The sequence below is a fragment of the Phallusia mammillata genome, chromosome 3 (genome assembly GCF_965637545.1).
Source record: "Phallusia mammillata chromosome 3, kaPhaMamm4.hap1.1, whole genome shotgun sequence".
Lineage (NCBI taxonomy): Eukaryota > Metazoa > Chordata > Ascidiacea > Phlebobranchia > Ascidiidae > Phallusia > Phallusia mammillata.
This window is the reverse complement of record NC_137254.1, coordinates 22,377,407-22,489,248: the sequence shown is the minus strand read 5'-3', so window position 1 is coordinate 22,489,248 and position 111,842 is coordinate 22,377,407. Positions and strand designations below refer to the sequence as shown.

General features: G+C 39.4%; 3 protein-coding genes across 7 annotated transcripts; 2 read left to right on the top strand and 1 right to left on the bottom strand.

Moving 5' to 3' along the window:
* Window positions 1-14,440: 14,440 nt before the first annotated feature.
* LOC145220531 (uncharacterized) lies at window positions 14,441-79,227 on the bottom strand. 4 transcript variants are annotated; one of them, XM_080087742.1, is made up of 143 exons: window positions 79,084-79,227; window positions 78,788-78,913; window positions 77,433-77,534; window positions 76,493-76,606; window positions 75,688-75,804; window positions 75,266-75,373; window positions 74,733-74,840; window positions 74,168-74,272; window positions 74,017-74,100; window positions 73,810-73,944; window positions 73,328-73,429; window positions 72,863-72,982; window positions 72,371-72,478; window positions 72,128-72,235; window positions 71,804-71,963; window positions 71,401-71,564; window positions 70,529-70,633; window positions 70,077-70,196; window positions 69,902-70,009; window positions 69,243-69,350; window positions 68,716-68,875; window positions 68,150-68,313; window positions 67,784-67,888; window positions 67,505-67,624; window positions 66,697-66,804; window positions 66,518-66,625; window positions 65,938-66,097; window positions 65,470-65,633; window positions 64,809-64,913; window positions 64,569-64,688; window positions 64,266-64,373; window positions 64,083-64,190; window positions 63,816-63,978; window positions 63,265-63,428; window positions 63,075-63,179; window positions 62,592-62,711; window positions 62,245-62,352; window positions 62,071-62,178; window positions 61,333-61,495; window positions 61,051-61,214; window positions 60,822-60,926; window positions 60,465-60,584; window positions 60,257-60,364; window positions 60,077-60,184; window positions 59,799-59,964; window positions 59,195-59,358; window positions 58,671-58,775; window positions 58,387-58,506; window positions 58,083-58,190; window positions 57,908-58,015; window positions 57,264-57,426; window positions 56,893-57,056; window positions 56,414-56,518; window positions 56,023-56,142; window positions 55,610-55,717; window positions 55,445-55,552; window positions 54,945-55,107; window positions 54,473-54,636; window positions 54,223-54,327; window positions 53,606-53,725; window positions 52,778-52,885; window positions 52,485-52,589; window positions 52,034-52,219; window positions 51,535-51,660; window positions 51,190-51,294; window positions 50,738-50,857; window positions 50,320-50,427; window positions 49,881-49,988; window positions 49,357-49,524; window positions 48,750-48,905; window positions 48,361-48,465; window positions 48,145-48,264; window positions 47,480-47,587; window positions 47,300-47,407; window positions 47,041-47,145; window positions 46,168-46,389; window positions 45,756-45,860; window positions 45,526-45,645; window positions 45,112-45,219; window positions 44,897-45,001; window positions 43,168-43,359; window positions 42,498-42,623; window positions 42,034-42,138; window positions 41,848-41,967; window positions 41,391-41,498; window positions 40,901-41,011; window positions 40,625-40,834; window positions 40,320-40,430; window positions 40,112-40,216; window positions 39,563-39,682; window positions 39,131-39,238; window positions 38,938-39,045; window positions 38,564-38,671; window positions 38,204-38,308; window positions 37,806-37,913; window positions 37,578-37,682; window positions 37,007-37,194; window positions 36,443-36,590; window positions 36,057-36,161; window positions 35,758-35,862; window positions 35,469-35,576; window positions 34,978-35,082; window positions 34,437-34,550; window positions 33,858-33,962; window positions 33,507-33,614; window positions 32,869-32,976; window positions 32,665-32,754; window positions 32,425-32,550; window positions 31,037-31,144; window positions 30,839-30,934; window positions 30,649-30,777; window positions 30,350-30,454; window positions 30,007-30,216; window positions 29,356-29,463; window positions 29,140-29,244; window positions 28,510-28,613; window positions 28,272-28,374; window positions 27,801-28,010; window positions 26,758-26,887; window positions 25,539-25,633; window positions 25,332-25,436; window positions 24,999-25,082; window positions 24,431-24,556; window positions 24,023-24,127; window positions 23,526-23,618; window positions 23,051-23,155; window positions 22,230-22,337; window positions 21,776-21,883; window positions 21,281-21,376; window positions 20,989-21,099; window positions 20,722-20,829; window positions 20,249-20,356; window positions 19,758-19,859; window positions 19,034-19,255; window positions 18,779-18,886; window positions 18,335-18,439; window positions 17,943-18,050; window positions 17,624-17,722; window positions 17,121-17,307; window positions 16,596-16,808; window positions 15,853-15,966; window positions 15,478-15,581; window positions 14,441-15,020 (listed from the first exon to the last, which is right to left on the bottom strand). In XM_080087742.1, exons 2-143 carry the CDS (start codon window positions 78,818-78,820, stop codon window positions 14,850-14,852), a joined length of 17,415 nt encoding a protein of 5,804 aa, XP_079943868.1. In that variant the 5' UTR covers window positions 78,821-78,913; window positions 79,084-79,227; the 3' UTR covers window positions 14,441-14,849. The 4 variants fall into 4 exon arrangements, with proteins under 4 accessions (XP_079943868.1, XP_079943869.1, XP_079943870.1 ...); XM_080087743.1 differs by lacking the exon at window positions 78,788-78,913; XM_080087744.1 differs by lacking the exons at window positions 15,853-15,966; window positions 16,596-16,808.
* A 4,910-nt stretch (window positions 79,228-84,137) lies between these two features.
* Window positions 84,138-90,450, top strand: LOC145218776 (carbohydrate sulfotransferase 1-like). Its single transcript, XM_080086179.1, has 7 exons — window positions 84,138-84,208; window positions 85,249-85,638; window positions 87,521-87,791; window positions 88,191-88,383; window positions 88,897-89,066; window positions 89,208-89,316; window positions 89,702-90,450. Exons 2-7 carry the CDS (start codon window positions 85,371-85,373, stop codon window positions 90,050-90,052), a joined length of 1,362 nt encoding a protein of 453 aa, XP_079942305.1. The 5' UTR covers window positions 84,138-84,208; window positions 85,249-85,370; the 3' UTR covers window positions 90,053-90,450.
* Window positions 90,451-96,685: 6,235 nt separating this feature from the next.
* LOC145218890 (uncharacterized) lies at window positions 96,686-109,236 on the top strand. 2 transcript variants are annotated; one of them, XM_080086288.1, is made up of 6 exons: window positions 96,686-97,157; window positions 98,345-98,805; window positions 103,314-103,465; window positions 105,767-106,104; window positions 106,728-106,879; window positions 107,773-109,236. In XM_080086288.1, exons 2-6 carry the CDS (start codon window positions 98,388-98,390, stop codon window positions 107,943-107,945), a joined length of 1,233 nt encoding a protein of 410 aa, XP_079942414.1. In that variant the 5' UTR covers window positions 96,686-97,157; window positions 98,345-98,387; the 3' UTR covers window positions 107,946-109,236. The 2 variants fall into 2 exon arrangements, with proteins under 2 accessions (XP_079942414.1, XP_079942413.1); XM_080086287.1 differs by having other exon boundaries at window positions 96,689-97,157; window positions 107,770-109,236.
* Window positions 109,237-111,842: the final 2,606 nt, after the last annotated feature.

Below are 111,842 nucleotides of genomic sequence, written 5' to 3'. Positions count from 1 at the left end.
AAACGGAAGTTGGGTGCATCTATTGAAATAGCCCAAATTTTAGGGCTCAAGTGAAGCTCGTTCTGGGTGTTTCGACACACGGAACGTCTGCTAGTCCCCAGCTCCGTCACAGTTGACGTCAGAGCTCGGGAATCGGCTTCACCGCCGGTTTCCCGTGCAACGGCGGCATTCTGTTTCGGCAGCAATGGGGGGACAAGTCGAGTTGGCTTCTGTTTGCAGCGCCGGCCTCTCGGCTTGCTCGAGAGGATCGGTGCTGGGCCTTGCGCTCGGCACCGCTCCTCTCTTGTAGCAAGTCGAGGTGTTGGTGTTGCCTGTGCCCACGTGGGCGTGGAGATTAAGGAGGGAGAATACGGGCGATTTTTGTGTTCACTTGCTACTGCGCTGCTGTGCTGCTGGGACGACCCGAAAATATTTTTCCACTGCCAGCAGCAGCGATGGTGGTAATAAATGGATGAAACAAATGCAAAAAGGGCACAAGGCTCTTTTTTACCAAGCCCGCTCAAAGTAGCCAACCATCGCGGGAGCAAAAGCATTCCGCTAGGCGGCTTCTTGAGCAAGAGAGAAGAGCAACGCTGGAGCAAAAAAGCCCCAGCACTGCGCCCTCCCTTGTCCAAGAGAAGCGGAGCTGGTCCGTAGCTTGTCAGGAGGAGATGGTACTTGCGCAACGAAAGCCTTCTTACGTCACCACTAAGCAAAGTGCAAAGCAGTGACGCGGCCAGGCATCTTGCAGCAAGACCTCACGTCCTAAAGCTAACCAGAAACGAAAATGTGCCCCCTTTCAATCCTTCAAACCAACTTCTGTTTGTGGTTTCTCACAGTGTGCTGCAAATGGTCGTACACAAAACGTCTTTTCACATCAGCAAATGAATGGAAATGCAGCGACGTGACATTAAGTGGTTGATACGTGACATTAAAATTGCGCAGGCGCGCTCTCTCGTACGCCCAACGCAAAACCGTCGCCCACAACTAGACATCGTCCCCACACGACCTTCTAGCGGGCATTGGTCATTTCGTTTGCGGCGTCCCTTGACACCGAAGCACAAGTCGCGACCAAGGACGCCCAACAAACGGGAGAGTTCCTCGACGTCCGGCCTTGGTTTGAGCGCTGAACATCGGTGGAAGCATCGGCTGGACGTCGAAGACCACCCGCTTGCGCGACACTTTGTGTTTGTGGGCGGTGTAGGCTCACCACAAACACTCGAAAATGCGATTTGGCCTGGCAAGGGCATCGACTTCCAGCAACCACGCGCTCACCTTGTCCCGGAAGAGGAGTGGCAGGAGCGAGAGGAGTAAGACGTGTGACGTAGCGGGTCGAATCGAGCGACTAAGTATCGTCCAGCAGGTCTTGTGGTGCGCGAACTGCTGATCGATTGTGGGTTTCGACTGGCAGCTTCCCACCTCGAAACAGGCACCAGGCCCATCCTTTGCCACGCCCCGTGGTCGCTTACGTGACTGCCGTGTCAAACGTTGCGATCACGTGATTGCATTGCAATGTACCCGCACCCACGAAACCCACAAACGGAAGTTGGGTGCATCTATTGAAATAGCCCAAATTTTAGGGCTTAAGTGAAGCTCGTTCTGGGTGTTTCGACACACGGAACGTCTGCTAGTCCCCAGCTCCGTCACAGTTGACGTCAGAGCTCGGGAATCGGCTTCACCGCCGGTTTCCCGTGCAACGGCGGCATTCTGTTTCGGCAGCAAGGGGGGGACGAGTCGAGTTGGCTTCTGTTTGCAGCGCCGGCCTCTCGGCTTGCTCGAGAGGATCGGTGCTGGGCCTTGCGCTCGGCACCGCTCCTCTCTTGTAGCAAGTCGAGGTGTTGGTGTTGCCTGTCCCCACTTGGGCGTGGAGATTAAGGAAAATACGGGCGATTTTTGTGACGTCTGATTCACTTGCTGCTGCTGGGACGACCCGAAAATATTTTTCCACTGCCAGCAGCAGCGATGGTGGTAATAAATGGATGAGACAAATGCAAAAAGGGCACAAGGCTCTTTTTTACCAAGCCCGCTCAAAGTAGCCAACCATCGCGGGAGCAAAAGCATCCCGCTAGGCGGCTTCTTGAGCAAGAGAGGAGAGCAACGCTGGAGCAAAAATGCCCCAGCACTGCGCCCTCCCTTGTCCAAAAGAAGCGGAGCTGGTCCGTAGCTTGTCAGGAGGAGATGGTACTTGCGCAACGAAAGCCTTCTTACGTCACCACTAAGCAAAGTGCAAAGCAGTGACACGGCCAGGCATCGTGCAGCAAGACCTCACGCCCTAAAGCTAACAAGAAACGAAAATTTCCCCCGTTTCAATCCTTCAAACCAACTTCTGTTTGTGGTTTCTCACAGTGTGCTGCAAATGGTCGTACACAAAACGTCTTTTCACGTCAGCAAATGAATGGAAATGCAGCGACGTGACATTAAGTGGTTGATACGTGACATTAAAATTGCGCAGGCGCGCTCTCTCGTACGCCCAACGCAAAACCGTCGCCCACAACTAGACATCGTCCCCACACGACCTTCTAGCGGGCATTGGTCATTTCGTTTGCGGCGTCCCTTGACACCGAAGCACAAGTCGCGACCAAGGACGCCCAACAAACGGGAGAGTTCCTCGACGTCCGGCCTTGGTTTGAGCGCTGAACATCGGTGGAAGCGTCGGCTGGACGTCGAAGACCACCCGCTTGCGCGACACTTTGTGTTTGTGGGCGGTGTAGGCTCACCACAAACACTCGAAAATGCGATTTGGCCTGGCAAGGGCATCGACTTCCAGCAACCACGCGCTCACCTTGCCCCGGAAGAGGAGTGGCAGGAGCGAGAGGAGTAAGACGTGTGACGTAGCGGGTCGAATCGAGCGACTAAGTATCGTCCAGCAGGTCTTGTGGTGCGCGAACTGCTGATCGATTGTGGGTTTCGACTGGCAGCTTCCCACCTCGAAACAGGCACCAGGCCCATCCTTTGCCACGCCCCGTGGTCGCTTACGTGACTGCCGTGTCAAACGTTGCGATCACGTGATTGCATTGCAATGTACCCGCACCCACGAAACCCACAAACGGAAGTTGGGTGCATCTATTGAAATAGCCCAAATTTTAGGGCTTAAGTGAAGCTCGTTCTGGGTGTTTCGACACACGGAACGTCTGCTAGTCCCCAGCTCCGTCACAGTTGACGTCAGAGCTCGGGAATCGGCTTCACCGCCGGTTTCCCGTGCAACGGCGGCATTCTGTTTCGGCAGCAAGGGGGGGACGAGTCGAGTTGGCTTCTGTTTGCAGCGCCGGCCTCTCGGCTTGCTCGAGAGGATCGGTGCTGGGCCTTGCGCTCGGCACCGCTCCTCTCTTGTAGCAAGTCGAGGTGTTGGTGTTGCCTGTCCCCACTTGGGCGTGGAGATTAAGGAAAATACGGGCGATTTTTGTGACGTCTGATTCACTTGCTGCTGCTGGGACGACCCGAAAATATTTTTCCACTGCCAGCAGCAGCGATGGTGGTAATAAATGGATGAGACAAATGCAAAAAGGGCACAAGGCTCTTTTTTACCAAGCCCGCTCAAAGTAGCCAACCATCGCGGGAGCAAAAGCATCCCGCTAGGCGGCTTCTTGAGCAAGAGAGGAGAGCAACGCTGGAGCAAAAATGCCCCAGCACTGCGCCCTCCCTTGTCCAAAAGAAGCGGAGCTGGTCCGTAGCTTGTCAGGAGGAGATGGTACTTGCGCAACGAAAGCCTTCTTACGTCACCACTAAGCAAAGTGCAAAGCAGTGACACGGCCAGGCATCGTGCAGCAAGACCTCACGCCCTAAAGCTAACAAGAAACGAAAATTTCCCCCGTTTCAATCCTTCAAACCAACTTCTGTTTGTGGTTTCTTACAGTGTGCTGCAAATGGTCGTACACAAAACGTCTTTTCACGTCAGCAAATGAATGGAAATGCAGCGACGTGACATTAAGTGGTTGATACGTGACATTAAAATTGCGCAGGCGCGCTCTCTCGTACGCCCAACGCAAAACCGTCGCCCACAACTAGACATCGTCCCCACACGACCTTCTAGCGGGCATTGGTCATTTCGTTTGCGGCGTCCCTTGACACCGAAGCACAAGTCGCGACCAAGGACGCCCAACAAACGGGAGAGTTCCTCGACGTCCGGCCTTGGTTTGAGCGCTGAACATCGGTGGAAGCATCGGCTGGACGTCGAAGACCACCCGCTTGCGCGACACTTTGTGTTTGTGGGCGGTGTAGGCTCACCACAAACACTCGAAAATGCGATTTGGCCTGGCAAGGGCATCGACTTCCAGCAACCACGCGCTCACCTTGCCCCGGAAGAGGAGTGGCAGGAGCGAGAGGAGTAAGACGTGTGACGTAGCGGGTCGAATCGAGCGACTAAGTATCGTCCAGCAGGTCTTGTGGTGCGCGAACTGCTGATCGATTGTGGGTTTCGACTGGCAGCTTCCCACCTCGAAACAGGCACCAGGCCCATCCTTTGCCACGCCCCGTGGTCGCTTACGTGACTGCCGTGTCAAACGTTGCGATCACGTGATTGCATTGCAATGTACCCGCACCCACGAAACCCACAAACGGAAGTTGGGTGCATCTATTGAAATAGCCCAAATTTTAGGGCTTAAGTGAAGCTCGTTCTGGGTGTTTCGACACACGGAACGTCTGCTAGTCCCCAGCTCCGTCACAGTTGACGTCAGAGCTCGGGAATCGGCTTCACCGCCGGTTTCCCGTGCAACGGCGGCATTCTGTTTCGGCAGCAAGGGGGGGACGAGTCGAGTTGGCTTCTGTTTGCAGCGCCGGCCTCTCGGCTTGCTCGAGAGGATCGGTGCTGGGCCTTGCGCTCGGCACCGCTCCTCTCTTGTAGCAAGTCGAGGTGTTGGTGTTGCCTGTCCCCACTTGGGCGTGGAGATTAAGGAAAATACGGGCGATTTTTGTGACGTCTGATTCACTTGCTGCTGCTGGGACGACCCGAAAATATTTTTCCACTGCCAGCAGCAGCGATGGTGGTAATAAATGGATGAGACAAATGCAAAAAGGGCACAAGGCTCTTTTTTACCAAGCCCGCTCAAAGTAGCCAACCATCGCGGGAGCAAAAGCATCCCGCTAGGCGGCTTCTTGAGCAAGAGAGGAGAGCAACGCTGGAGCAAAAATGCCCCAGCACTGCGCCCTCCCTTGTCCAAAAGAAGCGGAGCTGGCCCGTAGCTTGCCAGGAGGAGATGGTACTTGCGCAACGAAAGCCTTCTTACGTCACCACTAAGCAAAGTGCAAAGCAGTGACGCGGCCAGGCATCTTGCAGCAAGACCTCACGTCCTAAAGCTAACCAGAAACGAAAATGTGCCCCCTTTCAATCCTTCAAACCAACTTCTGTTTGTGGTTTCTCACAATGTGCTGCAAATGGTCGTACACAAAACGTCTTTTCACGTCAGCAAATGAATGGAAATGCAGCGACGTGACATTAAGTGGTTGATACGTGACATTAAAATTGCGCAGGCGAGCTCTCTCGTACGCCCAACGCAAAACCGTCGCCCACAACTAGACATCGTCCCCACACGACCTTCTAGCGGGCATTGGTCATTTCGTTTGCGGCGTCCCTTGACACCGAAGCACAAGTCGCGACCAAGGACGCCCAACAAACGGGAGAGTTCCTCGACGTCCGGCCTTGGTTTGAGCGCTGAATATCGGTGGAAGCATCGGCTGGACGTCGAAGACCACCTGCTTGCGCGACACTTTGTGTTTGTGGGTGGTGTAGGCTCACCACAAACACTCGAAAATGCGATTTGGCCTGGCAAGGGCATCGACTTCCAGCAACCACGCGCTCACCTTGCCCCGGAAGAGGAGTGGCAGGAGCGAGAGGAGTAAGACGTGTGACGTAGCGGGTCGAATCGAGCGACTAAGTATCGTCCAGCAGGTCTTGTGGTGCGCGAAATGCTGATCGATTGTGGGTTTCGACTGGCAGCTTCCCACCTCGAAACAGGCACCAGGCCCATCCTTTGCCACGCCCCCGTGGTCGCTTACGTGACTGCCGTGTCAAACGTTGCGATCACGTGATTGCATTGCAATGTACCCGCACCCACGAAACCCACAAACGGAAGTTGGGTGCATCTATTGAAATAGCCCAAATTTTAGGGCTTAAGTGAAGCTCGTTCTGGGTGTTTCGACACACGGAACGTCTGCTAGTCCCCAGCTCCGTCACAGTTGACGTCAGAGCTCGGGAATCGGCTTCACCGCCGGTTTCCCGTGCAACGGCGGCAATCTGTTTCGGCAGCAACGGGGGGACAAGTCGAGTTGGCTTCTGTTTGCAGCGCCGGCCTCTCGGCTTGCTCGAGAGGATCGGTGCTGGGCCTTGCGCTCGGCACCGCTCCTCTATTGTAGCAAGTCGAGGTGTTGGTGTTGCCTGTGCCCACGTGGGCTTGGAGATTAAGGAGAGAGAATACGGGCGATTTTTGTGTTCACTTGCTACTGCGCTGCTGTGCTGCTGGGACGACCCGAAAATATTTTTCCACTGCTAGCCAGCAGCAGCGATGGTGGTAATAAATAGATGAAACAAATGCAAAAAGGGCACAAGGCTCTTTTTTACCAAGCCCGCTCAAAGTAGCCAACCATCGCGGGAGCAAAAGCATTCCGCTAGGCGGCTTCTTGAGCAAGAGAGAAGAGCAACGCTGGAGCAAAAATGCCCCAGCACTGCGCCCTCCCTTGTCCAAGAGAAGCGGAGCTGGTCCGTAGCTTGTCAGGAGGAGATGGTACTTGCGCAACGAAAGCCTTCTTACGTCACCACTAAGCAAAGTGCAAAGCAGTGACGCGGCCAGGCATCTTGCAGCAAGACCTCACGTCCTAAAGCTAACCAGAAACGAAAATGTGCCCCCTTTCAATCCTTCAAACCAACTTCTGTTTGTGGTTTCTCACCGTGTGCTGCAAATGGTCGTACACAAAACGTCTTTTCACGTCAGCAAATGAATGGAAATGCAGCGACGTGACATTAAGTGGTTGATACGTGACATTAAAATTGCGCAGGCGCGCTCTCTCGTACGCCCAACGCAAAACCGTCGCCCACAACTAGACATCGTCCCCACACGACCTTCTAGCGGGCATTGGTCATTTCGTTTGCGGCGTCCCTTGACACCGAAGCACAAGTCGCGACCAAGGACGCCCAACAAACGGGAGAGTTCCTCGACGTCCGGCCTTGGTTTGAGCGCTGAACATCGGTGGAAGCATCGGCTGGACGTCGAAGACCACCTGCTTGCGCGACACTTTGTGTTTGTGGGCGGTGTAGGCTCACCACAAACACTCGAAAATGCGATTTGGCCTGGCAAGGGCATCGACTTCCAGCAACCACGCGCTCACCTTGCCCCGGAAGAGGAGTGGCAGGAGCGAGAGGAGTAAGACGTGTGACGTAGCGGGTCGAATCGAGCGACTAAGTATCGTCCAGCAGGTCTTGTGGTGCGCGAAATGCTGATCGATTGTGGGTTTCGACTGGCAGCTTCCCACCTCGAAACAGGCACCAGGCCCATCCTTTGCCACGCCCCGTGGTCGCTTACGTGACTGCCGTGTCAAACGTTGCGATCACGTGATTGCATTGCAATGTACCCGCACCCACGAAACCCACAAACGGAAGTTGGGTGCATCTATTGAAATAGCCCAAATTTTAGGGCTTAAGTGAAGCTCGTTCTGGGTGTTTCGACACACGGAACGTCTGCTAGTCCCCAGCTCCGTCACAGTTGACGTCAGAGCTCGGGAATCGGCTTCACCGCCTGATTCCCGTGCAACGGCGCCATTCTGTTTCGGCAGCAACAGTGGGAACGAGTCGAGTTGGCTTCTGTTTGCAGCGCCGGCCTCTCGGCTTGCTCGAGAGGATCGGTGCTGGGCCTTGCGCTCGGCACCGCTCCTCTCTTGTAGCAAGTCGAGGTGTTGCCTGTGCCCACGTGGGCGTGGAGATTAAGGAGAGAGAATACGGGCGATTTTTGTGACGTCTGATGCTGTCCCAACCCGAAAATATGTTTCCACTGCCAGCAGCAGCGATGGTGGTAATAAATGGATGAGACAAATGCAAAAAGGGCACAAGGCTCTTTTTTACCAAGCCCGCTCAAAGTAGCCAACCATCGCGGGAGCAAAAGCATCCCGCTAGGCGGCTTCTTGAGCAAGAGAGAAGAGCAACGCTGGAGCAAAAATGCCCCAGCACTGCGCCCTCCCTTGTCCAAGAGAAGCGGAGCTGGTCCGTTGCTTGTCAGGAGGAGATGGTACTTGCGCAACGAAAGCCTTCTTACGTCACCACTAAGCAAAGTGCAAAGCAGTGACGCGGCCAGGCATCTTGCAGCAAGACCTCACGTCCTAAAGCTAACCAGAAACGAAAATGTGCCCCCTTTCAATCCTTCAAACCAACTTCTGTTTGTGGTTTCTCACAATGTGCTGCAAATGGTCGTACACAAAACGTCTTGTCACGTCAGCAAATGAATGGAAATGCAGCGACGTGACATTAAGTGGTTGTGCAGCGACAACGGGGTGTCGCAATTGCGCAGGCGCGCTCTCTCGTACGCCCAACGCAAAACCGTCGCCCACAACTAGACATCGTCCCCACACGACCTTCTAGCGGGCATTGGTCATTTCGTTTGCGGCGTCCTCGATCAAGACGACTTGACACCGAAGCACAAGTCGCGACCAAGGACGCCCAACAAACGGGAGAGTTCCTCAACGTCCGGCCTTGGTTTGAGCGCTGAACATCGGTGGAAGCTTTGGCTGGACGTCGAAGACCACCTACTTGCGCGACACTTTGTGTTTGTGGGCGGTGTGGGCTCACCACAAACACTCGAAAATGCGATTTGGCCTGGCAAGGGCATCGGCTTCCAGCAACCACGCGCTCACCTTGCCCCGGAAGAGGAGTGGCAGGAGCGAGAGGAATAAGACGTGTGACGTAGCGGGTCGAATCGAGCGACTAAGTATCGTCCAGCAGGTCTTGTGGTGCGCGAAATGCTGATCGATTGTGGGTTTCGACTGGCAGCTTCCCACCTCGAAACAGGCACCAGGCCCATCCTTTGCCACGCCCCCGTGGTCGCCTACGTGACTGCCGTGTCAAACGTTGCGATCACGTGATTGCATTGCAATGTACCCGCACCCACGAAACCCACAAACGGAAGTTGGGTGCATCTATTGAAATAGCCCAAATTTTAGGGCTCAAGTGAAGCTCGTTCTGGGTGTTTCGACACACGGAACGTCTGCTAGTGCCCAGCTCCGTCACAGTTGACGTCAGAGCTCGGGAATCGGCTTCACCGCCGGTTTCCCGTGCAACGGCGGCATTCTGTTTCGGCAGCAACGGGGGGACAAGTCGAGTTGGCTTCTGTTTGCAGCGCCGGCCTCTCGGCTTGCTCGAGAGGATCGGTGCTGGGCCTTGCGCTCGGCACCGCTCCTCTCTTGCAGCAAGTCGAGGTGTTGGTGTTGCCTATACCCACGTGGGCGTGGAGATTAAGGAGAATACGGGCGATTTTTGTGTCGTCTGCTGTTCACTTGCTGCTGCTGGGACGACCCGAAAATATGTTTCCACTGCCAGCAGCAGCGATGGTGGTAATAAATGGATGAGACAAACGCAAAAAGGGCACAAGGCTCTTTTTTACCAAGCCCGCTCAAAGTAGCCAACCATCGCGGGAGCAAAAGCATCCCGCTAGGCGGCTTCTTGAGCAAGAGAGGAGAGCAACGCTGGAGCAAAAAAGCCCCAGCACTGCGCCCTCCCTTGTCCAAGAGAAGCGGAGCTGGTCCGTAGCTTGTCAGGAGGAGATGGTACTTGCGCAACGAAAGCCTTCTTACGTCACCACTAAGCAAAGTGCAAAGCAGTGACGCGGCCAGGCATCGTGCAGCAAGACCTCACGTCCTAAAGCTAACAAGAAACGAAAAATTGCCCCGTTTGAATCCTTCCAACCAACTTCTGTTTGTGGTTTCTCACAATGTGCTGCAAATGGTCGTACACAAAACGTTTTTTCATATCAGCAAATGAATAGAAATGCATCGACGTGACATAAAGTGGTTGTGCAGCGACAACGGGGTGTCGCAATTGCGCAGGCGCGCTCTCTCCCACGCCCAACGCAAAACCGTCGCCACACTTAGACTTCGTTCCAACACGACCTTCTAGCGGGCATTGGTCATTTCGTTTGTGGCGTCCTCGATCAAGACGACTTGACACCGAAGCACAAGTCGCGACCAAGGACGCCAAACAAACGGGAGAGTTCCTCGACGTCCGGCCTTGGTTTGAGCGCTGAACATCGGTGGAAGCATCGGCTGGACGTCGAAGACCACCTGCTTACGCGACACTTTGTGTTTGTGGGTGGTGTGGGCTCACCACAAACACTCGAAAATGCGATTTGGCCTGGCAAGGGCATCGACTTCCAGCAACCACGCGCTCACCTTGCCCCGGAAGAGGAGTGGCAGGAGCGAGAGGAGTAAGACGTGTGACGTAGCGGGTCGAATCGAGCGACTAAGTATCGTCCAGCAGGTCTTGTGATGCGCGAACTGCTTATCGATTGTGGGTTTCTACCTCTATGTCGCTCACGTGACTGCCAACTATTCGATCACTTCAAACGTTGTGACCACGTGATTGCATTGCAATTTACCCCCACACACGAAACCCACAAACGGAAGTTGGGTGCAACTGTTGAAATAGCCCAAATTTTAGGGCTTGAGTGAAGCTCGTTCCGGGTGTTTCGACACACGGAACGTCTGCTAGTCCCCAGCTCCGTCACAGTTGACGTCAGAGCTCGGGAATCGGCTTCACCGCCTGATTCCCGTGCAACGGCGCCATTCTGTTTCGGCAGCAACAGTGGGAACGAGTCGAGTTGGCTTCTGTTTGCAGCGCCGGCCTCTCGGCTTGCTCGAGAGGATCGGTGCTGGGCCTTGCGCTCGGCACCGCTCCTCTCTTGTAGCAAGTCGAGGTGTTGCCTGTGCCCACGTGGGCGTGGAGATTAAGGAGCTCAAAGTAGCCAACCATCGCGGGAGCAAAAGCATCCCGCTAGGCGGCTTCTTGAGCAAGAGAGAAGAGCAACGCTGGAGCAAAAATGCCCCAGCACTGCGCCCTCCCTTGTCCAAGAGAAGCGGAGCTGGTCCGTTGCTTGTCAGGAGGAGATGGTACTTGCGCAACGAAAGCCTTCTTACGTCACCACTAAGCAAAGTGCAAAGCAGTGACGCGGCCAGGCATCTTGCAGCAAGACCTCACGTCCTAAAGCTAACCAGAAACGAAAATGTGCCCCCTTTCAATCCTTCAAACCAACTTCTGTTTGTGGTTTCTCACAATGTGCTGCAAATGGTCGTACACAAAACGTCTTGTCACGTCAGCAAATGAATGGAAATGCAGCGACGTGACATTAAGTGGTTGTGCAGCGACAACGGGGTGTCGCAATTGCGCAGGCGCGCTCTCTCGTACGCCCAACGCAAAACCGTCGCCCACAACTAGACATCGTCCCCACACGACCTTCTAGCGGGCATTGGTCATTTCGTTTGCGGCGTCCTCGATCAAGACGACTTGACACCGAAGCACAAGTCGCGACCAAGGACGCCCAACAAACGGGAGAGTTCCTCAACGTCCGGCCTTGGATTGAGCGCTGAACATCGGTGGAAGCTTTGGCTGGACGTCGAAGACCACCTACTTGCGCGACACTTTGTGTTTGTGGGCGGTGTGGGCTCACCACAAACACTCGAAAATGCGATTTGGCCTGGCAAGGGCATCGGCTTCCAGCAACCACGCGCTCACCTTGCCCCGGAAGAGGAGTGGCAGGAGCGAGAGGAATAAGACGTGTGACGTAGCGGGTCGAATCGAGCGACTAAGTATCGTCCAGCAGGTCTTGTGGTGCGCGAAATGCTGATCGATTGTGGGTTTCGACTGGCAGCTTCCCACCTCGAAACAGGCACCAGGCCCATCCTTTGCCACGCCCCCGTGGTCGCTTACGTGACTGCCGTGTCAAACGTTGCGATCACGTGATTGCATTGCAATGTACCCGCACCCACGAAACCCACAAACGGAAGTTGGGTGCATCTATTGAAATAGCCCAAATTTTAGGGCTCAAGTGAAGCTCGTTCTGGGTGTTTCGACACACGGAACGTCTGCTAGTGCCCAGCTCCGTCACAGTTGACGTCAGAGCTCGGGAATCGGCTTCACCGCCGGTTTCCCGTGCAACGGCGGCATTCTGTTTCGGCAGCAACGGGGGGACAAGTCGAGTTGGCTTCTGTTTGCAGCGCCGGCCTCTCGGCTTGCTCGAGAGGATCGGTGCTGGGCCTTGCGCTCGGCACCGCTCCTCTCTTGCAGCAAGTCGAGGTGTTGGTGTTGCCTATACCCACGTGGGCGTGGAGATTAAGGAGAATACGGGCGATTTTTGTGTCGTCTGCTGTTCACTTGCTGCTGCTGGGACGACCCGAAAATATGTTTCCACTGCCAGCAGCAGCGATGGTGGTAATAAATGGATGAGACAAACGCAAAAAGGGCACAAGGCTCTTTTTTACCAAGCCCGCTCAAAGTAGCCAACCATCGCGGGAGCAAAAGCATCCCGCTAGGCGGCTTCTTGAGCAAGAGAGGAGAGCAACGCTGGAGCAAAAAAGCCCCAGCACTGCGCCCTCCCTTGTCCAAGAGAAGCGGAGCTGGTCCGTAGCTTGTCAGGAGGAGATGGTACTTGCGCAACGAAAGCCTTCTTACGTCACCACTAAGCAAAGTGCAAAGCAGTGACGCGGCCAGGCATCGTGCAGCAAGACCTCACGTCCTAAAGCTAACAAGAAACGAAAAATTGCCCCGTTTGAATCCTTCCAACCAACTTCTGTTTGTGGTTTCTCACAATGTGCTGCAAATGGTCGTACACAAAACGTTTTTTCATATCAGCAAATGAATGGAAATGCATCGACGTGACATAAAGTGGTTGTGCAGCGACAACGGGGTGTCGCAATTGCGCAGGCGCGCTCTCTCCCACGCCCAACGCAAAACCGTCGCCACACTTAGACTTCGTTCCAACACGACCTTCTAGCGGGCATTGGTCATTTCGTTTGTGGCGTCCTCGATCAAGACGACTTGACACCGAAGCACAAGTCGCGACCAAGGACGCCAAACAAACGGGAGAGTTCCTCGACGTCCGGCCTTGGTTTGAGCGCTGAACATCGGTGGAAGCATCGGCTGGACGTCGAAGACCACCTGCTTACGCGACACTTTGTGTTTGTGGGTGGTGTGGGCTCACCACAAACACTCGAAAATGCGATTTGGCCTGGCAAGGGCATCGACTTCCAGCAACCACGCGCTCACCTTGCCCCGGAAGAGGAGTGGCAGGAGCGAGAGGAGTAAGACGTGTGACGTAGCGGGTCGAATCGAGCGACTAAGTATCGTCCAGCAGGTCTTGTGATGCGCGAACTGCTTATCGATTGTGGGTTTCTACCTCTATGTCGCTCACGTGACTGCCAACTATTCGATCACTTCAAACGTTGTGACCACGTGATTGCATTGCAATTTACCCCCACACACGAAACCCACAAACGGAAGTTGGGTGCAACTGTTGAAATAGCCCAAATTTTAGGGCTTGAGTGAAGCTCGTTCCGGGTGTTTCGACACACGGAACGTCCGGCTCGTCCCCAGCTCCGTCAGAGCTCGGGATCGGCTTCACCGCCGGTTTCCCGAGCAACGGCGAGTCTGGCACTCCTGACCCACATACAGACATAAAAAAAACTTGACCGGGATTCGAACCCGGGGTATCTTGGGTTCGAACCCCGTGAAAAAAAACGGAAGTCGAGTTGCGTCTTCTTCTGTTTGCAGCGTCGTCCTCTCGGCTTGCTCGAGAGGATCGGTGCTGGGCCTTAGCTGATCAGGATCGATGGTACTTGCGCATAGAAACACCCGATCAGCATTGACGCGTCGAGCCCGCCCGAAGCAGCAAGACTTCACCTCCTTAAGCTAGCAGAAAACGAAAAACTGCCCCTTTTCAATTCGTTTACTCAACTTCTGTTTGTGTTTTTTCAGAACCTACTGCCATTAGTCGTACATAAAACGTTTTATTGCATTTGAAATAAATGGAAACGAGACATGCATCTGCGTGGTACTGTCACCACGACGAGCGCTCTTGCACGCCCAACGCAAAGTCGTCGCCACTGCCAGACATCGTCCCCGCGCGACTGCTATAGCAGGCATTGGCACGTTCGTTTCAACCGTAGCGAATTACCTTCACTGACAGAAAGCTTACAGTCCAAGCTTACAAAAACCGCAGCAGATGGCGGAAATGACTGCTATTGATCTGTTTCTATTTGTTGGTTTGTCACAAATCCACACAAACAACTTCCGATTCTGTCCCTTCTACATTTCCTTCCTCTATGATTTATTTGTTCTAGATTAGTTTAGTCGAATTTCTCTGAAAGAAGCGATTTGAGTGTTAGTTAGGTCCTTGATTTTGCGCTAAAATTCCTTTGAATTACTAAAGTAAAACTTATCGGAAGCAAAATACTGATGGGTCGACGAATGCATGTCTGGCTTAACACAATTACAGCGTTTCTGAAGAAAACCATTGTTTATTATTTTGGCGACAGGCAAGCGACATACAACAATCACAAGCCTCGACAATGACAAAGCATAGCAGCAAGCTTCATATACCACCCCTAACACTCCGTGGCAAGAAAACAAATGAAATACAATGGATTATTAAACGCTTTTGGTTTTAAGCAACAAGTTTTCAAAATTGCAAAATGCTAGCCTACAAATTGGACTACCGTCTGTACAGCAAATGTTGTGAACTATATGTACATTAAATATCATTTGACCAGGATACCGATCTTAATTAGTACCTTTTTTTCAAAATACGAAACACACATACTATACTACATATAGGACACTTGGTATCTGTTGTGGTATGTACATTTGTGTAGACGGCTGTGTAAGTTATATACATAATTGTGAACTTCTATTGGACTGTCTGCACGTAGTTGGCGGGAAGCATCCCAGTTTGTCCGGTTCGCAAACAAGTACCAAACATCCAGCCTTCATCGATTGACTGGGCGTTAATGATGATGTCTCCATCTTGGAAAGTTATTTCATCATCATCGGCTGCTGAGTAGTCGTAAATGGCCTTGAACTACAAACAACAAGTACAGAATGTGTTACATTCCACAGGTACTATTTTTTGCATCAAATCACTGCAACAATACGATGATGGAAGCAATGGTGTTTTCCGATGTGGACAATTCGTTTACGATACACACGAAATGGATAGCCTATGACTATAAACATTTTCAATAAATTGGCGCTTAAGAGTTGTAAGCGTGTCCAAAACTAGGACCTAAACCTGAAAATACAGGTCTATACGCCTGACCCTAACCCAAGTTCTTTCTTTAGTTTGAAGCAATTTGCTACGTAAATGCCGAGTGCGAAGTCAGGTCCGTATGAAACCCGTTTTGTTTAAACTGTACAAACCATACCAGAAAAGCCCGGACCGACTTACAACTCTGTAATGTATACCAGTCATTGAAATTGTTATGATACAAACCAACTCGTCGATTTTAAACGTTCTACAGTATGAAAAAGTTTCATACCCGTGGTTGCGCCTGTGGAACGTTGTTGTAATACATTGGCCGAGATTGCATTTGACTGTAATCAGGAACAACTGACGGCGCAGGGACGTGCTTGTATTCCTTGGCTGTAAAATGTAAGTCAAATGACGGTGAAACAAAACAAAAGACCAAACAAATTAAAAGGGTTTATAATATGTGATAACATATAACTGTGTAAACTAGGTAAGGCCACAATGGATGCATTTTATTTTATTTTAGCAATGAAATTTGTTTAACAAACCCAATCAACAACCAAATACTAACAACCAGATACAAATCCGACAATTCAAGCAATATTGTCTGCTATTTTTTAGCACAACCACACATTGACTTCTTGCTAGTTTTCACACACCGCACCTATTACAAAATTTTGCCAAGAAGTCGGCTGTCGCTGGAAGCCCTTTGGTTCGAGACTTATCATGCGTTTGTAATCATCGTCCATGTCAGACTGAGCTTCAGTGATCAGTTTGCCTTTGAAAGGGAAATAAAGAGAAAAAAAGATAAAGGAGAATTGTAAGCAAAGAAGAAGAGAAACATAACAAGCAGCTGTAGCTGGTTTTGAGTCAGAAGAATTTTTTTCTGCGTTATTAACTTTTAGACCGTAATTTTAAATATTGATCATTCAGTGTGCGTCTTATCTGAAAGACAGATTCTATAAAAATTACAACTAGATCGAGCAGGAATTATTCTACACAATGTCTTATAAAGGCGCCATCCCGGCTTCGGGTTCGAATCCCACCGTAAACTGAATTTTTCTGGCTACCCCCTTGATTCGGTAATAATTCATATATTATCCCAGTTAGGAAATTATTTGCATCAACGCTTAAGGGCTGATAAATTTATGTTCATCTTAATAGTTGGAGTAAGTAATAATAATCAAAAATTTGGAAGCTTTTTAGTTTTAACAAAGATCAAGCTTCAATCAGAGCTGAGCTAAAAAGCAATCAAAGCACACATTTTCTAAAAGATGGAGCTACAAAGATTGCACTACAGAAAAGAAACTTGGGTCAACAGATGACCACTCAAACGCAACACCACGAGGGCGAGAAAAGGCACAGGTATAGACAAATTGACAGCACAGGAAGAGAAATAAGAAATACCCTTGTAGGTCGGCTTTCCTTCTTCATATTCAGCGTCCGTTTCGTATTCAGAAGGATCGTAGTTAAAAATCGAGCCTGGATTTCGACGCCACCTTTTCACGGGTTGTGACCGAACCATTTCGCTATCTGACATTGTTCCGTTGCGCAGTTGTTGCTGCTTGGCCTTGTAACTCGCCAATGTAGGCAAAGGTTTATGAGACTGGGACTTGGGCCCTGAATGTCAAGCAAAGTGATGAAGATGTTAAAACAAGAAGAAGAATGGAACAAACAGTTTTAGATAAAACCAAAGTTAGCTACATAAGATATGACTTCCATAAATGTCTAGATTAGTACAATAGAAGCAAAAACCAGATAAAGAAGGAGTGAAAGTAATAGAATAAAGTAAAAATCACAGCACAAATAAGATTTGGTTTAAATAATGCCATGTTTTACCACTTCTGCTGCTGGAAAATAAACAGAAAAAGAGCCAAAATGTTAACACAAAGACCTTGTTGTTCTTATCAACAACAACAGATCTATACATACTCTGTATTCCGTCTTGTTGTATCGCATTGGACCGCATCATTTCCATTTCTTGTACTTTGCCCTTTGCTCCTTTGTAAGCAAGGTCACTCGATATCAGAGTTGCCTGTTTCACACGACGCATATTGACGTCATCAACCACTGGCGTCACTTTACCGCGCATATTGGCCCGATCTTCTTGGTACTTGATCTGCAGAAAACGAAATTAAAATACAAGTTAAGTTTAAACGAAAAAGGCGGTATGGCAATTATGATTTTGGTTTTTCTTTTGGAGGAAAAGTACAGAAAAAATACATTCCGCCAAAGGTATGTTTTAAGGAAGCACAAAACACAAGAAGATAGACAGATACAATAAACAAGGTTTTAAAAAGCAACGAAACGTATAAAACAACGGTATCAAAAGATCACTGAGTACTGAACAAGATTTCCCGAAATGTTTCAACTGTTTTCAAAAGGCGCGTTGGAAGGCAGTGTGACAAAATTCACACTGGAAATGTGGCACATACCTGACTGAAGTTCATTGAGTTTTGCTTAACAGTACGGAATTCGGGGGTGTCTAACACAGAGACAGACGATCGCTGTTTAGTGCCGTCTTTGTAAGCAATCTACAAGCATAGAAGAAGAACAAAATAAGAAAAAGAGAAGTAAGTAGAGAAAAGAAAGCTAGGAAAAAAGGAGAAAACGATAATAAGATTAAATGCACTTTGAGAAGAAAACATTTTAAAATCATTTTGTCTGATTCTTGCGTGGTTGGATAAATTTCCAAGACCATTTTTGCAGCTTTTATGCGGAAAATTGTTTTGTCCCAAATAAATGTTCACTGACGTTGCTGAAGTTCAAAGTGTTTTGACGGACTCTGCGGAGTTCTGGCGTATCCATAACAACGCCAGTTTGTTTTCCTCTCATCTCCTCCATTCCAGACTTGTAGTGGACCTACACAAGCAATAACAATAACAGGTTAGACCCAAGAACAGTATACATTATTATTTTCAAGCATTAACTGTTACTTTTGGACACCGGTTTAAGGCATTGTATTTGGCAGTGGGAAAAAAATACATTTAATTCAAATTTTTAAAGCAACGTAATGAAAACTTTCTATGCTTTGTGCACAGTGTATGAGAAAAAAAATACTATTATAAAGTTTGTTACATAACAATATAGACACTGACATTACAATAAAATGTACCCACAATCTACAAGCTATCGGGCAAAAGTACCTGTGACAATGCTTTCTGGTTTTCCCTTACTCGTCTCATTTCAGGAGTGTCCACCATAGAAAGCATCTGTCCTTTGCTCTCGTTGTAGTTTTGTTTGTATTTCACCTTGAAATTACATCAGAGACCGATTAGAGCCTAGACATGCTAACTTCTAAAAAAATATGTTCACTACACGTAACGGAAAAAACAAGGATGTGCTTAATAATGTAGGAATGTTATTTTGGACAAACGACAACAGAACTCTCAGAACGTATAAATTTGAACCAAATAACCAGTAATAACATGACCGCAACTGACCATTGTTGTGTACCACATAAGTTTAGTCATGAACTGTGGAAAAAAACGTGCTTGAATGAACAACAGCCAACTCTAAATATATTTTGCATTTAACAAAATTTTAACATATGCTTTAACATCAACAAAAAAATAATGCATGGTACTTACATCACTTATCAATTCTGTCGCTTTCTGAGCGTTAAGTAACTGAGGAGCGTCCATGACCACTGTGGGGCGCCCTTTCACGTTAGTTTCATAGTTTTCCTTGTACAGTTTCTGTTAATAGAAAGTTAATTATTTTTGGATTACCCAAGTTTTGTTAAACAAAGACAGGTGATGTACAAAAATTTTCAAATATTTACCACAAAGTTCGCTTTGCCCAACATGATAGTTTGCAAGCCTGCTTTGCTTTCAGACCCTTACCTGACTCTTTATGTCTTCAGCATATTTGATGTGATCCATCGCCGGTGTTCCGTGGAGGTCGAAGGTCATGCCGCGACCCTTCACAGATTTTTCGAAGTCAGCCTTGTATTTACGATCGTCGAGAATAGCTTGTGCGTTCTTGTAGTGTAAAGATGCTGGAGTGTCTTCCATTGCACCACTTCCCCGTGAGTTTATCTCCTTGGCACTCTTGCGGTAATCGATCTATGACAAAGAAATCATAAATTGGATTTGCGACATATCGGCTAACCAATCAAAGCAAAGGAAATTTTTGTTTAAAGCAGTTTCTTAACCTGTGGGTAATTTTTAGTGAAGGGGTAATTACATCATTATTTTTTAGTTGTGTGACGTCACGCTTCTGTAACGTCACAGTTTTTTTGTCATTCGAAACCCGGGTAAATGATCTGGCTTTTCTAAAGAGTAACGATATATTAGAAAGGTTAAGAACCGATCGTTTAGAATTACATTATACCTGCAAGAATTTAAAAAATTTATAGGGCAGTAACAATTAAGGTTCTTCCGATTTTTTTGATCGGTTGACAGGCAAATTTACCAAAACAATAGAACTAAGTGCAAAAAACAACAGAGATAATAACTTCATATTAATATACTAAATAGTTACCCATCCACCCATTAAATATAAGTTCGTATTTATTTTTACAGCAAAGTTATTTTAAGTGAGAAAACAACATATGTTGGGACTTACGTTGTCCACAAGTTTCTGTGCTTCCTTATAATGACCAAGGAATGGAGATTCGTCGGCTTGCCACGCTTTGCCGGTGTTTCCGTATTTGCGACGGTATTGCAGCTGGAAAACGAATATATGAAGGTTAAATAGGCGTTGTTGATTAAACACTGTTTTGTTTTGCTTACAGACACCTGTTAAGTAAGCTTGATTACATTGATTAAACATTGTTCGATCAGTGCAGACAGTGCGCACTGTTTCGACTTATGTAGTCTCATCAGTGCAGCAGGTGCTCTATAGAGGTCGAAACAGTGTGCACTGTCTACAGCTTATCATTTATTGGCTCGATGCTTTTACGTTGTCGGATCATATTTAACACAGTTTTCTCGATCATATTTAACAAAATTTGTCTCTAAAATCGAAATTTGAATGACTACACAGTGTTGCAATACAATCACGTGTGATCTCGACATGACTTTTTCGAGTCGTTTTATAAATTATGTTTTCCATACCTCGCTCTGGAACTGTGAAGCCTCCTCAGCATGCATTTGCGAAGGATTATCAGGAGTGAATGTGTAACCTTTGCCAGTCATATCACGGTGACGACGCTTGTACTCATACTACAACAACAAAATATATGTCAAGATCTAAGATTCAAACCAACAGCGTAATGTTGACACAAAGACTTATAATTTGACCCAGGAATAATGTGGTATAGTACCAATTTTGTTTTTCCTGCTATTTTGCTAATACGTATCCGACGTTCGACATCCCGTTTGGGACGTGCTTCAGTTAAACAAGCAAAACATTTCTCAACACAATCTTACTTACAAGCCAGACAAAAATGGAGATAACCTGAGCACATTGGTAAAAGCCTAATTCTGGGTTGTTAAGGTAACGAATAACTGATCAGTATACTAAAGCATATTCATAGATGTCCGATTTTAGGAGTTCTATTTACATTATGAGAATCCGCTGTACTTACATCGCTGAGTACATCTTTGCATGAAGTTGCATGAACAATGTCAGGTCTGTCAGTGATTGCTGTGTATCCCTTGCCGATGTTGTCCCGATGCTTTTTCGTGTATTTAAACTAAACACAAATACGAAATTTAAATACTAGCAAACGCACAGGCAGAACAGCGTACATCTAACTAGGGAATTCAACGCATAGTTTATTATTATTGAATATGTTTGCATTTTGTCAGGCATAGAAGTGTTATGCATTTTATGTTTATTTTCAAACACTTACTTGACTTTGTACTTTTCCAATTTCTTCGGCATGTTTTTGAGCTGGAGTGTCCTTGATAAACTTCCAGCCTTTGCCCTTGATCTCCTTGTCGAACTCTTTTCGGTATTCAAGCTGAGCAAAAATTCATGTAATTTATTTTTAAACCACAACACAAGTTAGATCACAAATCATGCATGTTCAAAGATGGTTAAAGTAAGCTTTTGCAGTTGAATTTCAGTTTATCCGATAAACGATCAGAATTATTTCGGATAATTTATAAAAGAAAAAAAGCCCAAAACCAATATATACTTACGTCGCTTTGAAGTTTATTTGCTCCGAGTGCGTGCTTCATGCCAGGTGTTTTTAACATTTCGATGTCCTTGGCCTCAGTCTTTTGCTTGTAATGAATCTAAATACAGTTCAACAACTAGTTACGACCAGGTATCAAAATTTTAACATGAAGCGGAAACCATTACTAACATCTCTGTATTCTTAGGGTTATGATCAAAAACAGATAGGATTCTTGGAAAAAGTGAATGTTTCTAGGGCAAAGGGCATTTTCGACAAATGATTTCTTTTTACTTTTACTTTACGTTTTCCCAAATGAAGACGATGTCAATAAAGGCAAACATTTTTACAGTATAGTAGATTCAGGCCTAAATATGAATTTGTTTTCCCCAAAATGTCGACAATCTTTCCAAAAACATTTCGTTGGCGAAGTTAATGACGTAAATATAGTATGGAACAATTTTCAACAAGATGCTGAATATTTGCTTAGACATTAAACTCACGAATTATCGAGTCTCACCGTGCTTTGCATTTTAGCTGTAGACATTGCATGCTCAACGTCAGGGCGCTTGTCGATGACAGTGAAGTCTTTGTCCACATTTTCGCGAGCTTCTTTACGATACTCGATCTGATTGGATGTACAGGTTGTAAATAAATGTGATATGCAAAATTGTTAACATCACACGAATGCTAAAATGAAGCTGGTTATGCAGTTAAACACGATGAAATGTTAAAACATGAAAAATGAACGAAACATATCACAAATTATACAAAGCACACCTGGTTTGAAACATGCCATCACACCATGCACAAACGAAACAATAGAATACAAAGAACACAAAACAACACAGAGAATATATATGAAAACAAGAAAAAGTTGAAAAAGTCCATCTTTTTGAGTAAGGCAAGACAGCATGCTAAAAAAGAAGGAAGTAGAATTGGAAGCACACTCATCAGGTCACACCATAACATACGTTGCTGATGTTTCGTTGGACTTTTTGCTGGTGATCAGTGTCTGGCCTTTTAGCAAGCACTGTGTAACCTTCCTTGCGCAAATTCTTAGCCTTTTTCTTGTAGTTGTTCTGCAACGGGCAAAGGTTTTACAAATATGAAATTGTTGGATCGAAAAAACGTAATTATGTTTTGAGTCTAGTACGAAAGCTCATCCAAAGTAAAATGAGATCTTTGTATTGTTAGGATTAGGTTATTAAGTTACAGTCAAACGTTTGCAGCAAAATTTCAAATATCGGTCCAGTCAAAAAAAATACGCGTAGCCTAAGATTTGGTCCTTTATAGACAGGGTTGCCATCGACTTGAAGCCAAAAATAAGGACAAACGAAAAATTATATTTTTAGATGAAACGATTTAAACGTTTTTGAACAAATCTTTGCATTTACACGAGCTATGATACATCATATGCAATGTTTTGCCCAGAAACAATCCATTGCAGTAACTTCTAATTATTCGAAGAAAATACTTTTTGCATCTTACAACAGCACAGGTCTAGGTTTACTATTAATTGTAGCAGGGATTTGACTTGTAGTTGTATAAAATAAGACAAAAGAAGGACTCAAGTCAAAAACAAGGACATTTCTTAGAAATAAGGACAACGAACTTTTCTAAAGACATAGCCCTTCAAAATAAGGACAAATCTTAGAAATAAGGACGGTATGGCAACCCTGTTTATAGACCATCTGTACGACAATATTTTATCCACAGCTGGTTTAGTGTTTTCAAATATTACACACAAATATTTTACCAGACAACCAACGCTTAAAATATTCAAGGTGCTTACCTGGCTAACCATGTTGTTGACCTGAACTGCATGGTTAATGGCTGAATCTTTTTCAGTTACAGTGTAACTTCCCTTGCTCTTCTCAAACTTCGCTTTGTACTTGTTCTGTACAAAACACAATGATGTTACCAATGACGTTCAAAAAAACTCGGTAAAACATAGAAAATTGCTATAAACGTAGTTAGGATGGTAAAAACGCATTACAAACATGATTAAAATGGTTTAAAAATCGTTATAAACGTAGTAAAAATGTTTAAAAAATATTTGGCTATTAGCCGAGTTCAAATAGTTTAGTGTGGTAAAAACATGGCAGAAATCGTTATAAACACAAATAAAATGATTAAAAACGGTTATTACAGCAATTCAAGAAGTTTTATAAAATGCTTAAAAATACAGGAAATCTGGTTAATGAATAGTCACAAATGTAGTTAAAATGGTTAAAAATTTACGATGTTAGTCATATCAAAAAATTTACCTTGCTGACAAGCGACGAAACATCGGTGGCATGTTTGATATCGGGTGTGATTTCCAGGACCGTGAAATCTTTGACACCTTCTTTGTATTTGTTCTGTAAGGAATAAATTGCCAGTTAGTTCACTTTATTCACTTGCATTAGCCCAAGAAAGAAAATTTGCGACTGAGTTTATCACAATGCATTGTGTCACAATATAGCCAACGTAATTAGAGTTCGCAAAATACGGTATGCGGTCATTTGAATGCAATGCTAGCAAGAAACAAACAGTTATTTTCTGGAAAGATCAATGCGCCTGGTGTTATTTGTTCTGAGGCCCAACAATACGTCTAGAATCGCTTTCAAAATTTACTCTAGCTGTGAACAGTTAACAGCTAGAGTACATTTTGAAAGCGATTCTAGACGTATTGTTAACAGTTAACTCAATCAGCATGTTATAAACATCACTCTTTATATTTCAAACAAAGACCAACCCAAACAATCACATTAGCAGAATGTACCTCACTAATATCTTCCTGCACTTTTCTCAGTCTCTCGAACTCCGGAGTATCAGTTGTGATGTGATATTTGCCCTTTAGTTTTTTCGCCTCAAATTTGTACTTGTTCTAAAAACGTATCGTCAAATGAAAGTGTAAGTTATTTTCAAAACGGCATTGAGTAGACGTTTTTTTTTACAAAAACTCCATTAGAACGACTGAAAGCAACTCTAAAAGATGCCAATGTAAGCCATCAGGGCTAAAAAACATAAATACATTTGATTATACTATTGGTTTAACTTATTGTCAAAGTGTGCAATAAAATATATTTACCACATAGCAGTTATTTAGCTGCAACGTTTCATTTAAAAAACAATAGCATTTGAATCAAATACGTAGTTTTAAAGATTATTGTTTCTTTTAATTCCTTACATCACTGGAGAGATCGGCCACTTTTCTTGCATGCTGAAACACTCTTTCGTCCGGAAGACACCAGCAAAGACCAACGTTGTCCAAGTAGTTTTCTTTGTACTTGACATCGCTAATGTTATCACGGACCTGAGATCGTATAAAGGTTAGTGATTGGTCCGCTTCATGTCGTTTAGATAAGAGGTTATTTTCAAGCATCAAAAAGTCACATCAAATGCACCGGCAACTGTTTTTTTTGTAGCAATTATTTCTGTAATCTTTGATCAAGATAAAACGTTTGACACGCCAGAAGCCCAACTGCAATAATTAGGTATTGGTTACTTGGAAATGTTGCTAACGTTTGCTAAACATGGTACAAAGTGGTATGTTCTCAGGGCTTGATGTTAACATTTAAAAAAGTTATGTCTCAACACGACCATGAATTAATTCAACCTTTTTTCGGGTTTTGCTCTAGTACCATGTTGAAGCAAAAACTTATAATTACTGATTCAAGTATCTATATCTTGGTTTTCGTGGTTCAGCTAATGTCAATGCCGTAAAAGCTGCAGTTTTGTAAAGATTAATTATCTACCTTAAGAGCGTGTTTCATAAAGTTGTCGGTCCCCTTGAGTTTATACTTGTGAGCCAAATCCTTGTCCTTTGCTTTGTACTTGACCTAAGAAACCAAATTACAAGTTTAATTTTCAAAAGCAACAACGAAACTAAGGTCACATTCTGTATAATGAAATATTTGACCATCGCAAAATTAGACCTGGCTTTCAAAACTAAACTTAACCAACACGAGAAACCCGGTAGCATCATTCTGATTGAAAAAGACATTGAAGATGGTTTTACTTATATATACACATGTATCTAGTCAATAAAGTAAATGACTTTAGACTTATTGCAGATTACAGTCACTTACATCACTAATGTTGTCATTGGTTTCCATTGCCTTCTTCGTCCATGGATCTTCAGCGGAAGGGTGTATTTTTTGGAGGCCTTTCTTGGCTTTTTCCTTGTACTTCAGCTACAAAGGGCAAAATAATGTTAAGTTAAAATTGTTTGGATATATGGGTATTACGATTTGCATACACTCTAATCCTTATCAGCAAATATTTGATATATCTACCTCGTTGAGTGGTTTAATGACATCCTTGGCGTGTTTTGTTTCCCTTGTTTCTTTCATGTTCTTGAATCCGGTTGGGTCGTGCTTCACGTCTTCACCTGTTTAAACAAATACAAAAGAAGTTTTTTACCTGATTAGGAGAAACACAAAACTCCAAGGGGATTGTTTTTGTCCCAACTGATGTCAAGTTATAAAAACAATTCGTTTGATTGGTTGTATTGCTAAACAGAAGAGTTTTGGTTTTGGCATAACTTTACGGCAGTTGGACGAAACATTTGTTTAGTACTTTAGACCAGAGGTGTCAAACTCGTGGGGTTCGGGGGCCACATTGCAGTTTGGAAATTATGCCGAGGGCCGCATGTGATTTTTAATCTAGTTTTGTACACTTAAACAACCTTTTCGCTACTATGGCCGCATCGCAGATCCTTATTTCACCAACAGCCGCCAATTACCTGCTGGTTTTTTTTAAAATTACAGATGTAAAGAAATAGGTTAAAATCACATATATACCAACTATATTGACGCGCCAAAAGCCCTGCTTGATGCACAGATTGAGCTGCACAGTGTTAACATCAGTTTTAATTGTTTATTACGTCATACTCTATGTTGTGACGCTAGTGGTTCCTGTTTTTCCGCATTGTTTGCACACAAAAGGCGTACAAATCTGACGCATATGGCTACTAGGCTAGTCATGCTGCTTTCAGCATCACAAAATCTATTTAGAGTGGTTATAATTTAAAATATTTGGCAAAAGAGTTTTAATTGCGTCACGACCGCCAGTACAAATATTTTAATGAACATGTTTACGGCCGCACATATATCTGACAAAATAATACAATTGTTGTTGAGAGTTCGTGGGCCGCATTGGAGGGCTTTGTGGGCCGCAAGTTTGACACCCCTGCTTTAGACAGCTTTATTAAATTCTATTGCAGAGCTTTTAACAATCGCATTGTCAGCGTGTATGAGTACGGAGCACAGTTATAGAAGGTATTCACTTTAAAAGTTCTCAGAAAGTTTTCTAATAAATCATGTCACTTTAAAAGTTCGTTATTATAAATATTTCTAATTTCCTGTCAACTCTAAAAACAGCAAAAACGTTTTGTCAACAAAAAGGCTACTAGTTTTCAAATCATTAACTGTTACAAATGGTGGTGGTAACAACATCGCAGATCTATAGAAAAACAAAATAGAACACAATACATTTGATGTTTGTAGTAATAACCTCGCGTTTTGTATTGCTTGTCACTTGTCAATGTGCTGGCAAAGCGCTGTTGTTGCATGGTTGCTGTTCCCTCCTCTGGAAGTTGGTATTCGGTAGCAAGCTTCTTCTTCGCTGCACCTTTGTATGCGTTCTACAGACAAATAAGGAACATAAATACGTTTTTTACAAATTATCACAGTTTTTGAGCGCTCTACAACTGTAGTTTAAAGCAGGGCTTCTCAAACTGTGGGTCGCGAAATATAGTTTTGGAGTAGCGAAACATCATGTGTTGTTATATCATTGTCACAATAAATGGAATACGTGCATAAATTTAGTGTTTAAACATCATTTACGTGTATATGCTATACCCATCAGTGGGCACGTAGAATTTTCGTTTCCACAATGGGGTCGCAGAGCAAAAAACTTGCCCTGGTTTAGGACATAAAAATCAACGCTACTGAACCCTGCTTTACAAGGAACAGTTAGTAAGTCTCATATTAGGTACGTTGGCCCAAATCTGGTGTATCTGATGTAGCCACAATATATCAGTGATAATGACACGAGCTTAGGCATGCGGCTTTTTTCTCTCAATTTTCATTTTGAACTGATTTATAAAAAGACTTGTTCAAAATGAAGGTAAAAAGTTAAGCAACAGTTTTGTCACAGCAAATGTGGCGAAATTAGTTCTAAGAAAATGCCTGTGGAAAAGTTTTTCACTTCCGAGGCTGTATGAAGTTATTTACAAACGTTTAATAAATATAAGTCTGCTTCAAGCCATTATATTCACCGTACCGACAATTATATGTACTTTCAAATCAAAGCCTCTCCTATGTTTAATGGTGAAAATAACGGCCCAAATAGACGTAAAAAGCGACATGCTTTATTGTTCAAACGTTTCGGCAAATGCTCATGCCATCTACGTCTACGTCTATTGGGCCGTTATTTTCACCATTAAACTTATGAACAGATCCGTATATAGTGTTCCAAAGCCTCTCCTGTACACCAAAAAGGCAGTTTGAAAGCAGACAAACAATTTTTAACGATATGTTTAATGACAATCTTACGTCGCTTTGTAGTGCTTGCGATTCCTTAGCTTTCAAAATGTCCGGAGTGTCAGGCACAGTTGTGTACTTGGACTTCTGCTTGGCGGCCTCATCCTTGTATACGATGTCACTGTAATACTGGGCAGCCTCACGCAATCTCTTGTACTCTGGATCGTCAGGGATCACAAGGTAAGTCTTCATTCCTTCTTTCGCCTTTTGCTGGTATTCAGTCTGAAAGCGCAAAATGTACCCATTTAATAAGTTTATCGCATGGTAAGTTGACAGCAGCAAATGCATCATATTCAGTAATGTAATAACTAGGGGTATCTGAATGAAAATGATTCACAACATAACGCATGCGTTCAAGTCATTAAGATTGCCAAATAAAATCCTAACAGCATGTGAAAAGGTGTAAAATTTGGCCCAAAAAATGGAAGTAAAAGTACGTGTACAAAGATCATTTTGGTGTATTTTTGATTGGGATTCTTTTACCTGACTAAGAAGTTTTGAATTCTTGAGCACATTCCTTGTTTCTGGTGTTTCGGGAAGTGGAATCAAGTTGCCTTTGAAGAAGGTTTCATAATCGTCGTGGTATCTGAAAAAAATGCCACATATAAAGTAATATTATATACAGCTTGGAAACATAATGTATGGCATTTTCGCAAAATGATGATGCATGTGGAGAAATAGTAACTGCAGTTTAAATACACATTTGGTGAGATTTTCGTACTTTGAATCACTGATGTTGTCTGTTACTCCCTTCACATGTTTGTTAATCTTGTCGGGTTGGTATCTACATTTTAACTTTCTACCGCTCTCTTTGCCGTATTTGATCTGAAATAGAAAAGTGAATGGTTTACACCAGTGCACCAAGCATATTGAAAGCGAAGTCCTTCCTCCGTTTGCTGCATGAAGGCGTCAGGACTGATCTCAGTTATGATTGTTCACAGTTTACGGCCGAATACAAAGTGGCAACAGTATTAATACAAGTTATTTTTTAGGGCAAAAGATACAGTCAACCTTATTCCACTGTGCAAGTTATATATATATATATATATATATCTGTATATTTATATAAATAGATATTTCAACACGCCACTTTCCTCCGACGAAAAATCAAAACATAGTATACGCCAACCCTATTGAAGGCGTTGTAGCGAATCAGCCGGTCACCAAGCATTTCCATATATGGTAACTGGTTGATTAGGTATATCACCTTCAATATACCTGACGTATTATGATTTATGCGTGTGTGTGTGCCGTGATTGCTGGTCTACACAGACTCTTTAGGTCTGATCCCAGTATTGAATTTTTGTACGTAACGAAAAATCAAAGGTTCATCTACAAAAAGTTAACTTACGTGGCTAATGAACTGCTGAGCACGTTTGTGACTTGCTAACCACGGTGTGTCATCCACTTGGATCACTTTACCTCTGGATAGGATCAAATCTTGCTTGTACTTGTTCTTTAAAACACAAATAAAATATTGGTCAAATAAATCGTCTACTTAGGTTTAGGTGTTACAAAGAAAATAATGGAAATCTAAGTCGACTCATCATTGCACTTCAGGACTTACATCACTGTACTGGGCCGGCAATGTTCGTAGATGTTTCATCTGTAACGAGTCTTTGTAGCTGTTGAAACCCTGACCCTTTTCCTTGTTGTGTTTCTCTTTGTAGGTGTTCTGTTACAAACGTTGTAAGTAAATGATAAGTCATACAAACACACGGAATAATTATAGCTTTTGTCCTCGCCAATCCACAACAAGGAACTATAGCTTACATCACGGGTCGGCAACCTTTTTTGTACTGAGGACCGTTTTTAAACTGAAATTTTATCGAGGACTGGCCTTTAAAAAACTACAAATATTTAGAAATGAAAACGCCAAAATTAGTTCATCATCCCCGGTATACATGGGCAAAATGTTTTAAAGCATTTAACTTGAAAAATTATACGGTCCGGTACCGGGCCGCGGCCCGGCGGTTGCCCACCACTAGTTTACATAATCAGCACGTGCGACATATGGGCTACATTTGAGATAATGCACAATTATGATTGAATCCTAATCAATTGTAAAATTGGCAATGTTAGAGTGTTTATCGTGGTGAAAAATTAGACACATCTGTGTTTTGTAATTTAACAAAAGTATATCAGGTTTACAATGCTACTCGGTAGTACACAAACGACCAGCGCTCTTTTAAGTATTTGGGTAAAACAGAGTTCCTACATCACTTAGAACTTGTCCCGCCCTCTTGGCATTTTCAATGTGAGGAGTTGTGACGTCCAAGTGATATCGGTCCTTGATCTGTTCGTAGTTGCTACGGTAACGAGTGGCACTAAAGAGGTCCTGCATTTTCTTGGAGTGAATGATTGAAGGAACATCCTTGACATCCCGAAATTTGGCGCCTTTGCCTTGATGTGGTTGACGGTATTTAAGCTACAAAGGAACAAATACATTGTTACATTTTTACTTTCTTGGTCTTTATGTTTTTTCGTCTCAGTATGTTGTTTAATAGTATTCTGTATCAAATCTTTTATAAGAATTTGTTGCTGATGTTAGGAGTACTTACATCTGATATCAATTCAGTTGCAGCCTTTGCCTGCTTAAAGTTTGGTTGATCTGGGCTTAGATGGAAGTTATGGCGTTCCTTGTCAGCCTTTTTGCTGTAATGCATCTGAAACAAAGAAAAATACAAAAATTAAAAGTAACCAACCATAGAAACAATGATGAGCAAGACAACCGCTATTCTGGCATTATATTTCGGTTTATAACAAACGCCAATTTAAGCATCAAAATAAACCCACTTCGAATACTTACTAATATTGAATATTAAGGTAAATGTTACATAAAAAATCAATTTCAATGTACCTTGCTTAAAAGTTTTCCAGCTTTGACTTGTGTCTCATATTGTGGAGTGAGGAAGTAAGGGAAAAAGAAAATTCCCTTTTCATTCTCATAAGCTTCCTTGTATTTGTAGTCGCTTAAAATTTCTCGGACCTAAAAAGCATGAAAGAGGTAACAAATGCTACAATGTATTTGGTTGACAATAAATTCTTACCTTCTTTGCATGAAGCGCCTGTGGTGTTTCGTTCAAGCATTTCAGATATGCTTTAAGTGTTTCGGCTTCTGCTTCGGCTTGCTTCTTGTATTCAATCTATATTATACATGAAACAACATTTAGCCCCGGTACAGGATAATTGCAGAATAAAGTTTTTCATGTACTTCGGCGTGTTACAAAGTCCAGTTGAAAACTTACGTTGCTTTGAAGCTCAGTTGTTTTCTTGTTCTGCAACATCATGACGGAATCTTTGAGCTCGCTGGGGCAACCGAAGTCCTCCTTATTATGCTCTTCCTTGTACTTGATCTATTACCGAAAGTAAAATAATTACAACGAGCTACTGCACGATTGACAGTATTCCATTTTAAACATAGGCCTTACATCAGGGGTGGGGAACCTGCGGCCCGCTTGCCTTTTTAATGTGGCCCGCGTCACAATTTTGTTAAAGTACAGCATAAAACATAGCATCAAAAAACAACAACAATAAAATGTTTATGTACAAATATTTACTTGAAAAAACTTCGACATTTCCACATTTGACGCCAAACTTATTAAAATTCCCACACATTCAACCACTTGCTGTATTTGTGACGTAACAGTCACTCGATTGTTTCTCCTTGCAGTAACAAATCGTTTGCCATGTGGTGTTAGTTTTAAATTGCTTTTAGAGCTATTAGCGTGGATCCTTATATTGTTACATAAAATATATTCGGTATAATGGAGCTAGGGTGTTCCAGAAAGAATGGACAGTTTTTATTTGAATTAGGTGATAAACCTGTATGCATTGTTTGTTGCAAACAAGTAACAGCAAGAAAAAAATCAAATTTTGGAGCGATGAAATATAAAATCACTTGTGTGCTTAGGGTATTTTTACACGGAATTTGAAAATAAAAAAAATATTTGGCCCGCCCGAAAATGTTGTGCAGTTCATGCGGCCCGCAGTACTAAGTAGGTTCCCCACCCCTGCCTTACATATATCTGAAGTAATCACACAATATTGTGTTTTAAACAGTGCGTTTACTTAGCCCACGTTATCCCGATCCAGAGTTGTAAGCGGGCCCGAAGCCAGAACCCGAATTGTGTTTGAGAAGTCCGTTTAGGCCCGAAAGTTTGATTGACAGTTTTGTAGTTAAAGAAGCCATACAAAATGGACAATAACAGACAAAGGCTAAAATAGGACGTTTTAGGGCTGTTGGACATTAATTAATTTTAGCAACTTGGTATTTCTTTGATTACGCACGCAGGATTTAAAGTAGCCTAATGGCCCGAATCAAGCCTGACTGTTTAAAAATCCCAAGACTAAACCCGGCGCGATCAGTCTGCTTAGCCACTGCGGGTTAATTCATTCTATTTTTCAGACTATTTTAAAAAATGAAAACGGTTCGCTATTGGGGTCGGGTGTTGGTTTTTAACAAAACAATAAAATTAAATTTGGATCTCAGACACCCAGTTTAGTTGGCGTAGCGCAGGCTAAGAATGGTGTAGTTTCGTGAAGGCATCAATGTTTTGTCGTATGCAAGATACAAGCGAATTTTGCCAACGAGCCACCTCAGCAAATGCTATATGTGTATGCTTTAGAAACTTACATCACTGATCAGAGCACCAGCCTCTTGTACATGTTTTATCTGTGGCGTGGAAGGAAGAACAGTGAAGGCCGCTGGTATGGCCGAGTCCTCCTTATGCTTCTCCTTGTATGCATTCTCGCTAACAATCTTTCAAAAAGTGGAAAAAAGTAAGCACGGTTTACTTGCTTGAATTCAGCTCAAAAATAAACGGATATAAACAAGCAAATTTACATAGGTTTGGGAAGAACAAAAAAAATATACCTTTCCAACGTCCTGGGCATGAGAAATTGCTGGAGTGATGACATTGCATCCCTGTCCCTTCTCCTTCTCATGCTTTTCCTTGTACTTGTACTAAAAAGGCAAGAAGGGTGTAAAATTTGGTGTTTTTAGGCTGAAACCACCTTTGTACAGCTAGCACTGCAAATACAAATATTTATTTTCTTCTGGAACTATGGGTAAACTCACATCGCTGATTAGTTCGGTGGTTTCCTTAGCTTTAACTGCGGTAGGAGTGTTAATGGCTTCACCACTCTTCCATTCGTGTTGATCTTTTGTTCCTTCTTTGTACTTTTGCTGTCACAGAAGATTCAAGTTATAAACTCATCTATTAGCGAGTGCTTAATGTGCTTCATAAAAAATTTAGTGTGAACGAGGTTATTTTATGTTAAACGAAAAAAAGATGAATTAAAAATGTGCTTGACTTGTTTATAATAATAAGTAACTGGACGATATATTTTCCTTTAGAAAGGTAACTGCCAAACTACAAACTAAAGTCAAATGAAACCAACCTCAAATGATGACGGGTGTCAGAAAACTTCAGTAAACCCAACAAAACGTCATGCTTGCAAACCACTGCATGTTGAGTAAAAAAAGTACCAATGCACACGTATATAAATTGACACTTCAAAATGGATATGGCAAAAAAGCTATACCCAAACAAAGTTTAGACATCACATAACATCTACAGTTTAGAATAGTCGACAATGCAAAGGAAAACCAAAAAGCAAATCACCACGCAAGGAAATCAAACTGAATGAAAAATCAAGGCAGAAATGGATTTGAAACTCAAGAAATAGCAACCGATGCAAGGTATATTAACAAACCTCGCTAAGTAGGGACACCATGTCTTTAGCATGACGAAGCTGAGGAGTTTCGTCTGTCGTCAGGCCATGGCCTTTGACAAACTTTTCCAAATCCTTCTTATAGTTGCTCTAATTCACGGGAAAATTAATAGTCAACAATTGGAAAACCAGCGATCAAAACCACATAATTACGAAGCGATACAGCAATAGAAAAGAAAATTCGCAAATAAAGGATAGAAAAAGGTGCTATAAATAAGCGATGGAAAATAGGAAAAAGCACTGCCTTTGGTAAACGTATTTAATGAATCGTGTGTACTATGTTACTACTTACAGTGCAGTCAAGTATTGTTGAACAAACCATTTTATACTTACGTCGCTTTGGAACTTTTGCTGCTTTTGAAGTCTCACATTTTCCGGTGTGTCCACCACTGGGATGGACTGACCCTTTTGGTCGTATAGATCCCGCTTGTAATGTACCTGTATATTCACAGTAAGTAAATAATAAGTCAGAATATTACTAAATAGTAACACACCATTGAAAATTTAAGTTACCACTTACATCAATATATTAATTTTAAGCCAAGTTTTATGGGGTAAAAACTGTAAACAACATATCAAAAAAGAAAGAAAAGCAAATGCAAAAGAGAGTAGTGCATGTAAAGAAGAAAAATCAATGATAAAATCTAACTGTAGTGCAGTTTGAAACAAAAATTGTAAATGTTCAGCGAAAAGCAAAACTAACTTATATGGTTTTAAAATAAACGTCGAATTCAAACGGAGCATGCATCAATCTACCGGTGCAAAAATCAATAACTGAATCACACTAATATAATATGAAAACAACAAAAGAAAAAACTCATGAACGAATTTAAAACCGTCACATGCAAGGTATGCAAGTCAAACAAACAACAGTTTCAAGTTCTCTTCTTCACACAATGCTTTAATCCGGACCTCTGAGGGCAAGTCTTTGATTTTATCCAATCGGTTCAGGGTGTAGTTGTCTTTCATGCTGATCTTCTTGTAACCTTGAAGCGAGTTTTCTTTTGCATCTTTCCTGTACGTGATCTACGAAACAAATATGATAATTAATTTTGCCAACTGCAGTTTCGGCAAGCCATGTAATTGGCTTTCAAAATCTGCTATACTTAGGACCACTATACACGGACTGGAAAAAAATCTGCTATAGTTCTGTACTTCGGAAATACTGAAACAGACGTAAAAATTAGCCTAAACGAAAACAAATGAAAATGTTTGAAGCACTTTTTTAAAAACCAAATGGGTGAAACAAATCAACGGAAGATAGAAAAAAAAAATCAGAAAGAAAAAACAGGCACAAAAACAATGCTTCCCTTTAGGAAAGGAAACCCGTAATTACCTGACCTTGTGTACATGTAATACACAGTACTGGAAATGTCATTGTTACATACAAGCTCTCTGGCAGTTTTGGAACTGCAGTACTGGAATTCTGTTTTCTCTATGGTTGAATCATTACCTCACTAACAAGCTTTCCAGCCTCCTGGGCATGCTTTATCACAGTTGCGTCTTCAGGAATATGAACCTTTGGCAAGTCTTTCAATGCGGCCTCCTTATATGGTACCTGTGGCGAACAAGAACAGCTTCAATACTCAACGAAGACATACATGTAAAAATGAGAAAGCAAAATGAGGAAAATTGAAATAATAGGAGGTATTTTTTAAGGTACCTGTCATACACGCTATCGATTATATTCAAACGTGTTGTGGGACGCAATACAAGTGCTTTGTGTTTTATGACATGCCATTTTACTGATGAATGCGTCTCGTATAGACTTCGAAACGTTGGTTATTTTACAACTAAAAGCTGCTGTAAGAGCAATGATTGTTAATACAGTATGTCTGGCAGCAACAGCTTATTAACACTGCAGATAGAATAATTTTGTGAGGAAGTCGTACACCAACTTTGAGGCTGTATGTTTTCAAGTCTGGGTAAATATATGTTTTTTACCTCGCTTGTAAGTTTGGTAGAAATCAATGCCTGCTTCATCTGTGGCGTTTCAAGCAAATTGCTAACACCTTTTCCTTTTTCCTGTTCATACTTTTCCTTGTATTTGTTCTGAAAAGCACAAATGCAAAAAAACCTTTTTACTTTAATGTCCGGCTCTCCATTGATCAGATTAGTTGGTTTGATATATGCATAAAGTTATTTGCACAAGCACATGTACAGTAACCTAAGAAGGGTTTAATTCAGTATGAATCCGGGTCTGAAAAACACCAAAACAACGTGTTACACTCACATCGCTGATCAGTTTCATTGTGTCCAGAGCATTCACCATTCTTGGTTCGTCAGTGATCAAATGGTATTTGTCCATAATCTCATGTGCATTCTGGCGGTAACGTTTCTGAAAAAAAAATCGAAATTTTTAAGTTGATTAACACATTCGTCGGGGCAAATTAAAAAGTGCCCAAAATGTTGTACAAAATGTGTTTAATATCAAATTTTGTTGACATGCAATTTTACGTAGATCTAACCAAATTATTTGGCTTCATTATAGAACGACTGACTACGTGTATTTACACGCTAAGAAATATTTACATCACTAGTGAGTAGTTTCATGTCACGGTGGTGAGCTCGTTCCATCGTTTCGGTGACGTACGGGCATTTGCCAAGATTCTTTCGGTATTCAGCTTTGTAACCAATCTGTATGAAAAAATAGTTAACGCTAAATACACTTTATAGCCTAATGTGGTGGATAAAATTTGAAAAAAGTTTGGTCAAAAATAACATTGGCAAAAGAGTTGTATTAAGTGATAACTGATAACATTTTATTGCAAACATTTGATTATCATCGACTACTTGGCTACTTTATAAGCAAGTGTTAAGTGTTGCAAACATTGCTTAATCAAACTAATTGTAGGAATTAGGTAAAGCAATTTTAAACGAAAAAAATACTTTTTTGTGGAAATGTTTAAACTACTTACGTGACTAATTTTCTTCTGAATCTCCCTGTCGAGTTGGTATCCTTCAGTTTCATGGACCTTGTAGTTGTTTCTATATCGATTCTTGAACCAGTTTTTCTTGTAGTTGTAAGGTGAGGCGTGTTTTGTTGCTTTGAGAGCTGACTCATACCTGCAATAAAAAAGCTTTTTATTTCAAAGCTAAACATGCTATTTGTATGTTCCAAATACTATCACATATACATGTAACTTAGTACCAAAAAGCCAAAAGCATATAGAATCTAGATAAACAAGTCTTACCAAACAACTCTACATATGGAATTGTTCAGTAACATAATGATTTTTAAACCGGCCCATATTGAATTAAAAACCGATCTTTTTCGACAAACAATTTTTTCTATCGTCGTAACTTATAAACAATAGAACAAAAATCATTTCCTTTTTTGAGCGAAATGGACAAGTCTAAGTACCATCTAACTCAAAAACATGATTATTTTTTTGATTCGTTCGCGCAGCCATGAATAATAGAAACAAAATAAAAAGGCAACTGTTGTAATTAAATGAAAACATCAAAAACTCAAGACTTGCCCCTGAGTAAGATGAACGGGAAAGTAGATAATGTTTCGAATCTCATTGTATTCCTCACGATACTTGGCAGGTGAAATGATATCGTTGACTTTTCGAGCATGGGCCACATCACGCTGCTCTTCAGCGCGTAGAACTTGATAAGCGCGACATTTACCAGTTTCTTCCTTGCCCTTACGTTTGTACACAACCTTTAGAAAAAACACATAAAAATTAATCCGATGAAATTAATGGTTTAAGAAAATTTTTTTTATGGTATACCCTTGCATCTACGCAATAGCTATATGTAAGGAAATTATTACAGAAACTTTAACATTTGCATAAAGCTTTTCGACGTTTTTGGGTCTTGGACTATTCTTGTCGGGACATCACCATTTGCGTACTTAATATAATGTAGAAAAAAATCATGGAGTCTACAATGTATCTTATTATGACTCATTGTGGAGTCCGAAAGCATATCTTCCAATAAAGTTTAAACGATTTAAAAATTGTATGAAAAATGCAGCAAATGTATTGTTTGAACAGTAAAACGTTTAGTGCCGATGTGTTAAAAATAGTACAGCAATTTACATACGTCGCTTTGTTGTTGCGAGACAGCTTTAGCATGGGTGAGATGTGGAGTATCCTCAATAACCACATACTGGTGTAGAGCCTGGTTGGCGTCGTCCTTGTACAGTTTCTAAACGAAAATGTCACATAAATTTTAAATGGTCCACGGCACTATTAATAATGCTATTCCAAAGCCAATGAGTAAACATATTCAACCAATTTTTCTTTAATTGGTTGCATTTAATAGACTTACATCACTGGTAAGGGATTTAACATCCCGAGCAAGTTTAAAAGCAGGAATATCTGGTGAATATTTCATTCCTGTTCCCTTCTCATGCAAGTGTTCTTCCTTGTATGTATTCTGTAAACAAAAGCATAATGCAAATAAAAGCCCAGTACCACAGGTCTGCAAAAGCTGTTATACTTGATAGGCATTTCTGTATACTCATCAGCCTTCTGTGGGATTCGAACCCATCACAAAATATTAGGAAAACGTTTTTAGGTGAATATAAAGATAATTTTGGCCAACCGGCTATCACACGTTTTTTGTGATACACATGCAAGCATTTTGTAAACACGAAACGTTTTATGGTAGTTTTTCAGAAACAAGAATGTACTGACCTACAATACAAAGTTAGACATGACACTTACGTCGCTAACAAGTTTACTGGTCATCAGAGCTTGTTTGATCTCAGGAAGTTCCGCCGTAATGTTGTATTTGTCCATGACTTGACGAGCGGCAGCTTTGTACACGTTCTGAAATTTTTATAACGCTTGTTAATAGAAAACACACATAACGAAAATGAACCAAATTTAACGCATGATTTTAGGAGCAAGTGATTTTGAGCAAACTATTAACATTACTGGCATAATCTTAAACGAAAATACTCCTTAACAACAAAAAACTATTCTTTGTAAAAAAATAAATGTAAAAAATGATTGCAAGAAGTTGTTGCAAGTTTCAAATAACCAGACTAGTGCCTGTCAAAGATATATTTTTTTGCTACTTACGTTGCTGACACGTTTTTGAACTTCCTTCACATGCTCGTTGTGGAAGTCATTTGGAGACAAGTGATAACCACGACGTTGTAATTCTTCCTTGTCTTTCTGCAACTTATGCTGAAAAACGAATGGACAATCGTTATTGAATGTAAGTTTAGTATAACAAAAAGTTTACATATTGCATATGCTAAGCCAGAAATAGCCAGCTTCTATATTAATGCAAAGCGGACATATGGGTAATAGCTAATCTTATGACATTGCTACTCCAGCAGCTCTACTTTTATTTCTTCAACCTAAACAGGATGGCAACCACAGTGAAAGGGAATCTTTTCCCCAAAGGGAAGCAGTTTACTAATATTCATACGGAAAACAAGATAGCTTACCACACTCATAAGTTCCTGAAGCTCCTTGTTCATCAGATAACCCGGCATTTCGTGGTATTTGAAGTTTTGCTTGTTCATGTTGTCCCGTCCAGTTTTCGTATAGAACGGCTAAAAAACGTAAAGTACATTACAAAAATAAACTAGCCCAAACATGTGAGTCACAACTCACAACTAGTTTTTAAATTTAACTTACCGCACTGAGGACTTTGCTTGAATCTGACTTGCTTTCATATTCTGGTGTGATATGATATGGGAAGTAAATGTACTTTTTCATGTCGTTGTATTCTTCCTTGTATTTCACCTGGTAAAGCAAAACAATTGTTCTGTACATGCAGTCAGAGTAATCAAATTTATTTTGGAAAATAACTGTCTCAGGGTGAAAAGCAAAAGATTGAAAAAGAGTATATTTCACATGTTGTTATCTGTATCAAATAATGACATCTAAACGTTGGTAGTTCCAAACAAAATTTACAGTTACTTGCTTAAATCATTATTTTTTGTCTGTAGATATTACATTTACATTCAGTGAAAGAGTTAATCTTGCAAAACAACGGTAAAAAGACTACTTATTAAAAAAATAAAATCTTGACGATTTGTGACAACACAGATGACAATACGTAATTACATCGCTGTTGTTAGCTGCGATATCCTTCAGTTTCTTGTAGCGGGGAATCTCGTCGCAATTAAGCTTGTAATAAGCTTGACAAGATGCCAGAGCCTCGCGACCTCCTTTCTTGTATTCCACCTGACAAAGTAACATACCATAAGTTAATACCGATATGCAATATCATTCCTTCGACATTTTACATGCCAGAGACGTGACAGTATTGTAACATTGTTAATACTATCCAATTTGAACTTTTTTGTCTATTGACGAATACGACGGCGCAAATAGACGTAAAAGCGACACGCTTTATGGTTCAGGCGTTTTGGCAAATTGACAAATATGCCTTTGTGAGTGATATGAGGCTATACCAGTCAACCTCTTTTGAAATATTAAAAAACGAACAATTCTATTTCAATAAAAAAATGAAGATGACAGTTAGGCGAAATACACATATTCCATGATATTTCATCGACTAATGCTTTTTGTTCTTAGGCACAATTGTCCGCAGGTTGCAAATTCGAGAGTCGCAAAGACCTTGTCAGCAAATCTACTTCTTGGTAAACTTACATCGCTTGCCAGTTTGTCAGCAAGCAAAGCTTGTTGAATATCCGTTGTTTCAATTCCCAGAGTGTAGAGTTGTTTGTCACCAGCAGCTTTCTTAGTGTATTCAGCCTGAATTATATGACAACATTCAGAATAATTCTTTTTACAGATTTCACATATAATTTGGTAACTGTTTTTTTTTAAAAAAAGGTGGTTACTTCAAACATTTTACCTGACTTAAGATCTTGGTTGCTTTTAGTGGTTGTTCAATGTACGGTGACTTTTCCAGATTTTTCACACCCACTCCTTTCATGTCTTTTTCAAATGCCTTCTTGTATTGAGCCTGAAAACAAAGCAAAAGCGTTCCTTTTTAAATCAGTACTGGTCACATAAATATGATCGTATTTTAACCAAACCTGCTTCATAGGAACTCACGTAAGTTACTTATCATATAAAGCAAATCTTGTCCAGTGTTTATAACCTTACGTTACCAATGAAGTATTTGACCCAATCGCAGTATTGTGTATTGTTACTTACCGTTGAAAGCATATTTGAAGCAAACAGAGCATGAGCAATCTCTGGCACTTCGACATCCAAATGGTATTTTCCCATCAATTCCTTTGCCTGTTTCTTGTACTTGCTCTGACTCAGCCAGGGCTGAACGATTTTGAGATGTTGCATTTCGTTTGCGTCCGCAACTGGAGTGAATTCCTTCATTGTTTTTCCCAAGCCTTTCTTGTACGCATTCTGTGTAGTAATATGTGTATTTTACATCCTTGCTACTAAGGTGGCTTTATAGGTCAAGGTTCTTACGTCACTTAGGAAAGGTGCCACTTGTTGAGATTGTTCATATCCCGGAGTGACGTTGACAGGGAAATTCCCGCGACCGCGAATGTTCTTGTTGTACCATTTCTTGTAATCAGCCTGTAAACCCAAACATTAAAAGTATGAACAAAAGAAATATTTAGACAAGAAAATAAAGTAAATAGCATAAAAAATTAAATATTTGGAATAAAAATAAAATAAAAAACACATGAAATAGTAAGAAATAATAATACATATATATATTTATACATAAAAATAAAATAAAAAACATGAACAAATTAAATATTTAGAAATGAAAAAGTAAAACTAAAAAGCATAAACAAAAGAAGTATTTAACACTAAATAAAACGTTTATTGATTACTTTGGGCAGCTAAAAAACGACGATTATAGCTAAATTTAATAGAATTAAAAGCATGAATACGACCTTAAAATATTTTGTGTAGTAAAGGAGTACTTTGCAATACAAACTAAACTTACGTCGCTGGCATATTTGCTAGACTTGACAGCAATCTCGTAACCAGCAGTAAGATGGACGGGATAGTAGATGACATTTCTGTCCTCCATGTACTCCGCCTTGTACTTGCGCTACAAAATACACATTAATTTTTACCTGTAACTCAACGTTTTAATAATATCTAATCACTAAATCACTGATATTAGTACCAAGTCCATGTGTAATGGCGTTCATACCAGTAAGCAACAAACAGTGGAGAAACGCAATGCAATGTAGCAAAACAAAGGTTAGTAACAATTACATGTAATGGTATTCATACTATTAGACCACAAAGTAATCACAAATGCCTAAACGTTGCTTTACATCGAAAAGTACAATGTTTTGTAGCACTAAAACCGTGTAACCCAAACTGAGTCAATGCTTTTATTTAACTATCGTATCATTTCAGGTAAGACAAATGTAACATAAAATTAGCCGAACCTCTGATATAAGATCAGCTGCTTTAATACCACGTTGAACCACCGGGTGACATTTACTGTCCATAGTCTGAAAACCTCGGAAGTTGTCGATAGTTTCCTTGCGTTGTTTTGTGTATTCGTTCTGTATCACAAAATACATAAGTTTTTATCATAAGGTATTGTATAATGTAACTAAATTGACACTTACATTGCTGACCATTTCATCAACCTCTTTAGCATGTTTAATTGAAGGCAGATCGGCAGGAATGGTATATTCGTTCATGCGCTCGCTTGCTTCTTTAGAGTATTGGTTCTTGAAGTAAAAAAAGGAACCATTACACGGCAATATTATTTGATTAATAAACAGTAACGATTTTCTTATGTTGAAAACAAGGAAATCTGAAAAACGGTGTCTGGTGACTTCATCGCATCAATGTTCATATTTGTAACAGCACAGTTCGGTTACTTTACAGAATTGCAGTAGTATATATTATAATAGCATACGGCCGTGACTAGCGCTGAGAGCTAGGGTACAACGCGATGGAAATGTATGAGATATAACATTTATGCGATAAAATTTACTGGATAATATTACCCGGGCCATAGTGCGATAAAATTTAAAAATCCCTTTAAAGTATCAAGAACCTGTATCTAGTCCGAATGGCAAAATACCTGGCTAATGTTCTTGCCGACTTTAATAGCGTGCTGATAACCAGGGTAACTCTTTAGATTTTCGTTCGCAGATTTTCCCTTGATTTTCTTTATCCAATCCTGGCGGTACTTTATGTCCGAGGACAGCTGTATTAAAAAAAGAAAAATGTAAAAATATTAGCTTTCAATCTCAGAATATAGGTAACACCCAAATTCTAATTAAAAACAGGTGTAGAAAAATGCTGTACGTAGTTACAAATCCGTACCAGTACGATTAATCTTTTGATTGTTTCATGAATGGCAGATTTACTTATCGTTGGAAAGCTAAAAGTGAAAGTAAGGCAAGATAAAAAGATTCTTTGATAAATTTAAATATTTTACCAAGCCATCTGTATAAGGTGAAACCAAGCGCTGCATAACTTGTAACTTGGCCAAGAACACAATGTATTACTTATAGCCAGGGATTCCATACCGTCCTTATTTCTTTGTCCTTAATTTAAACGGCAATCTATTAGAAAAGTTTATTGTCCTTATTTCTAAGAAATGTCCTTGTTTTTGAATTGAGTCCTAATTTTGTCTTATTTTCAACAATAACAAGTCAAATCTCCTCTACAAGTAAAAGTAAACCTAGACCTGAGCTGCCGTCAACGCATTTTCTATAGCTATAAGCCTAAGAACACAATATTGTTACCTGATTGCTGTGTAGCACATGTACGAGGTGCTGGTCGGCCGCATCAAGGTGATATTTGTCGAGCATCTTCTTGGCTTGATCTTTGTAAAACCAGTAACTGACTAGTGGCTTCACCTTTCGTGCTCGTTCCATATCTTGACCGTCAGATACTTGTGTAAACTTGTGTTCTGACGGATCGGTCTTATATTCATGCTGCAAAAAATGTTTTACAATAATGCAATTGAAGACCAAGTATAAAAATCATTCCTTTGTTCAACTAAAACAGAGGTGGGCAACCTGCGGCCCGCCTGCCAAATGCGGCCCTTCTTTAAAGGTTGTGCGGCCCGCAGAGACGCTTGGATTTCAATAGTACTGGCAAACTAGTTCAACCATTATATATTTTTGAGCAGAATAATGCACCCGGTGCTATTTTCTGCCACTTAGCAATATGTGGCTAGAATCAAATGCAAATTTTGCTTGTATTTAAGCATATTTGGCAAGAAACAAAGCAAAATCACTTTGTGCTATACACAGGTGCGGCCCGCGATCTAATTTTGACAATTGTAATTGGCCACACAGTAAATAAGGTTGCCCAACCCTGAACTAAATCAATATAACGAATAAACTGTTGCTGCCAGGTATAATGTATCAACTAATTTTAGCTCTTCCAGCAGTCTTCATTATAAGGAACGCACTGCGTTTTTTTACCTCCGTTTTTATGTGTGTTTCACTGCCCTTTTTGCCTTTTAGCAACTTTGTGTTTTCAGTTTGTGTCATTACCCAGGGAATGGTGTCTCGTATGGGACATCGAAACGTCGGCTTTTTATAATAAAGACTGCTGGAAGAGCTAAAAATTTGTTGATAAAACAACATAAGATTTTATCTGTATTCCAGTTGAAGTTTTCATTGGGACAAAAAGAATATTTTTTAGGCGTTGCAAGATATGGATAGTTTCAGTTGGCGCTTGGAAAATAAAAAATCGCTTCTCTTTGCCAAACTCCACAATCTTGTGATACGCTCACGGAAGTAAAGGAAGCCTGCATGCGGCTTGAGTCTCTACAACTACTTTATATTCAAACGCTCAAAACAATTAGACGACTTAAGCTTCCGTTTTTTCTAGTATAACATTGATCAAACACAAAGAAGGTCTTATTGGTTAGACTAGGACAGTGCTCTTCAACCGGTGTGCACGGTGCACCCTAGGGTGCACCAAAATATGCATGGGGTGCACCAGTGCCAAAAGGTATACTAGGGTGCATCACAAACCTTTAATGAACCATTAATATTTGACTTTCAGGATATTAGAAAAAGAGGTCGGTTTTAACTGGGTAACTTTTTCAATGTTTTATCCCCGTGTCAAGTTTGATAGTGTCTGTGTTACATTCGGATTATGTTAGGATATTGAGTGTTTTTCGGCGATGTTTCATAGAAAATTCTCGAACATATGCTTGGAGTTAATTGACATGATGATATGTATAATGATTTTTCATATCACTTTTTACCTCAGTGTACATTTTAAATAAACAGGGTGCATGAGTTCGTCACAACAACTTTGGTTCACCAAACCAAAAAAGGTTGAAGAGCACTGGACTAGGATATTTGTCAAGGTTTTAATGCAAATTATAGAAAGATTGTCAGTTTTAACAGAAAAAAAGATAATTAAACAAAGTTACAAGAGTAAGAGCCAAAGGAACAAAAAAGTAATCATATCAAAGAAAACAAAAAAGGCTAAAATGACGTCAAAACTTACGTCAACCAATTTCGCAACATCCTGTTGTGTTTTGTATCCTTCCGTTTTTGTTACGTCATACCGGAAGTCGTTCCTGTCGCGCTTGTATGCTTTTTGGTAACTCGGCTGTCATAGAACAAAAAATAAATAAATAAATTTTAAAAAATGAAATAAAAAATTTAAATGTTTAATAAAAATTTACGGCACTTGCATAATTTCAATGCTATTTGACTTACCCCATTAATATACTGACTCGCTTTTACCGCGGCTTCATAACCCGGAGTCAAATGCACTGGATAGTAGATTAGGTTTCGATCTTCCATGTAATCTTCTTTGTATTTTCGCTGTAACAATTGTGTTAGTTTGATGTGTATGGTTACCATAAGAAAAAAATATTTAAGCCTTAGTATACTATTTAAATAAATATAGAGTTGTTGCTAGACATATTTTATATACCAACCGTATTGGATTATTATCTATGATTGCGATCAGAACAACTATATTTGAGCCCAAGTATACTAGTGTTGTTAGGTATATTGAATCAAATTTCCACTTGCTCAACAAGCAATTGAAATAACTTAACAGAATGAGGGGTCGAAAGGTCGGATGAGTTGTTTAATTTCTGTGGAATTCGTTTCAAAAAAACTTACCTCTGAAATGAGATCAGCTGCTTTGATTCCGCGTTGAACAACAGGGTGGTCTTTGCTGTCCATGGTCTGAAATCCTCGGTAATTGTCGATCACCTCTTTACGTTGTTTGGTGTATTCCAACTAAACACATACAAACGCGTTTTATACCTCAGTTAGTCACATACAAAAGGATTAGGCTTTTCCTATGATCATAATACAGCACCACGACGATATCGTAACATTTAACTTACATCACTGGCATTGATGGCTGACTCTTTTGCTCTGTTCAGTTCTGGTGTGTCCACAGGCATCGTGTATTTGTGGATGACCTTCTCGTTGTCTTTTGTGTAAGCCGTCTAAAAAAACGTTTCACAGGTATATGTATCATATGGATCTGCAAGTGTATTTAAACGGTTTATCATTCAATGCTGGTAAAGTGTTTAAATCCCGCGCAATTTTGTTTTAATTGCTTGTCAGGGTATGAAGTTTAGCACATGCTAGCTGAACATCAAGAGCCACTTTCATTTTAAACAAAATGATATTTTATTTAGTTAGCCTCAAAAGAAATTGTTTTTTGTACAAAGTATGTTGTTTTGTTCGTTTTCCATGAGGCACAGTAGGCAGTACATTCAGATATCTGTTTATGAGAAAGTTTTTACTAACCTTACTAGACAACTTGGAGTTGTCCATAGCCTTTACATGGTCAGGGTAGTTCTCAATTCCACTGCCCGAAACCCCTTTACCCTTGACTTCTTTGTTAAAGTGTTTGCGGTATGCAACACCCGACAAAAGAGGTGTGGTCATCAAAGCATGTGCAATGTCGATAACATCAGCATTGATGTTGTACTTGTCCAGGGTCTTCTTGGCGTCCTCGGTGTAAGCTTTCTGTGGAAAATAAAGTATACGTTGAAGTAAAATCAACCCTACATGCCAAACAACTTAGGTGAAATAGGCTTATATATTCTGTGCAAATGTTGTGTAAACCGGTTAATTCTGTTGGACCTAGGGTTTGATACACTGGATTTTGGACGGTCTTTCTGTGAAAACATCATTTTGCTTTTCGGTGTATTACATGTACATGCATTAATCATTGTTTCTTATGCAGTAAAATTGATTTTTGTACATAGGAAAACCAAAGAAGCTAGATGTTGATTAAAGCAAGCTCATGTATACAGTTAGAATTTTTTGCGGACCTTTTAACAATCGCTGTTAATGCTATTGCCACACTCGCTGTTAATGCTATTGCCCTATTTGCCACATATGCTATTGGAAGTTTTGTTTTGTCTAAGCTACTTAATTATTAAAACGATAGTCTTGGTGCAAAAGCAGCCTAAAAGCACGAATCTACCTTCTTTCTAATCACTGTTCAAATCAGCTCACACAAACCGCTATAGCATACAACGATGTTGGCACGTGAAACCATTTTGTCTTGGCATGAGTAAATTTACACGAGGCGTTCTAAGGCTTGGTGACCCCTAGGTTGGAGTAATTTCAAACATATAAGCAAGTGCAATAAATAGGAATCCTTAAACTTACGTTGCTCATCAATCCTTTCATTGCCTTCAGATGTTGGTGCTCAATGGAGTCGTCCACTGCGGTAAAGTTTTCAGGTAATTCATCCAATGCCTTCTTATAGTTTTTCTGCAAACCAAAAGCAAATGTACCAAATCCCTCGTAACACACGTTCAACAATAAATCTTACGAACAAAATAGATTTCAGCATAAACTTTCAGCATGAAAACAAGTAACGAAAAATATCAAAGTCAGTTATCAAGCGCTATAAAAAAATACATACGTCGGAAACAGTGTCAGCCCGTTGCTTTGCAGCCTCGTAGCCTTCAGTTTGAACCGGATTAAACCTGTTTGCTTGTTTCTCCTTCTCATGCTTGGCCTTGTACACAGTCTGGAGAAAAAACAACAATACGTCTAAATCTCACAACAACAAAAAATGTGTCGTTAAACAACAGACACTTACGTCGCTTTGAGTTTTTCCTGCCTTTACTGCAGCATCATATCCCGCGGTGAGATGGACAGGGAAATAGATGAGATCTCTGTCTTCCATGTAGTCTTCTTTGTACTTGCGCTAAAATCGTAAAATGTTATTGCTTACGAGTTACGACATGTTAATACACAAATTAGTTTAATGTACAAATTAGTTATTGCTTACGACATGTTAAAATACAAATTGTGAAGTCAGAACCGAATCCAGTCCGCTTTATTGAAATTCCAGCCTCAAACTGGCCACAACCCTGCCCAAACCCGAACCTGACCCCAAAGACCAGATCGACTTGCCGTTATCATTATCAACCAAAACAGGTTTGATGATTAATCTTAACGACAACTTCAGTGAAAAACGTCAATGAAACTTAAACAAATCGACAGGGATAATATAAGGGCTTGTATGATAAATGCCTTAACTTACACACGTACAATTTACAGCAAATTCATTGGCATAACAACTGTTGAATACTGGAGCTGGAAAACTGGTGTCATGGGCTGTATTAAGGCGGCCAGAACCAAAAAATCTCAAAACTAACCCCTTAACACGACATTTTAGTTTAATGGATACATGTTTCATATCCCTTTACTGTATCACTAATGGGTGTATTTAACATATGTATGTATTCAAGCTATTCTTACCTCTGAGAACAAGTCGGCAGCTTTGATTCCTTGTTGGACAATGGGATGATCTTTACTGTCCATGTTTTGGAATCCTTTATAACTGTCAATCACCTCCTTGCGTTGTTTCTTGTAAATAAGCTGTAAAGGAAGAATTAATTTAAGCCGTCCTAAGCTCCACGTTCTGTAACGCATGGTTTCAAACAGACTTCATTCATAAAAAAAAACTCAACTTACATCACTGGCATTCTTGCTTGATTCCTTTGCTCTGGTCAACTCAGGTGTATCCACTGGCATTGTAAAGTGATGGCGAATTTCGTCACCAGTTTTCGTGTATTCTTTCTGTAAGGTTAAATACTTTTGTAAAAAAAACTTTACCACATGCGGCGACCAAAACGATCCCTTACAAACAAAACTTATTTCATAAATATTAATCTGTCAAAAAAGCTTTATTATTAAATAAACAAAAACTGAACTAATTCATAAAATAAATGGATGAAATGACAGTCTGCTATGCACTTTTACATATAGCAGCATTTGGGTACCGAAAATGTCTTGTTTTAAGTGAACATAGTTCGTTTAGAATGGTCAGTGTTTTGATTTTTTAACAATCATCCAAAATATACCTTGCTGGTTTGTTTGGTGACATTCCGTGCATGAAGATACTCAGGGTACGAGTTCGCGAGGTCGGATGGAGCCGCGCCCTTGATCTTGGTATTGTAGTCACTCGTGTATTTGTTTTTGGACACGAGTTGTGATAAACACACTGCATGTGTGATTTCCTGAAGCAGCAACATATTATGTAAGATAAAGGGTAAGCAAATAAATAATTAAAGTTCACGAATTCAACACATCCAAAAATGGGATTAACAACAAACTATCGATAAATAACGAAATCCAAAAACGAATTAGTCATAAGACTTCAAATTTATGAACGCATTTGGTCATTCATGCTTATGAATTTAAAAAGTATATATTTCGCCTTTACAGCATCATCGGTATCTATAAACAAGCACAAAGATATCACAGTCACACGAGTTTTTCGATCTGTGCTGAAAAATACGTAAAAGGCCGAGAGGCAATTTCATAGAGCAATAGCAAGGTGTCATTTACATAAAAACATTTGATTGAGACAAAAAAATGCAGAAAGAGAAATAAAAGTTATGTCACAGGTAAAGCTGATACCAATTAAGCACATAAACGGTCACATAAATTTTCATAAAGAAATTTTACCGGCAGCTCGACGTTAAGATGATATTTGTGAAGAAGATCCTTGGCGCGTTTCTGATACTCGCTCGGTGCAAGAGGTTTCAGCTTGTTGGATATTTCCATCTCTTGAGTTTGAGCTGAAGGCGTGAAACCTGTTTCCAAGGTCTTCTTGCTGTCTTCCTTGTAAGCTTTCTGTAAAATAAACACAAAGCCTATGATAGCTAAAAAATACATTTATTAATTCCAATGATATTAACAGTTCGAAGTCTGTATTGTGACATTGATGTATCGAACTATGTTGTGAGAATAATAGAAACACATATTTAAACCCAGAATGAGAGGACATGGATGCATCACGGGAATGTATTCAAAAAGACTTGGAACATAGGTAAATATAGGGTTAATTAATCGCATGTTCCTTTTATTGGCATGGAATTGGGAATTTCAAGCTTATGAAAAACAGTGCTGGTTAATTGCATAAAAAGCTTGGCAAAATGGATATGCGATTAACCAGATTTGTCCGTCTTGATTTATTCCAAGCCACTTACATCGTTCAAAGCGTTTTGGTTATCCTTCACAGTTTTGTACATGTCAGTTTGTGTTGGATCAAAGCGGAAATCGGTCTGGCCTTTCTTGTAACCTTCCTTGTACTTCAGCTAAAGAAAAACAAGGTTTCACATCAACCAATACCAAGGTCCACAATAAAATATGAAAGATAAACATACTGAGCTCAAAATATTTGACAAACCATAGGCCCCAAAATTTAGAAGCGCTATTTAAAGGGGCGCTTTTAGTACTCGATCAGGCAATAAGAAAAACTTAAGAAAATAACACATTCAAACAGAATTACAAACTTGAATGTTTGAAGTTTTTTTCTAATACTCCCATTGACAGGGATTAGAAGATTCAATAAATACTATACTTCCCACACTCGTCAATTTTTAAACGGCCCTCGGCGAAATAAAGGTAATAATTTCAGTCACGCACCTCGCTTTGGAATTGACTAGCTTTCGTTGCGGCTTCGTATCCTGGTGTCAAATGTACTGGATAATATACAATGTTGCGGTCGATCATATAATCTTCAATGTATTTGCTCTGTAATAAATGACAAGTGATAATGTTAGTTCCTATTAATGGAAAAATAATAGTATATAAAATTTAAAAAATTTATCATGTGTTAAAGCAACAATTGAATCACAAAAGAATAGGTAAGGCATGACTTTTAGCCTGTTATTCCCAAAAACTGGAGTGCCGTTAGGTGGCTACACTGGCCAATACAGCTTATGTCTTGTCTACAGCTTGCTCAACAACTGCACTGAAACAGCTTCCACAGTTAAATTTCTACTATCTAAAATTAAATCCCAAATGAAATTATGTGGAAAGCATCAAAACTGGCAACACATACGTGAGAAATGAGATCGGCAACTCGGATTCCGTGTTGTACAACGGGATGGTCTTTGCTATCCATTGTCTGAAAGCCGCGGTATTTTTCGATCGTCTGCTTCTTTTGCTTTTGGTATTCCGCCTAAATAAACACCATTGTTGTAAAACGCCCGTCGTACACATACACCTGTTGTTGTAAGTAAGAGAAAGTTAGCAGTTTAAGATATTTAGTGTGTCTGGTAACGACTAGATTAGTGGTTCTTAGCCCTTGTTATTTTTAACCTTGAAAAAAACAGATAAATTTCTAAACCACCCTACAAAAATAACTATGACGTCAGAGAAAGATTACGTGAGTAACATTACAAAAAAATAATGTAATCGCGGGTTTACGAACCACTGGGCTAGTCTGAACCAAAAACCTAAATGGAGACTTGATACCAATGTTGAATAAGGCTTATTATTTTAAGTACGTACATCGCTGGCGTTTTTAGCGCATTCTCGAGCCCTGACAAACTCCGGGTAATCAACAGGAAGATTATGACGATGCTTTATCTTCTCTGCATCTTTCACGTACTCGCTCTGCACAAAACAGTAGTAAAATAGAAAAAAGTGCATGGTTCTATTTTAACTAAGGCCTTTATTATGCATTTGATTTACTCTTTTATAGTTTTAAACAAACCAAAACGATGTGAAATTTGGCCTGAAAAAGTCAAGTTTTCAGTTTTATAACTCTCTCATTAGCTTAAAAAACTTCAATTTTCCTATAAAGTTAAATTTATTCTTATTGGGATCACTTTATGTCGAAGGATTAGGACTTACCTTGCTTGCCATACGGGAGACTTTTTTCGCCAGATCATACTCGGGATGTGAAATTGTGACGTCATTCGGAGCTTTGCCAACCATTTCTTTGTTGAACTTGTGTTTGTACTTGTTCTCGGAGCCAATCTATAGGGGTTACAGAACAAGTTTGCAAACGTTTATTTTCAAATACGGAAACATTTGGTAAAGGTAAACTCTTTTACGGAGAGATACTGACTTGCAAACTCGATCAGCTAACAAAACATGAAAAAAATGATTCTTTTCTACTTTAACTGACAAAAGTATGTGTAAAAGTGTGATATGAAGCAAATCGAGAGTTTTAGGCCTGTTGGGCATTAGGTTAAGTCCAGCAATTAGCTACTTAGGTAATTTTATCTAAAAAATACGGACACAGAACTTGTAGTAAGGCCCGAATCAAGCCTGTTCGTCAAAAAAACCAAGCCCGAACTGGGTCTGCTTCCGCAATGCTGAAATGTGTTGTACGTAATGCATTAGTTACCTTGGACGCATGCAAGGCGTGTGACAGACGCTGGTCCTGGAGGTCAACGTTGTAAATGTCCATTCGCTTCTTTGCATCCTTGGTATAAGCCGCATCGCTGAGCAAAAAACGAACCATGTCGGACGCTTGCATCTCTGGTGTGCGTTTCAAGGCTTGGAACTCCCTCGGATAATCTTCTTTGTAACGCTACAAACAATTAATGTTATTGTTAATAAAATGGCGTTAGAATTTAAATTGAAAGGTCTGTAAAGCACTAATATAATAAAACAGTATCATTTTCTCGTGATTTGTTAAATATCCATACATGACCCTGCAGACCAACTACGTTGCGTTTGTTAGCCAAGGCTAATTAAAAAAATTTAAATATAATTTCAATGATTACGATAGGCCACATTGCACTAACAAACGACATGGTTGTTTGTAGTATTGAAATAATAAAAAATGTACTTACTTCCAGAGATTCCGCCAAACCCTTTTGACTTTTATACTCGTCAGTTTCGGTGAAAAGATAATTGTTTTTGGCTGCTTCCTTCAAATACTGACTCTTGTAGGCCACCTTAAGTTGAGATGACAAAAAAAATTGTTTTCCTATTTTGTACAAGTCCAGTAAACACTCTTCACAAGTTGGTACTAGTAGCAAAACCTACTACTATTTTGCAGTTTAGAAAATAATGACTGCGGAATCATATTTACTTATTTGGTGAACATTTTCATTACACTTCAACATAGAGTAGAGGTACTTACGTCGCTTTGATTTTCACTGGATTTGACTGCAGTCTCGTAACCAGGTGTCAAATGAACTGGATAGTAAATCACATCCCTGTCTTCCATGTAATCCTCTTTGTACTTGCGCTGAGAGCCATTACGCCAGTTAAAAACAAATGTTTTGTTGTGCAAAGAGCCACACGTATACAATACAGGCGAATCTTTGCTTATCCCTTCATTCAACTGAGCAATTAAAATAAACTTTTACGATTAAATATTGAGTTTTGTATGCCTAATTTTTGTGATAAATGTCATGCCAAAAGCTATAATGCAGTGATTCTCTACTTGAGGCCATGGACTACAGCTCTAAAATAAGCAATACCATTGACTAAATTTAGGTGGGGGTAAATAAGCAAACCATATACGTATATTAAAAAAAACTGAATTTTAAGAAGTGACACAAAGTTACTGACAGCTAACAATTGGACCCTCTTTTTATATAGAATATGCATCTCTCTTCAGTTTATTATCAAATATGGTGGACGTCCTGAAGGTCATCCAAAACGGACCAAAAGTCACCATGGACCACCAACTGATAACTACTGCTGTAATACTTTACAATAAATCGCTGTTCACCACGTTTTTCAAACCTAAATTTATCTCAAACAATCATTTTCACAGACTATTTGTTCATATGTTAGTAGCTGACTTCTTAAATCTAGAACAAACTTTAGCACCGCAATGCTGCAATAACTCGGAACACATGCGCAATCGCCTGGCACTTATCTATTTTAAACAATGCCCGCACGTCATAATATGGCCCGACTTCTTCAATGCAAAAAAGCTTATTCCCTTGACGCCACTTACGTCGGAAATAAGATCAGCGACTCTGATGCCGTGTTGTACCACGGGATGGTCTCTACTGTCCATGGTCTGGAAGCCTCTGTAGTTTGTAATCACTTCTTTGCGTTGCTTCTGGTACTCGGCCTAAAGGCAAAGTAGAAAGCAGTTTTGTAAAGAGGCAACATTTACCGCAAATACTTCAAGCAAACAAATTGACGACTTCGAGTACTTTAACATTACAATGTATATGGGGCAAATGGTTTGGCTGACGGGCTGTTTAGGTTCAAAATACCATACCCTTAAAGACACTTTTACCGGGATTGTAATCATTTACTTCAAATGAAGCCAAATCTACAACTTCAAAAATTTTAACACTGAAATAACGAGCAAAAAGATATTGGATTGGCTGACGAACTGTTTAAGCTCAAAATATATTACACTTAAAGACACTTTTAACTGACATTGTAATCATTTACTTCAAATAAAGGCAAATCTACAACGTCAAAAACTTAGGGGCAAAAAGAGATTGGTTTGGCTGAGGACCTTTTAGTTCAGAATACAATATATTTAAAGACAATTTTAACAGGTATTGTAAAGATTTCATTTTGTCAGCTTTATGACTCTTATGTGCTTTAACTCACATCGCTGGCATTCTTGGCGTTCTGTTTGGCGCGAACAAACTCTGGATAATCTAATGGCAAGTTATGGGTGTGCATGAGTTTCTCGGCATCCTTCCAATACAAAGCCTGAAAAGCAAAAAAAAAAAAAAACAATTACAAAAATACCACTAACCTTTGTAAGACAGAAACTTCGTATAACGTAATCTCACGAAAGTTGCAACACTAGCACAAATTAAAATACATAACAAGCTATTGCAATGTACAATGTTACCTTGCTTGTGTATTTGGAAACTTTTCTAGCGTGATCATATTCGGGGTAAGATTTTGCGATATCAGCCGGTGCCTTGCCCACCATTTCCTTTTTAAAGTGGTCCACATATTTGCTGGTAGACGCAACCTTCTGTACAGCTAATGCCTGAGAGATTGCCTGCATCGCTAGAAGGTACGATGAATAATGTAGTTTATAAATATATACATAACGATTGCATGTACCATTTCTGTAATGTTAATGCGAAATCTTAACAAACAACTTAAAATATACAGACTTAACTTTACGTTAGTTTGAAGCTTAATCTAATATACATAGAATATCCCGGTCTGTGGATTTGTATTATTATATGAGTAACCTCAATTCATGTCAGCATGAGCATGATTAGCAAAGAAATCGTAACGGTAACAGAAACGTTTTGCTTGTAACACAAAAAGATTTCGGGTATTTAGAAAGTCCAAACTAACAAACTTACAAGTATCCAAGTTGTATTCCTTCATCTTACGACGGGCGTCATCGCCATACAGCTTGTTACTAAGAAGTGGAGCAATTGACTTCGAAATTCTCATTTCAGGAGTTTCTTTTACCTGAGTTCGGTTTGTTCCCTTCTCAGCTTCATAAGCTTCTTTGTACTTTTTCTACAAAAGAATGTCTCTAATCAGGTTCTACCAATGTAAGAACAAACGTTTAAACACAAGGCAATGGAAAACCTGGAATTGAGGCCAGAAACAAAAGTATAAGTCCTAAACCAGGTCAGAACCTGATTTTTTACATAAAAAAAAGCCAGATTGAGGCCGGAAAATTGTAGCGGCACAAATGAGGCCAAGTTAGGGACGACTTATGTCTGTTATTTAAGCTCAAGCCCGAAATCGACCAAAACCCGAAACAGATAAGGCTTACAATGGTTGACAGTCAGTATACACTTAAAAAAAAACAGCAACTGATCAAGTTTGTTCCACAGTAAGTCTAACTTACATCTGAAAGTAGGTCACCAAGCTCTTTAGTTGTTTTATATTGATCGGTGTCGGTAACTTTGAAGTTGTTTGCAGCTTTGTTTTCGTTGTGTCCTTTTTTGTAGATGGCCTAAAGCAGCAAAAATAGTCAAAAAAGAACAATGTTTTTATAATTAAAGACACTTACATCACTTTGAACTTTGCTAGCCTGCATTGCTGATTCGTAACCGGGTGTAATATGAGCTGGGAAGTAAATCATTTGTTTGTCGTACTCCCAATCTTCCTTGTACAGTGCCTGAAAGAAAATATAATTTTTCGTTTTATCAAAGATTACCCCGTTGAGAAATAATTATGAAGCAAACTATTCAGAAAACGTACTAACTGGTAACTGTATTGTTTTGTTAAATGTGAAATTTTTGGGTAATAGTTGTTTTTAGAATGTACCCAGACGGACATTCGGTCTTGATAAGCTTTAAGGTAGAGATTGTGAAAGGGCTAATGGTAAAAGCACGAAAAACGGTTTGGAGAAATTTACTATTTATCACAGCCCTAGCCTTACTTCTTCCATAAAATCACATAATTGGCATAAAATAATCTTACATTTGAAACAAGTTCAGCAGCCTTAATTCCTTGTTGTACAATTGGATGCTCTTTGCTGTCCATGGTTTGGAATCCACGGTATTGGTTGATCACCTCAGCTCGTTGCTTCTGGTACTCCGCCTAAAAATAAAAAAACTTTATCATAAGAATTGAAAAATATCCATGTGGGTACAAATAAAAGTGACAGTCATAGAATTGGTTGATTTTGATACCTTAACCTAAAAAGAAGTAAAGTGTAGATTTTTTGTGAAAGGGGTTAAAACAGTGGTTCTCGTCCAAGATGTTAGAGCCCCCCTCAGTATTCAGACAATATAGGTTAAAAGCAATGAACACACTGTCTGCAGCGTACTGTGGTACCCTGTTCAATTAACCATATACACATGTAACTTACGTCGCTTGCATTCTTAGCGTTTTGTTTTGCTCTGACGAATTCCGGATAGTCAAGTGGGAGATTGTGAGTGTGCATTATCTTGTCAGCTTCTTTTCCGTATCCAGACTGCAAATGGAAATGTTAAAACCTGAATCATTTATGCAAAGGTGTCGGTCAGAGAGTTAAAGCGGTAGCAAATTAAACAATCCTTGAGTTAAATAAATGTTGGCATTCTTTCAAAAGTGAAAAATCAATTATTCAACTTCGTTAGAGGTTCTCTAGGATTACACTTATAGAAATGTTATAAAATTTTGTAGAAATGTTAAAATGTTATATTATTAATTAATTAAATTTTTGCAACAATTTTTCGAAATTAATTTGTAAACATAGGGACTGGGGGAGAAAATAATATTTCTAAAACTGACAATGGGCAAACATGCAAACAATTTTTGAAATCTTGTAATGTTAGGAAATAAGCATTTGTGTAGCTTTATTTGTACCTTGCTTGTCATTTTTGTCACGTTTCGTGCCACGGCATATTCTGGGTACGAATTAACCAAATCCGAAGGGGCTTTTCCTATGATATTTTTCTTAAAATCGACCATGTAGCCATGTGGAGAGAATGACTTCTGTGTTCCAAGCGCATGGGCAATGCTTTGTGTTGCTGAAAACCACACAATAGAATACATTTAAACTTCCACCAAATACACTTTACAAATCACGGTTTAAGCAAAAAAAAATATTTTAGCAAAATACGTAAAGGTTTTAATAATTCTTTAATACATTGAAATATGGTGACCTAAATTAAACTTTTTTCGGACAATAAAATCAATTTATAATAAAAGAGGATTGAAGTCAAGGAAAGACTTACAGGAGTCCAGATTGTACTTCTGCATAATGCTCTTCGCCTTGTCCGTGTATGTCTTGTCGCTTAGCAACGGTGCAACTGATTTGGAGATTGCCATCTCAGGGGTCTCAGCTATCGAATGTAAAGCCTTGCCACGGTTTTCCATGTATTCGGCAGAGTATTTGTTCTAATAAATTCAGATAAAATTATATTGTATCGCAAATAAAATAATCGTGTAGAGTTTGTTTCGCTTAGTGAAAGAAACATTTCAAGACAAATACCCCAGAACGGGGGTAGGAAACCCATGACTTGTAAGTCAGATGTAGTTTTTCTGATAACTGCGTGTCGCTCTTAGACAAATCTTAACATCATTTCTTAACACAATGTTTTTTTGTTGGTCAAGATTTTAAAAATTCGTTTTATTTAAAGTAAAAGTACATGGCTCACACGGTGTACATCTGGAAACATAATACACACTTTACTGTATCTGAGCGAAAAAGGTTGCCGACCCCTCCACTACCACAATCAAGCAGGACAAAGTTACGTAAAGTTTAAGCGTTATGAGCGCGAAGTAGCAGAAAGCACAGGTGAACCTGGCTGTAGCTGCACTGTCATTGAAAAGCATTATGTGACTGGGACTTACAAATACAACCATCTGGACATTTTACCTCTGACACAAGATTAAGAAGGTTTTGTGCAGCTTGATATTGTTCCGTATCAGTCACACGGAAGTTATTTTTCATCTTCGATTTCTCAGCATCCTTCTTGTATGCAGCCTAAAGAAATATGTGCTTAAGCTTGTTTGTGGTTTATTAGAAAGATAAAACGTGTAGACAGTTTTACCATGCTTTGGAACTTGCTTGCTTCCAAAGCCTGCTCGTAACCAGGTGTTACATGGACTGGGTAAAAGATAAGATTCTTCTCATATTCCCAATCTTCCTTGTAAAGTCTCTGCAAGACGCCAAGCACAAACGTAGTTCAAACTTTAGCTATGAGTTACGTAAACAACTTCTTTGAAAATAACAAAATTTTAGCATAGTATGTAAAGTATGTACAACAAAGTTGGCGTACGATATACATCAATTGTATTTACATGTCTTTGGGTATTCAATGTTTAGAATTTAAATAAACTTTACAATTAACTCACATCGGATATGAGATCGGCAGCCTTAATTCCGTGTTGAACAATGGGATGGTCTTTGCTGTCCATTGTTTGGAATCCACGATATTTATCGATAGTTTCCTTGCGCTGCTTTTGATATTCAATCTAATAATAAAAATTAAATTAAACACAAAATAAATACTTAACCTAAAACTATTTACTTCTACAAAAACATGGACAACCATTTCCAAAAAAAAAACAATATAAAAGCTTAGAACAGATACAGTTTCTATTGACCTTTGTTACTTTATATTCATAATGTTACTCACGTCACTGGCGTTCTTGGCGGATTCTTTTGCGCGAACGAATTCGGGATAGTCAAGCGGCAGGTTGTGGTGATGCATAATTTTCTCCGCATCTTTCTGATACAAAGCCTAAAACCACCAAAGATTTATATGTATTTTGTGCATTTATTTAGAAAGTGCAGTGGTTCCCAAAAACTTTTGCCACAACCTGAATATTTGGTCAAAATTAGTGGTTTTGGGCTGATTGCATGCAGTCAAACTTTGAAAATATGTACAGATAAACGGTCATGAGCGATTATAACAGCTTATTTGATAATAAAATACTAAGTTAAAGCAGCTCTGTAGGCCACTAAAAATATTCTTGACAACCCATTGCTGGACGATGCTGAAAACCAGCATAATACAACAAGAAGCTCAAATTCAAACTACCACATCATTTAATATCAGTTAAGGAAATATCATGAATAAGATCATCAATTAGTATTCAAAAACGATGCAATGGTTGAATGCTATAACTATTATCCATTTGTGAATATCGCATTTCCAACCTTGCTGGTGAGTTTGGACACATCACGCAGTCTATCATATTCTGGGTAGGATTTCGCCAAATCTTGTGGCGCTTTTCCCACCATTTCCTTCTCGTACTCGGAATGATAAGTACGATCTGATGCGAGTTTTTGTGATGACACGGCTCGCGTAATTTCCTGAATATCTGCAAGTGGAAACAATGTTGGGATGTACTCAACAGGCACAACGATTCATGTGCAAAGAAGTAACGTCACTACGCAATAAAATGTTTTAGCTCAACTGAAAACGTGTCATGCTAATTGCTTACAGATACTGACAATGTCGTAAAGGCGATAACATACAAGAACGAATTACGTAATGTTTTTGTGAACTGGAATCAATAGACATAAGGTTCTTTATAGTTTTTATCCACCAAGCAACGAGCTGGGTGAATCGAAGTTTAAACTACAAGCCTCGACTCTATAAAAATGATGTGGCAAGTTCAAAATCAAACAAAAGAGACAGATTTTTGACAAAACTTTTTGAATGGCTTAAAACCTCTAACAGCAAATTAAGTTCGACAGAACGTGAACCCTAGACCAGTTCAAGTTATTTCAATTTTCCAACTATTTTCCGTTTTCTTACCTGATCCTACTTGAACCTTCGGGAGCAATTTTTTTGACCCTTCTTCGTACATCTTCTTGCTCTGGACTGGCTTCAGTTCTTTAGCAAGCACCATCTCGTGTGTTTCAGCAACCTGCATTCCTTTGCCGTTCTCTTTTTCCTTCTCATAGTCCTCCCTGTACTTGACCTAAATTTTCCAGCAAAAATAAATAAAGCTTTTCAGAAAATGCTTTTTGCCAAAATCACATAAAATTGTTTGAAAACTAACTAGAAATAAATGAACAAAAAATGTTACTTACTTCAGAGGCTGATTTGTCGCTCTCTTTCATGGCCTTGTACCGATCTGTTTCAGTCATCAAGAAGTGATTCTTGTCTTTAGTTTTCTCGTAGTTTTCTTTGTATATCACCTAAAAAGGATAACTTTAAATTGGATTGTACTCTTCACTTGTGGAGAGACTGCCATTTTCAAAAGCACTTACGTCACTCTGGACTTTCTTGACGTCAGCATTTGCTTCGTAACCGGGTGTAATATGAGCTGGGAAGTAAATCATTTGTTTGTCGTACTCCCAATCTTCTTTATACAGTGCCTGTTTACAATAAAGTGTTTTACAACTTTCACTCCAATATCAAAAACTGAGGTAAAATGCGTTGTTCAAATATAACGTTTGAGATAATGTTTTTGCTTACATTCGAGATCAGTTCTGCAGCTTTGATCCCGTGTTGGACAATGGGATGGTCTTTGCTGTCCATATTTTGAAATCCTTTGTAAGTATCAATCACCTCTTTGCGCTGCTTTCTATATTCAGTCTAAAAAGAAACACAAGAACACCAATTGTTTTCAACCTTTTATTATTTTGCATTACTTTTATGGAAAATGAAAAACAAAAATTATCGTTTCTTCTCAAATTGATCTATTGATTATTTACGATAAAGTCCTCAGCGCTTAATTTTGCAAAACGCTCAAAGTCTACAGAAATCCACAGGATATCTATTGTAGACAAAGTTTAATGAAGCAATGTACGAAAATTTTAAATGTACACTTACGTCACTGGCGTTTTTAGCTGTAATCTTCGCTCTAACGAACTCCGGATAGTCCAAAGGTAGGTTGTGATGATGCATAATCTTTTCAGCATCTTTGTGATATTCAGCCTGAATAAAAACAGAAAAAATGAGATAAGAGATTGCATTTGACAAAAAAATTAATCCATGTTCGTTCAAACTAAACGTATGTTAAGTAATTTTCATTAACACATGAAAAAGGTATTTAGCTTACCGCACTGGATTGTTTGCTGACTTGGCGAAGATGATCGTATTCAGGATAAGACTTCGCAGCATCTGCTGGTCCTTTGCCAACCATGTTCTTTTCATAATCGGCCTTGTAGTTTTGACCAGAAGACAATTTCTGAGTCGAGAGTGCATGGGCAATTTCCTGAACATCTGTTAATCAAAAACGATTTTAAAGCAGATAATCTAAAGAAGTTCATATTTACATTTATATGGCCAGATTGAGGATTACACCATAGCCATGCGAAACAATAAAGCTCAATCTGTTTACCTTGTCCAACTGTCACATTTTTGTGCATCTCCTTGGACTTTTCCTCGTAAAGCTTCTTGCTTACAACAGGACGAAGATCTTTGGACAGCACCATCTCGTGAGTTTCGGCAAGTTGCGAAAATCCAGTTCCCTTGTTTTTCTCGTATTCCTCCTTGTACTTAACCTGTGTAGTGTCACATGTAACGTTTGTCCTTATATTATAAGGCGAAACAGACAAAATAGAAAATCGTCCTCGAACATGTACGTATGCAGACATTACCCTAGCAATTTTTTTCATTTATTGTGTGATTTACTCTGCTAACAGCACAGCTTCGTACATTAAAGAAAACATAATTTCACCTAAACGAAGCAACACCATAAACTTGAAGAATAAGATAATTTTCCCAAGATGACTTTGTAGCTTGTTTATTTACATAGCAAAGGCGAAAGTGTTTGCATCGTAATTTTAATATTACTCTTGTTTTGTGGCCTCGGAAAGTGGTAGTTTGAAATAAATAAATCACCTTAAAACAGTACCGAAGTCTGTCAAAAAATCTTAAGATAAGGAAACCTTGAAATATTATTAATATAGTGGGCCAGGACATTTTTGCAAAATATTTTCTGCTGGGCCAAATTCACTGTCCTGGCCTTTGATTTATCACCTCAGAATTATTTCCTGAAAGGGGTTATTTTAGTGAGCTTCATACAATTAACCCATTGCCGAACCGCAACTTAAGTTTGTTTTTCAACAAATCTTACATCAGAAGAAGTTTTATCAGTTTCCTTCATTGCCTTGTAGTGCTCGGTGTCGGTTAACTTAAAGTTGTTCTTGTCCTTGTTTTTCTCGAAATCTCCTTTGTAAGTGACCTGCAAAAAACATTGGTGAGCATATTCGCTTGCACGATGCATTTTCACCCATTCTGGTGCACTTACGTCACTTTGAACCTTTTTGACGTCAGCGGCCGACTCGTAACCAGGTGTAATATGAGCAGGAAAGTAAATCATTTGTTTGTCGTACTCCCAATCTTCCTTGTACAAAGCCTAAAAACAAAGTATGTTTACGTCAAAATACGTCAAGTACGTCAAATGACGTCACCCCGATGTGACCTACAAGGTATAGGGCCAATATTAAAGTACGGCATATGTTTTCCCCTGGGAAGCTATGTCTTAAACTGTAAAGTGTTTTGTTATGAAATTTTTGTTACAAAGTACAGTATATGTTAACTCTGGAATGCTATTCCTATATCCTAACCTGTACATAGTTTTGTATTGAAACTTACATTGGAAACTAGTTCAGCTGCTTTGATTCCGTGTTGGACAATGGGATGATCTTTGCTGTCCATATTTTGGAATCCTTTGTAAGTATCAATCACCTCCTTGCGTTGCTTCTGGTATTCCCTCTAAAAAGCGACATAATATAGGATTTATATAGGAAATATTATAGTACAACACGTCTAGGCAATTGCTACGAATCAAGGTGGTCTTCCAAGTGTTCCCATATAGCGAGGAGCAGGTTCAAAAATCTAGTATGTGGTGGGATTCGAACCCACGACAAAAGCCTTTTCGGGGAATGGTGCTCTACCAACGGAGCCACACAGCAGGGCCATGTACGGGGGGGGGGGGGGGGGGTTAATTGGAAAGCCCGCCGTATGTCGCATCACAAGCACTGCTGCCGGCCTCGTATGACGCACAGCATTGTCGTAGCGGATCGCCAGTTTGGTAGCAATATAGTTTTATCAGGATCTTCACAATAGAAAACTTACGTCACTGGCGTTTTTAGCGGTGACCTTTGCCCTCACAAACTCGGGATAGTCAAGGGGAAGATTGTGGTGGTGCATAATCTTTTCGGCTTCTTTGTGATACTCCGGCTACGAAACAGCACAAACCATTTATTTCCTGCAATAGTTTAAGGTTGCGCGACGTTGGTTACACAAATGACCCCAACTAACTTACCACACTAATGATTTTATTCACTTCGCGAAGTCTGTCATACTCGGGATAAGACTTGGCTGGATCCACTGGCCCCTTTCCAACTATTTTAGTCTTATATTCCTGCTTATATGTTTTATCAGACGCCACCTTCTGTGCGCCCAACGCATGCTGGATTTCTTGAATGTCTTTAAGACAAAAATAGAACGTAAATACTAAGTCGCTGTTGCAATACAAGAAACTATTAAAATACATTTTAAAACCTTTACACAATTGTAGTCAGTTTAGGGAAAACAAGCAACACCATAACTTTGTTGAATTGTTTGTAAATTTTGTCTTAAATACTGGATACATTTTTACGCCAGTACTAGAAAACAGTATTGTTCTTTTTTGTTCATTGCTACAAAACAACAATTACATCAGCTATTCCAAAACCTACTTTCATGCTTAATGTGCTAGTTTTACCCCATATTTTTAAGAGAATTTCAAGCATTAAGAAATATGCTTTCACTGTAGGCTTATAAAACGAGACCGACAATGTGATCTCAGAGCATTTCTAAATATTTTTTTAATACCTGATCCGACATTGACCGTCTGTTGCATTTCCTTTGATTTTTCCGTGTACATCTTTTTACTCAGGACTGGACGAAGTTCTTTGGAAAGCGTCATCTCGTTTGACTCAGCGAGCGGCAAAAGTCCTACACCCTTGTTTTTCTCGTAATCTTCTTTGTATTTTACCTAAAAATTTGAAATGGATTTTAATTGTTGCCTCGGTTTGAAGCATATTAAACAAGATTTTATATACAGCTTCCAAAGAAAGAAAGTCAAGAACTTATACTCACATCGGATGAAGTTTTTTCCGCATCTTTCATGGACTTGTAGCGATCAGTGTCGGTGACATCAAACCGATTCTTGTCCTTGTTTTGTTCAAACTGTTGCTTATATGTAACCTGCAAGAAATAAAAACCAAATAGTTTAAGCATGATGCTTTTTTAAGTTGATTCGTTAGCAACAGTGGTGCTTACGTCACTTTGGACTTTCTTGACGTCAGCATTTGCTTCGTAACCAGGGGTGATGTGAGCAGGAAAGTAGATGTTTTGTTTGTCGTACTCCCAATCTTCCTTGTACAAAGCCTACAAATGATTTCACAACACAAAAAAATTCTTGTTTATTTTCATTGGACTAAAATTTAGTAAAAATAAAATTTTAATTTAGTCACTAAATTTTATTTCAATTAATTTTTTATATTTATTTTTATTTTTTGTTTGCTTTGGTTTACAAAATTTTATTCAAGAGAATTAAATTGCATGGGCATGTTTTCCACTTACGTTGGACTGAAGTTCTGCTACTTGAATTCCACGTTGTACAATAGGATGTTCAGTGCTGTCCATGGTTTGAAAGCCCTTGTACTTGTCAACAGTTTCTTGTTTCTGCTTCTGGTACTCAATCTAAAGTGCAAAAACCAAAATAATATGCCACAATATTTTGTTACAACTTCAACAAATATACATTTTCCGCTGATTTCGTGATAACTTAGCAGCGAATTTGGTCGAATCTGAAGTACTTACATCACTGGCATTTTTAGCCGCTGTTTTAGCTCGAACAAACTCTGGATAGTCGAGTGGCAGATTATGATGGTGCATCATCTTTTCTGCTTCCTTTTGGTATTCAGCCTGAAAAATTAACATTGGTCAGTTGTTTACAAGATGTAATTTTATTGCAGTTTATTTATGTAGAAACCCATTACAGTTTTTTAGTTTTTTTGCCGCAAAGAATATGTTATGTCATGTGATGGGCAACAGATTTCTAACAAAGAAGCTACAACAAATTAGGCTTGCGTGGGGCAAAAAAACGTGTTTTACATGAAGATAAAACGGATATTTATTATTTGTGTTAATTCGAACTAAATGATATCAACATTAACCTGGAAACTTAGAACATTTACTGCTACTACTTTGTTTTTAAGCCAGGACTGATAAAGGTATTGGTGGAAACGACCAACCTGATTAAACCAGTATTCAAATACTAAGATATGTGTTTCTTAAAGCTTTCAAACTATAGTTTTAATGACAACCCAAGCGGACTTTCTTTTAAGTAATTTGTAATCAATCTAATTTTCAACACATCATTCCGAGTATGCTTGCTAGCAGTGTTACGAGAAAGTTCACACAAAACAATTGTAGTTTTGCCCATTTCTAACCAACAGTAAGTGTTACAAAAGAGTTTTACCGGGCTGACAAACTTGTGAACATCGCGGTGATGTTTCACTTCGGGGTAAGCGTTTGCTGGGTCGCTTCTTCCCTTGCCAACCATCTGCTGTTTGTAGTCGGCAGTGTAAGGTTGGTCAGAAGACAGCTTCTGTGCTGACACCGCGTGGGTGATTTCTTGGATATCTGCAAATCGAAATCATTTGTCTATACGGCTATACCAGTACAAAATCAAGAAGTTTGGTCACGTCTTTTAAAAAAAAAATTTTTTTCTACGCTTTTTTTTCACATAACACACAAAAACACACACAACAGAATTACTTTCAAAAAACAGTTCGTTATAATTTCGCATTACGTAATCTTTGATAACCGTTAGAAGAGCAAGCATTTCGTATTTAGTTTACAACTGTCCCACTTTTTTTCATTTACCGCCCGCTAAACAAGCTTTTGTTTCAACAAACAAAATGTTTTCAGAGGGTCTTGGGTTTACCTGAACCGACATTAACATTTTTGCGCATTGCCTTCGATTGTTCTGTGTAAAGTTTGTTGCTTTGCACAGGACGAAGTTCTTTGGACAAAGTCATCTCGTGCGTCTCGGCAACATTTGAACCTTTTCCCTTGTTCTTTTCGTACTCCTCCTTATACTTGACCTAGATCAATTTAAACGAACCAAAATGCTGTTATTGTAGATCTTGGATTGAACCGCAATGATTAATAGTCTTTGAATAAAACTTTAGAATTCAAACTTGCAAATACAAAAACCTGTTAACATTTAGAAAAAGATAAAACAACATGAGGTAATTAAAAACTAAAATTCGCCTATTGTTATTAAAACGCTGCTAATAAACAAGCGACACGTCAGAAGAGTAAACCTTACTTCTATTTATTCACATGTTTTCATTAGATTAGACCGTTTTTGATCAGAGACTTCACAAACCCGATTTGGCAGTTGGATTTTAAAAAAAAACATACAAAAAAACCAGTGCGTGAGAAATGAGGAAGTTTTGGAGAAAAAAAACCCTTGCAAGTTAAAAAATAAAGTTTTGACAAAACATTATAATGGGACTTACATCAGACGAGGTTGATTCATTTTTCTTCATATCCTTGTAATGTTCGGTGTCGGTCGGTCGAAATTGGTTGTTCGCTTTACTACTTTCGAAGTCTTTTTTGTACGAAACCTATCCGGAAAAGTTTCGTGTTGTACAAACTTTATTGCATCACCCATAGTAACCACTTCAAAATTACTTACATCACTTTGAACTTTCTTGACGTCAGCGTTTGATTCGTATCCGGGTGTAATATGAGCAGGAAAGTAAATCATTTGTTTGTCATAATCCCAGTCCTCAGTATATAGCGTCTGTACATAACACAATAACGGTGGATTAAAACGCAAAACCTAGCAGCATAATAAAAATTGAAAGCGATTTCTTTACGTACAAAATACTCGAAATGCGTATGTCTGGGGCGTATTTCGACTTGTTTAGACAAGGGGTATAGGCAACCTTTTTTGCACTGCGGACCGCTTTAGAAGGTGAAATTTTATCGCGGACCGGTCTTCAAAAAAAACTACAAATATTTAGAGATAAAAACGTTAAATTAGTTTATCAACCCCGGGATACATGGGCAAAATGTTTTGTAGCATTTAACCTGAAAATTATACGGCCCGGTAACCAACTCGTCGCGGACCGGTACCGGGCCGCGGACCGGCGGTTGCCGACCACTGGTTTAGACAACCTTCAGTGGGTATTTTTGTTTAATTAAGCGAAAAGGTTAAAACAAACACAAAATAGACGTTTGAATTATTAACAACCATTTTTCAATTGAACAACATTCAGTACAAGAACGGTAGCCCGGTGCTTCAAAATTAGTCAATCAGTTGTTATTTATTCCGGTATTTATTAGTCTTTGAGTAAAACATATATACACCTTTTTGAAATAGACAGTGCATTTATTTAAATTTGTTTGATTCACCACTTTACCGTTACTGTCTGTGTTAATGCAAATGCAATGATAATGGGTAGGTAACAGTATAAAAGATATGCAAACTGTTCACTAACGTTTGATGCCAATTCAGCTGCCTTAATCCCGTGTTGAACGATGGGATGTTCGGAGCTGTCCATAGTTTGGAAACCTCTGTAGTTGGCAATCACTTCATTCCTTTGCTTCTGGTATTCAAGCTGTAAACAAGATACACTTTTTGATCAAACAAATGTTTGTTTCAAAAACTGCAACGTTAAAGAAACTCAACAACAACTCAGAAATAAACTTTAAGTTAATAAAAAATTGTGTACAGTACGTTAGTTGCGTAAAATTTTAACTTGTTTATGTTAACTTACGTCACTAGCATTTTTCGCTGCCTCCTTGGCTCGAATAAACTCAGGAGCATCAACTGGCAGTTGATGGCGAGCCATGTTTTTTGCAGCTTCCTTCTGATAGTCAGCCTTGTGAAAAGAAGATGTATTAATGCTGCATAACAGTCTTCTTTGTGACTTGAGGTTAAAGTATTTTACGTTTTCTTTTTACTTTACTTGATTTACGAAAGACCTCGTGCTTTATTAGGTAAAAAAGTGATTTTATCTTTCTCCTTTTCTTTAAACTTTTTTTTAAAGTTTTTGTTATGGACGACTTTTCAAACAGGTCTTGAGCGTGTACATAATATGATAAACTATACACATTATGTCATAACTTATAACACAACTTACGTTGCTAGCAAGGTTAGACGCCTTTCTATGAAGATCATGCTCTGGGTAAGCCACTGCTGGATCTGTGGGTCCTTTACCGACCATCTTCTGCTTATATTCCTTGCGGTAAGGACCAGGTGAAGCAAGTTGTTGAGATGAAACAGCAAGAGCGATCTCCTGGCCATCTAATTACATACAGATTAAGCCAGGTGAACATTTCAATCGAAACGGTTTTAGGGTCGAAATTTTATCTCACCTTTACAAAAAAAGAACTAAACAAAACTATATTTTGCCCTCGCTGTTAAGTATTCTTACGCCTGTGTTCGAATACCATTGCAAGTACTAGGGATAGGCCAAAACTGCAAATTTCATATTTTGGTTGAATACTCAGCATTACATGTTAATGCTCGGTTCATTGTGACGTCACATAAATTCCAAATACAACCCTAGTTTTTTAGCTTTCCAAGATCCCTAACGTCACCGGTTTCGTATGTTAGCAGGCCATGAACATGTAATTTTAATGCTCGGATCAGTTTGTGCAACTGCTTGGCCGAACTACGAGCATCAAAAACACCGACGATGGTTACCCTTGTTAACGTTGACGTTCTTATGCATCTCCTTCGACTGTTCCGTATACAACTTCTTGCTTTGCACGGGTCGCAATTCTTTCGACAGCACCATCTCGTGCGTCTCCAAAATACTTGATCCCTTGCCCTTGTTTTTCTCGTATTCCTCCTTGTACTTAACCTGGAGACGAAAAAGGGGGTTACATGTGAATCGATAAAAAACGACAGGAAATTCATTATTTGATCTAAAGTTATAATTAATAAATGAAGACAAAATATATTGCTACAATTTTGACAGAGTCACTGATTGATGTTGCAGATATTTAAGCATTTTACGATAGATAAGTTATAGTGATATACTGTTTCTGACCAAAAAACAAAAACTAACTCGTTTCACATGTAATGATTTAGGTATATTTAAACGTACATTCAAATTTTGTCATCAGGCATTATGGAATTTATCCCAAACATGCTGCTATAAGCTAAAATAGATGTCGCAACGTATAGAAAAGTTTTGCTAATAATTAATTCCACAAATAAAGTCTTACATCAGATGCAACATTGTCCATTTGCTTCATCTCTTTGTAGCGCTCTGTGTCCGTTGGTTTAAACTCATTGCGTGCTTTGGTTTTCTCGAATGCTTTCTTGTAGCTGACCTGGAAAAAAACAGTCAATTTTATCAGTAGGTGATTAGAATTTAAACACTTAAAGCACCCCAGACTTACTGGCGGTCATTCAAACATTTCCACATGGCAAAGTATAATCTAGAAAATTCTCGCCTGCGGTGGTATTCGAACCCACGACAGCAGGATAGCTGGGGCTGGCGCTCTATCAACTAAATAAACCCGGCTTGATCGAATAATGTACTACATTTATCTCAACTTTCAGCCAAGTCTGGTTTTAATATGTTCAAATGGCGTTTTTTTTTAGATTTTAAAGCTCCAAGGCAGTAATCCTTGACTTGTATTTGTAAAAAAGAACACCTTTTCTGTAAAATGTTGATGTATTGAGTTCGCGGGCTCCCAATTAAAATTTAACTGCAGCTGTTTTGACTAGGTCACTAAAAATGATTACAAAACTCCCCTTCAAACCATCCAACACAATAGACTCTCATTGGTTCAGCAAATACCAGATTGGTAACAACCTCGCTCTAAAACAACACGCCTGTCCTATAACCATCAGGCAATAGACAAATACAGTTACTTACGTCACTCTGAACTTTTTTGACGTCAGCACTGGACTCGTAGCCAGGGGTGATGTGAGCAGGGAAATAGATCATTTGTTTGTCGTACTCCCAATCCTCTTTGTACGCTTTCTGCAACGATTTATTTTCAAATGAGTATAACGAGTTAAAGATGGGGAGATAAATAACTAAAACGTACCTCAGAAGCAAGTTGGGCAGCTTGGGCAGCGCGCTGTACAACTGGGTGATCTTGTGTGTCCAAAGTCTGATAACCACGATATTGATCCACTGTCTCCTGTTTCTGCTTCTTGTATTCGATCTAAAATATACGACAAAAACTGTGTAAAAACAGTAAATTGTATGGGTTTTGATTACATTAATTACCGTTTACTTTAGCTCGGTTTATTCGAGTAAAACCTACAATTTATACTTCACACTTTAACTTGCAAATTAAAGCACATATATATAGAACGAAGTTCAACATCAACAGTATAATAAACCATTAAAAAATTTCTGACTTGTTTACTTCCTTATTCAAATAGAATCTACTATTGTCTATTATATAATAAATTTCACAGAACAAAAGTTGGAGCTGATTTAATTTGTGTAATATTAAATGGAAAATGCAGTGCGACACATATTTTAACTTACATCACTGGCTTGTAGAGCAACCTGCTTAGCACGGACAAACTCAGGAGCATCTACAGGAAGCTGGTGTCGGTGAAGCAACTTTTCTGAATCCTTGGTGTACTCGGGCTACAAAAGAACAGGAATAAAAATTTAACCTCAAAACTAATTTGATCGCAGAGGAAATGGAAATGAGTCAAGTTCAACCTCCCGAACTTCTTGTTTTAAGCCTTAGTGATCAAGATATTATATGCAAATGATTTTTACATAGCAAGTTATTCCTTCACGTTTTGTGTACAATAAAATAAAACTATTGCATGTAGATGACAATATCAAGTATAACACCAATGGGTAACTACTATAGAGCAGGGGTCCGCAAATAGTGGGTCGCGACCCAAATTTGGGTCGCGAGACCTTCTAGTCTGGGTCGCGAAATATTTTAAATTTCCCATGAATATAAGTATCGCATCTACGGCATTAATGAACTTCGGCTTTTCCAACCTTTTAATTAGCTTTTACATTGTTACATATGACTATGTAACTGTTACATACAGTCTATGTAACAATGTAATAAATTAAGCGCATCTGTGCAAGCATGCGGTTCTCATTTAGTTGTTTAGTATTTTCCACAAACTTACATGCTAACTAAATGCTTGGGTCGCGAGAATTTAGAGCAATTTTTTTAGGGTCGCGTCAAAAAGTATTTGCGGACCCCTGCTATAGAGTATAGTTATTCAAACATAAACCCATTATCGAAAGCGTGCTTGTGCACAAACCTGCGAAAAAAGGCCAAAAAAGACACAAATCAGAAAATTTAAAACAAGTGCGTTTTGCTGGTGTGGATAGGTAAGTATTCAGTGTAAAAATGTTCCAAAGTTTCATGAGCATAACGCTACCTTGCTGGTAAGCTGAGTCATTTTCTTGTGCAGGGTATGTTCTGGGTAGGCTGATGTAGGGTCAGCTGGTGGTTTACCGACCATGTTCTGTTTATAGTCCATCTTATATTGGTTGGTTGACGCCTGTTTCTGGGTGTCAACTGCGTGTGCTATTTCCTGAATATCTGGAAAGAAAGTACGATTTTAAACACAGAATGATCCGTTTTAAAAAGTTACGTATCAAAGTTTCTACTGTCGATTGCTGTCTAAAGACCAAAGCAAAATCAGAAACAAACGTTGACCAAATCTTGAATAGACTGTTGAAACGTACACACTAGAATTTGGATCAAACTTCCTTACATTACACATTTGAATAAAACACTTAGATAGGTTTTTGTGGAATGATTAACAATGCTTTTATTACCTGGTCCGACATTGACATTCTTATGTGCCTCCTTGGATTTCTCTGAATAAGCTTGTTTGCTTAGAACAGGATACAGTTCTTTGGATCGAGCCATCTCTTCAGTTTCAGGAATCTGCATGGCAGTTCCCTGATTCTTTCGAAAACCTTCCTTGTATTTGACCTGAAATAGAATCAAATATTTTCAATCAGAAATGTCCCAAACAGATGTGGCTAACATGGTATACAATATTGGTTGTGGAAAAATTGTTCATACTTGAAGAGTCGATCAAAGTAAAAACAAGACACATATGATAAAACTAAATACAGTTCGACTTAAAGTATTACATCAGAGGTGGCGCTGTGTGTTGCTTTCATTTCTTCATATCTCTGAGTGCCAGTGACGTCGAAAGTATTTTTGGCCTTGTTTTGCTCATGATCCTTCTTATACTGGGCCTAAAAGAAAATAAACTTAATTCTTACTAAACTGAATTTATATCAGACTGCTAACAAAGGACGAATTTACATTTGAAGACTAAACATTTAAAAAAAAATTTGAAGACTAAATATTTACAAAAATATGATACTTACGTCACTTTGCACTTTCTTGACTTCAGCGCTAGATTCGTAACCAGGGGTAATATGAGCAGGAAAATATATCATCTGTTTATCATAATCCCAATCTTCAGTGTAGTTTTTCTGCAAAACAGTCCGAAGAATACTATTTCCTAATTTCTGTCCATTGCAACAGCTTTTTTCGTGACTTTGAACTATTAGCAAGCAAAACGCGTTTACTGTTTAAATGTTTATTATTTGCCTAAATCAGTGGTTCTCAGTTTATGGTGCGCCTACCAGTAGAAGTGCGCATGAGCTTTTCAGGTGGTCAGGAATTGCAACTCAACTGACCCAACTGTTCAGCCTTTTATGGCGATACTCTTGTCTTCGACATTGGTTTAGAATTGCTAACCCTGATGGTTTCAGACCTATCTCTTGATACGTCCATTCAAATAGAGTTTAAGTGGTACGCAGCGATAGAACAAAAACCACTGGTCTAAAGAGACCAATTAAAAGAGTTTTACTTACGTGAGATTGTAGCTGACTGGCCTTTTCAGCATTCTGTACAACAGGATGGTGACTTGGGTCCAGCTTTTGATAACCCTGGAAGTTAGCGATGGTATGAGCCTTCTGCTTCTTGTACAGGATCTAAAAAAAGAAAAATTAGACGCTATATGGTATTAAGCAAAGACTTGATTATTAGCTGTCGTTTGATTGACTAATTGGCAGTGGTTTTAGGACCCTTAATCGACATTTAGAAAGAGAAGAGAGATTGAATGTCGTGTATTACTTTTAAATCCCACACGTTTCGTAGCTGTGATTGCACCAATTGATAAAGCTGTATGTGGTACTAAAGAGACCTAGCCTTGTCGCAATTAACGGTAAGGTAGTTTTGTTCATTACAACACCTGACAATTTCTTTGCGACAACTACCAATTACGCCAGGTGCTCTAACCTGCGCTGAAGAGTTACTTTGTTGATTTGAAAACTTACGTCGCTTTTTTCGGCAGCGCTCTTCGCTCTGATGAAATCGGGAGCATCAAGAGGCATCGTATAATGACTCTTTGCTTTGTCAGCATCCTTTCTATATTCCACCTGCAATAACAATCAGCAGTGTTTGAGAGTTTTAGGGGTAAAGTTGAGTATACTTTTAACGTTACCCTGGCCACGCACTATTTGCGAAGTTTACATACAAACGTCAAATCAGAAACAAATACACAGACACATTTCTATCAATAGAAACTATTGCGTAGCTTAACTGACAAACATCCAAACGCCTTGACAGAACTATGGTCATCAGTAGTGAAATTTGACTATAGTTTTGTGGAAACCTTTGAGTCATAAGATGGCTATGCTACTCTGATAAAATTTTTGTTATTAGGTAAGGTGCTTTTTAGATCCACACATAGCTTACACAAATTTGGGCGAATTCCGCTCTAACAATCAAAAAAAGAAAACGAAATAGGTTACAATACCTTGCTGGCAAATCCAGCGGCCTTGCGGGCTTGTTGTAACTCCGGGTAGTTAATGATGTTGGCTGGGCCCGATTTTCCAATGCATTCTTTTTTGTAGTCGGCTTTGTACCATTTGTCAGAAGTCATTTTGGCAGTCTACGAAAAAAAACACGACTGGTTGTTTGTAGCCAATGCTGTAGCAAACAGACGCCAAAAATGTCGTTTTACCTCAATTGCTTGTGCAATAAGTGGAACTGGAACCACAAGGTGATAATGTTCCCACAGTTTTCGGGCGTAAGCGGTGTAGGAGTTCTAAAGAGCATGGAAATTGAGTTTAAAAGCATGAATCACAACCTAAGCAAGTATGAGGTGTACAAACCCAACTTCTGATGTTTCGAAGTGATCGGTCAAGCAACATTTGCGAAGTGACCGCCACTGGAGTGTATTTCGCCTTATGCTTTTCATAATCTGCCTTGTATTCATTCTGTTATGAAATAACAAATATGTTCATAATCACATTGGAACAGTGATAACGATCGAAAAACGGTTTCATATTAAAGACCAGGGGTGTGCAACCTGCGGCCCGCGGGTCAAATGCGGCCTTTCAATAAACGTTATGCGGTCCGCAGAGACGGTTGGATTTCAAATGTACTGGCAAACGAGTCCAACTATCATATATTTTTGAGGAGATTAATGCGCCCGGTGCTATTTTTTATGCGACCAAAAAAGTAAAATCACCTTGTGTTATACACAGGTACGGCCCGCGATCTAATTTTGCCAATTGCATTTGGCCCCACAGTAACAAGTTGCACACCCCTGTTATAGACGATAACAAACAAAACACATACGTTAAATGTAGGTAGGGTAAGTGGAAAAAGCTGTTGGTAGGTTGAGTACCTTTGGTTATCAACTTCAATTTTTGTCAAGAAATATGTTTAACTTACACTGCTAATATACTTGAGATTGTCCTGAATGCATTTGTACAGGTCGGTCTTGGTCGGGTCAAAGTGAACATTTTCCAATGTGCTTTCCAAACCTTCCTTGTACGCGTTCTGTTTTTTTTAAAGAAAGAATCAGATCAGACTATCCAGTTTATACAATTTAAAATAAAACACTTGTTTGGCTCATAAAACACTTGTAGATATTACGTTTCTTCTTAATTCAAACTTGTTGTCTTGGACTTGTCCATGTATGTTTCAGTTTGACAACACAGGTCGTCGATTTGTCTGTTTACTATCATTGTTAAGTATACTTTAATTGTACTGTTCCTGTATGTTTTCCGTTTATTTTTATTGTGTCTATTTAAACAAGTTACGCAATAATTGCAATAAGCTTAAGACAGAAATAGGCTATTGCTGCCAGGCATAATATATAACCAAGTATTGCTCATCCAGCAGTTTAATGGTTAAGCTTGAGACAGCTTTCGTGGGGACAGACAGATTTCTAGCTGGCTGCATTGAAAAAAACTACAACTTACGTCGCTTGCGTTTCGTTGCGCAGAAACCAGAGTATCGTAACCCGGTGTTAAGGTTGCAGGAAAACACACAATGCCTTTATCGTACTCCCAATCCTCCTTGTAACGACTCTGCAAAGTAAGCACAAAAATCACGATTAAAAAGATACGAATATGAAGTACACACCAATAAAGTCATGAAAATACAATTTCAATTTCTCAAATATGTTCGCTTGAAAACCAAAAGCAGGCCACGAATTTTCTTTGCCTTTATCCCGTGGGATAGACAAAATATGCAGTCAGTGGGTTGTATATTAAGCGTTAACTTTCAACGTGCCTTTGCCGTTTATCGTGTCTTTAAAGTCATTTTAAAACTTAGGGACACTATACACGGACTTTGTTTGTGACTTTTGTGTTTGCACAGTTGGGAAAATCTGTTCACTTACGTCGGACAGTTCAGCAGCTTTCAAACTTCGTTGAACGTCCAAATAATCAGATGCTCGGAGTCGTTGAAAGCCTGTAAATCTCTCTTTAACGTCTTCCAAACCTTTTCGGTACTCGTTCTGTATAAAAGTATAAGTCAATAGAATGCCCTTAACACGACAAAAACTGACGTAAGAAATATGTTTCTTTGTAAACAAGTAGGAGTGTAATGATTATTGCTTATAACACATGCTTTATTGAACTCTTTCGACATACTGTTATTTTACATTGTCGGCTAATGAAAAGGCATTTTGAAACAGCTTTGTAAAATTCGCATTACAATATGTAATTATTTTTGCTCAGCTACGACAGTTTCTATAAGATCTTACCTGAATCTGGATGCAGGTTAAAACCAAGATGCATGAACCAAGATGAATAGCAACACAATGGAAAAGATGAAAGCAAGCACAAAGAAAAATGCGATAAAACGCAATAAAAACGAAACAAATAATCAAACAAATCAGCGCAAGCAACAAAATTTTAGCCAAACAAGTAAACCATCCCTTCAGCTTATAAAGTAAAGAATAGATGATGGTTACTGTCGATCCTAACGCATATAAAGCACAAAGGGTTAAAAAACATGTTTAAAAACAAAGAAAATTGATTGTGCAATAAACTGAAAAATGATAAAACCAAACCTTCAATCCAGCATGCAAAAGTCACACAAACAAGGCGGATAAAATAGCGAGGCTTGAGATATAGGAAAACACGTTCCAAGTAAACCAATTTTTGGGCACAAACGATGCAAGCTTTCATGTAAAAACCAACCTTGCTGGTATTTTTTGAAACGCGTTTTGCGTTTTCCACCTCCGGCAGAAGAGGCAAACAAGCATCAAGGTTATATTTGCCTTTAATGTCTTTCATAGCACGTTGATAGTCAACCTTTGATGGTAGAAAAAAAGAAAGAAATGGAAATAGCAAATGAAAGAGATATCGAAAATAAGAAAGAAACGTTACCGGAAACGGGACAGCGAAAGCATGAAATTTTTTGAAAAGATGTGATTTTAGTGTAAGGAAAGAATAAGAAAAAGAGGTTTGGCTGGAAGAGAACAGGAGAAAGGGAGAGGTCAGTGACGACATTTACCTACTTACGTCACTTAGTTCCTTTTGTTTTCTATACCGATCATATTGGGGGGTGTCGGCCACTTGAGTGTAACCCAAGCCTTTCGCTTTTTCAAAACTCTCATGGTATTTTATCTACAATGTTCACAATTGTTTAGATACTGGTACGCATCTTGGTGCGAGGTCAAGATCCAACTCTACGTACCAGACTTTGTATGCCTGTGTTTTGTTTCACCCTCTGTGCATTCAAAGACACGCCAGCTGCCTTAAAGCTCTTACCCTTTACTTCTTCGTTGTACTGTTTCTTGTATTTGTGCTATTTGTCAGCAAACATAGGTTTATAAGCGGAAATTACCAATTGACTTTACAATTTTTACCACATTTGGGGCTTTGCTTAAGACTCCAGCCCCATATTTTGTTAAAACACATTTTTGTGAACTGATAAGTTACTATTCGGCAAAAAGTGACACCTCCCCTAAAGGTTCTCAGGTTACAGAATACTGCGGTTTGATAAGCGTTTTTATTTTATTTTTTGCTTAGGCACTAATTTATTAACAAAAAGGCCTGTTTTGTGTAGTGAAAAATTCCGGGCTTAATGATTAAGCTTAAACGTAAGGAAAAACTAACTGGAATAATGTTTATATACCTGGCTTTGAACTTGCGACATTTTCAAGGCATGCATCATCTGCGGTGTCATATAAGCGGTTGGTTTTCCCTTCCACTTGTCCTGCGACATGTCGTCGACAACCTGTAAAAGAACATGTTGAGTGATATGATACCTTTAATATTCAAAATTGTGTAACTGTACTTGTAATAAATGGTAATGCAATTCATGCATGGTCCTTAGCACGAAAATACAAGCCATATGTTGTGCGTTATCAAGTTACATTCCTTCTGTTGGTTTTATTCACTAGACGATAACAGTAAATATCGAAACTTCATATGTTTTAAACGTAAATATTGGCTTGCATTTTTCGCTGTGCTATAACAAACCATTAAATCCAAACACTTTAATGATGAAAGATTGACGATTTTATGTGTTCGTGTGTGGATATATGCCGATGTTTATGACTGCAGCCAAACTTTTTGATTTTTTTTCACGAGGTTCGAACCCAAGACATTCCCGGGGACGAATCGCGATCAAGCTTTTTTATGTCTGGATGAATATGGGTCAGGCGCGCCGGGTCATTCGGACAAGTCAAGCAACTTGCAGTAACCTGGTTCGTCATAACCTTTTTACGCAATACGTGACGAAAGATTGTCAACGGCGCCAAGCGAAATGACAATCAGACATGAAACGACCGCGACTGTGACAGGGCGATGACGTTTGACAAGCATCTGGTTGATGACGTCGTAACCTGATAGGTGACGTCATCGCCTAGACTCTGATCATCTTCCAAGAAGTATGTCTCATAGCCACCGTTGTCAACATAGGAATTGTATTGGTCAATATCATTGCTTTCGGTTTCTTGTGGTGGTAAATCACCATCAACTTGGTGTGTTTCCCATTTTGTGTGAGGTGTCTGTTCTGGAGCGGTTTTTGTCGAAATAACCTCCAATTTTGATGCTGACGGAATTTTCGCTAAAACTTTTTTCTTAGCGTGTTGGGCACTCTGCTCATCCGATTGGCCTTTCTTCTTTTTCACAAGATATTTTTTCTTCTTCCCATGCTTTTCTTTTTTGGGCTTGGAATCGAGTTTTGCCTTCGCAAATGATTTTTCCACACAATTACATAATTTTAGCTGGATAATAGCCTAGCTTGTGCCTTGTCGCCAAAATGTGTTTTTTGTCAAGTTGGGCGGTGTAACTTTTTTTTGTCACACATTTTTCAATTAATATCTAAAATACCCCAAACTTTACATTGGTTATGTTTGGTTTACTAGACCGAAAAACGTTGCAAAGTAACAAAAAGTAGTAACAACCAAGTAACATAAAAGAGAAAACACGTTTTGGTTAAAGTGAAAATAAGTTCGCCAACACACGAAGCGGTGCGAGTATTACCTGCTGCTGCAGTTGCTCGTCATCAGATGCCATCCTGATGTTGCTATGCAACCGATAAGCAAGAAAACACGACTCAAAAGACAGAAAGATGAAGAATAGCCGTTGATAGTGGTTAACAATAGAAATCTTAATTAAAGAAGAAAGCAAAAAGATAAGAAAGCCAAAAGTGACCATTGTTTAGGCAGTTCATGATTAGTTAAGCTTCTTGGCATCACGATTTGACAAAGAAACTCCATAAATAAACTTATTCAAGGAAATATTTTAATGCACAAACATGAAATTGTCACCCAACTTACCTATTTTAATGTTGTATTAAAATTTACTAAATCCAAAATAGAAGGCTTGGTGAGATGTAAACTTCACTGATATCCAAAACAATTAACAGTTCTTACGATTATTCCCAACTTTTACCAGTTAGAGTCCTAAGACAAAACGTACATTTTACTCTACAGACTGCAACAAGGGTTGACATACGAAGGTCTTGTAACCACACGTATTGCGTCTGGGTTTAAGTCTGTCGGCTGTTGCTGTCAATCCCAGCGGTATGACGTTTTTGATTGCTACGTCATGTTGTCACAGCAATCGTATCCAACCCGTAACACTGAATCGTTATCAAACAAGGTATACAAAACATAGCGAAACGGAATGCGGAAAACATTACATACATTATTATATACGCGTGGAATATAACTGAGTTTTGAGCTTTTTGTTATTTTGCGTCCATTTAGACAAATAATACCATAATTGCACTAATGCCATGATAATAACAACAGTTCGCTAGGTTCGCATGCATTGGTTTTGGGATTTATTATGCTTGCAATCAATTTTTCTACGTTTTTTAGCTGTTTCAAGCTGAATATTTTCACTTACAACAAACCTATAGTAAATCCAGACCTGTTTGGACCAAAAATTTGTCAGGATTAGGCGAAGATCTGGATTAACCGATGTCAATTAGTTAAAGCCTTACCAAATTACAGATCATTTATACCTCAAGTTTTAATTGTCCGAATTAGGCGAGGATTCGGCTTAACCGAGGTTTACTGTACTGTATGTGACTAAGATTCCTAGTCGGTACAGCACACTAGGCTACATTTAACTTTGACGGATCCAATTTAACATACCGTACATGCTTGTCTGCTCAAACAACAGTATAACATCGGCGAACACCAGTTTCCTGATAAGAAAACAGATTTGCACAGGCCAACATGGGCCTTGCTTTAGACTGCAACCTCACATTGGCGAACATACACCACTATATTACTATACGGTTTCAGCGTGACGATTGCCGTCGCTATATCAACACCAATTGCCTGACAATATACCTTCACTCAAGCACCTTTTCGTAAAGAACCCTTCGACGAAAGGCCAATACTACAGTTTGAACTTAATGCTAATATCTTGCTGCTAGGTGGCAAAGGTAAATGGACACAACCCATGCTACACTAGTATACAAGTGAGCAACTATACAAGGGAAAGACAGTGCTGATAAAGATCACTCTACGAAACTAAACACATATAAACGTGACAATAGTTGGGCAATTAAACCTCTATAAAGTTTATCACTAGCGAACAGCTAAGTTAGCATAAGCAAAACAGTTGATGTAACTCTCTAAAGGTCAAACACTATAAACAAAACTGGAAACTACAAAGGCATCAGGCTCTTATCGGCAAGTTTCCAATGCTGCTTGGGCTGTCGGCAAGAGCGCTTTCGGCCTGATTACGGCGTCGACTTGGTTATAAATAAACGCTGATCGACCAACAGCTGGCTTGAGCGAAGTGCTACCATGCAATACTCGACCTTACTAGCTTGATGTTGTGTCAGTAGTTAATGATAACTAAACTTCGCGTCTCTGTTAGTGTGTATGCCAGGAAAACTGTAACTGATTAGTTCAAGTTCATTAAAAACTGAATACAGATCAAGAGTAAATACATTTTATCACAAACAAGTAAACAACAATCGCAAAACATTTCATATGTTTTTGATTCGGCTACGAATTAGGCCTGGGTGTATGTTAACTATTTCTTTTGGATGTTTTTGCACTTTTGCTTAACATTTAAACCTCAGCACAGACTGAGTAAACGTTGTCAGTCTTCCATTTTCTTAAGTAGCAACGATGTTTCCTCAACATGGCCGCACCTTACATAAATATTGCTCGAATTCAATTAAACAAAACTATGTATTTAAAAAACGCGTTACCTAAGTGTTAAGACTGAAACCTAAAACGCCACTCTTTGCAGCATAAATGTTTCATGCGAAACTCGCAGCTCATATGTTTGCATATTTCATGAATTAGCATGGCTCAGTCATAAACTCCCGAATGCGCGAGTAGTTTATTTAAGTGAACACACTGGGTGCTTAAATGCAACGGAATGTAAACGAAAATCGATTTTTTGCGTATAGTCGATAGTCGTTACCGAAACCATGTGCTTGATTATATGTTTGCGCACTTACTTTTACATCTAAAACATTTACGTTAATGTCCAATACCACCAGTCATATTTTGTTTTGGGTGCAACACTTCAAAAATAACTAAGGCCTGCTTAAAGCTGTCTCGGTCCATTTAAAACCTTAACACCCAAGTTTATATCCCAAAGTTTATGTCTCTTCGTGTGCATTAAAAAACTCAGTTGGCTATACTGCGAGCAACACTCAATGAGTACAATAAAATAGGCCTATATCTTTCTTCAACGTTTGGCAAAATACACTATGTTGCCTTTCAAGGCTTCACAAAATTATTTCAGGTCAAACCAAAGACCATGCTATGCATAGATCCAACTAGACGTTTCATCTAACGGTTTTCATGCTCACGCATATTACTCTTATTGGACACACAATTTCGGATGCCTAAAATATACTGTGTGCCTTGTCGCCTAAGTAATGACCTAATCTCGAATAGGAACCTTCTTTTGACAGTTGCAAGTGACAAGTCTTATCATAAAGAACAACTGGACATCATCAACCTTACGTAATTTGACATGTTATATATTTCAAGTGGGAAATTCATATGCGGTTACACAATGGTAGTGCTGTTATCGCCTTAAAGCATGGGGTTCCCAACCTGTGGTACGCGAAGGTTTTTCAGGTGGTACGCGAGTAGCTTTCTTTTTACAAAATTTGGATTCACAACTTTATATTTTGTTCATCTGGTTTTGTTTACAAAAAAATCCCCAAGCCTATTCTTATTGTTACGTAACTATTTCTGTTGTTTCGTATCATTACGATCTACAAACAGGTCATGTCAATTGTCAACAAGAAGCACAGTTGCTTTGAAAAAACCGTACAACACTGTCGGACAGTTGGCGTTGATTATGTCAAATGATTGCTCGGTCAATTGGTGGACAGTAAACAAAAACAAAAATATCATTAAATTTAGTTGCCGTGCTTTAGTGTTATTTTAGTAGGCCAATATTCTTCTTCTTAATAAAATATGATTCGATTAAATCAGTTGTTCTGCAAGAAGTGGTACGCGTGGCAGAACAGAGCGTCCAAGTGGTACGAGATCGAAAAAAGGTTGGGAACCCCTGCAGGCTTAAAGGAAAGGGAGTCGACATATTCTTTGCGACAAATTGACTGATCCCACAAAGACTGTAGCTAATGAAAAAATGTAAACACAAAAAGGGGTTGAACTTGTTGTTAATTGCATTGGTTGGTCTCGATTCGCAAAAACAAGTAATTGTGGTGAACGAAAATCGATTAGTTTCGATATCGATTGTTTTCTGGTTGCAGGGAATTGTTGCACAAAGCGTTCGTTGCATGTTGGTAAACCCTTTTCGGTTTTTGCATTGTACTTAAAACAAGCCTTTGTCAGTGGACTGAAGCGGTTACAAAGTATAGAAGCTTTTCTAGGCGTGATGAACAATTCTGTACGCGGTACAAACTTTCACACAATACAGATTACGTTTGTGGGCGAAAGTGGCTTTCCATTTTCAAAAAACTGAGGAATATTTACAGGCAAAGCAAAAAGGGTGAAAAGACCTGACTTAGACCGTTTTTTCAAAACTAAAGTTGATAATCACAGGCGAAAATAGTCGTTGATATACAGCAAGTAGTTTTACCACCGAACTACAAAAGGCACTTCTCACAGCGTTGCGTAAGAGGTGGACTGCAGATGGACGACAGACAGGGTTAGCTTTTTTTTACAAATACAAAGAACAGAAAGAACCTCATCAGAGGATGTACAGATTAACCGAGACATAGTGGAACATAAAAAAACAAAGCGAACAACGTTACGAAACAAAACCATTTCTCCTTTGTAGTAATTCGCGTCTCCTGTTGGCGAAGACGGCGACACAGAAAAAAAGGTTTCTTGTCAAAAGCAAAGTCAGTCAGGCATGTAAACGCTATAGCTGTGGGCATTTCTACAGACAGCTTCAGCAAAGGAGGATTTTGTTTCGCGCATTGATAGTGATACTCAGTTTATAACACCAGTCTTAAGGAAACCAAGCTTTAATCCACATCGTTACACAGTTAAGGCTCACAGTCACTCAACAGTTATGTTTAATGTCGGTCTGTTTATTCAGACGCTTCTACTATCAGGCTAATGAACCTTAGCAATGTTACGTTAGTGATTTCAGTTTTAAACGTTCAGATTTCAGTTCACGATAGTTTTCTCTGCATCAGAAACCTTCTTGGTAATAAAAATCAATGTACTTGGACATTTAACAATGTTTAAATACCACTCGAGTGTAATGCTGGGTTCCGTGTTGTCATCCGTATTTGCCTGGTAAACATTAAAGTCTGGAATTACGGGCATCAAATAGTTCTCTGTTATTTAGGTTTTCTTTATGGCAGCTACAAACCATGTTAAGAGCAATACATTACATGTTTCAGTTCTTACGAACTTGACAAACGAAATCTTTGATTTTGACCAAAGTATTAGGACTTCTCCGCTTTTAAGGTCAGTTTGAAGTGTAGGTGCTATAAACAGGAAAGACTTTGAATGGACGAAGGTCGAGTAGACCAGAAGGGTTACATTTGTTTTTAAAGTCTGTCAACCGAAGAAAGGCTTGTGGGCACCAAGTAAAGCACTTTAAAGTCACAGCCTTATACTTAGAGCGTCACGCTTGACCAACAACACAGGTCGCATTTTACTTTCGTAGTTTCCTGAGTCGTTTTGTATTTTTACCGTAAAAATAGTTGGATAAATAAGCTGCTTTCGTCGTGTAGATGAGTATAGTGCAGTCGTTTACCAGGGCATTTTAATACGAGGTTCAAAAACCTCTTGGGTGTCGGTGAAAATGCTTTAGGGGGTCCAAACGTCTAAGTTTAGGTGAACTTAATTGTTTATCTAACATAATTAGGTTTAATCTCATCCACCCCAAGCAGATATTTAATCTTTTCGAATTTGACTTTTGCAGATTGTTTAGCATTAAGGTTTAACAACTATTGTAAGGATTTTACACAGTCTGTGACCAAACAAGGTAATGAGACACCGCTATAGGCAGGGTACACATATTTTCCTCTATTAGAAAGTGGGATGGAAAAAAATACTAATAATACATTTTCATAAAGTTTAAAGTTTCAAGGTAAACACGAATAAATGAACAAACAGCTTTGTTAAAAATTTAGTCAAGAATGTGTGGTACACATTTAGAACTGGCACCTTCATAACTGTACACAAATAGAACGCACATTCATTAAGTTTCAATTTATTACCGATCAGGCGCGTAATGATTTAGTAACTTAGCTTTATTCAAGAGAAACCCGACATTGTAACAATTCATGCCTTATTGTGTTATCACGGATGTAGCGTCATAACAACGCCATTAATTTAAACACATGCGCATTGCCCTGAGGCTTGCAGTGAACAAAACAAGCGTCGATTTAAAGTTCCGGTTGTCAGAGAACACGACCTTGATATACAGTGTGTCTCTGTTAAATGATATGCTGGTTACACAATTTGGGTGTATATAGGAACGAACTATATAATGTTAGCGCTACATTACCTTTAGTAGTACAAAATTACTTTACTACACTGAATAGCGTGATTAACTTAACAAGCACTGAATAAAGTAGTTAACGTGGTACGTGCCCAGAAAGGGAGCGTTTGGAGGTAAAAGGACATATATATATATATAAAGGGTAAGAAAAATACGTTTTAATGCAGATATTTAGTTGAACAACAAGCAGGTATGTAGTGTCATCAGAAAATGTAAGCTACGCTAGGTAATCAAGCTGGACAATCACAAACTTCGAATAATATTATATTGTTTTATTGGCTTGGAAGCAGAGCTGTAAGTCGGGGTTGGTTTGGTCTTAAGTTGGAAAACAATGGTCTAAATTCGCACCCAACTTCTAAATCGGTTGCGTTTAAATGATAAATTCCGTTTACTTTAGGGCTTATTTCGAGTTATAGGGGTTACCACGTTACACGCTTGTATTTTTGGGTTGGAACCCAGGTCGCGCTATAGTTTTGGACTTGAATACATTCCTGCTTATAACATATTGTGTTGTTTTTCAGTATTACAGTAAGAAAGTTCCATAACAATTTAATGCGGCGCGGCATGCCGGAAGAAAACAATAGGACAAAACCTGGATAACCTCCTGTGCTACGACCCCCGCAACCGGCGGCGCTGTTCTCAAATGACTCCGGGTAACCCATGGGTGAACGACATTCGAATGCATAACTTTCGAGGAGAGATGTCAAGAATAGGATTTCCTATACCCCAGAACTGCAGATTTCGCCGTTACCGGAACTTTACGATTCGCTCCGCCGTTATCACATTCTTAGCGTTATGTTTGTATGAGGCTATGCAAAGTGTGGGGGACACACCAACGAGAAGGAATGACTTTAAAATGAAGCAAACGCCGTGGATTGAACATGTCCAGCAATCGCAAGAAAGACGAAAAGGTATGGGCTTAGTGGTTAAGGTGGCATTGTGTTTAACTTGCCCGTCAGCGGAAACCACGGCTGACTTACTAACAGACTTTTCAGTATTGTGTCAGAAACTGCGCGGACTTAGTGGTCTGGTTGATAATGTTTTTCACATGCCCGTTAATAACAACCAAAAGATGACTGGTGGAAAAACCTTAGTGTAGTTTGGCTTGCCTTGGACAAATAAATCAACCTTCTCACCTCAGTCAGTTCGGTAATTTTCTGCATCACAATGTTTTTGTGCCGTTTTTATCGCCAACGGAATCGCAGCAAAAACTGCTTTTCAAAATTTTATATAGCAACTTCTGCACACTGCAACAAATCTCAAAGACATTTATGGGTTCTACAGTCTCTGTGCCTTAATAGGATAAGTTTTATCTTTATATATTATTATGGGTCCCCTTCCCTGAAGGGGACACATATTGTTTTTGTCTATATATTTTTTTTTTCTTTTTTTCTTTCTAACGCAGATTTGTTCCCACGTTTTGGTCAACAAAGAATGGTTCAATCTTTTTCAAATTGACACACATAATAGGTATTGGTCTAAAGATGGTCCATGTGAATGTTGACCTCGTTTGATCCCTCGGTTCACCCACAGCACCCCAAAACGTGAATTTTTTTGCGCGGATTTGTTCCCACGTTTTGGTCAAGAAAGAATGGTTCAAACTTTTTCAATTTTACACACATTACAGATATTGGTCTAAAGATGGTCCATGTGAATTTTGACCCCGTATGACCCAGAGATTCACCCACAGGCCCCCGAAACGTAAATGTGTCTAACGCTCGTTTGGTCAAGAAAGACACTGTAGGCAGAAGTACCAAGAGAGTAACTCACTGGTTTACGATAGCGGGAGGGCTCAGCTTGACGTCGGACAGACGTTTTACGAGACATCGTTTCAGTGATTAGAAATCAGCTGTTTTGCACAGCAATGCTATGTCGTTTTATTAAGTTATCACTCACATTTTTAGTTTTGGCGAAGGTTTTACACCTATGACGTGATTTAAGCCTAATAACCGTGCTTCGGTTTTGTATATGTCAAGAAAAACTTTGTTAATAAAAGTTAAGATGAAAAAATTAACTTGACTTTTTTGCCAAATAAATGTTTTTTTAAATGCTCGCTGTCAGGTTGGCCGCCGCATGATCACGGGTTACTTAAGGTCAACTAGTCGGTATTACAAACACAGCTCAGAACTTTCTTCATAACGTAGCGTTTTTTTAACAATCAATTTAGGAGTCAATACTCAAGGCATGTATAAATTAGGCTTAACAATATTGTTGAACACGAATGACGGCGTGCTATTGAAAACGGTGTCAAACAGTCGTTTGGCGTGTGCACCCTGAGAGGTTACTACAGGTCAATGGTACTCATTTTGCGAAACAAAGTTAAATGAAAAACAATTTGTTATGTATACACTTGTAGCAAATTGCTTTTTAATTTAAAGTGTCTGTAACACAACTGTTACAGCTTTCTAAAAAAAATTGCCCGACCTTGGGAGGACTATATCTGGGTTAAAGCAAGAGATTAGATTTAAGTCTTTGTTACGTTTTTTTAATGTTTTTGTAATTACATGACAATAATAGTGCAAAAAGAATACGAACAATTTTTTTTATTGTTGGGTTAATGCTTTCTAAAAATTTGTCCTTAAGAATGTAAAAATCACCGCAACATTTGTTTACCGTAAATCCGCACAAACATGCGTGTGGGGACCCATTAGTTTTTGTTTACAAAAACAATCATATGTGTAGATCAAATGATGTGTATAGTAAATTGGTAAATATCGTATAGAATATATAAAATGGAAGTATATCAGAAAGCCACTCTTCTAGTTTGTTTCAGCGTTTTATCTTTGTTACTAGGGGTAATAATTCTAACAAGCCACCGATCTGGCTCTACATTTTTTGGCCAACTCTTCAACCAACGTCCTGATGTATTTTTCCACTTCGAGCCACTTCTGCCGTTCGGATATGGATGTGCCAAAATTGACGATCCACTTCGTGTTGAATACCTCACAAACTTGTTTCAATGCAACATTTCGAATCAGGATTCTTTGCCTATTGACAAGGGTTCAAGAAAACAAAGCGATTATACCTCTGCGAACTTATGTCTGCAGCAAAACTTCTGCTTTCGGTACGTCGTGTGCTGCCAATGATACAGAATAGATAAACAGAGATTGATTTACCCCTTGATTGATACATTTGAATATTTCAGTTATAAGATCGAAACAGTGTGCACTGCTTCCATCTCTAGTTATAAATTATAGTAAATAAAGTTAAAATGACACATGATTATGATGTTTTTGTACTGTGCTGTAGTTACCTAATTAACAATGCTTTGCTAGCGTTGGTGCGTAACACTGTGAAAAAGCGGAAAGACAACTGTATTTACAATGTCCCTATTGCTTTCTTGTATTTACCCTCGTTTTTGTATTGATAAATAGTTGATGATGATATGTCGCAGTCTTGTACTATTGAATAACTTCCCTGGCAACAAGCCGCGAAGACTGACAGTGTTTGCATTTCCTTGCAGGGAGAAGTCAAAACGAATGTGTTCAGAAGAATTTTGCAAGATTCCCAAAGCTTGCTGGGAATGTGATCCCGTTGATTCAGAAGTGGCATCAGAAATGTGTGAAATATCTCACTTGACCGCCATCAAGGTTATTCGGATTTGCGACCTCATGACCTTGAAACCGTTACTTGAAAACCCTTCGTTGGATATTAAGGTTAGTAGGTCGGATGTACTGTACTATAAAAGTATATGTCAAGCCGGATGTATGCAAATAAGCACTGTGGTAGAAGTGGCATCAAATGACATGCTTTGCCTTTAAACTGGGGTTGCACAAGTTTTGATACAGGATTGGTAAGAATTTATGCCAGAAAAGTGGGTAAAAATGTTGTCCAGTGTGAAATCAGACCCGAACGTTTTATTTAATCCAAACCCGACTTCGATCCGACTTACAACTCCGATTCGGCATGTTAATTTGATCAAATGTTAATGTTTCGACAAACATTTAACAGTTAACCTCATGCATAGACCACTATATGGGTAATAATGCATTGACCAGAAAACTACAGATTTTCTACATCACAGACCAAATAGAAACTGGTTGACATTAACTGTTGTGATTGTCTGCAACGCTGTGCTTGGTAGCTAAAAACGTCGCCCAGTTTCGTTGTTTTGAAGTCAAGGTTTAGTGCAGGACCGCCATTTATACAACAAATACTTCTTTGTGTAGATTCTACATCTTGTTCGTGATCCTCGAGGGGTTCTTGGTTCTCGCAAGAAACTTGAGGGGAAATATGGTTTCGAAGCAATCGGTGTCACTTGCGAAAGAATGGAAAACAGTTTGGATATTGGGTTTGACCCACAAAACACTTGGCTCGATGGAAAATACAAAGTCATAAGGTAAAGATTTCTGCAGTTCAATCACCAATAAACGTTCAACAAATACAAAAATGTAAGATGCATGCATATTATTGAATAGGTTTGATTTTTAATCCGAGTATGTGTTGTAACGTAATGTTAAGTGAATTGTCAATTTTAAAGATATGAAGATGTATGTCAACGTCCAATGCATATCGCTAGCGAAATCTACAAGTTCGTTGGACTGAGCATGACCACAGCAATGGAAAAATGGATTACTTCCAACACAGAGGTATAAGTCACATGAAGTTTAAAGAGATTCACCAAATACTGTTTTTTCTATGGCATGGGGTATCAATCGGTACTAAACTTGACATGCTTTGGGGGTAAATGTAAGTATTTTAGGCAAGTGTATTGAGACACTCGGAAGTCAAAAAACTTATTCTTACCATCCGGCAAGCGGAAAACTAAACATTTTTTATGGACTTGTTGTTAGGACAAAGAAAAAAGTTTTAAAAAAGTCCTATCTTGTAAGTTACAATGTTTTTGATCGCATGAAAAAACTATTATTGGCTGTGTATTAAACTCAAATGTGAGCGAAGTTTAACATTCAAAACAAATCGCGCCATACCGTAGGGCTTTTTGTAGTCACATAAAACCCTTATGTATTAACACAGGGACAATTAAATCTTGTTGGTGACACGAGAGCCTACAAAGTGGAAAGAAAAATGTTGAAGGAAAAATTGCGTGGACGCAAAAAATTGCGTGAACTTATTATCAACGATCCATATACAACGACGCGCAACTCTAGTGCCACCTGGCGGGAATGGCGCGACAACTTAGACTTCCACATGGTGGAGCAAGTGCAACAAGATTGCAGAACCGCAATGCACAAGTTGAAATATGTTCCTGTTGGCACTGCAGGAGAATTACGAAACGATGAATTTAATGTCCTAGGCAAGTTTTGTTCCGACCGAACGTTACCTCGGTGCAGTCGCGTGACTGATATTCTATTTAAGCTCACTTAATGACAAGGGTTTATCCAACTGACGAAAGGTTATTCTGGGTCAGCGCATGTAATTCCGTCATGCAAAGCGAGTTACAAACTATAACGTGAAACTTTGGTTGGATATTTCAGTCCATACCTGGATAGAAGCAAGTTTACTTTCGGCGACAGATATCGCTGACATGCATGCATTCCAGTAAACAACTCCAATAATTTGTTTCATATCACAAAACACTGAAAGAAAACAACACTGTTTTTGTAATGCCAAAGCGTGGATTTCATAACTCAGTGCTGTTGCACTTTGATTGTTTTTTCAACGTGTGTGCAATTGTATGTATATGTTGCTGTAACAGACCAACGACAGCAAATGATGGTATTTTTTCATGAGGTACTTTATAAGAATAAACTTTTCTTTTGGTATGTTTGTCGTGATTGAAGTAAAATTGCAATCCCATTGGGTATTGAAGACGGAATAGAACAATAACACTGTTTGCGAAGGGATCGATCGTTTTTAATTTTTCATCACAATAGTCGCTGTCGCACCCAATACCATTTGCTTTAGAATTGCAAGGCTAATTGTGTGTTTTGGACAAACGCAACGCACGAAAATCTTTGAGATCGATACAATAACGTCCTCACTGTATTTTACACAAATCTAGTATCCTTTTCCTTTTTGAAGTCAACAAAGATGATACCTGTAAAAGGAGACTACATTCGAGAAAACGAAAAACTCCGGCGGCTATGTAAACCTAACCTTGGGGTCAAACTACACATTAATTATCTACAAACAAGACTGTTACGCTACAAACAAGACTGCTAAGGTTATTCCCATGACCCATGAGCTTGTCAGTAACCCACGGTAGCATAAAGTTTTGTTCAAATTCTCAGAGCGGAAAAAGCGTCCGACAACCCAAAACACAATCTTCGTTCGTTGATTAATAATGCGTACAGTCCGATGAAAAACTGACGACTGTAACAAGATATCACCTTCGTCCCTAACTTGCGCTACTGTCTGCGGAACTGGTTCTTTAACTACACAAAAGTTTGATGTATCTTAGATTTTGTGCAGCTTAGACAGCGTGAGCAGTAGACGACTTCAAGGCTAGATGTGGTTGCTAACATTTAAAGTTAAACTGCCATTTTGCAGAGTCTCAGCCTTTTTACTAGACCCGGAATATAAAAAGCAGTCAATGTGTTTAAACCAACAATATAAATTTACAGACAAAAATATTATAAACGCGTCTTTTATAAAATGGTTTGTTTTTTATTTAAGAAATTTATTTTTGCTTTTTTGCTGACCGCTTTGTTTCTGTTGAGAAAAAATGTCGGATAATAATCTTCATGAATGGTACAACAAATTGGTTTGCGCGAATATGATCAATAAATCGATAACATTTTTAGTTTGCTTGTGGATTAAATGCAACAACGTTTAAAGGAAAAATTGTAAGCTATGTTTAAATTATATTGTGGTTAATCGCACTTTCCACCCATCAAACTGTTTTTTCCTTGTGGTCTTAGTATTCATTTTTATGGAGTTTCAAACAAGTTTATATATTTTTTATCATAACGTTTTAGTATTAAACTTTACCATATGCCTACAAACGTTATGGACTGTAGAATTCAACGTGCTTCAATATAACAAGCTAATGCTGATGCCACTTGAAACCGTCATACAACAAATTGAAAAGCCTTATAATTCGTGTGTTTTAACTGCTTTGCGACTACTTCACAATACAGGACGTAATCGAAGTTATTTGAGTTTAAAATTTAAGAAATTAATCCTAAGTCTCATTTTTAATGTGCAAAGAAGTTTCTATAAAATATTTTTACTGTTTCAAGAAAAAATACAATATAAGCTAACTTGTTGGGATTTTTACAGCAAAGATTAGTGTTGAATATAGTTTGTAAAATTATTGTAAAATGCCGATACAGAAACTGAAGTGCTTTTTTGAAAAAAAATGCAACAAGAACTAGAATGGCAGGTTAAAAATTTCCGAAATTGTGATTTCGAGTTGTGCATTCCAAGTTACAAAAATCAATGAAAAATGCATCCTTGCAGTCGAAAGACCAAATACCGTGATTGTCTTAAATGATCTGCACACAAGGTCGAGTCGCCGCTGGAAACATAATATATAAGAAATTTTGGCCACGTGGATACAAGCCAAAAGGAGCTTCAACATGAACTTGCGTTGAAAACGAGCTTCCGGCATTATATAACAACACCAGGAAAGTAAACAAACAATACCTATTTGAGCACGATTCTCGTTTCAGCAGTAACTGACGCCCCGACGCTAAGTTCACCGTATCCCAGGGTATTCAACAACAGCTTCAACGCTGCGAAAACACTCTAAAGCGGTCGAGCAGCCACAAGTGATTCATCATTTCACACTCTCGCCCAAATCAAGAGGCCGTCGTCTCTTTATTTGCTCGCCGGACCGTTCGACCACTGGATTAACATCAGGCAACGCTGAACTATTAACCCCGGTCTCGCTCCGCCGTTTTCCGCCTCATTCGTAGATTTTGCCCGGCGATCCAGTCGTGAACCGACCGTCCAGCTCATCTATATCACTTGACGTTGACTCCACTCGTTTATCAAATACGCGCACTGTTTGTATACGGCGCCGTACAGAGAGCCTGAGCACCTGACGTCCGTATCAAGCTACCGCGTCCAGACGCACCGGTCAGTCCATGACAGTGACCAGTCCATGGCTGGACGACTGGGAGTCAGGTTTCGTACAATAGTCAGGTCAGCTTTCCGATAATTAAAAGCTGTAAAACCTTGAACAAGAGTCGATGCTACCACTAGATGGGCAGCGAAAAGGGATCGCGCCTGGGAAAATGCTTGTGGAGATACACAGGCGTTGCTGTTTACTTAAGGCGCTTGCAGGTGTCTATTGCCTTCAAAGCACCGGTAGCGACTGGTTTACGTTTGTGGAGTTTGCCAAATGCTGAGTGAAGCCCCCAACACACAAAAGGCGGGCTTGCGCAAGACAAGGCCACGCACATGTGAAGTTTAAGGTGAGTGGTGGTGACAAAATGACGAATCGACCCACGCGTAAACTTGGATTGCTCTGTGTGATCCAGTCAACTTGTATGTGCCTAAGCAGAAAGTCGCAGCTTCTGTGCGCGGTATTGCATTTTGCAAAGGATAAACACGCATCATCGAAGGATTGTTTTAAATAGAGTTTTATCACGTACTTTTGAATGGCAAAATTGGTACAGGTGTTTTTAGTGTTATAGAAAAAGGAATAGATGACAGTGCATAGATTTGTATAGTGGAAATGGCTTTTCGTTTATGCTCGAAAGAGATTGATTTGAAAGAGTTTCTGCTTGCGGTTTGATACGTTGAAACACAGTTTCTTTCGTGTTTTCTGTAACATACAACTGTGGGCAACATTTCGCACGTTTCCTGAGAAAGCCCCTCGTGCATCGGCCTTTTGCCAACCATATTCGCCAAGTCGTCACGCGTTTGAAATATAGCAAAATCGCATTAATCATTTCGCCTGACAGAAGCTGGACGCCCGCGGTCGATGACGTCACGGCGATCTGTGTCGGAAGTGCGTTTAATGACGTCACTCGTACGTGATAAGGCACGGGACGGTGCAGCGCGCGTGGTGACAGTGCAAATCGGAGCCGAATGCACATATAAGTGGACTCGACGGCGGCGTTGTTCCCCTTCCGTGATCGGGTGATGCGAATGGGAAGAGATGAACGCACGCAGGTTGGCAAGCGACCAGCTGCAGAAACGCGCAGCGAAACAAACATCCCTTAGCACGATCAAATACGATTCCTGGCAAAATGCTTGGGGCGCGAAGTTTGAAAAAAAAAAAACGCTGTATGGAACTGGTTAAGCCATCATTCAAACATACTGATTTCGTGAAAGGGGGTATAAACGAAACTAGTGGCAGAAAAACAGGAAACAATACATGTTTTTTTTTGATGCAACTCAAACGAACTCTCTTCCCCACAACAAACCTCTTGAGACCCTAAACAGAGAGACCCGAACTACCGAATTGGGATCCATGTCATTGTAAAGAATCAATGCTTTTAAAAATAACACAATTCGGAAAATTTGAAAAATAAGTACTTGTAATAGAATTGACACTTTCATTACCATACGAAAAAAGGGCTTTAAACGAGATAGCTTTATTATACTGAACGAACTTGTGAGAGACCGACGTTTGAAATTGTGACACAAACCCAATTTGATAATAAGGTATCTGAACTGTAATTTTTGGTTTTAGATTACAACATGGTTGTGCTAAAATTGAGCTTGTGTTTTGGTGACTATAGCCCTCTTTTCTTCCCTGGGCACTTTTTATAAAATATGAATATAGTTTCAAAACTTTAAACACAAGTTTTATACCTTTATAAAGCCACTTGCCCTCTTGCTATGCTTTGTGCACCTTCATTAGTATGACGTGGTTTCCGACCTTTATACGCCGGTTTATAGACCCTTGTAAAAGGCGACCAACTCAATTTCTACGAACAAACCCTTCATTAAGCTATGATCCATATCAAACAAACGCAATAGCTAAAAATAATGTTTACACAAGGGCATTTATTTATTTACATACGCATTTACTTCGGATAAGATATCCTGTAAGCTTTGAAAAAATATTTGAAAGGTCAATGGGTAATTTTCTTTACGATGGAAAATGTCATAACTTCAATCATTAAACTGCGTGTATTGTGATATATTTCTTATATTTTAAGGTTAATAACAAAAAAGTCCAACGAATAATGACGGTAACATTTTGCAACATGTTTTAGCGTTTGACGTTTCCCAACTCCCAAATATTACACAATCATTCAGCAATATGTTGGTAATGAAACAAACTTAGGCCAAACAAAAAACTTTCTTGGACTTAAAAGTTTTAAGCAAAAGCAGGAGAAGCTGGTTATTTTTACGTTACACATATTCCATTACAATTAGCTTTGTTTCGTTACGAAGAAAATACTTAGTGGCGACCAGTTAATGTGTGAACTGTGTTTGCGCACAGTGTGTGTGGAGGCGCCAAACATGTCAACGGAAATGTAACGGAATGCTTTGTGGTGTTGCCACAATGTTGCGTCAGCTGGCATAACCCAACGTTGCGACCTTGTACCAAAAGCAAGCCGTTGCATTTTTTTAGTTTCCATGAACAGCTATATAATTACGTTATTTGTGAAATCGTCATGAAACGAAACAATAAAAGCGCAGCACATTATAGTGAAAATAAAATAATGATGAAACTTTGACAAGTATCGTCATGCTTGCTTTTCGAAAATGAAATTTCGAAACTTTGTTGAAAATTAATTTCCTTGTTCTAATGACAAGGCATTTCCGGTTGTTGCAAATCCAAACAAGTATTTTAGCTCTTGGGGTTCGGACACTGTCACGAATATAACCGATGGCCCCATTGGCACGCGAACACAGCGAGGATTGGCCAGTTTGAGTTATTAACGCAACTTATGAGGGGACTATTCTTAGTCGTGGGAAATTGCAATGTTGCCTCTCAGCATTCTGTGAAATTGCACGTAATCAATTCTCTGCGCTTGTTCAGCAAGCGAGGGGAATTTTTCATTTTGGGTTTTTCTAGCTTTGGGCTGGGTACAGTATTTGACAGCTGATTGTGACAAAATACACTGTTGAGGACCATTCTGTAGTACCCAATTTTCCTTTATTAAAGCACAATAAACTCCTCTCCTAAAAAGATTGTCAACTGTTTATTGTTATGTTTATCACCTTTGTTTTGTGTGAAGAAACAAAAAAGAAGTCAATCAGTTTCTGTCTTTGACCAAACGTTTGTAAACAAAACAAATTAATTTTGTGTCAAAATACTTGTTTTAAATTTAAATTTTGTTACGAAATTTGTTGTATAAACCAAACGGTTTGCAAACTGCTTCCATACGATCACAAAAATGATTATTTCAATCAGGTTTAAACCACTAATGATAACAGAAACACGCTTTGTTATGATTGGAATTGGATCTTCGTTACCACCTAAAGTTTGTCGTTTCTTATAGTATACAAAACCGCCAGTGCGTTTGTTTATAGTTGTTCCCTTCAGAAAGAAATTCCATAAGCATGCACACCGAAAATGAGCAATTAATAGTGCCAAGGGCTGCTATCACTATCTGACACTTATATATGGGCACAATTGAATTTAAATGGAAGAAAATTATAAAAATGCGAAGTAGATGATTTCGGAAGTCGAAGATTCCATTACTCAAACCGCCTTCGGTGTCAAGCAATTTTCGATACCACCGACAATGAATTAACAGCTACATAGGGGCGTTTGTGTGCATGCTACCGAACAGAAAGTGTTGTATTGCAAACGAAAGCGACTTCCCAGAATCAACATGTCTCCAGGATAGCGCTGTAGAACGGCTCGCGTAGCGTTTCCGCCAGTTAGCAGAGTACACAGCTGCAAGCCTGCCATGCTGCACACCGCAATCGTGGCATCGGGCGGTCTTGTTGCGGAAAATCTGGCGCGTTTTCCCGCAGCGAAAGCTAGGGTAGCGGAATCGAGCCAGGGCTGGGCAAGTCGGATGAAAGGGAAACACTCAAGGAACGCGACACGCGACCATATTGCTGCTTGCGAAAAGGAAATAGAACCGCAAACACAGCACATGTTGTTTCTTGAGTTAAACACAGTTAGAAAAATTCCAGCAGCACAAGAGAAATTGTTTGATAGTTTACAAATTCTGAGTTATCTGATTAATTGCAATATCAACTTTATGCGACTATCTTTTTAGGGATATGCGTTGTGAAACCAGCTCAGCTACCGAGATTAATCATATACAACGAGCTACCTCTCTTTTGTACATAGTATCTGTTGTGTTTAACAATTCAGTACATAGTATCATTCCCTGGAACATTTTTTAAAAAGCCTTGCGCCTTAAAGAACGGATATGGTTTTACAACTTTATGATTAGAAGTTTTATGGCTTGGCAAAACAAATAAAACTGCTTTGTTAACGTTTGGAAGGTTAAAAAGGTGCAAAGTAAGAAAGATATCATAAAAAGACTTAGATTTTAAAACGTAAGCAGCATTTAATACCTGACTGGTCCCAGAGACAGAAAGAAAGTAATTATGGTTAAACTGTAATTGAAACAATAATCAACAAAACACACCGGGAAGGGTAAGTTAAATTTAAATTTATACTACAGAAAAAAGTGCCAAGTTAACGATTTGCTGACACGACTAGAAAACTAGATCGGATTGATGTTGTTAAATTGAAATAAACATTAGCTATTGCCCAAGTACATGGTATGATGTGCCAGTTGACCAGAAAAAATGTTTTATGCTACAACCAGTCATGTGTCATGAGATCATGCCCCAAGAAAACGCTAAGGTAGAGAACAAAATGGCGCTAGTGCGCACGAACCCCATCAACCAAGCTCTGTGACGTAGGGACTCGCTTTAGCCCTGCCGCGAAAAAAGGTTGGGGTAAGGGTAGCTGCTGGACGACGTCGATTAATTTGTCACAGTGAGAGTTGCGTTGTTGAAGCCCAAGCTGTGGGCGCTGGTACTAGTGTTTTAAGTACGAGGCAGATTCCCAACATATTTCATCTCCATAGGGGTGTCACAGTTGCTTGACTGCGCGACAGGTAGCAATGACCTAAGGTGGTTAGGAAGAATGAGGCCATTTTGCATTGTTGGTTGTATCATGGTTCAGGGTTTCTGCGCGTGTTTAGAATTTTGGTGAAAATTTCAAAAAGGGTCTGCTTTGAAGCGTGAAACAGCACGGAAGTCCTGTTTAAAGCTTAATACTGCGGTTTTTCACATAAACATCCGCTATTATTCGGAGATCTGGGTTTATACAAAAGTTTCAGGATTGTATACATTATGGTTCAGACAGTTTTCGTCACGGTGCTCCGGACAAAATGGCCCAAATTTAAGAAGACAGTATTGACACTAGATAATGCATCATTTTTCCCCAATTGACTAATATAAAGGGGTAAACCTCGCTCAACAATCTATGCAACATTGCAATGTTCTTCTTTTGAGTTTTGTTTCATATAATTGGTTATAGCACTGATTTTAGTTTTTTTGTCATACCATATAGTTGTACAGTAACCAACTTTTCAAAACGCCGAGGATTTTCCTTATTTTTTTGATGAATAAAGTTGTAAAACAATTGTGGACCATTGTACACAAAAAGTCCAACATCAATCAATTTGAACACTGCAAAGTTCAACTAGTTAAATACGTTGTCACGAAAACGTGGTGTCTACTTTGTAGGTCAAAAATATCATGAAACCCACTGCGTCAAAAGATCATTTGTCGACGTAATTAATAATGTGCCAACTGAATTGTTGTTTGCAGGGAAAAGCTTGACAGCGTAGCATTGATTAACAACAGCAGCAGCATGTCGGTCCTCGATCAACCCAATGTCAGCGTGGACGAAGAGTTCCTGACAAAGACCTATAACCCCATGGTGCACGACATTACCAAGAGCAGCCACGCAACCACGATGAACGGCTACAATGGTGTTAGTAGCGCTAGTGGCAAAGGCGAGTTAGTGAACATGCAGTACTTTCACACGCCCAACGGCGGATCAACAAGTCCTGATCTCGCAATGCACAGCATTCATGGCTTACGTGGTGTTCATACGCCCAATGATGCCAATCAAAACGGCCGCATTCCAACACCACTCGGCACCAACATTAACTCACCGACCTCGCAAAACGGCATTCACGAAGATGAATTTGGGAAAGACAGTCATGGATCAGATTCAACGCCTCCTGTCGTTTATCCTTGGATGAAACGCATTCACGTCAGCCATGGTAAGTTTTCTTTCATAATAATATTTAGGTGGCATTTTAAACTTTGTTGCACAACGCTTTGCGCATAGACACATTTTCTTGTGTAATGTTTGTGATTTTGCCCACCGAGTTCAATGCAATGTCCCAAAGAGTCGAAAAAGCAGTCGCACAAACAAGTAAAAAAGGTTTGATTTGACGTTATTAGTTCGGGGCTAAGCACTTTTTTCATAGTGTGAATCGGAGACAGACAGTTAGTTATTTTCAAAACAACGGTACGCTGAGTCAAGCGCTATTAATATTCTCGAACGTCACAACAAAGTTTTGCGCGGGCGGAAGAATTGCCGGAATAGCTTCCGACCGGGTTTGACAAAAACAACAAGGGTCCACAGGTGATGGGTTGCGCCGCTAAATTCAGCAATGCATCAGACCTGGGCGGAAATGAGGGCATTTTACCAGTTTGCAGCCTTCGACTGCCCCCAGAACCAGTTCCTGTACGCTGTCTACAGCCAGGAAGAACCCGATAAATTACGTGGACCAGGAAGTCCTGGTCACGTGACTACTGACAACCGCAAAGACCCCTAAAGTGTTGCGTTGCGGTCCATGTACACAAACGTGCTTGTAAACGATAGGGAAACCCCTTAGCACCGCTTCCACCGACATCAGGCCCATGAACATTGCTAAAAATCGATCAACACAGCGCAGCTTGGCAACACAAAGGACACCGAAATGCAAAAACAAGTCCATCTGAGCCAAGATTTAATGTCCAATAATGTCATGAGAACTTTAGCGGAGGGAGTTTCTGGCTCCAACTTGAAATTTTGCGCGCAAATCTTTCGCTGCGACCTTTCACGAGTTTTAGCGGCGACTGTAAGAAAGCACGTCGCGAAACATTTGCAACCAAAATAGCCGAGTGTGGACCATCCATAACAGGCCTGTAAGAGTTCCATTTGTCACCACGAACAAAACTAAACCCGAGATTTAACATTTTCATTGAACTAAACATGGCTAAAAAACATTTAAAGCAATGCTTAAACTAATGATCACTGTTTGCCTCTTTTAACCTTAATTCTATTTATGACAACTTGTAGCAGACAAAAAATAGCAAAAAAAACTTCACAATTTAAACATGCTCTTGAAAAAGTACGTTGACAAGAGGGTTTTTGTCGCTGCGTTCACAGCCAATTAAGCCTTAAGTACTTTGTCACGTGTCCGGATCAGCTATAATACGTCATTGCCACAGATTCAAAAAAATTTGCTTTCAAGATTGCTCGGTAAATTTACTGGACACCCAGTATGTGGACAGTGCAAACACTGGGCGATCCACCTCATTTGTTAGCGATTTGATGATAAAGGCTAAATCCCAGCTGCTTGGGGATACAGCCTTTCCAGGACTTTGATTGACATTTGTCTGCTAATGGCTATATCCAGGCATACACGTTTCACCAAATTACTGACCAAAGTGATTTAGAACTCAGCAAAGGCGATTAAATCTCCGGGAATGAGTTAAGTTGATGTAATTCATCAATTTGCATCTATAAAGCCTCAGTATACGAGACTGAAATCTTTAGGTATTTGCATGTTCGGCAAAGTTAAAATGCCTGATGCTGTTGTATCTAATTTGTTCTGCATAATGGCCAAATATTTTTTGTGGTTGTTGCATTTAGGGAAACATATATTGTGACTGTTAAAACGAATTAAACAAGATAACGATTTGAGTCGCAATTTTAGATACAATCTTGAAATTTCGTAAGATTTGCGTGTTCAGGTTTTGTCTACGCACGCACTTACCCAGTTCAGTAGAATTACCGACCTACAAAGTTAATTTTAAGGACAGTAGTTGTACGGTCTGGGTGTTTGCACTTAGTGTAACAATGTTAGGGATGACATACGAGATATTTTTGGCCTTATCGAGTTGTCTGACTTTCATTTAGGTTTAAATTCAATATTCTGATTTAACATTTCTTGGTTTAAATTCAACTTACAAAACAAAAATAGTTTAGATACATGTTAAAGTTTCCCTTATAACATGTAAAAGTTGCATGTTACACAAAATGTAAGCTTACAAATGTATACCATTTGGATTGTTTTTGCAAACCTCCATATATATTGAATATGTGTAAACAGTGTTTTAATTTTAACTGATCAAACCAACTTGTTTTAACCAAGCTGCCATTTTTAACAAAAACCTACTGCAACAAGTAAAACTACAATGCAACCGAAGTAGGGGCACGCTTGTAGGCCGTACGTACTTTCGGTTTCCGTTGTATATTGCTTCCTCTATTTTTCAAACAGTCGTTTGCCAACTGGAATAGTAACATGAGATGCTCAGCTGCATTTGCAGAATTTACATAGATAACCGTACAAATGTTTGAAGTTCCTTTTTAACACACGCTTTGTTCGTTTTAAACAGATTTTACCACAAACAAAATGGCGGCTTGAATGAATGTTACCTTGTAGGCGTACATTACAACAGTGGTCATTTCAATACCGCGAAAAGATATAAAGTGTCTTGTTACTTACAATTTTTTTAACTTTACTTTTTGTATTCATACTTTCTAACCATGGATAGTGCCCCTAAATTTCCAACCAATTCAATTTACAACTATAAGTTAGTGCTTGTCATAAGATCACATTTGCAGTCCAATAAACGCTGTCTAATAATTGCAGCAGCCTCCAGATTAGGTGACAGGGATCTAATGGAGGTAATGAGGAATAAAGAGGAAATTGCTAGTCATGCAATGATAGCCAATTAACAAGAAGCGCCATTACTGAGGAATCAACTAGAGCTTATATAGGGTTCCAATCTAGCGAAATGTTTAGGTTTTAATGGTTGATTAATGTATTGTATCGAATTTCTGTGGTGTGACACAAGATAATAGATGAGGGCGTGTTTGGGAGATTTTGTATTGTTTTACTTTTTTAATTTAGGACTGATAAGGCGCGATAAAACTTTGACATATTTTTAACATATCCATCAAAATTATAACTCAATTGCAAGGTTTTTTTAGTACACATTAAAACCGCATGCTGACATGAAAAGACAAAAAAATCATCCATAAAAATCCAGTGCAGAGAAAACCTAGGAGTTGACGATGCGATAACTCTGGCTGTTTGCCAATACAATAAAAAGGCAAAAAAGAGCTCACCAATGCCAGACAAGCTACACAAAGGCCGATCAAGGGCAATGGCACATTCTCCCTTTAGGTGCCTTTGTAACCGTGAGCTATGCATACCCCGGGTGGCTGGGACAGATAACAGTAGGCAGTGTGTTTAAACATCACCAGTAGCTTTTCAAACACGGCTAGCCCTGTTGAACACACATCGCTAAGCCATTGTGGTGTTCGCCTTGTCCCCGGCGGTCTGGCAGTCAAGTACAACCCGTTGTGTGCTTATACGACTTCAAATGTCGATACATCACAACTGCTGCCAAGCCTGTGCGGTTTATTCGCGGTCCGGGCCCTTGAAACGACGCATTAGCTGTCATAATTCTTTAGCGGCAAAGCACAATGAAAGAGCAAAACATCTCGAACTCCACTTCAAAAAGTAAACTTTGGGTCGCGTTTTTTTAGCTGACAGCGCTGAGGAAGGTAACGCTCTTGCATGGTGATGCATCACAGCCACAGGGAGTTTGATATTGATAAATGCGGTGTAATTTATCAGTCGTCAAAGGTACGCGTGGCACCGCTAGCAGCCTCTGGTTTGCGGTTTCAGAATCCCGTTTCAATGCGATTAGGTGCATACCATCGGATGCTAATACCATTACACAAAACAAACTCATCCACAAAAGAAGCTACTGGGTCCATGACTAGAAATTCCTTTTTTAAGCGTTATGTCTGAGGCATATCATTTAAACACAGCAATACACTGTATCATACGAAAGTGAATAGTGGGAAATTTATGTAGTTATCTAAGGAAAAGTTTAATTTGAAAGCAAAACTTGTGCTTGTGCACAAATAACAATTGCACGATTCGGGACTTTTAATGGAAATATACACAAACTTTTGTCAGGCTTATTCGCCGTATATCACCGCATGCGTTTACGCAGGATGCTACGTCAGTGCTGATTCGCACTCCCAGGCCCAACAGACACAGGTAGAGCGAAAACAGCAGGAAGTTTCTCCCCCATAGCTGGGGAAGCACAGCGAGGCTGTCGTTTGGTGCTGAACGCTTAATTAATGAGTTTTAGCTCTTTTAATGGAAGTTCGTCAACTGTCTCCCCTACGTGCACCGCACTATTAATTATACGACGGATAGCTTTAATAAACTTGTTTGTTGTAAAGCTATTTCGGGGCATCAGCTGAGCACAGAGCACCTAACACTCCTCGCTGATCGATTAAGCCCCAACATGCGTTAAGTTTCGTTGAAAATTACCGACCATCGCGCTGATAAAGTTAATTCCCCTCTACGTCAGTAGATTTCAAGCTTGCAACTTCGGATACTTGATAGCCAAGTCATTTGTTTCATTGTTGCAAGCGCTTCGCTATCAAGTTTCGTGCATCTTCATTTTGGAACGTCGTTTTTGTGTCTAGTGATTAACGGAATGGATCCGGGAAAGAGACCGCGAACCGCCTACACGCGCCATCAAGTGTTGGAACTGGAAAAGGAATTCCACTACAACCGATACTTGACCAGAAGGCGACGGATTGAGATTGCACATAACCTGTGTCTAAGTGAACGACAGGTTAGTTAATGCATGAGGTAATACAGTGCCCAATGATCACGGTAAATTAAATACGTTTGTTCCATTTTGAAACGCCTAAAAGGTCGCTGTTTGTTATTAAGAGATTTCAAACGCTATAATTATTGAACAAATCCTAATCTTATCTTTATTTGTGACAACTGGCAAATCATACGGTGTCCGGACTTTTTTACAATAAAATAAACTATGGAGCAGTTTCACACAACCGAATAGAATCACAATTAGGTTATTAACACGCATTTTTCAGTGGAGACTGAGAACGGATATATCTTAATATGCAGCTAGAAAAGTCAATAACAATTTCCTCCCATGCAAATAAATTTAATGATATGTTTAGTGACAATACCAGCGTTAAACTGCTCTCACGCTATTTTGTAAGAAACTGGAAGAACTAGAGTGCTGCGCTCGTCCGATTCGTTTGACCTTTCACGAATTGCGACGACTGCTGTTATGAAACGAACAAAAACTTGAAGCTGTCAAACTTTTAGCGATTGATGAGAAGATTTTGCATAGATCAGTGATTGAAATAACTAAAAAGTCGCACGTCGTGACTGTAAGATCAACGTGTTGGGGTTGTTGTACCAAGGTTCAAATAATATGTAGGCAAATTAACCATCAATCGTAAATCGTAACGTGAAAATGTATACGTCGTCTAGGTGATCATGCGAATATAAAGGCTTTCAATACGCTTCAGTGAAAATTACAAAAGTCGTATTACTTACGCAAGTTTCTGTGCAATTTCACCATTTTTTCTAAATGTGCAGAAAGTAAAGGTGTGTGCAATAACAAATGTTCAAGAAAATCCCGCGTAAGTGCTGTTCACCCACTGTTTGATACAAAAATGTATGCGTATTGTATATATGTATGGTTTCGTTTAAATACTACTATTGGATAAGGCTGGCAGTCTTGCCGGCATATCTCAATCTAACATAAGCCGTTATTGAGATACTTTTTCAAGTGGATTCAATCATTCGGAAAACCCCATGTACGCAGCCTCAAATACAAAGAATGTTGCGACAAAGAAGTGATTACTGTACCAATGTTATAACTGGCACCAGGTTCGGAAATGTGCGTTAGTTTTTCCATGTACAAGCATCCACGGCATAATGTTTCTATTTTCTGCCTAATTATTGATGAACAGTCAACTAAGTTGCGGTTAGAAATGAAGTTACGGGGCCGGCGAATCGTGTACATTTGCACTGTGCGGTCGGCGCCTCACAAGCAACCTGAGCACTGGTGTCAGAATGCCGCTGAAAATATCTACAGCGTGCCGAGGTTGCTACGATTTATGGCGAACAGCGTTGACGGCACAAAACCTCATCCTTTCCGCACAGGGCAAATTAATTAGCTCGCGCGGCGAAGAAAGCTGACAGTGGCCGCGAAATTTCGAGCCCTCTGTCGATCTGATTGATTTCCTTCGCTTCCCCAAAGCAGGGTAGAAGTCTGAACCGCCTAAACAGTGATTTTGCGCGCCTAAAATGGACGGAGGCACAAAACCGACTGACACCAGGAGGGGATTAATGTGATCAGAGGGTAATGAATCAGCTAGAATGGAAGAACAAATGTAATGCATGTTCTATTTACACACATTGACATGTAAATTGAATCTTATTTGTTCAGCACCAAGTGGCTTCTGCAATCTGTAGATGTGCACCACGAAGATACGGTTTCTTTACATAACAGTAAATTATTATAAATGGTTGAACAGATTAAAGTTGATTGATCTACTAGCTATAAAATTTAGGGTGTATTTTAATAAAAATTTGATGAAGTGTTTTCATTTGCACCACTGTTGCCAATCAACTTAATCAAATCAATTGTTAACTCCCATTTAAGGATAAACCACAGCAAGCGGTTTAAAAACTTCAAACACAAGCTGTCAAATTTACCATAACAAGCCATTAAGGAACTGTCTAAAAGGTTATCGAGCGTAACGCCGATCCCCAGTGTAAGCACAGAATTACCGGTAAGCTTTGGCAAGGTAATGTCAACATTAGCTGCAGAGTGAACGTAAACAATCAAACCCAATCACCTCAAACAACCTGCAACAAACCCTCTTACCTTTTTAGCAATAAGAGAAACTGTCAACAAATCAATGCTAAATGTTGTGGAACGTTTGTTCAACAAAAAATTGTTTACTCACTGACTTTATTTACACACAAAAATTCCGGAAATTGCAAATTACTTGGATTTTGAATCTGTTATATTTGTTGAAGCAAAACTTGAACTAAAACCGTCTTGTATATCGTAAATATTTGCTCAAAGATCTGTTACCCGTTACAGGTCAAAATCTGGTTTCAAAATCGTCGCATGAAGTGGAAGAAAGACCACAAACTCCCCAACACTAAAGTACGTAACAGCTCTTCTTCTTCATCGTCTTCACTCCCTCACCTTATCACGAGCATGAGTCCTACATCAGAGGCAAATCACGTGTTTCACGACAAAACCCCGCCGATTACACCGACTCGGCACAGTCTGATACGCGAATCGCCGCTTAACACTTCGCCCCACGGAAGCCACAGCGCTATGCATCAATTGCCGGGCGTTAAAGAACAAAATGGAATCCATATTCCCCGCTTCGATCCAAGCACAGGACTTTCTGGAGCAGCGCCACTTTTCAAGTAAGTAATAATTTGCTGTTAACTGTTTTTTAGGTATCGTTTTTTTAAGATGTAGTGGTTGTATGTTTTTTTGGATTTCGAAGTATCGGAAAATAGTTTAAACCGGCTGAATTAAAGCTTGCGAAAGAGACTGTCCGCCGTAAGTGCCTCGATTTTAGAGGTATACAGAACTAAGAATATAGACTTGGCCCACAATAATTTTGCATGGTGAATCACAAGAAAATTCCACCATACATAAATTATACATGCAACAACCCTTTTGTAAATATTATTTAAATATAAAGTCAAGTTGTAAAATAATAAACAAAGTCTTCAATGATGTTAATTTGCCACATAGTGGTTAACGAATTTAACAATCCACTTTTCTTTCAATATTTTGTTCAAATCATTCTAATTGTTTAGAATCTAAACTTTAGATACTTAGTTAGAGTGCTTTCAAAACTTGTACATTTGCCTCACGACCAAACAATGGGTTTGAAATCCTTAGGTTTGATTAATGACAGCAATTTTTGAGTAAAAACATAATCAATCCGGCGTTCCGTCAATACCGAAAATAATGTTTTAATAAATATCGCTTTGATCTCTATATATAATTTTTCCTATTCATGATTTCCTACTTACAGGCAAGAAATTGATCCAATCCACCTGAAAGAGCGACTGGCAGGAGAAGAACAACAGAGTTTGGCGAAAAGCACGATGTCTCAAGCTTACGCATTTCAAGACATCCACAGTCCGATTTACGACAGCGTCAGTCAGGCCCATCCGCTTCAGTTTGGTAAGTGTTTTTTTCACCTGTAAAATTAATAAGTAAACAACAAATCTGGAATAATTTGTGGAGCTGTGAAGCTATAATACCTTCACCTCTGAACCAAAAGAAAACTGAGTTTAGAAAAGATTGGTAGCTATGTTTAAAAACCTATTTGCTACACCTGAAAAACTCATAGCTGACAAATTTTCAGTTGAATATATATATTGGCCTACGCCGTCGTGGACTAAACCCAAAAGTAGGCTACTTCAGGTACTAAAATACTTACCCTCTACATCAGTGGTTTTCAAACTTTTTTACCATGCGGCGCATTAAAGAACTAAAATTTCCTTCCGCGGCACACTTTGCAGGCAAACACAACAGAAGCTGATCATAAGCTTATAATTAAGTTAACTTTCAACTTTATTGTGGTGGGTATGGGATGCTTTTTATTACCAATGACAAAATATGGGCTTTAAAACTTTGTTATGCGCACCAGTATTTCGTCGTAAAGGCGTAAAACACTAGGGAATGTTTGCACTTCAACAAAAAAATATTTCGCGACACACTTGGAAATCTCTCACGGCACACAGTTTGAGAATCACTGCTCTACATTCTTTGCAATAAAAACCTTTGACAATTTCGTGCCATACGTGCAAAAAACAGTTTCCCACAATAAAAGAAACTTCGGAACGCAATACACAGTTTTAAATATTCTCACCAAAACATATGCCTTCAAGACAGTATTTAGAAGCGTTGTATACAATGCTTACACCCAAATACTGGTTTGTATCTTTTTGCTTTTAACAAACTCGTTATGCAGAAAATGGTAACACTGGGCTGATGCAAAAACGCGACAAGCCATTTCAGCACTACCTCGCCAAAAATACCTAAACTAATTTTCTATTGTTTTGTTTCAGAAGGAGGTGCGATCCCCCATTCAACCATCTACGGCGGTATGATGTCTATTCCAGGCCCAGGATCGTGGGCAGCTGAGCACGATCCCATGTCGCAACTGCGTCCGCACGTCTTAACTCATCTTCCTAGTAGTTCTGCCCCTCCTTACGGTTCCTACCAGCTATCATCCTTCCAATGATTGCTTTAACGTTGAGAAGTTTGGCTAGATTTATTACGCAGTTTGCGCCTGGAAGTTCAAACAGTTGGACAAAGTGTTTTTGGTTGACAGCACAACGTTGGTATTAAACACAGACGATCAATCCAAACGTAATATGTGTTGTACAACAAAATTAAATCGTTCCAAAATATGGTTTCTAGTCGAAATACAGTTTCAAACCATACTAAAGCCAGTACGGTTCAATCCTAGCATGGCCCAAGTCATCATTTTTTGAAATAACTTGCCTTTTTTTATTTATAGTCAAAACTATAAGAAACAACAACATTGTTTTATTTTGTTCAGCCCTGTATTTTGCAAAATATTTGTAAGATTTTTATCGTTCCTGACATTTCTTCGTACAATTTCGTCCAAAAACTATTGGTTTAATACATCAAAAAATTGCATATTGAAAGCATTTAAATTTCAATATCGTGTGGTAAACAAACAAACCGTAAAGTTTACCTGCTGCTGGTCTCAGGTTTTCTAAAAACTTAACCGGATCATAATAGATGACGTTTTGAAGCTAACCATAACATACACACCCCAGATATGCATATGCAAGTTAAGCTGCTGCGATCCTTTATCTGACAACGTTGCAATATTTGTGTATTGGCTAAAAGCCTCAAAATTATTTTCTCCTTCAATGGTTATGAGACGATTTGAAAATATTGCTTTACCAAATATTGTACAGAGAGAGATTTGTATCTTAAAATTATACTTGTGTTTTGTTTTCTCAAATAAGACGAACGACGTTTTTCGTCGCCCATCTTACATGCCGTGTACTTTTGTTATTTAAACGCATGAACAAACTAGATCAACGATTGTTACATTAACTATCAAAGTTTATCAAGGCTAACATACTGCGTTCAATTTTAATGTTTTATTATTTGCTCGCCTCAGAGAGCTGCTATCTCAATATTGTACCGGTCAGAGCAATGCTGCTGACATTCTGTAATCTTATTATGATAAAAATTGGAAACTGTACATTTTGACATGTACGCTGACTGTCATCACTGTGATCAGTCGGGGTCAGATCTTCCTCATAAGTTGTCCACTTTTGCTTTCTTTCGCCGAATTCCTAATGTCATCATGTAAATTAGACACGAATGCGTACCTATCCTTATCCGTTCTTCTTGTTTTCAAATGCTTCTTCGTTTTTGTTTTGTACACAGACTGTCCGCCGGCCTATTTTAAACTTTTTACGTACAGCTTACATGCGCGCGACTATAACCAAGTTAATTGTAATCGTAAAATAAACAAAACGGAGCAGTAATCTTGTGCTGAAGGATGTGTTTTTATCGACCAGAAACACTTTACAAGCGAGGCAGGCTGCCAAAAATAACAGGATCGTACAAGAAACGTGATGAAGGTTTTGCTGATCCCAACTAAAACAACTGCTCTTTACTGTCATCTTGTGGAGGCTGCGCGTTAATGGAAGCGAAGATAAACGCAGCAACCGTTTTGTAGCATATTTACTTTTTGAAACTGAGTAGCTATTGTAGAGCTGAAAACCGAATAGCCAAAATTAGGTCTTATTCTGTTTTTATACGACATGTACTTGCTACGTGCAGCTCTGGCGATAAAGCATCCACGACGCAAAATACCATTGTTAGGCTTTTAGCAAAACCCAAAAGTGCCTGTTGACACGTGCTGAGGGCGGGCTAACAACACTTTGTCACCTAATAACGACATATAGAAAGCCCTTGTAGCCTCGCCAAATGCAAGTCGGTGAAACCGGGTAGGTTACGGTCCGCGAGAGAATGTTGTGATCTGTCTCACTCCACAAGTCGTCACGGAGGATCGATGTCACCGACGTGACAAGAAGAGACCAAGTTTAAGATATGTTTGAAATGGTGGAGCGGGAGCACAAGGTCAAAGCCCTCAGTCATGAATCTTAATTTTGTGGAGGGCGCAATGAGCGTTTTTTTTTGGGCTACTTACAGATGCTGGAACAAAATATCCACCATGTCGTCCTGTTGTATAGTACTATACTCATTTATTGGTACCAACATACTTTGCAGCCATGTATCCTTTCCTTAGAATTTGTGATTTGCTCATCAAATCCATAACACATAACACATTTACCATTTAGAAAAACACACACTGGACAAGCAGCTTAATTAAAAATAAATCTGCTAAAAGCTAGTATAAATACATGTGCATGGCAACAACGGTTGTTTCGAAGAATGTATTCATTCTAAATATCTTAAGCAGTTTTGCTGCAGAATAAATCATCCTTTTTCCATTTGGAAAAAATAAATGAAATACACAACAGTTATATGCCGTTAAAACAACAGTTTAAGGGTCATGACTGTGCTATTACCAACTTGAACGCCAGATTTGTTTTGTATTGGTTAACCTTGCTGATTAGCATGTAACAATGCGGGGTAACAAGGTTACGTCCGTTAGACGATTATCTAACGGTCCCCAAGGGGAAATCGCAGCTTTGTCGTCAGACTCTGGGTATTGCGTTTCCTATTTGGCTTTACGGCTCATTTCACGATATAAATCACACTTGAACCGATCCTTGTATCCGCCTCAACACAGTGCAGTGCATATAAATGTCGTTCAAGGTGAAGCTTTACAACTTTCCCAATGAGAGGACACCAACCGAGACCAGTGGTTGACACAACTACACGGACAAGTTCCTCGAAAAAACTGATTAGTAAGAATCTTACACTGAGTGTGAAGTAAGTGTACAATTTGGCAATCAAGTTTTCAGAGGCAAGAAACTGGATGTGTTTTACATGGATTAACAGGTTGGTCTATATGCTACGCGTTAATAAAAAGATACGATCTTTCGTCAAAGAGAAAGGACATATATACGTATGTTACAGAAACAACAAACAAGCCTTTTGTAAACCAGTCCAATGGTTCAATATTTTTTGTTGATAGGTTCCTCTACTGTAAATTTTTGGTAAAATGAAATGTAACATGAGAAAGGTGAGGACTGAACTAATTCTTGTTCAGAAACAAGGATCGGCATAATGGATTTAAAGACAAAAACATGGATATTATCCAGACACCATGGAGAACAGAAGGTTAAAGAAGTATATTCAAAATGGCGATGGCAAGTTGTTCTCCATTCGGATATCGCTCAAAAGCGAAGAAGTTGGTCGGAAAAGGGCAATACGCAACGGTAGAGGTCTATGTTTTTTGCACATAACTTACAGATGACTTTTTAAAAACATAAAAATATATCTTAAATGCCAGCAGCTTAATTTTGGCCAGCAAGCAAAAAAAACAAAACAAAAAACAAATTGTAAAAGACAGCTACTTTTCAATTTACGTACAAATAAATATTTGTTAAATATAAATATGTCTTCTAGTATGCTCACTTAGCAAAAAACGCTTAATTTTGGTTACTTAACAAACAAAAATCCAAAAAAACATTGGATAAATTTCACGCAGCAGAATTTTCACGGCTGTACCGTACTGGGAAACTGTAGGCTAAAATATTTGATGATGACTATACTCATGACACAATCTTTACTAAATCCAAAACTGTGAATAGTGGTGCAAACCTAAATATGTCAAACTGAAATTGTATACCGTTGGGTTTCAAAGTTGTGGAAAATGTAACTTAGAAAAAAATCGCATTTTTTGTAGAAGTGTGTGAAATCAGTTTTTGTAACGAAGTAATTCCTTTGTTATCAAAACTTATTAAAACCGTTAAATTTAGGTGTAAACAAGCCATATTTTACACACAAAATCTGTGTTACCCGTCAGACAAGTCTGTCATACATTTAAAATGTGCCTAATATCTGTTTAGATATGAAAAGGCAATACATTGGAGACACATTTTATGAGGAGTATCAAATAATCCAAACAATGCCTATCCGAAATAAACCGCCTCCATATTAAAATCAAGATGCCACA

Bases quoted from the DNA above. Each gene is read 5' to 3' on its own strand.
- LOC145220531 (XM_080087742.1), bottom strand. From the start codon at position 78,820: ATGGCATCTGATGACGAGCAACTGCAGCAGCAG. The intron at 38,672-38,937 runs GTAAGCTATCTT...TTCGTTTTTCAG, and splicing joins TTCAGGAACTTATGAGTGTG to CATAAGTTGCAGAAAGACAA. The intron at 37,683-37,805 runs GTAAGTCTATTA...ATTTTCGTTTAG, and splicing joins TTAAATCCCTTACCAGTGAT to AAACTGTACAAGGACGACGC.
- LOC145218776 (XM_080086179.1), top strand. From the start codon at position 85,371: ATGACTCCGGGTAACCCATGGGTGAACGACATTCGAATGCATAACTTT. The intron at 88,384-88,896 runs GTTAGTAGGTCG...TTCTTTGTGTAG, and splicing joins ACCCTTCGTTGGATATTAAG to ATTCTACATCTTGTTCGTGA. The intron at 89,067-89,207 runs GTAAAGATTTCT...TCAATTTTAAAG, and splicing joins GGAAAATACAAAGTCATAAG to ATATGAAGATGTATGTCAAC.
- LOC145218890 (XM_080086287.1), top strand. From the start codon at position 98,388: ATGTCGGTCCTCGATCAACCCAATGTCAGCGTGGACGAAGAGTTCCTG. The intron at 103,466-105,766 runs GTTAGTTAATGC...TACCCGTTACAG, and splicing joins TGTGTCTAAGTGAACGACAG to GTCAAAATCTGGTTTCAAAA. The intron at 106,105-106,727 runs GTAAGTAATAAT...TCCTACTTACAG, and splicing joins GGAGCAGCGCCACTTTTCAA to GCAAGAAATTGATCCAATCC.